This window comes from Dermacentor andersoni, chromosome 3, assembly GCF_023375885.2.
Source record: "Dermacentor andersoni chromosome 3, qqDerAnde1_hic_scaffold, whole genome shotgun sequence".
Taxonomy (NCBI): Eukaryota; Metazoa; Arthropoda; class Arachnida; order Ixodida; family Ixodidae; genus Dermacentor; species Dermacentor andersoni.
This window is the reverse complement of record NC_092816.1, coordinates 86,146,203-86,290,381: the sequence shown is the minus strand read 5'-3', so window position 1 is coordinate 86,290,381 and position 144,179 is coordinate 86,146,203. Positions and strand designations below refer to the sequence as shown.

General features: G+C 47.0%; 1 protein-coding gene, 1 long non-coding RNA gene and 1 pseudogene across 6 annotated transcripts; 1 reads left to right on the top strand and 2 right to left on the bottom strand.

Moving 5' to 3' along the window:
* Positions 1–52,545: 52,545 nt before the first annotated feature.
* On the bottom strand, positions 52,546–140,285 carry LOC126525047 (uncharacterized). 4 transcript variants are annotated; one of them, XM_072287242.1, is made up of 9 exons: positions 140,042–140,285; positions 134,539–134,571; positions 109,012–109,118; positions 107,831–107,896; positions 82,505–82,638; positions 77,529–77,966; positions 74,856–74,939; positions 69,819–70,004; positions 52,546–52,869 (listed from the first exon to the last, which is right to left on the bottom strand). In XM_072287242.1, the coding sequence occupies exons 3-9, from the start codon at positions 109,031–109,033 to the stop codon at positions 52,636–52,638; spliced, it is 1,164 nt and encodes a 387-aa protein (XP_072143343.1). In that variant the 5' UTR covers positions 109,034–109,118; positions 134,539–134,571; positions 140,042–140,285; the 3' UTR covers positions 52,546–52,635. The 4 variants fall into 4 exon arrangements, with proteins under 4 accessions (XP_072143343.1, XP_072143344.1, XP_050029064.1 ...); XM_072287243.1 differs by lacking the exon at positions 74,856–74,939; XM_050173107.3 differs by lacking the exon at positions 109,012–109,118.
* Positions 76,208–76,387, bottom strand: LOC126525336 (U2 spliceosomal RNA; annotated as a pseudogene).
* LOC129383182 (uncharacterized) lies at positions 115,983–125,278 on the top strand. 2 transcript variants are annotated; one of them, XR_008611082.1, is made up of 2 exons: positions 115,983–116,854; positions 123,815–125,278. It is a non-coding gene; the product is annotated as an uncharacterized lncRNA (long non-coding RNA). The 2 variants fall into 2 exon arrangements; XR_008611081.1 differs by having other exon boundaries at positions 116,842–116,928.
* Positions 140,286–144,179: the final 3,894 nt, after the last annotated feature.

Here is a 144,179-nt window from a genome sequence, read left to right as displayed (position 1 = left end):
CGAAGAGTGAGCTTGCTCCTGTATTTCACGCGCCCGAGGATAACATTGTTCTTGCCACAGTGGCCTGCAGAAGCTTCCACTCGATAACCACTCGACAAGGCGCGCGAAGCAGCGCCACGAGACGAGCCGTGGGAATTGCAGGCTCGGACACATTGCGTCGGTGGCATATCGCACGAGGTGGTTACTTTAAACTTTTTAACTCTCACCGCGAGAAAGTGACAAACCACAGGGATCACCTGTCCTGTCATCTAATCTTATGTACCCGTCTTCTTTTGGGCCACTTGCTCGAACATTAGCATTGGTAAGCAGCATCAGGCGCGAAATCGAAGGGCAGCTGTGACGACGTTGCGTTTCAAAGCGAACGAAAGATTCAACCTAGCAAATTGCGGGCACTTTCCCCCCGAGCCAGAACAGCTCATGAGAAAATACCTCGAAATCTGTAACGCCACGCCCCCCGATACACCAGCACTGAGATCTCGAGGCAAAGACTCAAAAAAGTGGAAGTTTGCATTTTGTTTTGTCGAGTTATAGCCAACCTCTATCCGTCGGGCGAATAAAAATAGGAATTAGAAGAAAATACCTTACGAGCGTAAACTTTAAGGCGGACGCTCGGGCGAGTTGATGATTCCTAATCGGCGAAGAACTAAGGGCCCAAACATAATTATTATTATGTGCTTTAAGCCAAATGCACACAGCGTTAGAAGTGCGAATAAAATATTGAGGTATCGCAAATTCTTTACCTGAAAGTGCGTTAACCGCCGTCGTGCCTCTGGTTATCACGTACGGCTGTTGAGCAGCAGGTTCAGTTCACTGGCCGTGGCGGCCGCGATGTTGATAGGGGCAAAATGAGAACTCGCGCGTTTGAGGTATTCAGGGCACGTTACGAAAAATAAGCAAGAAAAAGGGAAAATATGTGCTATAAAATAATGATAATCTCTTTACTACGGCTGGTTAGCTATGCTGAAACAGTTTAGGAACTGAATACTGGTAAGCGTACTTCTTAGACAGGGCAGAAGATAGATGCATCGGCACAGGACAACAGCTATAACAAGCGCTATCTTCTGTCCCGTCTAAGGAGTGCGTTTACCAGTATTCAGTTCCTAAGCATGAACCGACTAGCCCAGCAACAAATTTTGTTAACAGAAACAGTTGTCGTTCCATAAAGGTTATCACGAGTGCAAGAAACAGTTGTGCGCCGCCTGTGGCTCGGCGTCGCGTTCACGAGCGCCTATTCATTCCGCATTCTAATGGCAGGCAGCCCTACTTGCGACACCTGTGGCTGCGAGGATACGATCGAGCACCTCCTCTGTGACTGTCACCGTTACAAAGTGTCAAGAAAAGTGTTCGCGACCGCGCACGAAAAACTGGACCAATCGCCCCTTCACAGAAAAAAAAAAAGTTCTAGGAGACTGGTCCAGACGGGTTTCGGCACTCAAGGCTTTTAGGGCTTTGCTCAAGTTCTTCAAGAGCTTGTGAATTGCGCGACCATCTTTGAATGTTGTAGCACGTAGCATCGCGTTATTGTGTGATTTTTTCTTAATTCTTTTCCTTCTTTCACCTTTTACTCGTTAATTCCTTTCCCCAGCACAGGGTAGCCAGCTGATACTTACACTGGCTAACCTCCCTGTCCTTCCTCCCCTTTTGTCTCTCTCTCTCTCTTTCTCTCTCTCTCTCTCGATCTCTCTCTCTTGCCCCTAATACCATGTACGACGTTATCCGCTAAAGCAGTACTTTATCATACGTCGCAGGCTGCCCTTCATGTTACTATGTTTTGTCTTCATAGCCTTCAAGTGCTTTGAAGTATATGTTTTATTTTTGGAAATATACATGTCCCTAATGTATGGGTTTACCAGACACACGTTGATGTATGTATTTACTCTGTCGGAAGCGTGAAAGCGTTAAAATATGTCTTTGTAGACTGGCGAAATATCTTGCATTATCCACGAGCAACCACGACTGTCTCTGTTGCAATGTTGTTTGCCTCAGCCACACAAATTCAGGCACTTCATCGACACTGCATTCCAGAGCAACAGCCCACCGCTCAACTGCCTGGCTGCGCTTGGAGGGCGTCCAGATCCCATGGAGCAAGGCAGTCACGTACCTGGGGCTGCGCATTGACCATCGGCTGACCTGGCTGCCGGCTACCAATGCCCTGTGCGCCCAGACGCGTCGGGTTCGCAAGGCGATCTCACAGCTCCTTGCCCGTGGACAGGGCTGTACCACCAGGTGGGCCCTGCAGCTATTTGAAGCTGCAGACACTTCACGACTACTGTATGCCCTCCCTCTTGTGGCGTTGCCCCCACCCGGCCTGCGGAAACTGGAACTGCAGCGGCGGTCAACAATACGGGTCTGTCTTGGCGTTCCCCGGCCCTCACAAGTGGCCGCCACTCTTGCTGAGGTAGTACCTGGCCACTGTAACTACTCTTCCTGCAACAGGGGCTACGACACATTGATCGCCTACACCATGCCGCAGATGGTCAAGCACTCCTGACCCGCCTACGCTCCCGACCAGCATCACACATGGGACGGCTGTGTGGCCTCTTTAAGGAAATCATAGGGGACACGCCTGCAACCACCGTACAGCCTCGCACACCACACCGACCACCAATCCCTATCTCGACGGAGCTGCCAGATGTCTCAACGAACTCTTCCCCAACATGTGCCCTACAGCAGACGGCAGCCTCTCTCCTCCAAGAGAGACTTGGGGACCACCTTCACATCTTCGTCGATGGATCCGTGATACCGGAGACGGGCTCATCCACAGCAGCCTGCGTTGCACCGGCCCTACAAGAGAGCATGCTGTGCCGTCTCCCAGGATATGCGAGCTCTACCGCAGCAGAGCTTGCAGGACTCCACCTTGCTGTGAATCTACTGGCAGAGGAGCTACCTACGATTATTCAAAAGAATAGCGCAAAGTAGCAGGGACAACGACAGAGAATACGACAGGACGAGCGCTAATGTAGCGCTCGTCCTGTCGTATTCTCTGTCGTTGTCCCTGCTACTTTGCGCTATTCTTTTGAATAATCATGACACACCAACTAGCCCAGCTTTCTGCTTTGATAGCTACCTACGACTCCGGCAGCTATTTTCTGCGACTCTAAGTCGGCGCTGCTTTGCCTGCATAGCCCTGACAAGGCTAGCCTTGGGGTTGCACTGCTCTCCTCAAGAATGGCGACCCTTCAGGATGCAGGATGCTCACTATCCCTGCACTGGCTACTGGCGCACGTAGGGATCCCGGGCAATGAAGAGGCAAACACTCTCTCAAAGAGCGCCCACCACTCAATCGTCTCCCTCAGCCCTGCTGTAACGGCCGCGGTCTTCACGAGACACAGGCTGCGCCGGCACATCATCGCCTGCCATCCGGATAAACGGGTATCCCTGGAACGGCCTCCACGGTCTCTTCCACAGCACGGCCTCCCACGAAGGGATGCCTCGTTGCTTCTCCGACTGCGCATTGGCTGCTACTGGACGGCAGCCCGCCGGCACCACCTTGGGAAAGCCGCCTCGCCAGCCTGTGCCTCCTGCGGTGACCCAGAAACTCTGGAGCACCTCCTGCTGGCCAGCCCTGCTCACCTGCAGCACCGGGGCCGACTTCTGCAGGAGTTCTCCCGCCTGGGGCTCCCATGTTCACGACAGGAAGACATCCTCTTCCTCAGTCGTAATCAGCTACCAGCCTTCCTAAGTGTCGTCGAGCACCTCGACTCGTCGGGGCTCTCAGCGAACTCTAGGAAATTTCTTCAAATACGAATAGCCTAACGGCTATTCACCAGCTCGGGGCTCCTGATCCGCCTCAACTTCGTTTTCGCTGGGCCACCTCCTGTCGTCTATCACCAGTTCACTCCTCCGGTCGAAGCCACTGGGCCTTCAAGGCCGGGCTGCTCCGCTGCTGCCATGGCGACTCTCTACCTTTCTCCCTCCTTCTATCTCCTTCACTCCCATATCCATCCCCCTGCTGGGGCTGAGCCGTGCTCCCGCAAGGGTTGCAGAAGATAGTGCCAGCCTTTCCTCCTTTCCACCCGCCGTGGTTGCTCAGTGGCTATGGTGTTAGGCTGCTGAGCACGAGGTCGCGGGATCGAATCCCGGCGACGGCGGCCGCATTTTCGATGGGGGCGAAATGCGAAAACACCCGTGTACTTAGATTTAGGTGTACGTTAAAGAACCCCAGGTGGTCGAAATTTCCGGAGTCCTCCACTACGGCGTGCCTCATAATCAGAAAGTGGTTTTGGCATATACAACCCAATAATTTTTTTTCCTCCTTTCCCCACAAGAACCACTTCTCTATTTGGCATTATCGACGTGGCTCAGGACAATAAGGTTGGAGCGGCAGCATCGCACTGGCGACGGGAGCCATGGATGTCCGGTCAAGCCCGTAACGCTGGCAATCCAGGTTGTGGCCGTCGACATCGGCGGCGTTTGAGTGAGGCTCCTTGGACCTGCTGTAGCCTCTCACGGCCGTGCCGGGCACTCCAGGAAGGATCCCCCTTCAGAGGCAGACCAGCACGTACGATAGTCCCCGGGGCGTCTCGTCGGCACTCGAAGAAGTAGCGGCAGAACCCTGCGTTAGGCCTAGCCAGTCAGGCCGGAGTGCAACGTCACCGACGGAGTTCGAGACACTGGAATCAAAGACGGACAGGTGGACTGGCCGATATCAAGGCAGCAAGTTCTGGGCATCGGCGATGACGAATATCTGACACGCACAGGACTCGGAGGATGCGTACGACGTCAAAGGTCTGTAAGAACGTTCCTTTCTGTTAGTGTGCAGCCATAGGCTGGGGTTGCCAGACTTTCGCACAGAAAGCGCTAAGGACTGGCGTGGCCGGCAAGTGGGACGTGTTTAGTGACTATTAAATCGGTAGCATAAGTGCTAGTACTTCATTGTGTTTTGGTTTGCATGAACTTTACTGTGAGTTTGGGTTAATTAAAATATGTTTGCTGTGTTGCCCTGCGTCTCCCGACTGCATCTCTTCTGACATCCGCACGCCCTCGAGATCAGTGACACGTGACAAAGTTCGCGACAGAAACTTGAGGCGCAATTTACATCTGCCATGCGACACTACACGGCAAAACGACACTATACGTATTTCCTAACTGCTCCTAAGCTAATGGCTTGTTTCTCAAAAACTGACGAGAGGTCCTCGCTCGTGAAAACAAATGATAGTTCGTATCCTGGTCTCAGTGGGTAAAGCTTGATCAGTTCATTACCTCCTTGTATTTAGTCAGTGTTGACAAGGACTCCGATTTTGTTCTTTCAGTATTGTCACAAACTATCGAGCAAAAGGAAGGGGACCATTTTGTTGAAGCGAGAACGTCGCGAAGGACGCTTTTACTCTGGCGAGGACGAATACAACACATATAGGCATTCAGAACAATACAGAAAAAAAATTGTATAACTGCCCGAAACCCTGGCAATTCCTCCTAGAGTGTCAGCTCGTACCCAGGTCCTGTCAGGCGTCCGTACTTGCCATTGACGAAATGCGAAATGCTATAGAGCAGCCTTCCTTTCACGCACCTGTTTCTTATACTCTGTCCTTTATTCCATAACACCACCTTTCCGTGCGCATGCGTTAGCCCGGCAACAATAAATATTCTGCCGGCTAAATGGTTCTGCGCCGCGCCGCGTTTTCTCTGCTGACATCTCGCTTAAGAACGGCCCCCTCAGGCTGGACAACGTGTGTACAAAAGAGGCAACTCCACCGCCCCTTCTGCCGACAGAATAGGGCTTGATGGACCGAGTAGAGTGCAAACACCCTTTGTTCGTTCTGCCCGTCTCTCTCAAGTGCGCGGATTTGTATTCTGTATTGTTCACCAGAGGCTTTCTCGAGTGGCGTGTGTCATCTGTTTTTATGTATAGCGCGGCCCAGAGGCTGCAAAGGCCTACACCCCACGCTCCGGCCTGTCGACTGCTAGTTCGGACGCTTAGACGGCGCGTCTGAGCGTTCTGGCGGAGAAATATATATATATATATATATATATATATATATATATATATATATATATATATATATATATATATATATATCTGCCGGTAGGATAAAAAGAATGGTAAAAGACATCTCGCTGTGCTTACTGCCGGAAAAACTGCGCAGTTAAGATTTCTCGGCATAATCTGACAATCCGCAATATGGCCGATAGTAGGAAAACGCGTCGCAAAAATTTCTGTCGCGCTGTAATAAGTGGCGTTGGAGCACGGAACGGCATGACGACGCTGCAATGACTACGACAGAATGGTGACAATTGAACTACCATGACGTAATGACGACTACTGTATGGCAACGCAGCAGGCATGGCGATGAAATGGCGAAGAAGGGACGACGACGACGGCATGTCGACAATAGGATGACGACTGCATGGCGGCGATGGCGTGACGACGGCAGCATGACGACATATCGGATGAACAAGCTAGAATGACCACGGTGGCAGGACCACGACAGCGTCATGAGACCGGCATAACCACGAATACATGACGACCACTGTGTCACGGTGACGCACTGACGAGAATAGAATGACGCCGTAGTAATTAGAGTGGCGTGATGACGATGGAACGATGACGGCATGACGACGGCGGCGTGATGACGTCGAAATGACAGCGTAGTGATGACGACAGAATGAAGACGGCGGAAACGACAGCGTGACGAGGAATGAATGAGCACAACGGAATGAAGGCGATAAGACGACGACGACGGTATGACGACCACGTCATGGCTACGCGTTTGTATTGCAGCTTACGTCCACGCTTACGTTTATATATACGCGTGTGTGCGCGCGTGCGCGTGCGCGTGTGCGTGTGCGTGTGCGTGTGCGTGTGCGTGTGCGTGTGCGTGTGCGTGTGCGTGTGCGTGTGCGTGCGCGTGTGCGTGTGCGTGCGCGTGCGCGCGCGCGCGCGCGCGCGTGTGTGTGTGTGTGTGTGTGTGTGTGTGTGTGTGTGTGTGCGTGCGTGTGTGTGTGTGTGTGTGCGTGCGTGTGTGTGTGTGTGTGTGTGTGTGTGCGTGCGTGTGTGTGTGCGTGTGTGTGTGTGTGTGTGTGTCCAGAAGTATATCCGCCTAGAACCCACCCAGCTGCTACGGCGAACACAAAATGGCAGTGGGAGTTGGGCTTGTTTATATTAGATTGGTACATGTTATATTGTTGAGGAAGCGCTTGTACATTCAACGCAACTGTTTTCACGACAATGAAAATGCAGTAATGAAACAAGGAAACACCACGTCTGCAAATGCATGTAGTTTGTTGTGTTCATTGGTGGAGAGAGGTGTAACACTATACGCAGTACCGTACATTGCTTCGAATGAATGCAAACTCGGTTGGTGAGACTGGCCAAATAATAAAGTGATTTATGTAAATTGATACATCAATTCGTCACGGCTACCAAGGTAAGCGAGGCATCCTCATTTGAAATGAGTATAAATTGTGCGGAACTTATCTTACCTGTGCGCTTGCTCAGGAACTGGTGCCTCAGCGCAGCACCCGCGGCTTTCCTGAACCCAAATCCTTCGGAAAAGGCCTCACTTGCGTCGGTGAGGATTCTTCTCGAGACACGAATAACAGTTGCTGTCATATATATGTATTCTTTAGCTGCACGAAATTTTCAAATGTTGCCTGTAGCAGATAGCAGAACTCTAAAGAGTGGGCTAAATTACATATTACTCGGTGAGGCAGCCATTACGGCGCCTGAACTTTTCATCCTGTTTTCACAGGCCTTCCTGCGTCATGCTTCAACATTGGATCACGCCTCAAGTACGTTCTCCGTCGCTAGCAGCTACGAAAATCGTCTTTCGCTGCTTTCTGCGTGGACAGCTGCCACCTGGAACGGACCTGCGCATATGTTTCCGGCAATGGCTACTACGGCAATGATTACGGACAGCACCAGCTACTTAAAGGGCAACTCCGGCGATTTTTTTACCATGTCAAGGTAATGGAATATTTAGGCTCCCCCTGTCACGCGTCTTATAGTAAAATTGTTCCGCAAATTCGAAAATAATTTTAAATAAACAGAAAAGCACAAAAACGAAAACAAAACCTGACCAAGCTGCCTAGCGAACCTCCTCGTGTGACCTCACGAGTGTCCCCAGCGGGAATCGCGCGCAAGGCATGCCGGTCTCGCCCTCTGGGCGAACGAAACCAGCGAAGAGCAGACGCTCAGCTGATTCGTGACCGCGCCGGACCTTCGGGTGACAATGTCAGCTGCTCCAGCTAGCTCTTCGAATCTGTCAAACATTGACAGTTACAATTTTGACCAATTCAATAGCCACGAATTGCCGTTCGCATTCGACCCGCTACCACGAGAGCCAGCGCCCATGCGCTGCATATCGTGCTGCGACATGAAGACCAAGGGTGGCCGTAACCACTGACCTTATACGTGCTGCTTGCTATTTCAGGTGTTCTACCCCTTCTCAGAGAAGCGCTTCGCATGGTCACTGAGCAAGATGTGGAGCAGAACTTTCCGCGTCTGTATCCCGCAAGAACACCGCAGACAGTCCAAAGCACCGACCGGTGCATTTGTTTGTATCGACAGGTACAGCGACCCCTCGTCGTTCGCTTCAGATATAATTCGGTGACATTTCCATTGGCGACATCAGCTAATGTCAGAACATATCAAAACAAGCAGATATTGTGTATGTGAGCACCATTGCATCGCTCTGAATCACGACGCTGATATGAGCGACCATTACATCTTCGAAAACAGAGAGTGGGGGACCGTGGTGCAGGAGCGTTGTTGTACTGCCTACTTATAATTTTTCCTATTCTCTTCACGCACACAGTACGTTCTGTGAAGTAGACGCAGGTGAGGACTTTGCACGCATGATCGTTCATTTAGCGAACGCGTAGGTTTTTGCCGGAACGCCGATTTCAGTATTGACAACGTTGGCAGCTGAACGACGCGGTTGTTTACGCCGCTGTATCGATGGGGCCACGCTTGCTGCCCGTTTGGGATACGAGGCAAGCAGTGCACCTCGGAAGATAAATAATGAGTCTGCATGACAATACGTAAAATTATACCCGTGTTCGTAGTCGCATTTAATTTAGGGAAGTGGCCCGGTGAGTGCGGCTGGCAGCTTTCCGTCGAAAACGGCAACGTACCGATGTCGATACTTCTCCGTTTCGTCACTTCTCGCTTTTTGTGTGTGCACTGTACGGAATGCGGAATGGTTTATTTTAATCCGTATTGTCAAAATTGAACTAAAGAAGGAGCTTCCCTTATCCTGATGGCTTAAGTATCTTCAGGTAAGTCGCTCAGGTGTGCCAGCAGTAGATGCACGAACTAGGCGACTGTGACATAGGCTTAACCTCGGCTGAACGCGATGGCATCAGATTAAACTGTGTGTGCAGATGGCCAGGGCTGAAGTTGGTGCAGCCAATAACGCAACACCACTTGCCTCCTATCTCATGCCCGTCTACAGGGAACGCTATTTCTCGCGACAGCAACTTCTCGCGCCATGCAGTAGCTCACAATCGTCGACTCCTCGACGCTCTCGTCGCTGTCGTCTGCTTGATCCCGGCATGCTCTGTATGGAGCACTTCTGACGTCATGCACAATGTGGCCCGTAACTAAGGAGGAGGTAAGGTAGGATATTCCGGGCAATTATTTAAATTCATTTGTAAAAAATATCTGCAACTCTCAAACCTGCTTTTTTTGAGGACATGACGGAAGTGTTCAGAGGAACATAACCAACGAATTTCATCGACATCCATTGACATCGGAAAAACGCCGAAGTTGCCCTTTAAGCTCAGTCGACGTCGAGCCATCCCGTGGGCACGGCGAGGTTTCCAGAATGAAGCTGCCTGAACACGAGGGCCAGGTGCGTCCAGTGATCATCATTTCGCTGCTCTGATGCCCAGCGTACTGCTATGAGTATTGGTCGGTAAATCTGTTACACTTGTGCCGTCTATCCACAAAGCCGCTACCCGATTCTGTTATGGTGGTAATTGGTTTCTAGTTGATTGAACTAGGATTGTATAAAAGTTTGTACTTGTGGCTGTGTACATTTGTTGATTTGTATTGTTTGCATTCACGCTGTCACGGCCATGCGGCTGATAGTAAAAATAAATAAATAAAAATTAGTTTTACGATGCATAAAATATGGTAATAGAATAATTATCACAATTTCAATAATTAAATAATTGGTTAATTTACGACAAATATTTTAATCTACGAATTGTAGTTGCTGAACTTGCAAGGCACATCCACTCGGAACCAATTCTGGAATCTTTACCTTCGAGCTCGGGACGAACAATTTGCGTTAGCTATCCCGACGCTGAGGGATGTTGCGGCGTCATTTGGTTTTCACACGAGCACGTTGCAACAGTATGTGGAAGCCTAGCAAACGGCTGCGGAATGCTGCTATTTTTGGCTTGCTCAAATTACCGGCACTACTTGAGAATGGCATCCGCGGTGGAACAGGCTTCGCACATCGGCAGATTGAAAGCGTCGTGCGCGATTCCTTTCAATACGTGCCCCTTCTCAACTTTCGGCATGACGCTGTCGGCCTTACGGCTTATAAAGTGCCAGCCCGAACCGGATATATCAAACGTAGGGACTCTGTCGACGGTTGGGCACGGAACGATAGTTCCTTCTTTGTGGCAGTCTTGCAACCGACAACCGGGCGTGCCAAAGAGCTCTTTGAACTTTTGTCTACATAGGTCCCAGCTAGCTGGTTCTTCGTTGTGATTGTCGAAAGCACAACGTCGCCCTGAACTTCGAGTAGAAGATCAAGTTGGCTAGCATGACGGCAGGGTCGGGTTTGTTGTGGGCACTCACTCGCTCAACCATGGCCAACCAGTCGTCAACGTCGACGCCATCGGACACAGAACGTCCCGGAATCCCGCGCATCCACCAGGACAAGTGAAGGTGACGACGACGTTGATTTTGTAGCCAAAGTTGGCTCGCAGGTCTCGCCGTCAGCCATGGTGGAGACGGTGATGCGACGCCAGCTGCGAGGCTCTCTTGTCAGCCGCGATACCCAGCACCACCTCCATCAATATATTACGGGGATGCAGGGAGTATATAGATGTTATATTTATTATATGATGTTATATTTGTTCCCGTGATCATCGTCTTCCTTCAGCGTCGTCTTCTTAATTCATCGCTCCGTAATAATATTAGCAAAGCAGGTGGAACGCAAACGAAACACTTACAAAAATCTCCAAGAAAGTGCTGAAACAAAGCCTATAATCCCCCGTTGAATGACAGTTTGCGCCTATTTCAAGTAAATAGAAAGGTTCTGCGCATTTCGTCCGAAAATGTGACATTGTAGGGCAATATGAGATGAGTTGACTGCAGTCAGCTCGTATAATTAGCAGAAAATCGGGCCGAATCACTCACAGCGGAACACCACCGTCTACATTTCAGTTCGCGCCGTCGACCGACTATCCACACTAATGCGGCCACGGTGCTGCCACGTGTAGCTCGATCTCACGGCGAGTAGCCATCAGCACTATTCCTACAACTGTGCAGATGACCGTCGCTGTTATCTACGGAATTTCGCAAAGGAACAGCAAACGGTACATAAATATTCTAGCTGCAACGAATACGCGCCTTCAAGCGCACCACCCCTCGAGCTTGGTGAAAAAACACAGTCTGCGGATAGCACACGCTGCTGTGAACATCTCAGCCAAATTTTGCAACCATGCGCAACGCGTGGAGCTTGCAAGCGGAGCGCGAAGTCACTTTTCACTTTTCTCTCAAACGCGTGGCCATGCGGACAAAGCATCCCCACAAATGAATGTTTTCGTTTTCTCAAACGCTTTCTTTTCAGCAGAAGCCTGCTCCTCAGCCTTTTCTGGATGTTTTATTTCGGGATATAGCAGATTCTCATGCGCGGCTGCTGTAGGCCAATAGCTGATATCAATCAAGAAGGTTGTTTGAATCAGAGCGCTTTGTTGCGGTGCTAGGTAAGGTCTCTAACACGGATCCATATGGTAGCGTGGCGGAGGCTTCTGGTTCAAGAAATCACAAGCTCTGAAGTCAGGAAAACGATAACCAACAGGTTTACTGGCACTTGAAGCAAAACTTACTTACGCCGTTGAATAAGAAAACAGAAAAAAATCAAGTGTTTGGCAACGAGCGCCTACATGAGCCTCGTTTTCATGGCGCAGAGCCACTTGCATTCTCTCCGAACCGTCATTACAACCCCTCTGTTCAAACCCTCCCTCCTGGCGGTAGCCAATCACACACAGGTCACAACCCAATGAAGAAGCGCAAAACAACACTGTCGCAGACGGAATATTGGACCGGCGAACCCACCCAGTTCCAGCGGGCTCAAATACGGAGGGAGGGTCTGGCCGTGGGAATCGGAGACGAGGTATTTACTCCCAACTGGTCTTCGCTGCTCCTCAGTATAGAGCAGGCATCACTTCACGGCGGTTTTCTTCCGGGAAATGTCCATGAGCCCGTCGCGTCGTCTCGCCTCCCCCGGAATGACAACTCTTTATTCCTTTTGTTGCGCTTCTTCTCTGAAGAGGGGAGCTCGTTACGGGAAAATTAGTAGCGCCCAACTACGCGTGGAAATTGTCCTCCGATTATCCTCTCAGCGTGGCTCTCGCATTGTACTCGCAGTCATAACACCTTCCTACTGTCACTCTTTACATTTATTGACACAGCTTATTAAACAGCCTCAATTACACGAAAATCTGCTTTCGAATTTCGATAATAATTATGTACCTCCGGAAGAAACTGGCTGTCGTCTGCTCACGCTCGGCCGCTGCCGCCCGCGTAGGAATTTCGCCACCCTGCTTATCGGTGTCATAGCAGTCGGGTCTCGCTGATTTCCAATAGTTTTGAACTCTCAACTAGCCTCGAATCGCGCGAAACTTAAGGTCAGATCACATGCACGCTTGCCAGCGCGCGCTCACTCCTGGTCGATGCTGGTTAGACGCCTTGACAGACTTCGCTACGTATTGAGCTATTGATATCGCTTGATAACGCTTAGAAATGCGCAAGTTGGTTGCGGCTACTATCCATCGGTCAATCGGGTGCAGGAAAAAGCCGGTTCTGCACCATGCAGCTAGGGCCGGACAGGAGCTTATGAGCACGAGCGCGCACTCAAACACTGTTGCGCATAAAGCAAACGCTGCATGTAGCTGCAGTCTGCTATACCTAGCGTAGATGCCGCGACCACGGTGCCATGGCCCTGGGTGCCAAGCGGAAGTAGTTGAAGATTATTATCAATTATTCGTAGGCTCATCCACATCACTGGCATCGGTCTCATATTGCGACTCACTGCCATCTTGTGACGATCGCCTGGATCTGCCATTCCTGTGCTGCCTCTCGACGCTCGTCCGCTCCAGGGCCTGATGCATCACATACTCTGCTCGCTGTCATAGCGAAGAAGCACCGAAATTCCTTCTGTCGTTCCACAGTTACACGTGGGGCACGGTACGTGACAGTTCCGGACAACTGGAAGTGCAGCCGTATAGCGACCCTTTTGAAACTAGGAAAGTGCACATACGAGCTTTCTTCCTATAGGTCTAGCGCTCTAGCCAGTTGAGTCGGCAGAGTAACGGAACGCCTGGGGCTCACAACATTGGATTGGATCTTGGGGAAAAATGTCACCTTGCCAGACTGCATGAATGGATTTCGCAGATGACAGTCATCTAGAGATCTAGAGACGGCGTTATCAACCTCGTTTCATGCCTAGAAACAAAACAAAAACGATGGTGATTACTCGGTGCAATTTTTGGGCATAAAAGATGCTTAAGATAACATCCTTCATGCGGCCACTATTCATGTGCTTGAACACCTTGGCATAGGTGGTCGACTATACGGGTGGTTTACGCGTGGATCTTCAGCTAGCGGACACATGATTTTTGTGTCAACAGGTCACTGTGAAACGTGCAGACACCATGTTGGCCGTGAGGGTTCCACAAGGTGTCCTATGTTGTTGCAGGTGGACCTCCTCCTTAAGAGGAAACATTAGGTCGGATGCTGCTATCTAAATACATGTATGAGGAGAATTCGTTTTTCTCGGCAACCACTGCTCCGAATTTGACGAGGTTTGTTGCATTTAAAAGAAAAACTTAAATTCTAGTGACTGCTTGTTTCGAATTTTCGATTTAGGTCGTCAATATTTTATTGAAAAGTGGCAAAAATCGAAAATTTTCAGAAAACGAAACAAGTATACAACTCTGTAAATCAGCAATGATAATTGGTATCACAATTATGTGAATTGCACATAATAGTACATCTACAGCGGACAAAATTGATATGTTACACATGAGTCTCAAAAAAATTAAGTATTATGGAAATATGGCTTTTGCAGAACCCTTGTACATAACATAACCAATTCACGTAAGATACACATTGACATCGAATTTGTCAGCTTCGAATGGTATACATAACATAACCAATTCACGTAAGGTACACATTTACATATCGAATTTGTCCGCTTTGAATGGTGTAATGGATGCCGTTTACAGAAACGCGATATCTGTTCTTGATGCATAGCTATTATTATTTAAACTTCGTGCTTCTATTTTTTTTCGCACTTTCGAATCTTTCTAAATATTTTAAACAGAGTTCAGGCCCTAAATCAAAATTCCGCTTCCAACAGACACTAGAATTTAACATACTCTTTCAAATGCAACAACTTTCATTAAAAGCGATTTAGGAGTTATCTCAGACAACCGTTTCTGCGTTTTACATGTATCTGAATAGGCCACGTCGGAGTTGGGCCCGAGCTAAAGCTTTCTCTTAAACAATTTGCCTAGGGATCAAATACACGAATAACAACTGCATTGCCATTGCCAAAGATGCTGCAAACGAATTGTTGAACGCTACGCACTGTCAATACAAGTAAAATAGGTATTTTTTCATAAAAGAATATACTCGTATGTGCCAAAAATTGTGACCAACATAACTGATGTCAATGCTTCCATATATTTTGTCTATTTAATAAGTAAAGATAATATCACACGAACTTTAGAACTACATCAGTTCGAAGCCAGCAAAGCAGTGCATGCCGCTGATATGAAAAATGTAAAGGCCATAAAATGAACAAGTTGAGGACAAATATGTTAATGACACTTTGTCATTCAAGATCCTTGTTTACATTCTTGTACATATGCAACAGCCAGTGAAAAATCTCAATGACGCTTCCATTTGTTCCAGTGTATTACGCAGCAGCAGCTGTCACCGGTCGTGTATCGTGAGTAATTGCACCGAAATTATAGTCGCAACAGAGACCACGTATAAAAAGCATGAGTTCTGCAGAATATACGAGGGTGAGTCAAATGAAAGTGAGCTAATGCGAATATATAACAAACGGGGTTCTTTAATTAAAAGTAGCCCCTATGAGCATTTAGACATTTGTCCCGATGACTAAAGAGTCGCGCAATTCCCGTCTCATAAAGCTCCTTGGGTCGCTCCTTCAAAACGTCTGCAACTGACTTTCACGACATTGTCCGAGACGAATCTGGTTCCCTTGAGCTGTTTTTTCGGTTGCCCCAAAATGTGGAAGTCGCAAGACGACAGGTCTGAGCTGTGTGGCGGATGTTGCAGCGTTTCTCGCTTGAACTTTGCAGGTTTTGTATTAACCACATCAGCGACGTGGGAACGGACATTGTCGTGGAACAAGATGACCCCATTCGTCAATTTACCACGTAGTTTGTTCTTGATTGCGACACGCAGCCGATCCGGCGTTTCACAATATCGGAAACAATTGATAGTCTCTCAAGATTTAGCAAATACTATCAGTAATGGCCCCCGACGATCGAAAAATAAAAGTCAACAACACCTTACTGGTGGAAATGGCGGCCTTTGCTTTCTTTGGGGAAGGTGAATTTGAATGTTCCCATTGTAAGCTTTGCTGTCGTGTTTCAGGCTCTTAGTAGTGGCATGATGGTTCGTCTCCGATCACAATTGCAGACCAGAAATCGTCACCTTTATTGTGATACCGGATCAGATGAGTAAACACAGCACTGATCTTCTCCGTATTCTGGCGGTGGTTCAAAATCTTGTGCATCCATTGCGCACACAAGAACCGATAGCCGAGATGTTCATGAATTATGGCGTGAACCAAACCGTGACTGATGTTCACACACTCTGCCAGTTCATCGATGCTTATCCTCCGTTCTTGTCTCATCAGCTCATCAACTTTTGCAATTTTGTTAGGGGTGATTGCATGATGGCTTTGGCCCGGTCTGAGGTCGTCTTTACAAATTTCACGTCCTTCTTTGAACCGTTTGTTCCAACGCTTCACAGTGGCCAATGAAATGCAATGTTCCATGTATACGGCAGCCATACGGTGACTAATTTCTTTTTGGGAAACACCTTCAGCTGTCAAAGCCTGACGGCACCACGCTGCTCAACTTCTGGAGAGTCCATTACGGCACGCAACCATGTTCAACCCAGTGTATGAGAGCATTAAAGAACATTTATCCTCCCACCTGCGTGTCACTTTTGTAAATGAAAGATGCCTGTGTGCTACGCGCAGGCCTTGCAGATAATGAACAGAACCATAATTGCGCAGGGTGGGTAGGCTCACTTTCATTTGACTCGCCCTGGTACATTAGAAATGCGAAGAAGCAATGGAATATACAAATGCGAAGATACAGCTTGATAAAGGGCAAAAAGTACCACTGGAAACGAAGTTCACTGCACGTATACACAAAACCTCGCAACAAGATATTTAAACATACGTATAAGTAAGTCTCCAATAAATCTACGTATCTAAGAAAAAGTCACGGTATATAATGCGTCAAATAAGGCAAATAAAGATGTTGCGCAATCACAGATTCACACAATCCTAGATCCTGCCCCCATTTCATCCACTCCCCCCGATGTATCGCGCGCGACGGAAGGCGGCGCGCTTGCTCCTCACTTTTCTCCCTTGCGCCCACAAGACTGAGCCACTATCGTCGGCTCACCCATTTCCCCCCACCCCCCACACGCTTTCACTCGCACATACAGCTTGCGGCGCGGGGTTACGATGTTATCGCACTTAGACTTTATGCGGAACATGATGGCGACGGCGACGGCAGGAATGCGCCTAGAGTGTCCATATAATTGCTATCGCAATAATATAATAAGAGTATCCGGCAGCTTAAGCGTCCCATGACCCATTAATTTCCGCAAAAGCAATAACAAAATAGCACTTTCACCATACGACAATTCGCTGCACCGCAACAACGCTTCTTCTTTCGTTTTGTGGTGTGGGGGCACCGTAATGAAAAAAAAACGCAAAGTATGTTGGTCACAATAGAATGCCTACTTTTGGCAACTGATATGGCTATTAAAGGAATATCGAAGAAAACACGAGACGCTTGGTCCACCAAGAACCAGGCGCATACTGCTCGGCATCCTACACCGGCGAGACAAGACTTTCTGGAGAAGTTGCGCTCAAGCGAGCGCGGTGCAATCCGTCGAGTCCCCACAGTGATGGCGGCTAGTGCACTGTTTCTTTTTCTCGTCTGTTAGCTATAAAGCCTCCAAAGCTCTGCCAGGCGAAAATACACTCGGCCAGAGAAAACCGAATGCACACCGAAGTGCGCCGCGCGCTGGTCGGGGCAACACGAGAAAAACGCGTGCGCTCTGGCTGGCTCTGGCAGCGCGCGGGTAGGGGAGCGAGAACAAAAAATAAAATGAAGAGGCTCAATGGGTCTTCGCGATTAAAAGTCAAAGTAGAAAAAGCTAAATAAGAACGTAGTTGCCTTAGCTGGCTTTAGTGTCTTCACTGGATGCTATGGCGCAGGTGAAAAAAAAATATTTTTTTTTATGTGACATGACGGCACGAATGAACCACCACAACGCTTCTTCTCATCGGGCCTCGCTACGGGCTTTGTCAACTTGTATGATAGCGTGTTCATTTGGCTTGTCTCGTTGTATGGCCCGATGTGCGACATTGGAAAAGTCAATGCACCTTTGGCGTCGAATATTTATGGGGGCATTAAACTTACAAAGTTCCGCAATTGAAAATCTAAAGCACACGTTTGGAAATATCAATGTACCTTTCACATCAGATGTTTATGAGGACTTTATACCCATAAAGTTTCAGAACTGATATCCACGCGCTCCATAAATTCCATGATAGAGTGCAGATTCCGCGGCCTCCGCGAAATGCCGTGGCGAGCCCGTTCGCCATGAAAACACCCTTGAAACTTTGTGCTGGGATGGGGCTGCTTGCGCTATGTGACTCCCACTGCATGGGCGTTGCCGCAAAATTCAGCCTGAGTTCGCAATTTTCACGGTGAAATGGCTCTTCGAGCGTGAAAAAGACGCTCTAGACAAAATCCAGAATGATTTCCTGCGCCGGGGGTTGCTTTTGTCGGCGGTGCATGGACAGCACGAAATAATTTCGGGGGGGGGCTGAAGCCCCATAAGCCCCCCCCCCTTTTCGCTACGCCCCTGGAAGGCAGGAACGTTACCCAGTCAAGAGTCTGGTTGGGACTCTTGACTGGTCAACAAAATCTGCTGCAACTGTCTAAGGCGTTGTTTGTGGGCTAGCTAGGATACAACATGTCTGTGCTTTCCAATATACGTTCAACTTCCCTTCGGTAGTTGGAAAGCCTTCAGGCCCAAGCTCTGCTAACACGCCTAAGCCTACCACGATGTACATTTACTTCCGGCACCAGGGTAGAACCACGGACCTATTCAATTGAAATTTACATGTCTTGTGACTCACTTCGAGTACACTTCCGACAGCTGATTCGACACACACCATCCCTTGTCTTCAGTTAAAGGAAGTAGCCCAAGCTGCACCTACTCAAAGAGTCTCACTGCTCACAGGCATATCATTCCCTCCAGAAGTATATATACATGTTGCTGGGCTAGTCGGTTCATATTACTGAGTAGACCATAAATATGATCGCTTGGCGCAAACAAGGAAGGACGGAAAGGAACAAGGGAAGCGCTCCCCTTGTTCCTTTCCGTCCTTCCTTGTTTGCGCCAAGCGGTCATATTTAGGGTCTACTTGGCACTGTCATTCCCTCATGCTTCGCACTTGCCATAATCTCTGAAGTGCCACCCTGGACATTGCATAAACCAATTGTGCACCTTCTCACACCTGGGATTCCGAGCAAGTCGCGTGTCCCTTCCATTGGCCTTAAACAACTCACCTTGGCCCATTTGGCTCGGCTATACGATGGCTCTGTGCACATATACACAGACGGATCCATTACTTCATGTGCCTAGACTGCAGCCGTTGTAATCCCTCGGCTGGGCACATCCCCTCAATACAAATTGGACCGTGAATCGTCTTTAACAGCTGCGAAACTTGTTGCACTAGGGGAAGCTGTTCGTTTTGTCTTACACTTTCTGACGCAAAATCAGCACTGCAAGCCATCCCTGCTCCCTCGAGGAGAAGCCAGTATTACATGCTAGCATTATACGTCTTACAGATATTTGATCTTGCTTAAAGGAACGTGCACTCAGTTACCTTTCAAAGGGCACCTGGTCACTGTGACTCGGCTGGCAACAAGCTATAGCTGATGCGGAAGTAAGAACTGCTGTTTCGAAAGCCGTCGACGTAAATATCCCATACTCGCGCAGTGATGTCAACTCTTTGTTAAGTGCGCTCATGCGAGATTGCCACTTGAAGAACACACCTCACTAGACGCAGGTTTAAAGGAAATCCCTGTGTTATTGTATTACGCATCCCTTCTTCCTGTCCTCATCATCATCTTTCATCGCCCTTTGTTTTCCCCTTCCCGTTTTCTCCGGTGCAGAGTAGCAGGCGAGAGCATGCTAGCTCAGGCCGACCTCTCTGCCTTTCTAATAAATAATCTCTCTCTCTCTCTCTCTCTCTCTCTCTCGGTCAGATACCGTTCGCCTCGCTGCAAAACGCAATCTTTATTGCGTTCCTGCGGATGCATCTCCAGCTCCAGCATATTTTCTCTACGCTCCGAATCACGTCATTATTTTTCTTAACTCATTAACTGTGGCTTTAACGTTAGCTGCCTTTGACCCTGCGCACGCGCTCAAACCTGCAGCACGGGGTGCATAAGAAAAAGGACAAGCTAGATATATAATGATGCATACTTGGGGCAGTTGATATTGACAATTCACAGATGTTAAGGTGACACGCGGGCAAAAAAAAAAAAACGCAGGACGATGTTTTCTGTCATCTTGCCATTTGTCCTGAATTAGCTACGTTGCTTGTACCTGATATCCTGGCTCCAATCCCTTACTTCCTAATTTAGTGTGTATACTGGTGGATACATAACCCCCCCCCCCCCCCTCTGAGCCCATCAGCACAACCGTTGTGTTCTGTTTGCGTGGGCACCATTCTGTTTACGTTTCGTTTGAATGAGGTTTAGGTTTGGGAACATGTGATTAAGATCGTTGGCTGTAGCTAACTGTATATTCTCTAAAGCGTTATGACATCGAATTCCCAAATTTGCAAGCAAGAACACACAGCGTCTCGTGTGGAGGTGGCAGGTTCGCGTTGTGGCCGCTGCGGCCATATTTCATTGGTGGCGGAATGCTGTAGCGCTCGCGTAGCGTGTTTTCGGAGCGCGTTAAAAAAAACGTGGGTATTCAAAACCAACCTACTACTCTCTGCCTAACGCAGCTCTCGCAGCCTAGCGTGGAGCTTTTTCTTATTTTTATTTTTTTTTGAGGGGGAGGGAGGGGCGGGGTTATATTCCATAAATTTAATTTGGTCTATGGCGAACGCAAGAGAGAGGTGCTCCGCAAGACAGAATCATCAGCTCCTAAAAAAACACACCAACACACTTTCTACCCATCTGTCAACGTCAGGCTAAAATCCACACCTCACGAGTAATCTACGGCATTGAAATACGCGCGAACGCTCCTTTCGCATTGCATACGAGCGCACGTGTACAGAAGCGGTGAATGTAGGAAGTGTGGCCACTCACCCCACGATACGACGGCACCGGAATCTCGAAGGAAGTCGACGGCGACGGTGACCTGAGCCGATGCGGTTGACAGTGCGATGCGGGTAAAGCGTCGACACGCACGTGGACGGTCGGGCGTAAAGAGCCAAGAGTTGCGACAGCGACCTCCCACAGCAGGGTTCCACTATCAGCAGATCTCGCTTATGCGAGCGAGAGAGATGAATCTGTGTGTGCGCGCGCGCGTGGAGGGGGAAGGCGGACAATATGCGGTGTATACTGGTGCAATTCACGATTGCTTCGGCTCGGCAGTGCTATACAGGAACTGTCGCGGTAAAAATAACGCCCACAACAGGCGCTTCGTCCGTGTCCCAGGCGGGTCGTCGCAGGCGCGCTTACACACACAAACAGGTGCACACGTACGCACGCACGCAAGGAAGCACGAGAGAGTTCGCAAGCGATCGAGATCTCCAGCAGCAGCGCTCGGGGATGAGCGGGACGCGAGCGCGTGTTGCGCGTATCGCCAACCCGACGAACAAACTCGGCAGTCCCGACTGAAAGCGGAGAGAGAAGATGCGTGCCGCAACGGTAGCGGCCGGCGGCGCTTCTTGTGTTTCTTGTTTAACGGACCGCCCGCCTGCTGCTATACCTGTCGCTTTCTTTTCGGGCCTCGTCTCACCGACCGCTGATTGGCTGCGGGAGCGCGAGGCGCGTCGCTTCGCGCGAAACGCAAGAGCCAGCCGCGCACCGACGCCAAGGCACGCGCGTACGCAACGGAGAGCGCTGTTCCAGATGACGTGCTCTTGCTGCGCCTGCTTTGGCGAGGCGACAATATAGTTTCGCAGAGAGACGGAGAGAGGGTCCTCTTATCATTTTCGCAGTGCACACCATGATTTCGTGACCCCTGCTTCACACGTCTATCGAGAGGGTCGCTTACCTGTCTGTCGAAAAACCATTTTCGTGCGCGTTTCTTTATTCTATCGTGTTTTTTTGTTATGTTTTGCTGCGGTAGGGGTCTTATCGAGAAGTTCTGGAGCATGATGTCCAGGATATTTGTTCACCCTGCCATCAGATTCAGAGCAGGCGAGAAAAAAAAACAAATGTTACGACATCACTCGCTCGAATTCTAAGGACGTCAATTTTCTCTGATCGCAAGATTATCACGCGCAGTCCAGGTACTCGAAAGGCTACTTGGCAAATACGCCAAGGAAGTTGAAAAACGGCGAAGAGCGGAAGCTAAGAAACAGGTCGTCGAAAGTAACTGCCTGCTCTTCCTGCTTGTATGCTATACGGTGGGATCATTTTTAAGTTTTTACAGAACTTTTAAAAATTGCCTGTGGCAGATAGTGTGACTGTAGTCCCTGAGCTGGATTATTCAGAGGCGTATATTACTTGCATGAGAAATCGAAACACTTAATCAACTAATTAACTTATCATTCAATTACGTTACGCCTCATATCGCAGTTTAACAACTGTATAGCCATTGAGTTCGCAAGGCACATCCACTGGTAACGGGATTTCACAATGACACCGGTTTCGATACAACAATTCCCGAAGTTACTCTTCCGCTTCATTACAAAAAGCAACGTTTTTCTTCAACAAAGTAAGTGCATTTTTACCCCAAGTGCAAAAAACAGTGTATTTTAGCGTAACTTTGACGGCGCATATCTCGAAACTGGTGCCGTCCTCAGTATTCGCTCTCAGTGGATATGCCTTGCAAACTCAGCGGCTGAGATTCGCAAGTTCCAATATCTGCCGTAAAGTAATTAATTAAGAAGTTGTTTAGTGTTTTTTTTTTTTTTAGTAAGGTTATATAATACGTCTTTCGATTTCTCGCACAACTAATGCCCGCCTCTTTGAATATTCCAACTCGAGGACTAGAATTATGCTATCTGCCACAGACGATTTCTAAAGCATTCTGTAAAGCCTAAAGATGATCACCGTGTCTGCGGAGTGATCATGCATTATTAAGTTTTACGGATTTTGAAAAATCGACCATGGCATTGTCAAATTCTTGTCAAATCCACGGCGCTATGCAAGTTTCCGACCTTGCTTTCCTGTCGCATTTTTCTCTTTTGCGGTTCTTACCCAGCGCCTTATTTTTTGTTTTACAATCGTGCACGAGAGTCGAATGTGCAAATGAGGAGAACAATATAGGGAGGATGCCGATGTGTCTGTTGACATTCAAGAGGCTTTGAACCTCTACCACGACCGTAGCTATGCGTTGCCTTATTTCCACGGAATGTGGTGCGTCGTTATGCTGCACACACATATACTTATATATATACATATAATCAGCAATAAACTGAAATATCTTATCGAGCGAACTTATGTCCGCAAGGAAGTCAAACAGCTCGGCTGCGGTGGAACCAGCAAGCGCGCAGAGAGAGAGAATATATTTATTGTGCAGTTTAGGATACGGGGCATGCAGATCCTTATTTCAGGTAGTCATGTGTTGTCTTAGCTCGACCGGCGACCGCGGCAGGAAGCGCGGACATCGGGTTTAATGCGCACCCGCTCATTTGTTCTTTATTTATAACTGTCACCAGCATCTCCGAGCTCGCCCATCAAGCTTAGGAAACGTGCCCGTCTATCTACGAAAATGACATTTTCCAGGACGCATGAACGATCTTGCATCGCTAACGCATCATCATGCAACCACGAAAACGCGATAACAAGGCGGCGACGAAGGTGACGGTCAAAATTAGCACACGTGGCAATATAATACTATCGAAAAATAACAGAATACACTCCGACAAGTCACCTGTGCAGGGAAGTTCGCACCCAGTGTCCCCACATCTACAGTATGGCGTAGCTAGTTACTGATGTGTCAAATTTTTAAACACCTATATTTTCTGGAAAAAGGGCGCGCAAACCGAAGGACAAGGTAGATAAGGAAAACTCGACACATTGGGGGTGAGGGTGGGGGGGGGGGGTGCTGGCCAGAGCTCAGCGTTTGTTAAAGCATGGAAGAATTTGCACCAACAATATGGGAGTAACTTCGCATGCGCCACCTGAACGTCACCTATTACTTCCACCCTTAGCGGAAATTGATTGATTGATTGATTGATTGATTGATTGATTGATTGATTGATTGATTGATTGATTGATTGATTGATTGATTGATTGATTGATTGATTGATTGATTTTCCAACTAGAGCCTTCAAAACGACTTAGCGAACCTGAAAAGCAAGAAGCCTTTAATGCAGGACCATGTCACGGCCTGTAGCTGGAACATTGGTTTAAAGAAACCATCAATTTCAAGAAGGATGAGAGAAAACTTTACATTTACAGGGAATATCGAATTCCACGGTTCCGACTCATCGGCAAGGTAGGTGCTCCGACTTCGTCGTGTACTGAAGGATGTAACCAGTGTATTGTATCAGACGCGCATGCGCTTTATGCAGGTGCCTTGGCCAGCATGCTATCTTTAACACGTGGCTGTTATCATGCAGCCGCCGGTACACTATATATGTTGGGAAGCAATCCCGAATAAACGTTTTTCTTCTGGATGCTGTCACGCTGCGTGCTCATTGTTGGACGCCGGAACATGGTGTCAGAAGTGGGATGGCCTTCACGTATGCAGTAACACGCTGGTAGAAGAGGCGTTGCTGTGCAAGGGCACGATGGATTTAGTGAAGCCACCGCAGCCGCTGGTGCTGTCCGGTAGCACCGCGAAGAGCTGGAGCCTCTTCAAGCAGCGGTTCGAGCTGTTCCTACAGGCCACGGAGCCGCCGAAAGAACCACGGACGCAGGGAGCTAAGACCGCACTGCTACTCACCGTGGCCGGAGAGGACGCCCTAGAGGTATTTAACAATTTTTTGTTCTCGGAGAACGAAAACACGGAAGATTATGAAACAGTTGCTAAGAAGTTTGAGGAGTACTGCCAGCAGCAGCAGAACGAAGTGTACGAACGGTATGTCTTCCGCTCAAGAACGCAAGTTGAGGGCGAACCTTTCGAACATTTTTCTCGGGACTTGAAGAGACTTGCACGAAGTTGCAATTTTGGAAGCCTAAGTGACTCCATGGTCAGGGACCAGATTGTCTTTGGAACAAAGAATGCGAAGTTGCGCGAAAAGATGCTGAAAGTTAAGGACCTTACGTTACTGAAGGCGGAGGAAATTTGCAAAGCTGAAGAGGTATGCGCCGAGCAAAAGAACATATGGGCTCAAGTGGAGAAGCAAGCAGCAGAAATAAAAACGCGCCAGCAAGGCAATGTTCAGCTTGTGAACAACCTGTAGAAGGTTCAGAGCATGACGAGGCTCAACGAGAACAGGAAGTGGCTCAGATCAAAGCACGCAGGCAGTTCAAGTGTTCTAAGTGTAACCACGAACATGGCAGATGCCCAGCATTCGGCAAAACATGCTTTCGGTGCCGTGGCGTTGGCCACTTCTCAGCCTGTTGCAGAAAAGGTTCTCAAGTGAGCGAAGTGCGTGACGAGCAGGAAGAATTCGAAATCCTCGACGTCAGCACAGGCAACAGAGCCGATTGGGTCGTCCACGCGAGAGTGGCTTCCCAACTAGTCTCTGAAAGTAGACACAGGCTCGCAAGCGAATTCGTTGCCTTACTCCGTTTTTGAAAGACTCAAAGCGAAGTCTACTTTAAGAGCAAGCCCCTCCGTCCTCCGCTCGTACACCGGCGACGTTATAAAGCATATCGGGGTCGCTACGCTACAAGTGGCTGTGAACGACCGAAATGGGCATTTCGACTTCTTCATTTTCAAGAAGAGCAGTCAGACCATACTTGGGCTGTCTGCAAGCGAAGCGTTAGGACTAGTGTCTCGTTCTGTCAACGCTGTGCACACGAACAGCATTGACCAACTGGTCAAGGAATTTCCCGAGCTGTTTCAGGGCATCGGCTGTCTAGCACGCCAGTACCACATGGTTCTGCGGGAGGATGCAACACCGGTAGTCCCGCCGGTGCGACGAGTGCCCTTGGCGTTGCTCGAGCCCCTGCGAGAAGAGCTGGATCGGATGGAATCGTGGCCAAAGTCAGCGAACCGACGGACTGGGTGAGCCCGTTTGTTGCAGCACGCAAAAAGGATGGGAAACTGCGCATATGCACTGACCCGAGGCGAATTAACGAGTGCCTAAAGCGAGAGCATTATCAAATGCCACGACGAGAAAACATTTAGGCTGAGCTTGCGGGTGCCGCTTTTTTCTCTCGCATCGACGCGTACTCGGGCTTTTATCAAATCCCCTTAGATGAGGCTACGTCAAAGGTGTGCACAATCGGAACGCCTTTTGGACGCTACCGTTTCTTGAGACTTCCCTTCTGCATTGCTTCGGCGCCTGAAGTTTTTCAGAGAACTATGAAGGAAATATTCGACCAGGCTTCAGGGGTGCGAATCTATATCGATGACATACTGATATGGGGGAGCACAAGGGAAGAGCACGATACTCGCCTCCGCACAGTCTTGCAACTAGCTAAAAAGGCCGGCCTAACGCTCAACGCGGGGAAATGCAAATTCGGTCTGACCGAAATTGACTTCTTGGGTGATGTCATAAACAAAGACGGAATAAGACCTCACCCCGCAATCATCGCACCATTAAGTGAAATGCCTCAGCCAAAGGACAAAGCCGGCGTTCACAGAATGCTCGGGGTCGTGAACTATTTCGGAAAATGCATGCCGCATCTGGCGGAAAGGACGACGCTCCTACGAAGCCTCATTAAAAAAGACACCGTTTTCGAATGGTCCGAAAGCCACTCCAAAGAATGGTAAGCTGTCTGCGACACATTGAGCAGTCCACTTTTGCTAGCCATTTTCGATCCTGCTAGGGAGACGAAGGTCGTTGCAGATGCTTCCAAAAATGGGATTGGTGCTGCCCTTCAGAATTATGGTGGTAGTTGGCGGCCGGTCGCCTATGCATCACGCACAATGACTGAGGCTGAACAAAGATACGCGCAAATAGAGAAAGAAACGATGGCCATTACTTTCGGTCCTGAGAAATTTTTTCATTTCGTTTACGGCCGCAAGTTTGCAATTGAGACCGACCACAGACCACTGTTAGCAATTGCTTTGAAAGCCATTGGCGACATGCCACCACGACTGCAACGGTTCTTTCTGCGCTTGCTAAGGTACGATTACGTTCTTCACTTTGTCCCAGGCAAACAACTGTTCCTGGCCGATATGCTGTCAAGATCATCGCCGGCCGTTCCAGACGACAAAGATGACTTCACTGATGACGTTGACGCCCATGCAGTGAGCGTGACGTCGGAGCTGGTAAGCACGAAAATGTTTGATCGACTGGCAGAAGCAGCGGCCGCTGACCCAGACTTGCAGACAGCGTTGCGGCAGCTAAGGAATGGAGAAGAAATTGAAGGGTGGATGAAACCATTGGGTCCTGAGTTATCAGAAGTCAAGGGCATTGTTATGAAGGGGACCAAATTCGTTATCCCAAAGGCTATGAGAGCGGAAATACTCGGTCGCATTCATGACGGTCACTTAGGCATAAATACGTGCAAAGCGAGAGCCCGTCACTTGGTTTTTTGGCCGCGACTGAATACGGACATTGAAAACATGGTCAAGACCTGTTCTGTTTGTCAAAAATACGCGTACAAACCACAAACCGAACCAGTGGTGCTTAGGCCGATCCCAGACCATGCCTGGTACAGGGTAGGTGTTCACATTTTTATGTACGGTGGAAACTCCTACCTGTGCGTGTTTGACGCGTTTTCAAACTTTCCTGGAGTCGAAAAGCTAATCGACACAATGACGGGCACTGTCATTGCTACACTTAGCTCAATTTTTGCAAGGCATGGAATTCCGTTTGAAGTCTGCACCGACAACGGTCCTCAGTTTTCATTTTATCAATTTGCTTTGTTCGCATCCAGATACGAATTCAAGCATGTGACGTCGAGTCCGAGATTCCAATGGCCTCGCCGAGAAAGGAGTCCAAATTGTGAAAAGAATGAACACTGGCGAGCTCAACGAGGACTTCTGGTTGGGTCTACTCGTCTATCGCTCGACTCCACTAGCCGAAGGCCGGTCCCCTGGAGAACTCCTCCAAGGCAGGAAGTTACGCACTCGGTTACCAGACTTCGCGTCATGCTCCAGTCAACTGACTTCCCGGCGCCAACCACGCAGCCAAAGGCCATCCAAAGGGAAAAACCTGCCAGCACTCAAGAAAGATGAAGTTGTACGAGTGCGAGGGGATGCATGGGACTGCAAAGCTCGAGTCATGGGCCTGGTGGCACTAAGGTCTTATCGCGTCCTTACAGAGGACAACAAGGTGCTTCGACGCAACCGACATCTTCTAGCTACACGTGAGCCATTCCGGCGTGACTTAACGGATGATGACTCTGAGGGTGAAGACAGTTCCCAGGAAAACGCAGGAGCACAACAGTCTATAACAGCCCACGCAAGCCCAGGAAAACGCTGGAGTATCGCAGCCTACAACCCCGCCCACCCAATATGTGCCAAGGCGGTCCATCCGACCAAAGCGACAGCCCAGTCGTCTTCACTACGACCAGGATTTCCACCAAGTGTCCCGTATTGTGCTCGCAGACTTTTAAATATTGCACTGAGGGAGATGTATTGTATCAGACGCGCATGCGCTTTATGCAGGTTCCTTGGCCAGCATGCTATCTTTAACACGTGGCTGTTATCATGCAGCCACCGGTACACTATATGTGTTGGGAAGCAATCCCGAATAAACGTTCTTCTTCGGGTTGCTTTCACGCTGCGTGTTCATTGTTGGACGCCGGAACAACCAGAAAGTATGACTGTTTTACGCAACTACTGGATACTAACTACACTAAGCACAACGTAACCTGACCATGATCATCGTGACACAAAAGAAACGAAATAAACATGAAGCACCAAGACGGTTGGCAGGAAGCACCAGTCTGAACAACAGTTATGCACAAGCCTCTAGCGAGCAGCCCCAAACATGAGGTTCCATAAAGCTATGAACTGGCTCTAAATAAATTATACCTGCTTAGCCACTAACAGTCTGAGAGTGCTAAAGTCTGTCGACGTATTCGAATTTCCCACAATGCATTACTTTGCCATGCAGAAACAGAGTTGCGCACATTACAAAAAAAAATATAGGTGCGCTGCTTACTTCTTTCAACAGTAGTTAGGTTTCTCTTAATTGCACACAATGCATAAGTAGCATAGATAAGCAACTCATTATAATTTTGTCTTCTCAAATTCTTACAATCATTACATCATTCTGCGACCGAGCCCATAGCCCTTCCTCCTCCTCAACCACGAACCCTGTAACCGCTGCATTTCGCCCTTTCCCCCGTACCGCATGGGTAAGCGCATTTATTTAAGGAAAATGCAGGCTTACAAAAATATGGGGGTCTTCACTTTAGTAAAATGGCTGTTGTCAGGATAAATGAATTCAAAGCCCAAGAAATTGCTCCAGCCTGCTGTCCTTTTTTTTTTCCTTATTACATGGGCGGGCAATCAATTTTGCGCTCACGCCCTGGACATGTTTGCCTCAAGGTGACGAGAGTTATCTTGCGCATGAAGTGCATACTGCACTGTTAAGGCCCTGCTTTTATTTATTTCGAAACATGCCTTCTAGAATACGCGTACAAAGTGTTGGTGGCGGCTATGAAACGAGGACTGTGAGGGCTATGTTGTATTCTCGGTCAGTGATTTTTCGTGGAAGCAAATGCACTGCTCTGGAATAACTTCAGTTGCCGAGAACTCCACAGGTGTTGCAAAGGAAAAGCAAGCTCGCACCTTCGAGAACAATGGTGCTTCTTGCATGGAGAACATATTAAACGCGAACAATGTGGACCTGTTACTTCACCATAAGTGAACCATTCGCTTGCATTGATTCTGGGCTCAGTATGCAAGCTGTGCCATGGAATCTGCGCGCACTATTGACTACTGTAGGGCATTTACTCGAGCGAGCGCGCTGGGGTGGGAGGAGCTTGACCTTCAGAAAGGCATTCGGTGTGTTAGATTCTCTCCTGACTTACATTGTTCACACACTCGATGGAAAAAAGAAGCAAAGAAGCAGAGCGCTGCTCTTTACTCGCTCGTCCTGAGTTGCGCTGTTCCTGTTTTGATTCTAAAGGTGAACCAACCAGCCCCATTGAACACACGGCTAATGAGCAGACGTGCTCATCAGCATTAGACATGCATCTGGCCGAATTATCCCGATTTTTTTTATAGGAGTTAATCGGCCGTTTATGTCTCGGCTAATGGAAACATTGGGCGCGCTCCCCCTTCAAAGTGACTGGTCTTACCAATATTTTAGCGCTTGCTTACCCCAACACAGAGAGAGTCAGGTTAACCAGATAAATTTCGGCTAGCGCATCACGTTGTGCTTGCTGTTTTGTCATCTTACTATATCAGCGCAAGGGGGCCCACTAAAGTGGGCTTCTCTGAACGTCTACAATAAATATATCGCACTAAACAAATCTTAGTTCTCACAAGCTTATCAGCTCTAGTTTACGGCATATTTGGAACGGTAGAATAAACAATTTCGTCACATTTGATTAAACATCCGCGGCTTTTCCGGAAGTTCCGAAGATACGCAACGAGCGACAACGCGAACGTGGAACTGACTCCGTTTAAGACATGCGTTCGTCAGATCGCAGCGCGTGTGGGCGTATACAGCCGGGTCTCGCGGCACGCGCTTTCATGTCACATTTAGGGGCGGCTGAAAGTTTAGATATTGGGGCGGAGCGCTCGGAAAAAAAATCGAGAAAAGGGAAAGACGGTATATAAGGATTGCGCTTTATTCTTCCCGCCGCCCTCTCCGCTTGTGGCGGGTGCATGAGAAGACTCCGGCACCGCTATAAGTGCAAGTTAATGGTTCTGTTCTCTGTGGAATTTGGCAATGACAGAACAAGCACGGCCTAAGTCACTTCGCTGCAACAAACGTGCGCCTTCGAGTGCACCATTCCTTTAATAGAGCTACTAGCTTTCTAAAGGCGTTCGGCTATTCGCTTACATTGACAATCTTCGTCAATGGTTTCTGCACTTTTGTTATATAGTCGAAGCGGCCACCGCGGGCATCCACGAACCGGAGTGAGCCCACAGTTGCCGACATTGTTCTCGTTCATGCGCACTCGGCTCGCATGTACACATGAGCACGAAGGCTGTATATCGTTGTCGCCCGACCAGAAACAAAGTGGTCAAAGCGTGCAACTCCTCTGGTCGGTAGGAGGCGAATTCGAATCCAGCTGTTGTTGCGGCAAAGTGGACATCATAAGTCCTCTGCCCACGACGGCTGATACAAACCTACCGCTGGGTGGACTGCGGTAGTGTGATCCCAGTCGGCCGTCCACGCATCCTCGTCAACGATTATTGCGAGTAGTTCGTGGTCACGGTCACGACCCGACCGCGCTGCCGGCTCTTGCAGGCCGGAAGGGGCGGTTGCCGGTTAAATGGGAGGTGTCCGCCTACTGGCGAGGTGCCCAAAGTCCGCTTGCTTCTTTTTTACATGTATGGCAAATATGCCACCGCCCTATATTTGATATACAAAGACGACTGACGTCCAATTCATTACGGTTACCAGACGGTTACCAGACGTGTCCAGCGTCCGTACAGACGCTACAGGAACACCGTCCCTACAGATCATCGGCTGAGAAGGTGGTGAAAGTAGGTTTGTACTTTCTGAAAACGACTGGCTTGTGCGAGAGGCTTCGACTGCGTGGTGCCGCCCGCGTGCGTACGCATACCGTAGTCTCGTGTTAGGGTGCGCCCCCAACTGTGCCGCCCAAAATTTGTGAGAAATATTTGTAGCGGAGAAGCAATCGGGTTCGGTGCCCGGATGCAGCGCGCGCGTTTCGACGAATTTTCACGTTCTGCGTACTTCCACGTGCCGCTAGTAGGTAGCGAGGACTCCACGTTGACTTCTGATGCACTGGTATGTCCTGGATCCGGGATGTGCACAAGTCGCCGGCTGCGGAGGCACCATTCTGACCCAAAAATTACGGTCCCGTGTAAGGGCCTCGCCTCATCAGAATTGTGTGAAATAAAAGTGCTGTCCTTACACAATTCTGTACGGTATTCACCGTCTTCCTCTCCATCTCGTTCTTTTTCCCTGTTCCTTTCCCCAGTGTAGAGTAGCCAACCAGACGCTTTCCTTGTCATTTTCTTTCCCTCTCTTACGTGCACTTGTCTCGAGATTATACCCAGTGCCCTAAATTTGAAATGGTCTGAAAAAATGTCTATATAGAACCTAGGCTAAGTAACGTTGATAGCTGTTATGACGCATAGGCATGTATATATTCACTTTATATGATACAAATCGATCTTCAAGAGGTCTGCAGCCAGTCAATTTCATAACTACAGCGATAACTGTTATGAGCTATCGCTGCACACTCCTTCATTTTTTCCTCGCAATGACATCCTTTTCTTTCCTCTCTTCTTTGTGGTGGGTGGGGGGAAGGCGGGGGCAGGTGTCGTCTTTTTTCACTTTCTTTTCGTGCCGTCGTCATATGGCAGTATAATTCCTTTATATAAAAGCAGTGACGTCGGCCCTAGCTTGGCCCATGTCAGTATTTATTCAGACGCGTATCAGAATAAAGGTTCAATTGTTATAGTTCGGTGCCATGTTATGTCACCTTTGTTTCCAGTCCTTGTCCCCTCACGCTGGTATCTCATCAAGCCAGCTCACAGTCATATCGCTAACTGATAACAAATATGTGGCATGCTTATCAACGAATACGACAAAGAAAAACGAGATACATAATCTCGCAAGTTTATTTAAGCATGTGGCTCCTTCGTGTAAAGATACACTCGGTAGGTTATATTTTTGCAGATGGCTGACTATGCAAAGAATGTTAAGAAGAGCCATCAAGGATGAGTTGCGATTCTTGGTTACAACTATACCTCGAACTAGACAAGCTTTTCGGTCGTTCTTCTCGTTCCTGATACGAGTTTGAGATTCGAACGAATACGTTATGGCTCATGCTACCTTTGCATTGGAATATCTTAATATTGGAATGTTACATACATCAAGGCTGTGCTTGTTCAAGTGTTAGCCTTTCTTAGCCGAAGCCGTGATTTTATCAAGGGCGTTCAGTCGTCCTAATTCCAGCGTCGTCATTTCATTATCTTCATGCAATTGTCATCAAGCCGTCGTCTTTATTACGATCGTCCTAATTCCAGCATCGCTATACCATTGCAGTCATACCGTTTCCGTCACGCCGTCATTTTCATTCCGACATCGTCATCGCATTGTCATCCTACCGTCGCTGCCACTTCGTCGTCGTTGCATCGTTGTCATAAAATCGTGGTCATGCCATCGTTCTCGTTCCATCGTTGTCATTCTGCCGCACTCTTTCCACTGTCATCATACCATTGTCGTCATGACATCGTCGGCACTGCATGGTCGTCATGTCATCGACGCCATGATATCGTCATTGCGTCATCGTCATCCCATTGTCGTCAACAATTCCGAAAGAATCGCAGCTATGGCAGGCTGCTGGTGATGTATGTACCTTCCTGAGGTAGGCTTGCGTATGCCGCTTGTCAAAGGTCTGTACTCTCCCTCTTCTCCGAAGGCACCCTGAATTCGTCGATGCCTTCGCATGACTGCTGCCTCTGAGCCTTTCCCGCGTTTTGCGCGACGCATTTCTCCCTGCAGAACTGTGCTTTATACCCTGTATGTGTATAGAAGCGTAAAAGAGAGAAATGCGCCCGCTCTTTGGCGTCCTAGTCATGACAAGCAAATACATAAGCTCACGTGCCTGGTTGGTTTCTAACGCTCGTATACGTTTTGTTTCCTTTTCGTCGCGCCCCAGCAGGTGCCTTCGGTGGGAAACACGAGAAAGGTCGTTTGAATTACTAACAATGCACGCCAGCTCCGTTATCGTACGAATTCGCGAAAAGAAAAGTAGTATACGGTTTCCCGATGTCCTGCGCCAACACACGTTTCTGTATATCACCTAAAGAAACATTCAAAACACGACCTCCAACGTTGAGCACCCGCTCACTCCGAATTGCTCATGACTCACGATTTCTTCTAGGTGCTCGATTTCTAAAGCAGCCAGCCGGGTGTAAGCAACTTTCGCCTGAGACGTGGATTGTACCGTGTGCCGTGAACCTACGATTCTCTTCGCGAGAAAATGCGAAGCAGTTGGACAACGATCCGGTGCGTCGTCGAGGCGAAAACGAGTTCCCGAGAGGCGCTCAAAAACGTGCCATATGGATGAATGACGTCGTCGCGCGTGATCTCGATGTCACGATGAAATGAGGCTGTGTCACGGCTGAAATCGGTGAGCTTCAGTAGGGGCCAAGTGGAGCGCAGCGTGCCTGCGCTTCGGTAAAAGTGCTTTCGCCTTCGTTTAGCCGATTCACTCTGACATCTTCGAGGGTGGCGCTGTTGTTTTTTTCTGGGGGAAGATTTTTGGCCCTGGCGGTCCAGACGCACCCGTAGATCGCAGTTTGAGGTGCAACACCGAAAGGCAAGGCGACGTCTTTCACCTCGCACGGGACTGCACAGCCTTTTCCCAGCACTGACACTAGTAAAGACACGCAAACTAGCCGCCGCCCTGCGTCCTGCAAGTTTCCAGCTATGGATGAGGCCAGGAGGGGAACCTCTGCATAGAAAGAGAATCCTGGAATCTCTCCTGGAGTAGCTTTGGGAGATGTGTCTGTCAGTGCAATTTTCTCTCTTCATACTGGCCTTCCCTCTTCTCTTTCTCCCTAGCTGGTCGACAAAACGCAAAAAAATTGCGCAAATGAAACACAGGCTAAGGAAGGTGCGTGCGCGTGCGCGTGCGTGCGTGCGTGCGTGCGTGCGTGTGTGTGTGTGTGTGTGTGTGTGTGTGTGTGTGTGTGTGTGTGTGTGTGTGTGTGTGTGTGTGTGTGTGTGTGTGTGTGTGTGTGTGTGTGTGTGTGTGTGTGTGTGTGTGTGTGTGTGTGTGTGTGTGTGTGTGTGTGTGTGTGTGTGTGTGTGTGTGTGTGTGTGTGTGTGTGTGTGTGTGTGTGTGTGTGTGTGTGTGTGTGTGTGTGTGTGTGTGTGTGTGTGTGTGTGTGTGTGTGTGTGTGTGTGTGTGTGTGTGTGTGTGTGTGTGTGTGTGTGTGTGTGTGTGTGTGTGTGTGTGTGTGTGTGTGTGTGTGTGTGTGTGTGCGTGCGTGCGTGCGTGCGTGCGTGCGTGCGTGCGTGCGTGCGTGCGTGCGTGCGTGCGTGCGTGCGTGCGTGCGTGCGTGCGTGCGTGCGTGCGTGCGTGCGTGCGTGCGTGCGTGCGTGCGTGCGTGCGTGCGTGCGTGCGTGCGTGCGTGCGTGCGTGCGTGCGTGCGTGCGTGCGTGCGTGCGTGCGTGCGTGCGTGCGTGCGTGCGTGCGTGCGTGCGTGCGTGCGTGCGTGCGTGCGTGCGTGCGTGCGTGCGTGCGTGCGTGCGTGCGTGCGTGCGTGCGTGCGTGCGTGCGTGCGTGCGTGCGTGCGTGCGTGCGTGCGTGCGTGCGTGCGTGCGTGCGTGCGTGCGTGCGTGCGTGCGTGCGTGCGTGCGTGCGTGCGTGCGTGCGTGCGTGCGTGCGTGCGTGCGTGCGTGCGTGCGTGCGTGCGTGCGTGCGTGCGTGCGTGCGTGCGTGCGTGCGTGCGTGCGTGCGTGCGTGCGTGCGTGCGTGCGTGCGTGCGTGCGTGCGTGCGTGCGTGCGTGCGTGCGTGCGTGCGTGCGTGTGTGCGTGCGTGCGTGCGTGTGTGTGTGTGTGTGTGTGTGTGTGTGTGTGTGTGTGTGTGTGTGTGTGTGTGTGTGTGTGTGTGTGTGTGTGTGTGTGTGTGTGTGTGTGTGTGTGTGTGTGTGTGTGTGTGTGTGTGTGTGTGTGTGTGTGTGTGTGTGTGTGTGTGTGTGTGTGTGTGTGTGTGTGTGTGTGTGTGTGTGTGTGTGTGTGTGTGTGTGTGTGTGTGTGTGTGTGTGTGTGTGTGGTAATATTCCTAACGTCGCTAAAACTCGAAAAAAAGACTTGACAGCATTTTGTTTTTGTTTTTTTTATTCACATTATGAGCCGGCCCCGAGTAGAAATAGCACATTTACAAAGAAACACATCTTACACAAACAATTTTAAACAGAACACGACACATTCGCACACAAACACTTCTCGCGCTACCTACACCCAAGGGCCTTCGACCGATTTATATACCCATGGTGTTTCGATCTACAATGGAGAGCCAGTGGGGGCTTCGCACCATCCTACTTGCATTCAAGAGAGGACGCATCAATCATACAGAAAGTACGAACACACATTACCAACACCACACTACACGCATTATATTAACAGGCATCCAGGCTCCCCCACTTCCGAACACTGAGAGGCCTATCCATCAAATGTACACACCTTGAGGGAGTGCCCTGCCAACGCCATCTTCAGAAAGACATTACTTTTTAAGCTACCACACATTCAGCATCCCGGCAGCTAGGAGGAGTGGACCATTCTCCCACGAAAGATTGAAAAACTATGGTGCCGCTTCTGGCGCAGCATGTCAAGAAAGTCCTGGGCCAGGAGGCATGAGCCTACCAGGAGGCTTGGACTGGGGCCTTAGTTTTTTTGGGACATATAAATGTTATTTTTTCTCTCTCTCTCTCTGTTTTATTACACAATTAAGCAATGAATCTCGATAGCGTGTTTTTATGTTTATAGTAATCTAATAGGTAACCCAACATTACACAATCCTGTTACTATAAAACGCCTGTATGTGTATTGCCTGTATGTGTATGTGTATTGCCTTTAGATTAGCGAATTGAACGCGTTTCAATTTTCACATTTGTTAAAAAAGAGAAAACAGGAATGAACATTCGAACTTTCATGCGAGCAGAAAATACTGCTATCAAACAATTCTACGGCACGATTAAAAATAATCGTGACCTTGCTTTGTTTGTGCAGTAAGAACGATTTCATGTTATTTTTCGGAGTTACTTTTTATTCTGAATTTATCAGTAGCAATCGACCTCCAAAATGGCTTCAGCAAAGGTCGAACAAGAATGGCCGGTTTCTTTGTTGTCTGGGGTCGCATGGCTTTGTTGTTCACCAAACAAGCAAACAAACGAACAAAAAACGTACTGTGCTGGATAATGCAGATGCACCGACGAGGCCTTTTTCGTTTCACGTGTAAATCCCAATAATTCAGTAGCGTTGGTGTTTGTTTCATAAACTTTGTGTTTAAGTTTTAACGTAGTTTCCTCTGCCTTGGCTCAAGGTGAAATGTCCGGCGTGCAATATTGTTTGCATAGTCTAACTTGGTTGCTGGCGTTTCTGGCGAAGGCCGTTTTTTACACAAGCCGGGTGTCATGACATGGCGAAAGCTGCTTTCAAAAGCCCTGCGCACGTGGTTGTAAAGCCCTACTGAGGCAGATGTTGGCTGCGTCATTCTGTCTTCTAGAACAGATGTCATCCAGTCGACTGTGAGCACCAGGTTTCAACGGGTTGAGGCAAGTGGTCTCCAACGAACTGAGTTCCAAGTTTCAACAGGTTGAGAAAACCCACGCGACGGTCACGCCGATGTGCTTTCGATGTATTCGCAAGTCGTCGAACTCGGGCATGTATCCGCAAATAACGCAAGAAGAAACTGAGTCGTGGTGCCAGTAGGGTGCCGACGCTTCCAAGCGTTTCAGATGGAAACCGACCCACTCCTTGTGGGATTTCAAAACATCGCTGGCGTTAACGCAATGGCGTTTCAGTTACGTGACGCGTCGTGTTGTCGCAATAATTATTGTGGTGGCTCGTTACTACAATTTCATCGGCTTTTCACCAGCAGTGAGGTAAACGGCAATACGTCCTCGTGGAGCATCAGCATCAGGAGCGCAAGCAACGTACCTGTCAGCTTGACGGGTGGTCGTTGGCGGTACCGCGGCATCCGACTCTGTATGCCGTCGAAAGAAGCGCACATTAAGCCTCTCGTAAAGCCACGGCGAGTTCCCGCCTCCAGTTGCTAGAGCCTCTATATACGCTCTGAAAAACGGAAGTCTTGGTACTTATTTTGCAAAAGCAGCGCCGCCTTCAATGCACGCCTGTCCGTAACTGCTACGAGACACAAGGTTTGGCATTCGTGACCGACATCGCCATTCGAATTGCTCAGCACGACGGCAGTACGGTCAAGAAGGATCTTGCAGGAAAGAAAGAGCGTCGCTCACTTCCTGCTAGCGGGGTGGAGCAGTTATAGTGGCAACATTGGTGAAAAAAACAGCACATGAAGTGTCGTGCGATAGCTGTTCTATCAAGGCAAAGAACCAGAGAGGAAATTGAGAATATGGGCGCAACGTTCTCCGTTGCGAGAAAAGCAAAATTACGAAATAGAATGGCTAGTAGCTTAAATATAAACCTATATCACCATTTTTTCTGCATTGTTGCTCGGCTCTGTGACACGCTAAAAGAACCAAATTTCAAGAAACTGCGGTTTTGTGGCGTAAGCACGAAATATTCGAAAGTGCCCTGTTTCTTAACGGGAAACCTCAGCTCGGGCTCCCTCAAATTTTGTGTATTCAGCTAGTTTCACTGGTACGCGATTCGTAAGAACAAAGTTCCTAGGCGAATAAAATTGAATTGGTAGGCATAAGGCAGGAAATCTCAGGACATGAACAGCTGGTTGCAGATATGTTTGCAAAAGAAAAGTACGGAACCGGTACCTACCAGTATTAATCTGTTCAGCTGAACCTCGCAGGACAAAAAAATATTCGCAGTTCCGCCGGAAAGGCGAAGCACTGATTGCGATGGCAAACTAGTAGATAGCTGTACGAAGTAAGGACAGTAGTTTTATCGGCTTACTAACTAAGTTAACAACGATGGAATATGTAAGCGTGACTCAACGAAGACGTATAAAAAAACAGGCACACGGAGACAGCGCTTTGTCTGCTTGCTTGTTTCTACGTCCTTGTTCAGTCGCGCTTACACATTCTATAAAGGATTCAAACCAACTAGCCCGCGTTTTGACTAAATTAACCAGCACGGTGTCACGCGCGCACACGTAAACATGAACACACATCGCTCGATGACAGCGGAAACTGTCTTTGAAAACGCTAGAGTTAGGAGTCGCGGCAGCAGCCGCGAGCCAATTGACATCCGTGCATGTGTCGCTTCAACGCGTACGGAACGTCGAAAGCACAGCGCATAGGAAGCTACCGGCACTACGCGCACTCTGCAAACATCGGAGATCGCTTTGAAGATGAGGCCCGCGCGGATGCCCACTTTAGGCACGTCGCCGGCCGTTTTCAAGAGACACGAGCGCCGGCAACGCGTCCCTAGGCGTCCGCGATTGGCGTTGCCAAAGCCGTAGTAGACGCCACGGTTGTCTCCGCTCTGTACAGAGCGGCCATAAAGAAAGAAAAATGGAGCGGCGGGCGAGGAGGATATCGGGGCACCGTAGCAGCCGCCCGCGAAAAACGCCCCTCCTCCCTCGCCTCACCACCCTGTCTCGGGTGCCACCGGAGAGGGCACGCGTCCGGGCCGCGTTCCTCGCTGGCGCTTGCGAGATTGAACCACGTTCGCCGGCTCACCCTCACGCCATAGCTCACACGCTTTCATTCATACAGACCTCACGGCGACGGCGACGGCAGAAATGAGCCTGAAGTGTCCATATATTGCTATCGCAATAATAAAAAGCTGAGGACTGCAGATCAACCACTGTAATTGTAAATGGTTAGGAGTAACCTTAAGAAAAAGAGCAAGTGGGTGTAGCCGATATTTTAGTCGACCTTAAAAAGGCGAAGAGCAGCGCTTGGAAGTGGCGCCAAAGTTTACCACGCGTTATGTGGCTTCGCTTCACTTTTAAGACTTTAGGAGGTGGTGGAACACCGCATTCAAGTACCATTTACCTTGAAGGAACCGTAAATAATCAAAAATCTAGCCTATATAAACTATCGTTTGCAGTTTCGCTAGCTACGTGTAGGTCCGTCAGTGAAATCCGCATAAGGTTTACACATAATCCTGGGCAGCCCAACAAGTTGCAATCGTACGCCTGATATTACGGGCAGGTCGGCCACGTGCGTGCGTGCGTGCTCGTGTGTGCGTGCATGTGTTTGCTTGTGTGCGTGCGTGTGTGTGCGTGCATGCGTGCGCGCGTTTGCACTTGTGTCGGGGACATTGTGAATAAGTATAAGTGCTTGCCAGGCGATACATGAAATGATGAGTAAGTAAATGAGTGTCAAGTAAATAACGGCAGCAGACAACAGAATGAGAGTACGGTTATGCACGCAAAGTCTTCTTTATTAGTAATTTCCTGTTCTCAATTTCATCACATTACAAGAAGGAAGCCACATGTGAAAGGGCTCTTGTTGCGCTAACAAGAACATGCAGAATTCGTGGAAGCTACAAAGCTAACAAATCGTGCTCCGGTACGGTCTAGGGAAAAATCGCCTGCGATTTCGCCCCTGCAGAACTCTTGCTTCGACAACTATGTACCTCGTTGAGCTTGACTTTGTAACGCTAAGAATTGCGCTTGAACATTCTTACTGCTATCGCTCTTATACGAAAATGAAAAAAAGAATTGAAGTTCTGTTTACTGCAAGAAATATATTTCGATTCACGCTATACCTATAAAAAGCCGAGCTGTTTCATTGTTAACAGAATCATTAGCCCTTCATGGGTGTTGTTGCCACTTTACAGGTATAAAGCTGGTACTGAGCCGGAAACAGCGTTAATTAGGCGCCCATAAACCACTATTATTTGCAACTCCACATCAATCCCACATGTCTACTGTCTAAACATAAGGTAGTAAATAATAAAGCTTCCAATATCTCGCCTTTAGCCATAAATTAATTTCTCAAGCACAAACAGCGCAACCGACCGATGGGCTTCCTTTAATTGTGAGAGAAAGAAAAAGCAAACGTTTATCCTGTCACCCGGCCGACGAACTTGAGCTTGTCTCGACAAGGACGACAGAGACCATGGCGTCACCGGCCGTTGTCAGACATCTCCGGCGCCATGCTGGTCTCGAAACACCTCCTTCAGCTCTCTCAACCGGGCCGAAACATCAGCCGCCATCGCCGTCGGCGATAGGCCGCCGCTGTCTTTGATGATGAAGCACTTTGGCAGCTGCTGGATGAGCACAGAGAGACCCAGGTACGATGTCGAGTACGCCCGCGCGTCGACGCCGCAGCGCGTGCGGAGCCGGGAGATGGCTTGCTTGAGAAGGGTGGTCATCTTGGCCCACAGAGAACCGAGCACGGCTTCGAACGCCTCGGCCTCCAAGTTCACCCTAAGCGAGGTGACGCAAGCCATGACGCTCCGCAGGAGGCCGTCCACGTCTGCTTCTTGCGCCATGGTGGTCTGCGCCCGGAGGACCTTCTCGAGCCGGGATTCAACCCCGGGCAGTAGCCGGTGCACAATGATTTCCAGGAGCCTGTCCTTGGAGGCACCGACGATAGCCAGGGTGCTGTGGACTTTGATGTCAACGTCCACGAATCTGGTCAGCCCCTCGCCGGAGCCGACGTACGTGTCAATAATTTTGGAGCGTATCTGCTGAACGTAAGCGAGGATGCCCATCAAGTCGTTGACGGCGACGCAGAGCCTGGCGGGCACCGCACAGCCACTGTCACTGGCAGCGTTCTGGCTACCACGCTCGTCCTCAATCTTCCGCTCGATGGCGGCCGCGTAGACGGTCACCCACTGCTGCACACACTCGACGAACGCGAAGCTGCACGCGTGCTCGGGCCACTCGAGCAGAACCCAAATGCTGACGACGCTGGCGTTGATGGCGTCCGCCGTCTTCACGAAAGAGGAACTGTATTTGACGTTGGCGTTCAGCGGCGCTAGGTCATCGGCGGCCGCGAATTCGACTACGACCTCGCTGGCTCGCGACGCCAGGTTAAACCAGCGCTCGACGACTCTCGGTCCGAACCACTCGCGGTATCGCTCCACCTTAAGAACGTCGGGGTCGACGTTCAGCATGGCGAAGATTTCTTCTAAGAACGTCTTGATCACCAGGAAGGCTTCTATAGAAGCCAGCGTCTTTTCTTCCTCCTCACCGTGCAAAGATGCGATGACGCCATCGACCTGCCGAGATACCCATGGCCGCAGGTAAGTGACTAGGAAATCGTCGAGTTGGTGCATGACGATGTTAGTGTACGTCTCGTTCCAGGATTGCTGGAACAGACGGTTCGCCTTCTGTTGGTGGCTCCGAATTTCTTCGAGCGTGGCCGCGACGATGGACAGCGTGGTGTTTTCGTCCCACTTTTCTGCGAGCTGCTGGTACCATTCTCTCTCGTTCTTCTGAAGAGCTACTCGAGCCGACTCTACGATGGGCATAGAGCTCATTTTCTCCATGAGCGCGCACACCGACAGTGCACCGGAGAGGTCCGTGACGTGCAGCTCAAACTCCAAGTAATATTGGTTGTGGAGGTTCGCCAACTGAGCGTTTATGTGTTCTGAAAGACCCTGAATAAGTTGATCAAGGGCGTCGCTGACGAAACGATGCCTCGTGCTGCCCAATTCGAGTTGAAGTTCTTTCAGGAGCAGGTACATCACCACGAAACTGATCTGCGTATTCACTTTCATTCTGTGCTCTGTGACTGCCTGCAGGTGGCAGCAGTGGGCCTCCACGTCTTGCATGTTGTTCTGCATAGCGTGCTGCCGGAGCAGTGTGAGACCGCGTCGCCCTACGCAATCCGCCCACTTCGTCCACCGCGCCACGCTGTCCTCGGCGGTGTTCTCGACGTTGTGCTCCAGGAAGACGAAGCTCAACGCATAGTGCTCCCGTATCCTCTCTAGCACGCTGATGTCGGCGGTCGTCACGGTGTGGTACGTGACCGAAAGCTGGACCTTGGCGTCTACGTTTCGTCCTGAGGAGTCCTTAAGGGCGTACCACTCTTCGACACCGACGCATGGCATCTCCTGCAGCGGCTTCTCCAGTCGTCCTACGAGCTTCAGCGCCGACTGAGCCTTGAAGTAGTGACTGAAGAGCTGCCTCAGAGACTCGATCAGAGTGCTCAGAGAAGTGGGGCGGGCGAGCATTCTGACGGCGTCCCAGGCATTCCGCGGCTCCTTGGCGAGCACTTCCAGGACGAGGCTGCTCTTCGAAGGTTCGCGCACTTCGGCGGACAGCTCGACGGTGGACTCGGGAAGCCACTTCCGCTTGGACACTTCCGAGGTATTGCCGTCGCTCTCGTTGACCCATAGGCGGCAGTGAGCGTACTTCCTATAGCTGACGTCAAAGAGACCCTCGGCGTCCAGAAGCTTCACCTGTAAGTGGAAGCGCACTTCCCCACCGTCGCCGTCGCCGCCGCTCTTGTCGTGCTCGAGCTGCCGCGCGCAGGCCGTGAACGTGCCTTCGCCGAACACCTCCCTCACGAGCTCCGTCATCTGGGCCCGCGAGGCGTTGTACGGCCTTGCCTGCTTGCCGACGCTCCTCTGGATGGTGCGCAGGCACTGCAGGCACAGCTCGTACCTGCAGCTGCGCCTGAGCACCTTGCGGAACGGGCTGCGCTCCATCGGGCCTCGCGGCGTCGCCGGCTCACGTCAACCGGACACTTCTGCTGCTGCTTTCTTCTGCCCCTGCTCTGCCGCACCGAGACGTGTGTGCGGGCGCTTATGCCGCTTCATAGAAGACGACGACCAAAGGATGTAGATGGAGAGCCTTGACGTTAGTGGCACATACCCACATCGGACGCGGTGTTCTCGCTTTCTTCTTTCTCTGCGCGTGTGCTGATGCACTTCGTAACATTCGCGACCGTTGAACATCGCAGCCAGATTTGTTCTACTCCGTTATCGGGGGATCGGTTTAACACTGACTAAGCCTTATGAAACTAGCATGAACCTTTCTAAATACGGAATGAGCATGGCCAACTGAAATATAAGCGCAAGCATCGCGGCGATGAAAAAGTATGCTTGGCGTATTCGAGTCATAAACCGTAGTGGGTATTTGTTCTTCTTTCTTTTCTTTTTTCTCTCTTTCTTGCCTAACGAGAGGTTCCTGCGTAGTAAAATAACGCAAATCGTTCGTTATTTCTTTTTTTTATCTTCTAGTCTTCCTATATCACAGGCGCGCAAAAAAATGTGTGCGGGCTGTTCCAGGTTTTCCGAACGAAAGCACAACCCCCTCTTCTCTTCACAAAAGAACAGTTGGTTTTTTTTTTCTGTCGACAGGTCGCACATCGGCTTCAGCAAGCTTTCTCTGTGTCCTTTTCACTTTACTCCGTGGTTTGTTCCATTGTTACACGACTTACGCCGCGCACTGTTCGCTTTCGGCGCGCGCGCGCATCTGGGGCAAAATTCAAGAGCAAATAATCGACGTCCCGCGAGCGGCCTGTTTCGTATACGTGGCAAGCTTACGCATCTGTGCGCACTGACGTCGAACTTCGGTCCAACCTCAGCTGCTACCACCGCCTTTCTCTCTTTATCATTTTTCGTGGGCATAACAGTCACCTTTTTCGCCTGCATCCACGACTAGCGCACTGACGCGATTCATCTTGTTGATGTCGACGTTGAGTCCTTTTCAACCGAGGAGGTTAAATTAAAACTGCCGGAGTGAAAGCTCCCGTAGCTTCTTACACGGATATGTAAAGCCAATGCTTGCCCTTCCTTCACCTGAAATAGAACCTTGTTGGCTGATCTCCGCTTACAGATTGAGTGATTTGGCTCTGTTATTGTAATGCCAGGCTAACTAGAAAATAAAAGCTCGTTTTTCCCAATAAAAATAATAACTTATTCTGAATATTGATGATGTTCTTCACTATACAATATGCCAGGATATTCAGGTTTCACACTAAAACCGGTAATACAGAGGCACACGTAGATAAGTATTTGTCGGATAAGATAAGTCAGGATTAACCAAGGAGGTTGATTAACTCGTGGAAAGTGTGCGAAGAGCGCTTGTTCACCATTTTATATCGTTTCTTTATAGTTTTATTGTTCCCTTCCTCTGCGGCTTCACCTTCGGTACATCGTTTCCACTCCAGCACTTTTTATTTAACCTCGTTGTTTTCAACATATGGCGAGACCGTTGGCCACAAAAAAAAGAGAAATTAAATGAGAATCTAAACATTCACATTGCGTATAGGTCAGTTTTCTTGTCATGCTTGTTCTGCTTCTTCTGGAATTTTTCTCTAATGCTCGTCACAACGGGAGAAGTTAGAGGCCAGAATCAAGTTCGCAGCAGCGTGAGTTCGCAGCCAGCCTCAAAAACACTTATTTGTCCATAAACATTCATTTTAACTTCGCTTGTCTGCTTGCAGCTGACCTCAAAAGCGCCGAGTGAAGAAAGAAAACAGGAAAATATGTTAGAGGTGCGAGTGGTCGCACAGTTCGCGATACTTCGTAACGTTCCTTCCTTTCACGTTGGCTTTTTCTGTCTTACAGGTCCACATCTTGTCTATCTATAATGTTTACCATGGAATGCGCGAAGGGCGATGGGAGGTTAACCTACCAAACAGATGAAAATACATTGCCAGATCCTGCTGTATCAACTACTATCTCCTGGGACGTTGTTTGGGGGGTCAGCACAAAGCGGCGGCAACGCCCTCGCCATAGTGGCCCTGACCCAATTCGGCAAAACTAAATTTTAAACAAGAGAAGTCTGCGAAATTCACGTTCGTCCCTCTTCCTCCACTCACTGAATGGTCGTACACCAAAGGTTAGGTATCACGTCGCTGGCTTTGCTGGACGCTTTCATGTCCTTCTCTAAGGTTCGCAGGGCTTTCCATGGAGAGAGAGAGAGAAAAAAACACGTTAATTGAAGAAAGGTGGAAAGGTCGGCCTGAGTGAGGCTCTTCTGGCCTGCAACTCCACGCTAGGGACGGAGCTTGGGTTTGTGACGGAGATAGAATGTGAAGAGGGAAGGAAGGGGGTATGAAATTTATACTCAGCCTTGCCAAATTGGACTGAGATCTGGCTGTTCCATTTGGCACGCTCATGTTGATCTGGATAGCCGCATAAAACTAGCACAACGCCAGAAACAAATTGCAGTTATAGATGTACGTTATGAAGAGTTGCGCGCATAAAAGTATGAGCACAGGAAAAAAACGAGGTAGACGGAAAAAAACATTCTTTCCATCTACCTAGCTTTTCTTTTTCCTGTGTTCGTCCTTTTACACGCGCAACTCTTCCTAAGATAGCCATGCACCAACTCGCCCTGCAGGAAGTACTTCTTAAGTTACAGCTCTAGCACTTGAGATATGTCAAAAGCATATGATAGTGTAGAGCATGAAGTTCTATTGAATCGATTTACAAACCTTGAGTTCCCAAAATGTATAATAAAATGTTCTGGTGAGTTTCTAATTGACAGAGAATTGTATTGCTCTCTGAAAGGATTTTATCCAAATAGGCATCGACAGTCGCGTGGGGTTCCACAAGCAGCTGTCGCTTCACCTTTATTTTTTAACACATTACCAAGTTATATACCTTGTCATAATGACATATGCCCATGCGTATACGCAGATGACATTGCGTTTCTTCTTTTTCCCATCAGGCAATGACATCCACTCTTTAGATAGTCGATTGCGAACATACTGTCGCGAAAAGTGTATAGCGCGGGCCTCTTTGCTTACTTTCGGGGAATTTTGTGGGCTCCTCGACGCGGGGGCAACCTTTGTACCCCAAATAACCGCGACGGCGCCGCGGGCAGGTACTGACCGCCCGGCCGTCGCGCCTGACGTCACACGTGCACCTGACGCACCCTCTTCCCCCCACTCGGCTGTCAAAAGCCGATTAGGTATAGTCAGAGTGCTTTTGTGTACGGAGTGTTGACGCGACCATTTCTTGACCCCTTGAACTCTGACACTCATTGGATGATGTCGGCTTGCCTGATTGGTCGGGGTAACGAAATACCTCATTGGTGGAGAAAAGTGTCTCTTGGATGCTGTGTAAACTTATTTAAGGAGTAGTTCGAGTAGTTTTGAGTGAGCAAGTAGACAGCAGCAGACACGGCGCAACTTCACCAGGGGAGACCAGGCCGGTCAGGCAGGCCGACGACGACGAGTATGACATCGTTCTGTTTGTAAATATTTTTATACAGTGTTAACTTAAAGTAAATCTCAAGTGAATAAACTTAGTTATTCAAATGCTACTCTCGTCGTCGTACCTGTGGATTTGGACTGACTGCTGCCAGAGCTCATCCCCACTCATCTTCGTCTCCCTGGTGAGCTGATGCGTCAAGTATCTAACGGCTGCGTCACTTCGCTACAATACGTACGCGCCATAGAGAAAACTCGTTGCGGAATATTAACCTCCCCCTTAACGTCAGGAAATGCTCAATCCTAGTTTTTTTTTTTTTATTTAAGGGATCCAGTACATATAAGGCTTACCTACCGCCTGCAGCATATACCTCAGGTGTACTCGGTAAAATAGCCATTCATAGTATATAAGCAGCTTAGTTGGCGCACGCACATTGAATACATCAATAAAAAAGGAGTGCGAGTGGTAGGAACGCTAAGAAGGCTTTGCAACAGTCGCTCGGGGATGCGAAGAGACTCTCTTGCGATGATTTATAAAATGTTCGTGGGGCCAATTTCGGAATTTGGATGTGTTCTATGATCAGGTGCGCCGGTATATAAATTGCATTCCCTTGTTCTTCTGGAACGGGAAAGTTTACGCCTGCGTCTTGGTTTACCGAAGTTCGTTGCCAACAATGTATTATACGTATAAGCGCGCTTACCGTTCGTTTTGAGTAGGTTTCCGTGATTAATGGTCCAGACGTTACTAAAGATGAATGATTTTTCTATAAAACTGCAAATAGTATTTATTTCTAAGCGTACAATATATATATATTTTTTTTTTCAATCTTCCTGGCCTCGTTTCCAGACTCCTCAGGACGTCTTCGTACAGGCACTTGCTTGCCCCTTACACATATATGATTATGTATACGATTATACTATTTGCAGTCAGAGAGAGCATCTCCAGATTATATTTGACGATATATATCCAAACAACGCGAAACGCCTTTCTTACGCTCCAATAAATGGGCTATTACAAGATCACTTATTGGAGTTAGAAGTAAACGCCGTCATTGCGACAAATGCATCGCAAACTGATGAAAAATCTGGAATTTGAATTTTCTTTCCTGCTTTTAACTAGCCGTTCTCTTTAAGACTTCCTGACTACATACCGGTATGTTTAGCTGAGTTTCTCATGGTTACATTGCCTCTACGAAAAGTGAACTCATCAATCTCGAAAGTTGTAGTAGTTACTGATTCTTCACCTTAATTGATGTTCAGCTGTCACTGCAAATATTGGCTCACATATGTCGCGTAAATTTCATTATCTAATACCTTATCACTTAACACTAATTAGATTGGTATGAGTACCTAGTCACAGAGAATTAGGTGTGAATGCAACAGCAGACAGCTTTGCGAGAGCGGCCCTTGGTGGTCCAATTCTCCCGACCCTTCCTGTATCAGCATTCATAACTGTTGCTAGGTTAAAGAGACGAGCATCATTCTTGGAACCTATTATCAACAAATTTCACTGATTACCGACACCTCCCATTTGCTTGGAGCAGAAACTTCTACCGTAATAGAAAATGTGAAGTCGTGCTCACCCAATTCCCATGTCGAATACCTCCATATCTACCTGCATATCTGCATCGATATCATCTGGCGGCTTCCTCCTAGTTCTCATAATGTGGTGAGGACGCGACAATAGAGCACTTCTTTCTGTTTTGTCGCCGTTTTTAGTCATTAAGAAAACATACTTTAGAAGGAAAGTTTCATTATGTTGGAGTGAATATAACGATTCTCGATATTTTACCTTTGGGAGCCTCTTCTCCGGGACATTATGGTAGGGATGCTGGTGCAGCTGCTGGGACGTATATAATGGAATCATGACAATTTCATTGCTAAATTCTTAAATTTCTACCTGACTTCATTCTTTTCAGCTATTCAAAAGTTCTCTATAGCGCTTCTTTTTAGACTCCTAATATGATTCTGTTGACTCACCCGATTTTGGTCATTCCCCCATAGCGGGCATGAGCCACTCTTGGAGGCAAACAAACAATGAAATTCATGATGAGAGCTGCATCGTACACTGTGTCTGTGCAACTGTGTATGCGCACGCTTTACAGTACGTGCGTATTCGCGGACAGGGAATTCCGAAGCTCATGATTGCACCTTCAGGACGATTTCTCTGCATATGCCTAAACTTGTTAATTTTACTTCGACTTACACTTATTTACTGAAGCAACGATATTACGGTGCAGCAGTTCAGTAGCGGGAGGACTGCAACCTCAACGCTGAACGAAGCAAATATACGGAACATTGCATTTGTGCAACCGATGCAGTTGTGTTAATATGGCTTGCGTCACTCACCACAGGGTTGATAAACGTACTCGAAAGCTCAGCATTCCTAACACAGAACCTTTGTGACCGTACTCGCGAAATAAACTTTTCATAAGCTTAGAACAAAAAGAAAATCGCGACCAGAAGTCAAGACACACACGTGCTCGTGCTATTGCTTTGAGTCTCATTCGTTCTTTACTGGAATTAGAAAGTTGATAGCTCTTTCTAGGCCCCCTTGTCGTCGTTTCTGACGTGGTGGGATATCCATAGCAGCTTTGGTGATCTCTTTACTATCACAACTACTAGAGCAGAGACGGAAAAAATTTTTTGACGTGGATGAAGAACGTCACGAGAGACGGAATTCACGTGCAGCGACGGGAACAGGAGTCCAACGCCTGTCGAACGAAGAAACTCGTAATCTGTCCACAAGCGTTTGTGGTAACAAATGTGAAGTTTACGTGCCCTGTTGTAACGACTTCGGCTTCACATACTGCGCGCGTGATGCTTGTATGTTGCCTCACTTCTGAGCCGGTGCCGTCAAATAACTTGTCAAGCGCCACCGAAAGGGTGTCACGTTGTCGTCACAGTGCCGGTACATCTTGGTCAACCCCAGCCTCGTTCATTCACACTAATAGTTCCGAGAATTTCCGATCCCTCATTTTCAAACTACTATTGTTTTGACATCGGCTGTCAGACAGTTCAGTTTTATTGTGTTGTAGCAGAACAGGCTAGCTAAGTAGCTAAGGTAATGTAGCTAAGTCATTAGGCGAAATAAGCAAGAGAGCTTGGTGGCGCAACCCACCGCCTCGTTTCAAAGGGGAGCTCGTAGGATCCATTCATCCATCTGTGAACTAGAGGAAATAGATTTGACTAGAAGATAGTTTGAGAAGACTGCCCCTTTTTCGCCCACTATCGTCATCTTCAAGAGTCCCCCTTCCAGTGAACTCGCTGCCTTGTCTGTCGGTCAGACCGTCGCTGCTCCTTGGCCCTTTCTTCGTCGCACTGAAATGTGCGAAGCCACGTAGAACTACATGGTGCACCATGTAGTTCCAATGTACCTGCAGCTGCCAAACAACAATGTACGGATTTCCGTTGTAAAGGCTGGAATCGGTGTGTTGGCAGGTGCACTGTTCAACGGATCGCTGTTTTTCAGGTCATCGAACAACGCCCACAAACATATATATAGCGATGTAGTTGCAGGTGCATCGCGAGTACTCGATCAGTGTACTTATCGACTGACAACAGCGAAAAGTGCCTTCCAGAAAGAGCGTACTGCAATGTTTCGTAGTGTGCAAATGTCCTAATTTTTTTGTGTCTTTAATTAGCGCAGTTCTTCCATTGTAGTGGCTAATATTGACGTTTCCATCAATGCGCCTCCTTTTGTGTCTCTCTCTCGGCGCGATGTTGCCTTTGGTAACCAAGAACAATTACACGCATATGGCCCTTGAGAAGTAGTAAACCCTGTCTCGCGGGTTCCTTTTTCTAAATTTGTGTTTGTTTTGTTTTACATCAATCTGCGAAGTGAAACGTATTTCCGAGTTTAGCTTTATGCGAGAGAATGGCTTCAATGATCACTCGTGAAAAAAGCCTGAGGAAAGTAAACGAAAGCACACCGGAGCTGTCGTGAGAGAGTCCGCTTGCGATGAGCTAGAAGCAACTGATCTTCAAGTAAAGAGCGCTCAGCATGACACGCTTCAGCATAATGATGTCACTGCGTGAGCATTGCCTCCATCTTACTGCTGAGGCGCGAAGTTAGTACTTCTCGGCACGAGCTGTTGTTGTGACAGTAGCAATACATATTGCGCACACTAACGTTAGGTTACACCATCTTTACGTTTCGCGATGAGCCACTCAGTCGACTAGAATGTAATATAACGCATACAATCAAACCGCAGCCATGTGTAATCAATCAATCGCTAAACGCCTCTAACAACCACTGACCACGATCGCCACTAACCCGTCGCTGAGTTCCTTCAATTTCTATTTATTTATTGCTTCTCATATTGGTTATGGTTTTGGAAGCTATGAAGTACAAAAGAAGGTGTGATTGTATAAGGATGTTGATCAGTTCATCTGTTTACGTCGGCACAAATTAACCCAATGTATTTACCTCTCGCCGCTCGGCTTCTGCACATACAATGTAATGTTCATGTCTATAATTCAAATAACAACACATAATATCAATTGTTCAAATTATTTTCATACATACGAAATATGTATATAATGTTCCCACATGTACAGAAACCTTTCCATGGAATAGTAGGTATTCTGTCGACTTTTGTTTCCGAGCGGGTTCGGTAGCGTTTAGTTAATATGCTACGACAGCCTAATTCGACATTAGTGAAAAAAACTCATCTTGACGTAGGCCACAAAAGCAAGGGTTACGGGAAAAGAAGTCGGGTCCGCCACTTTCGAAAACGATGCTTTTGAAGTGACAAGCAGCAAAAGTTGCAAAAAAAAGTTGGCAATATCTCTATCTACTTGTGACACGTCTCAAGACATGGTTCCTAAATCACAAACCGGACCCTGAAAATGGTATAGTTTTACATACAATGTGGCGTCCGATGTTTGGTGCGGCAATTCTACGCGCGGAGATGGTGAAGAAAAAAACCCTATGACCGTATCTAATCGCTCGAACAATCCTACACTGAGTGAACGCTGCTGGCGCTTTGTTCGCGCAGAATCCTCCCCATGTCGCAAAGTGACGACATCCGACACTTCCTCAAAGGGATTAGTTTTTTCGCCTTCAACACGCTGCTTACAATTCAACTACCGCATAGGATGTCATCACTACATACCGGCGCGTTGAGTTGCAGTCTTTAAGTGTATACCACCGATGCATGTGAAGTTCACCTTCCTACTGGTACTATCTTGTGGACGTTGACACGCACCATCGTTCATGAAGACCTTCACAGTAAATGTTCATTCTGACCACCTGCAACGCCTCCCTTCTCCTTCCTCTGTGCCTCGCATCCAGGCAATCATTAAAGAATTAACATCAGTAAACTTCGCTTATGAACCCCGACGCTTCAGCTCATCTGCCCTCGTATACCGACGTTGTTGCTTTCTCGCCTCTTCATGGGCATACCGTTCGTTCGGCCTCCGCCTATCCACCCTCCCACAGCGTCTATTTCATCAGCCCGTTCTGGTCCGCCTTAACTACTTGCATTGGCGCCACCAGCCGTCCTAACGGTCATTGTGGCTACCGAGGCAGCCGTTATATGTTATGGAACCTACCAGAGATGAGGGCGACGCACGCAATGGTAATATGTACCGATGAAGACGGGCAGAGTTGTGAGTAGTGCTCACATAAGAAAGGAAGCCGGACATGGCGGAGGTTGACAGGAACATTGAGGCGTGAAGGGGCAAACACTTATCGAACAAGGAATGTCGCTGGAGCCAGCGCTTCCACAAAGATAATTGCCTTCGTCAGGGCAGTAAGGGCTTTCCTTGGCAGCGTCTTGCGCTACTTCTAACGCTTACTCTAATTTGTAAAGCAACGTTTACCGCTGCGAAGTAAAGCCACTTGCTGGCCGGACTAAGACAACTCCCCTTGAAAAGTTGGCTCCCGCGACGTGCCTTGATCGTCCATACATGCTCAGTCAAAGAAACGCGGGGAGAGGATCTGTATTCAGAAAAGCTAAAGATCAAAGGTTCTGCAAAAGCTGTATTTAAATCGAAAGACAACATTTCGGTAACCGCGAGGGGAAGTGAGGCAGGTGGCGCTTCGGGGCCTCTGCTACGTGAACAGCTGCAGGAAGCGGTGTGCCGCGACCACGGGCGAGTTCTCCTGGCCCTCGACGAGCAGGTGCAAGGTGGTGAGCGCGCCGGCGAAGACGACCATGAGGGCCGCCAGGACCTGCGCCGAGTCCAAGAGGTCGGGGTCGACGAAGGCGCTCTCGAGCACCATGGCGCACACGATGTTGGCCACGATGCGCACCAGCAGGATCACCCACGTGTGCTCGCGACGAACCTGCGCAGAGGTTTAATATACCCTCCTTCAAAAGAGTACCGACACATTATTTTCGAGCTTGTAGAAGTTGTATACTATACACGCTTCTCACACGTAAGCGGATGACATTCAGCGAGCACGAAGCTTGGGAAACACTCGTATTTTAATTTGAGACTAAAACTTCGTCTCAGTGCGGGACATCATGTCATCGGCATTACCGTAATGTGATACCACAGAGGAATGTTTGCCGAAGTACTGTAGCAGTGAGTCTGTGCATATTGGTGTTGCTCAACAAAAAAGAAAAACCAAAGTAGTGCTGCGATTTCTTTTATTTCTCTTTTTTTAGGAGGGAGAGAATGGGGTATACGTCCGCGTTTAGCGGTCGCCTGTAATGGAGCTGGGTAACATCACAACGTCATGACGTATCTCCGCTCCAACTATCGGAACCAAAATAGGTTCATAGAAGCAAGTATACTGTAAGCATAAACAAGCCTGAATATGGGTTCTTATGGTTGACTGCACTGTAAAATTTTGCAGCTCGATATATTTACTCCATCATCATGGCGTAAAAAGAATAAAACCATGACTTTGCCTCGTTAGCCAAATGACGGAGTAAATAAATGGAATCGCTTAATATCACTCCATTTACAATAGGCAGTTTGTTAGTGTGAAAATTTCTTGCCATGAAATGGAGTGAAAGTGTATTTCCTCCGTGCACTGTCTACAATACGGAGTTTCTTAGTGTGAAAACTTCGCACCATGACATGAAATAAAAATTTATTTCCTCCGCGCACTGTTTCCCCCGCAAGTTAAGGAAAATGATACTATACACGGTTCACTCGAGTAATTCAATCGTTTTATTACAGTTGACTAATCATCGTTCTGTAATTTAATGTATACACACCTGCACTGTGTTGTTTTCGCGCGCGTGTGTTGATTAAATACGCGATATATTCGACTTTTTGGCCTTGCTGATCTGTAGTATGTACTTTATATTATTGCGAACTGAGATGTATCATTTCAAATACCATGTTATTACACGTAATTTTCCTCGAATGCTTTGTTTTACTCTATGCGTTGTCTATCGTGTAATGTTGAAATGCCTGAAGGTAGAAAATACACTTCATACAGCTATCCGAACAACCATCAGTTGTATTTTCTTCATGAAATCATAACGCGCGTAGAAATGCTAACAAGAAATACATAAGCGAGAACGTACTCCTGTAAGTAAAGGACTCCATTCGCTAATGGTGTCAAGAAAAAAAACTTATATCAATTTCACACGCTCTCGCGAACGTGCAAGCGCAATAAATGCAGGCGTTTTATTAGTTCTGAGTTCGCGTTTCAATTTATGTTATTGAACAGAGTTGCTTAGCCGAAGAAGGGTGCTTAACTAGAAGGGTTGATAAATGCTCTAACTGAACCTCAATTCAATAATAATGACCAGTGAAGCATTGTAAATAAATTCAAAATCTAAGCAAATATAACTAGGAAGGTTGGAAACGATATAAGTTACGGTAAAAGTTCTTATCGGCACAGAACATTACACCAGCGGTACTTCATCGGTCAATAATAAGTGTCCTTAAAGGGGTCATGACAGCCCATTTTCGATCACAATCTATATTGTGTGAGGTAATCCTTGTGCGTTCAAGACGACGTCGGCAAAAGCTTAGCGCATTTGAACCTGCATGTAATTTGGAATTGATTTTTTTTATGTTACACTCGAACAGCATAACAGTCCAGCAACACTGGCACGCTCGCGAGCCGTAACGTCACAAGCTGCACGCTTGCCGAGCGAGCATGTGTATTCCGGCGAGGATTACGAGTTTCAGCTGTGCGCATATGCGGGAAACTTCTGCTTTGTTCAGCTTGCCATTGGAATTGTTCAACTTGGGGCAAGGGTCTGTCTGGTGCTGTAGAAGTCGCGGGGCGCTTTTTTCTTTGTTGGGTGTACGTTGGACAAACTCTTCACGCAGCACTTTCGTCTTATGCGTGTTTGTGAACGGGAGTGAAAGGCAGGCGGGTAACACGCCTTCCTGAAATGAAACTTTCAGAATAACCCTTTGTTTGACGGTTGGACATATGTGAAGGGCCCACGATACGAACCACCATCAAGTCGGTATCAGCTTGCAAAGGGGGAACTCAAATGAAACGTTGTCAAGTGGATAGGCTTTTAATTATCATAAGGATACCTTTATTGAAATTCATTACCATGACGTAGAAGCCGACTAATAAGCATTTAAATTTTCTGTATTATTAAGACCTCCTGTTAATATAAGGTTGCTGTCTTTTATAGCCTCCTAAATTAAAAAATACGTTATGAAAAATGAATTCTTGCGGTAAATGTGTAAACGCACACGCAACAAAAGTCCTAGTCCATTTTCCAGTATTCGCTCAATGAAGATGTAGCACGTCTATACTGTCAAATTGTAGTGATGGGCAGAACAAGGCAGTTCCAAAAGAGTGAGTCACGAATATAACTTATTATAAGGGGAGCTTGCGCTGGAAAAGAAAATAACACTCAAAGCACAACGATGGCTGCGCGCAAAGTAGTGCTTCCTCTGGACCTCATATAGGGATCAAGGCATTGGTTCATCAAATTGGAATGCTCGTACCTTGCAGCGCAATCTCGGGTCTTCAAATGTGATGGAGAATGTACGACAGTATTCGCTTCACACGCGCAATCTTATAAGATAACGCTCTTTCGCTATTGAACCCGTGACAAAATACTTGATATTAGAAACACATGCAGGCGCGTCTTGAGCTAACCGATAACTTTGGAACAGTGCTTAGACGCTAAAAAAATCTCATCCCCCCCCACCAAGAAAAATAGTGTACAGTTGCTTTGAATATTAGCTGAAACAGTGCTCGCGGTATAAAGAGCCCCCAAGAGAGTACAGCGGCGCCGATATACCAAAATTTCTAGAGCTAAGCACTTTGCAATTACTGGAATTTATCAAACCAGAATTTCGTGGTTCAATGTAGCCCTGTAGTCCAGGGGCAGTTCCACTACGGGCAGTGTGTTGGAGCTCATATTTCATGTCAGCATTAATTGTCACAAAGTTACAGCATTTTTTTTCTTTAGATCTTAACATTAGACAGCGAAAATATATGCCGCACAACCGTTATCTTAATATTTCAGTACTTTTCGTTCTAACGTTCATGTCCGCACTGATCTATATGTTGCAAAGTACTGAAAATGTAGCTAATGCTTTCCCCCAGGTGGATGTTTTTATTTCCGATGATGCCAGGAAACCGAGCCTGATGCCACCAACGCTCAGAAATCTAATCGGAGGCGCGCACAATGTTCTCGCACACCTTGTGGGATGTACCGTAGCGCTGACGTGCTTCTTGTATAATGTAGGAGAAGCTGTTATAAAGGCAGAAGTGCAAGATTGGGCACATGTGGTTAAGCTCATGAAGTTGATTTGTGCCAAGAAAACCTGTCCAAGCTTTCACACTTGCTTTACAAGAAGCCTACAGCACCATCAATATGCCGGCTGCTTTGAACCGCACCAAACAAAACTACTAAACCAATACAAGTATTGATGACGTTTTATCATTCGAGTGTTCAGATTGGTAACCCATGGCTGTGGAGTAAGTTGAGAAGTTGTGTGCGTATTTAACAAAGCCACGTTAATTAAATTTTCAGGAATTGATCTTAGGTGGCTAAAGAAAATGAGCAGTTTGGAGCCCGTCCTCGAGATTGCCCAGCCGAGCAAAGAAATTTTGATCAAATATGCTTCTGTAAAAACTATGCAAACAAACATTTTCCAAGTGAACGCTCTTGGAAAGCGTAACTGACGCAGAAAAAGAACATCTGTAAAGTCATGGAAAGAACAGCACTTCACGACGGCACACGGAGGAGGAACCACACACACAATACGCTAACAACTTGAAGCGCTGTCCTTCTTGTGATAATAAACCAACTAGCCCGTCAGTCAATCCTTGCAAACCTGTAAGGCAACCTTACTGCATCTAGCATTTTGTGATGCTGTCACCAATAGTACGGCCCCGTGGGTATATTCCTTGTAACCAGTCCGCTTTCGATTTTTATTCATGCTGTTTTCAAAGGCAAGCAGTTAAAAAGTGTCAATATAGCAGTGAGCGCATGCCGCCGAAAGCTTGCTTGGTCGCAGAAGCGATGCATGACGCAATGATGATGCAGATTTAACGCGTCGCTGGCATCAAGACAATGCGCTGCCACCGAGGGAGGAAGAGAACAAAAGTGAACAGCTTGGTAACTGCTCACAGAGCCGTGCCGATGGTGACTGTGCCATCGTGACGAAATCTGGGGCGGCGACATTGACTGCTGAGGTGTTTTCTTTCATTATTATTTTTGTTACAGCGAAGCCATTAAGAGGAAGTTTTAGCTCGAGCCCAACACTGGCGCGGCTTATTTAAATAGATATAAAACGCAGAAACGCTTTTCTGAGATAACACTGGACCGATATTAATGAAATTTGTTGCATTTGAGAGATCATTGAAATTCTAGTGACTGTTGGAAGCAGAATTTCTACTTAGAGCCTGAATTTTGTTAACAGAATTTCCACAAATTCGAAAGTGCGAGAAAAATAGAAGCACGAAGTTTACAAATTAATAGCTCTGCATCAAGAACAGATATCGCGGTTCTGTAAACGACATCCATTAGATCATTCAAAGCGGACAAATTCGATATGTCAACTTATTTCTTACGTGAATTCGTTACGTTGTGTACAAGTGTACTGCAAAAGCTGTACTTCCATATTACCAAATTTTTTTAGATTCATGTCCGCTTTTGATGTACTGTTAGATGCAATGCACAGAATTGTGATATCATTTTTCATTACCGAAAGACAAGAGTTGTAAACTTGATACTTTCGTTTTCTGAAAATTTGCGATTTTTACCAATCGTTAACAAATGATGACCTAAATCAAAAATTTGAAACCAGAAGTCACTAGATTTTAAGTTTTCCTTTTAAATGCAACAAACCGAGTCAACGTTGGTGCAGTGGTTGCCGAGAAAAATGACTTCCTTTTACATGTATTTAGATAGGAGCACCCAAGCTAAAGCTTCCTCTCAAGGGTTACTTTCCCCACTATCGTGTGCGCGTGTAGAACAAACTCCCGAAGATAGTGCAATGCCGGGCCGAACCCGCGGCGGAGGTGAAGCAGGCGTTAAGCACTCTCCATACGTGGGCCGATCCCCAAGGTAGTGGAATGCCGGGCCTTCCCACGGCGGAGGTGCAGTTCGCCATTAAGGGATCCACATACACAGCTCTGCTGGTCATACTTCTTCACAGAAGCGAAGGGAACTGCGTTTCCTTTTTTTTTTTTTTTTGCATTGATTTCGCTTTTAGAAAGAGATAATGCTATAAATGCAATGAAATTCGTTCTCGTCTCGTAGATTTAGACATGGATTTAAATAAACTCTATATCCCATTCATCCGCAAGAGTAGGTGTAAACGGGGAAATTCTCGCTAGGTCGCTGGCTTACACACGCACACGCACACGCGCGCACGCACACACACACACACACATACACACACAAACCCTTTCGCACACACTCACACAAATGCAAACACGCAGAGATACGACAAATGCTCGCCTGCATTCACATTTACACGCGCCCATGCATGCACGCACGCACAAAAACGTACGCACAAACGCACACGGAATTTCACGCGCGCACACACACGAGTATGGTCGCAGACGCATACACGCACTCGTGCGTACGCATGTTCAAATACTGAGACACAAACACGCGCGCTCACGCAAATGCACGTACGCACACACGCACGCACGCACGCACGCTCAAGGTGTGCACATCCATGTACACTCCCTCTCCTTTCCTGTTGCCTCACAAAAACATGTGCGTGCAAATAGACTGAATGACACTCGCTCTGCAATTACCGTTCAAACTCCAGCTGTAATAATTCGCTTTGCGGTTTAAATTTCGCGCGTCTTCAAGTCAATGTGCCCTCTGCTGAAAGGGTGCAAAACCATTTGCTCCTGTTGTGTGACATAACCGCCCATCCCCGACCAAAACGCTGCTTTAACGCACCACCAATGTTCCGACTAAGTGCCATAAGTGCATATTGTGTTATAAGGGACTACGCTCTTGGCGCAGACAATTGAAGCGTTTTTGATACTCGGTTATTATATAAAAATAAAATTGTTTAAAATTTGGCCCATTCAATTACGCATGTGCATTGCCGTGAAGTTGCACAGGATGGTGAAGGTGCAATGTCCAGAATTCCTGAGTATTGTCCATGCTACAAGGCACGATACTATTTCTTTTTTATGTAACACAAAGACATGAGCATGCTTGTTATGTTGCCCAAGTAATAACATTTAATAATAAAAGCGATGACTTAACAAATAAGCACCCCATTGCTACGTTTTAGGAAGTAAAAATTGAAAATAGTATACTTGAATGGGCCCTCCCGAAAAAAACCAACACTGAAACCAAATCTTGAGTTTTGTGTATCGGCCATGTGGTGGGAGACTGTCGAACTCGGTCCTACGGGGCGTTAAAAAAACGCTGCCTCGGAGACAGCATCGACCCGCTGCCAGCATGACGCCGAACGGTAGGTACGAGCGATTAAACGACCCGGCCAAGGCTTCGAGCGTTGGCGCAACTCATAGGCTTAAGTTTTTATACCACGTGAACTTGCACGACTGTGTTTCAAAAATTGCTTTTTGGAACAGTATTACGCCATGTGTAGAGAGTTGAGATAGGCATCAATCGAAAGCTGTGTCTCCAGGATACATACGCTGCAGCGGCTAGTACGATAGACGTCGCAGTTTGATCACAACTGGCGTTTTTGTCTCGTAAATGGAGTACAAATTTTCGTCGTTTCTATAGGCTTCCTATGCTAAATCTTTAACCGCTCTGGGAACAAAATTCTTGCTTGCCACAGCATGTTCACTGCATTTGTCTCGTGTGGTTTGTCTTCCAGAACATGTATGTTTCCTGCTTTTTTCAATAATCGACCTGCAGCTTTTGTTATTCGCGAAAAACCCGCTCGTTCCACTGAAAACTCGCTAGCTTCGTGCCGGGGCTGCTTGGGGCGCTAGTTGGTACGTGTCCAGGTGTTTTATTAGAATGCGAAGACGTGTGCCCAGCGGTCGATTTAGGCACCACTGTCCTCCTTGAAGCGCTTGGGTTCAGCTAGAGCAATGGAAAAGTAAACATGTGCACAATAGGGATTAGTAAGAGGCGATCGGAGGATTGGTGGAAGAAAAGCAGGGAACCAACAAAAAACGGAGACGTACAAAAGCACAGTTCGCAATAGGGGATCATAAAATTTAGTTGTGGGAGTTCACAGTGTTTTTATTTTTTTCTTGTTTAACCTAGGTAGGACATTAGGCAGTATAATAACAATAGCTTGGTGGCGCAACCCACCGCCCCGTTCCAAAGGGGACGCTCATAATATCCATCCATCCATCCAGAAAAGCTGGATGTGACAGTGGTACCGTGGTGCCTATGTAGCACTGCGGGGTGCAAAGCGAACGGAGCAAGGAGTGCTCGGTATCGTACTTCAGGTTCCCCAAGGAGCCCGTCAAGCATAAGGCTTGGGAGACGAATGTGGGCAGGAAGGACTGGCGCTCATCTGAGGTATTTGTTTTGTTCTCGGAGCACCTGATACCAGACAGCTATAACGATGATCTGCGCCTGCACGCCGAGTTTGGGGTACCCGTCAAAAAGCCGAGGCTGCGACCAGGCGCGATGCCGACCGTGTTCGCGCACCGACCCATCCGGCAGGCAGTGCCCCGGTCAAACGATAGCCTTGCTGTTTTTTTTACCAATATAGGGTGCAATAAAGTAAGTTCTAGTAAAGGTACAGCCAAGGTGTACATCGCACAAAATCCTTGCGCCACAGACACATGTGTGCGGGCATATATGTTTACATATGTCGCACGCAACTGCGGAAGGAACAAAATCGTAGTTTTGTTGTGTACGGACCTGAGAGACGTGCATGCGTCAAATGCACGCCAGCAAACGATCTATGCTCGTAACAAGTTCCATTGTACTAAGCAGCATCAGATTTCGTCTCCCATGAACGGCTGGCTAAGCAGTGCTGCACGCATGAAGTATGAACTCTGCAGAAAGGCATCAGCAGCGTTTCGCGCAACACCAATGTCGCCATCTATGTTGACCACGTTTACCACGCTGTCATCGTTCATGGCCTCCAAAATTGACGCGCGCCAGCCGTCACGCACTAATATCCGAGGCCATGTTTCGTCGCGAGCCGATGGCATCGCTGCTTCTGCTGCTCAAAGATCCCTCGCTCGCTTCATCACGCGAAGGTGGCGTTGTGGAAGACACGGCGTGCGATATCTGAAGCAAATATGACAAGCGACAGATATATGTTTTGACCTCACGTGGTGCGGTGGCTGATTCTGTAGCAGACGATGGCTCGGTTCCATGCAGCACATGATGTCGCACATGGCTTGGCAATACGGCGGTGGGCGCCGGATAGTGGGGCGTAGAGCCGGCGAGTTGTAGCTCATATTTTGGACAGAAATGTGCTTTTACTGCCAAGTTTTTACACGCGTATAGCCATAATAGACCCTCTACTACAATTTGTCGCCGAAAACCGCAAATCGTTAGGTGACCATGTCATGCCCCTTTTCAGTTGTGGCACAAAAGCTGCGCCTTCATTTCATTGCAGGAATCAAAGTATAAATAGTTTAGCAAGATCGCTACAAACTCTTCAGAGATGGATTAGTACTTCTACACCTCAAGAACCCTCTCGAGAAATGAAGTAGCATTTGCCCCTAAAACCGTTGTAACAATGGAAATAATATGCACTCCGACTTGAACACTTAAAAACTCCTCAAGGAATGAAGTAATATTCACTTCAATTACGATAACTAAAAACACCCTCCCGAAATGATGTAATATTGACTCCAATTAGAAGACCTGGAAAATTCCTGCAGGAACTGAAGCAATATTTACTCCTATTTGAACACCATAAGAACTCCTTTGAGGGATGGAGTTACCTAAAGCTCCATAAGAATCGAGAATATTAAGCTTTCATTCCGAAATGCGCAAGGTGATGAGGCATTTACTCCCATCTGGGGTTATTTTTTTTAGTATGGCGCGCGCGAAGCATATTTATGGCGCTCTGGAGCTTGTCAGTATTTTTTTGTCTCGCTATAAAGTCTGTACCTTCATTTGAAGCTTCGACGTAAACATAGCAAGTTATATGTTATCTCAGTAATCCTTTAAATCTCGTGTAACGGCTGTAACCTGTGGATGGTGCTCGTTTGCCACTGATTCTTTTTTTCTTTGCGTCTAAGCGGGTGCCGTGCAGCAAATGTTGCAAACGGACACACGCTTGTGCAGTATGTTCCTTGTTTACTAAATAAATAGCTAAGAAACGTGGCGTACCAACCAACTACTCTGTTATAAGAACGCTATGCAGCGGGAAAGCTACTCAGGTAGCAGTCAATATTAGTGCCTACGTACAACTACTTAAAGCAAGCCTATTAGGCTCTATATATTTCTGGTGCCGGATTCACAAACTTTTTGGTTTGCAAGTGCTGTTTCTCGTTGGCCGGCTGCCTTCGTTAATACGTCCAGCATGAGGATTGCCTTAAATTTTAACATGCGGAAAATTCTAGAGCAGGAGGTTTTCGTGAATAAGGGCCCTGAATTGTATCGTTTTGTGCCTATTACGCGCGCCTAAAGCAGCATTATTTAATATCTAAAAATCCGGGGCAGTATTCGCTAAGCTGCGTTCTTCGTACGCAATTTCTGAGAAAGAGAGAGAGTGAACTTTAATGAGCACCAGCAGTTCAGTCGGCTGGGCCTCCCACGATGGGACGTCGAGGTCTTGCCACTTCGCCGCTTCGTAGGCCTGCTGGGTCGCCCAGAGTTGGTCGTCGAGATGGGAGCTGCACAGGGCGGCATGCCATCTCGACGAGAGGGTCACGGGATTAAGGTCTGGGTATTGATGTTTGCACTCCCATAGCATGTGAGCCTAAAAAAAATTCGCCGCCCCTTCCAGTCCGTGAAGATGCTCGAACAGCGAAGCTGTGTTAGTTACACCGAGTGTTACAACATGCAAGTCAAATTTCGCAAGCAGTATCGCTGACGCTCACGGCAGGCAGATTCTTCCTCAGCAGTACGCTCTGCTCGTGGTCTTCCCATAGTTGTAGCTGGGACGCAATGTGCGGAACCACTAATCCAAACCTCAGTATATTGGGCGCAAGGCCCACCACGGGAGATGCGGGAGCTGCAATCGTTTTGACCATTGGTTGGATTGGTTTGACGATTGACGAGGCTGCTGGCGCATGAAGTGCCGGCAGCCCTGCTGAGCTCTTTTTTTTCTTTCCCGCTAGGTCACGTGGCCCCTTTTTAGCGAAGTCCGACAACAACGGCACAGGGTCCGCGTAAACAGCTTCGCTGTAGAAGTCCTTACGCTGAGATAAGGTTGCAACCGAAATGGCAGCGTATTTAACTTACGGCGTCGTATGAGAGCGAGGAGGAAGCAAAGCTCGGAATAAATGACAAGAAATAAAAGAAATGTGGTCAGCTGACAGCATTATCGCACATTGCGCATAAGTAGTTGAGGCTATATTATTACAGCAAATCACTGCATGGTCACATTCGACAGCTTCCTTTTCCGGGCGTCTGCTACAGCGCCGACAAGCACACACCACGCTCGCCCGATTACCGCACCACCGTCAAAAAAAATTGCAGCGGAAGTGCTACGCATTCTTCTCACAATTCTGTGACGTACAGAACTGGTGGACACATGGTGACATTGTGACGTATTTGGCACAGAAAGAGACGCTCAGTCGGAGCAATTGCCGACCATATTTGCCAAGCTAACCCCGCCTGTATGCGTAACCTCAACGACCACCGCCAAATTACAACGCAATTAAATGACTTTATCTCAATACCAATTACGGAAATGAAAACAAAGCTCCATAATATGTAGTTCGTGTGGCATCAAGGCAAGGGGCCCAGCACTCGTACGTTCCTCGGTATGCCATGTTATCAAGCTCGAGCAGCGCTGATGGACATAATTGTGGTCGTAAGACTGCTGCACCCCTAGTGTATAAATTACTTCTTAAGTCGTCATCTGTGACGGCTGTTTAGGTTTTGTAAATCAACTTACGCTTACTATTGGCCAAAGTACTGAAGTTCGCACTTCTGCTACCCTTACATACGCGCATTTCTTCGACATCAGCAATCGTCTTTGCAGCGGCGGGCATCGAAAGCTTGCTGATCTTACGAACAGTTCTTTGTGAATACGCTATTTCGTAAGATTTTTCTTACGTCAAAATTCGTTCGCAAGTTCTCTCAGTGAATTCCGTCCCCGGTCTCTTCTGTTGACATAAAAAAATTTCACGCACAGCATAGGTTCCACTGACAAAGTACGCGGGGAAGTGAAGGTCTCTAGAAAATTTTACCCTTCAGTAGCATAACAGGCTGACGTCATTAACGACCCAACTCATTCAAGCACGTAGGCTTGTTTCTATAATAAAGCCCCAGTATTATTGCAAAATATGGCGAGAAAGACTAAGAAAACGCTGTCGAATAAAATTATTTTTGACCAGAACTATTAACATCTGAGGGGGCAAGCAAATGTAGCCATCTCGTTGGAATGATTCTCGGAACTTCCATTGAAGCTCCGTGCAATAGTTCTTATGTTCAGCCAAACTGAAAGAAACCTTAAATACTGTGCATTAAATATGATCTCCATTATGATTATTTTCTGCAGCACCTTCGCATTCAGATAAAAGAAAGATTCCATAGGTTTGCTTAAGTTATAGCGAAAAAAGAAAACGTGCTAATACAGGCGTCAGGGCAGAGCCACAAGTCACTGCTGCCAAGAAATCGAAGCGGTAAGCCTAGACCGGCAGTGGTGTGTTCTGATACGTGAAGGAGATGACTATAAGACTGAAGAAAAATCAAATAATAAAATCGTGCTTAACAACTCTAACTCCTGTAGGTGAAAAAGTTAAACGATGAGCTCTCTACCGCATCGAACGCCGCAAGATAATATGCAATGCTCCCGCAGACCATGTGCTACAAGCTCTCCGATTCATCATCTTCCATCACACGGAGTCCAGAGGTAAACGTCGCCGGCTTAAGCCCACCTAAAAAGCGCTCATGCGAACGCTCACGCAACAATGCCGTTCGAAGAAAGGGAATAGCTATCGAAGTTTCATAATCCTCCCACCCTTGATAGAACAAAGGCCGACCACAATGCCATTCGAGATGGCCCTTGATGGGTTCGTTGACTGACTCGAGATGGCCAATGGCCATTCACCAGGTCCTCATTACTTTATTGGGCCCAACGTGTAGATCTTGCACCAGGTGTCACCATGGAAGTATTCCCAACTAGTAAATGGTTTGTTTCGATACCCCTTTAAACGATCTGGAGCACTACTCCGAGCACCAGCTGAGGCCCTGTATAGGTCGCGTCAATGCACGCACTCGTGCAGGTTTCCGGTTTTTGTTGGCATGTACTGCTTCTTGTTAATACTCGCCGAAGAGTTATTGGCATCAAACGATATGATAATCTGAATGACACAATAAAAAAGGATTACGCGCTTAGTGTGATTCACAACTGCCAACAGCGCCTCCCGTCTCAGATAACCAAGCGGTCTCCCTACCCCGTAGTATCTGACGACGTAGCATCTGATGCAATACGACAATGCAATACGGGGCCATGAAATAGGCGTCGTACTCGCCTGCTTCGAGCCCTCGTCGGAACACCTATCCACCTTACCACCCTGCGTGGGACTCGAACCTCAGCTCTCCACATGGGAGCGTTGTACTATGAAGACAATACAGCGGCTAGTATATTGCCGCACATACTGGAGTGTCTCTATCTGCAACGTCCCTCACAAAAGATCACCGGCGCAGCGCGTTTTTTCTGCACTGCATGTCTCTTGAGGACCATGTCTGATTTTATGGGTCGCTCTGCACTCTCCCTAGAAGTCGCTGCGGTGTCACACGTCAGACAGCCCAGAAGAAAGGCGATCGTCGAGCTACGCAGTCATGTCGGCGAATTCAGTAAAGTCTTTCCTGAATTAAGGCATCGTGAACAAGCCAAAGGCAAACGGAAAATATGCAAAGGGAGAATATTCGGCAAGATGTGTGATTTGCTAAATGCTGGCGCATAGCTTAGATGCTTTGAAACATCACACATAAGCATACACTACACAAGAAACATTGTGTAGAAGATCCCATAATACTACTTTTCCTCTATAGTTCGACACAGCGAATAAAAATATGACAGATGTGAGGGCAGCATTCCAGTGCGAACGTTGACGAAGCCGTCTACCGTCTCTCGTATTTTTTCTGCGTTTTAATGGTTGGAATTCAGGAACCCGACACAATGGTACAACAGTGGTACAACAGTGTTCTGTACAATTTGATATCTAAGATACGCAAAATTCACTTCAGTGTCAACGCTCAAAGTGAATCAGATGTACCCTCTACACATCCGTGTACCGTCCCCTCAATTTCCCTTGCCATGCTTGTCACGATTTGCTCAAAACAAACGTGTGTTCTTGAGAAATCTGAAGTGTCGTTTCTCGTAACGTTTTCCGCGCCCTTCCTCGTACACAAGTTATCGCTTACCCCCAGCAACACATATATCCTTCCTTCAATTGCCTTGAGCGTAGAGATGCCAAGTTTTCCGCTCGTAATTTTAGCAGTGCCTCCTCCGTCGTTCTTTATTTTCAAGTTTACGCCAGAAATGTAATACATGTCTTCAACAGTTTTGCAATTTCTCAAAAAATGTCACATATTAAGCAATCTGCATTCTGCAATAGAAGAGGGACGTAGACGAATCTCTACATACGTTTATGGACCGCATTAATTTTTTTTTTTATACTGAGACCAGTGTCGACCTCAAACTGAGCTTCTGTCTTAACAGCGATGCTATTCCAGCGTAACCCAATATGGTAAGGAAAAAGTTTCTAATATTGTAATTGAGATATTGCTTAAATCCCTCGGGCCAGCGCCCATTACACAGCGCAATTCAGCACAATGCTGTTTGCGCAAGTGCACTCAGACCATGAATACTGCGGCACATCGAACGCAAGTGATCAATGCGCAATGCTTCTGCAGAGTGCCCGCCACAACTTTTCAGATCCATCATGTTCCATCATGTCGACTCTTAATGTCAACCTTGCCTGCTTACATCGACATCCGGGGCTACTGAAGCGAATGCGCGTGCGACAAAGCCATTCGATGAAAGGGTCGGGATGATGTTCCGTAATGCGTTTTCTTGCGTTGGCACAAAAGCCGACCACAATTGACATTACGGACGGTCGGGAGAAGCTTCGTCCTTTTCTGGTGTCCTCGTGGGTTTTTTGTGTCCGCACGTGCATGATTCGTTGCCGTGGAAACATTCCTGTACCGGCAACAGCTTGCCCCGGACCAAATATAAACGCTCTGCAGCGTACCCATGACCAAGTGCTTTAGAAGAGTAACCTGTATATCAATGTACCCTTACTTGTTGCCGTTGTCTCTGGGCGTATGTTGCTCCGTATTAGTGATCGTCCAAAGTTATTGGCACCCAAAGCTGTTAGACAACCTGAACGACGCGTTGAGAAAGGATTACGCGATTGGCGTCATTCAGAACTGTAAACAGCGCCTCCCGCTCGGTCTAACCAAGCGTCTCCACTTCCCTTACACCACCTGGAGCTCGTCTGGCATGCACGACCTACTGCAGTATGTCAACACGATAGAGGGCTACAAGGTAGACGTCGTGGTCGCATGCTGGGAGCCTTCGCTGGGACACCTGCTCGCCACCGTCCGTAGCTACGATATGCCGTTCCTTCACGTGCGCTGGATATTCCTGGCTGCAGAAAACGCCCCAGACGAAGCCTTTATCTCTAAAACGCTCCACGACGTCGGCTGCCGCGGCATATTTGTGAGCGCCTCTTCGTCTTACGTTGCCCTGGACACATACGCCAAGTGCTCCGACGGGCTCCGCCGTTTTACTGGCCCCGACGACCGCGCGTTCGACGACAGGGACCTCAGCGACCTCACGAGTCTCAGGTACGTGAACGAAAGCAGCGTGCCGACTGTCAAGGACAACAGGAACAGGCGGCTCGAGCCTCAAGCGACCATCGTCGACAGCATCGTTCGAAAGAGCAACGCTGTCCTCACTACGGCGGGGCAGTTCGAGAAGTTCGGGCGTAGCAACAAAAACTTCCTCTTCACCGGCGCCGTCGGCGCAGTCCAGATGAAGCGGAAGGACTTGGGAAGCTTCGAGATCTACTTGACCGAGAGTATATGGCGTGGACTCAGCATTGCCGGAGTGGTCCGCTACGACTCCTTAGCTTTCCTCTCCCCGCTGCCAATAGCGATCACCGACTTGACTATCATAGGTCGGCCTTTCACGAGCGCCCTCTGGGTGGCCGTCTGGGCCTCCCTGGGCGTTTACCTGTTCCTCCTAGTGACGATCATAGCGACTCGATTCACCGCCAGTGTCGGTAAACCTCCCGACGTTTTGGAAGAGGCTGTAGAACTCTTCTTCTACCTCGCCTCGGCGCTCGTCAACCATGCTCCTGACGTGCGGCTCTCAAGACGAAGCAGTGCCAGGATCCTCGTGGCCTTCTGGTTCATGTTCGCCCTAATCATTTCCGCTGGCTTCATGGGCATGCTGACGTCGTACACGAACTTCCCACCCAAGACGCGCCCCATTACGACGCTCGAGCAGCTGTCGCACGCGCTCGAGCGAAAGAGCGTCAAGCTGTGCATAAAGAACAACCGGTACTATCGCGACATCTTGACGTTCCACCTGCTCAGCGGCTCTAGCGTGCTCGAGGAACCTCTCAAGGAGAATCTGCGCAAGGGTGGCTGCAATACCACGATGTGCTGCCTGGAAAAGCTGTCCAACGGCACGCACGTCTTCGTCACCAACAGGGAGGAGGCGCATTTTTACACGGGCAGGGACTTCAAGGGTGCCGTGGCAGCCGAGCAAGACTTCTTCCTCGTCCACGTCGTCATGATTGCGCCCAAGTGGTCACCTTACGCCGGGGCGTTCGCCCTGGTGTCCCAGAGGCTGATGGAAACCGGGGCATCGCTGTGTGCGGTGAAACTTGTGCGACGACGTAACGCGGACCGGAGCAAGTTTCGCGACGCAAGCGCTCGCCTGGACCCGAAGTGCCTTTGTCGAGAGCTTCAGCTCAACGATCTGTACGGTCTCCTGGTGGTGTGGGCCTTCGGTCTCACGCTCGCGTTGTCAGTTCTAGGCTGCGAGATCGGGTGGAAGGTCTGTCGCAAGAAAACGCTCTCCAAGAGAAACAAGATGCGACCCGGAAAGCGCTCGCATAAAAAGAGAGAAAAACCGTCACTTGGCGAAGTGCTTAATCCGAACATGTCGAATTCCATCGTGGTTTTCGGCTATCACGCGCCGAAACACACGAGTCATGCCGTGGAGCAAAGGCAACGTCGCGTATTTGTATCGCTAGGAAAAAGGCGTTCTATCTTGTGATCGACAGCAACATCATTTGAGTTCTTTAGAATTTATAAGCAATAGTTATGTTCACACCGTCGTGTAATGTTCTGTGCACTCAGAATTGAATGTAATAAAAATGACATGTCGACCACGAATAGTGGCTATCCATGCTAAACCTACCCTTTGCTGTCAGATCAAATTTGTTGTGCGATGCAGCGCGATATACATAGTTAACTGCCATCTACTATTTACTTTTCTATTTCTTTTTTATTATGTACAAATGATTCACCGAGCTCGATCCTACCGCACTCTACCAGTTCTTTTGTCCTGAACCATAGTCAGTCATTCCAGCGAAAGGTTTATTCAAACGCGCGTCAGGCATCTGGTCGCCTGCGTAGTAGATCGCTGCCCGTCGACAGCACTATCGACAACTGACTGCGGAGCCCGCACAACAGTTCCTCGAGAATAGTACTTAAAACCACAGATTTGTAGCGCAAAAATAGCACTAATTGTAAACGCTGTGCGTGTTTGTTGTAGGTGGCTTACCTGCCTGGCGAGCGATATATGGGACACGTAGGACAGATAGACGACAAACAGCAACTCGGAGACCTCGGGGCCGCTGCGTATGATGTTGAAGGTGCCCGCCAACGATCCGGCCACGAACGAGACCACCATCATGACGCAAGACAGGTGGAAAAGCACCACGATGCGCGTCACGCCGGGCATGTTCACCTGCCCATGGTGGAGGCGAAAGATTAGCGCTTCGAGCCTCAGCGATCCTTACGTATATGTGCTCTGAACTAAGGCCCTATATTCGGCGAAAGCTGGTTCCGACCGTTCAACCAGTCACTCGTCTCAAGGATATGCTCGCGCTATTTTCCATGCTTAGACACAGCCTCTCAAAGCTTTTGGTGGCTGTTGGAGGTCATAGTTCATCCATGTCGTGACATGACATGGCATGAACCGTCGACTTCTAGCCCTATATACAGTATGATGGAAATGTAATATATCATGCTTGTTCTCTTTAACTATCATCAAAAGTATGGACCTGCACGCTAAATTGATCACGTTTGGGGATATCGCTTTCAGTACGCTCTGATTGATCCCTCTGGAGAGAAAATATCATCAAAAATTATCACCCCAGAGTACGGCCCCAGGTAAGTTTAGGAAGACATAGCTGGTATACAGTGCCCACAGTGCACACAAAGGTTCGCTGCATAGCACTGCATCGGGATGATCAAATCAGTCCTACATAGTCGCTCTGCGAGTTCACTAATGGCCTCCATGATGGTTGTTCGAGTAAAGAAGCCCAAACAGCGCTGTTTGCAGAACGCAAAAGCTGGCCAGCTTGCGCTGACGTGTTGCGTTACTAAGCACGAGGTCGCGAGATGAAATCCTGGTCAATAACCAAATTGTGGCTTTCGTACGTAAGACCCCATAATTTAATTTTTTTAACATGCTAGAAACAGCGATAGGTGAGCGTACATGCGTGCGTGCGTGCGTGCGTGTGTGTGTGAGGGGGGGGCTCCCTTAGGGCTTCCAAGCGAGCAGGGCTTCCTGCAGCTGCCGCTCTCACAGCGCTACTTGCGTCCAGTCTCGCGTTCGTTTAAATTTGTGGCATGGTTTTCTTTCGCCATATCTTTTTAACGCTATATGCAATAGTATGCCATAGTACCAAGAAGCCTGGCCAATTTTAAAATTCCTTGCACGATTTCACTGGTGCAGGTGGCTCGAAGTTTTCAAAAATTACGAACGCGCCAAGTGAGCGATCAGTATATGACTATGCGCATGACTATACGTTGGAATATTTGCGAGTTCATACGCACCTCGCTGACCGATTTTCGCTGTATTGCGTCTTGGCGACTCTTTGCCTGGCGTTGTAAATACCGAGAGCCTGCGCAACAACACGTTAGTGAAAACGAACGAATACACGTTAATTTTCCACTATACGTGGCTTGTCATATTAATTGGCGTATAACCACGTGAAGACATCAAATGCCGCGCGTACACCCAAAACCTGCCAGGATCGAACGCGACTCAATAATAGGCTGCCGAATGGCTTACTGAACGCGTGCGATGTCGCTAGTTAGATTACTGTTAGATAGCTATGTGGCGGTCGGATTACAACGCAGGCTGACCTTATGGGATAACGCCTACGCTGCATGGTGTATCACAGCATATGTACCTACCAACCTGTGAACTTTATAATGCGTAAATACCCCACGGACAGAAAATTTCGCGTTGGGGAAGAGAGAGAGGAGGGGATAGCATGCATTTACTTGCATTGTGGCATCGTACGAACTTTCGTAACGATTATTTATCTTTAGGCGCTTCACACAAGCAATAGTAAATTGGGAACAGAAGAAATTGACATCGTTTTTAGATCACCGCAACTTTTATATGCGTAAGCATTTCTATGCTTACCCAACGAGAAAAGCCGGCCGTCTGTGCGTCCGTCACGTAAGACGATCGCTTTCAAGATAGAGCCCGCAGCAGCGAGCGAATTCACCTTCGTGCTGCCTCTCACTTCAACGCGAAGTAAACGACAAGAACACAACGCTCACGAAGCTCTCAGCACACGCCGCACCCTGCCCCTTTCGCAGGTTGCTTTCATGATAGATGCCTGCGAGTCTCTGTTCAACGCGAAGTAAGCGGCGAGAACAAAGCGCGCGAAGCTATCAGTAGTCGCACTCTCTGTCCGCACCGCAAATCGCTTTCAAGATACGGTCCGCGCGGCCGTGCGATACGCAGCCACCGCAGGGTAGTGTTGATCACAGTTGATAATGGTCCGACGCGTATGCGTGAGGCGCTAAAGAGTGATAACAGCTTATAATGAACGGAGCGTCATGAGCACACCTAGCACCTCCACCTGCGGTACTTTGCTTGCGTCATAAATGCACCTAGAGTCACCGTTTGCAGTAGATCGTGTTGGCGGAGCACTGTCGTTTACAATGGTTGAATCAAGTTTCATAACATTGATAATGACACCGGGCTGCGCGAAGATTGCGACAGCAAATTAGTGGACCTCTATACGAAGTAAGGACAGTAGTTTTATAGGCCGTATAAACTTGTAAACTAACAAGCATGGTGTCACACACGCACAAGCGAACATGAGCACATCTCACTCAATGACCGTGGAAACTCGCAGTCAAAACGCTAGAGTGAGGAAGCGCGGCTACAGCAGCAAGCGCATTGACCTTCGTACTACCTCTCGCTTCAACATGAACTACACCATACTCAGCAGCAACTGAAGTACTCCTCCCCCTACTAAGTACTAAGTACTGAAGTACTCCTCCCCCTACTCCTCCCCCCCCCCTGGTGCCTTGCGCGCGACGGAAGACGCGGCGCTTCCTCCCCGCTTTCCTCCCTTGTGCGCCCGAGATTGAGCCACTATCATCGTCTCACCCTCGTACATTTTCACTCGCACATAAAGCATACGGCGCGCGGCGACGATGTTAAGGCCCTTGGACTTCCTACGCATTATCACGGCAACGTCGACGGTAGAAATGCGCCTGGAGTGTTCATATAATTGCTATCCCAATAAAACATTTTCCTTTTCTGGTTTCAGTCAAGTTACTGCAGCCGCCGAGTATGGAGACAGGGAGGTTGAAACAATGGTAGTTGGAATCAATAGTGGAGCGAGCTCCCCAACAAAGAACGAACACTGCATTTGTGTCGCCACAGCACGCGACCGCAGTGTCTGCCGGCTGGCGCTCGGAAAGGTTATGCCGGCGACAAACCACGTGGTCGGCGCGAGCCATTGAGAGGGCAGGCGGCGCGGAAAAAAGCAATGCGATTCTCTGAAACTTGTCTTTTTTTTCAGTGACTCTAGTTAACACGACAGCGCCGCACCGCTCGTTAGCGTGCACTTTTTTACTTTGTAAACGCGTACAATAGAACGCAAAGGCGTAGCAAGTACTGCAATTTTAAACAACGATGCGGCACTTAATAACAGCAGACTTACGCACAGTTATTTCATATACTATACATCCTAACTACCAGAGCTACACCACCAGTTCGCATCACTCACTGGTTTTTGTCGATTTCTGTGCCAATTTAAAATTAGCACATTCATTTGAATCTCGAACAGCAAGCTCGGTTTTATCACTTTAAATCATGGCCTTTTGGTTGTTTCCACCAACATTTCACAACACCTTTGACTGGTTGTCAGTCCCTTTATGTTTTTTTTTTTCTTTTACGAATATATAACCTTAGCTCTCTCTCTATCTCTCTCTCTCTCTATCTATCTATCTATCTATCTATCTATCTATCTATCTATCTATCTATCTATCTATCTATCTATCTATCTATCTATCTATCTATCTATCTCTCTACGGCACAGGAACAAGCAACAAGCTCTTTCTTCCCGTGGGACGCTGTTGCCGCTAAGGGACAATTGCATGTGCGCGTTGTTTCCCTGGGCGCAAGAAAAATAGCTTCAGTAGAAGTCAGCGCAGGGTCATACTTGCTTATTTTAAAGAGCTTACGCCATACCATTTCCCTCAAGAATCACGTTGTCACTAAGATAAAAGCTGTGACTTTATCTGAAGGCAAGTGTAAGTTCCTGTCATATTAGTTCCCGACGCTTCAGCACAGTATTTTGACTTATAGTAACGTGTTTTAATTAAAGAACCATAGCCTAAATGTATGCGTGTAATCTTGGCCGTTTTTCACTGGGATTCCGAGGCAAAGCCATGGATTACAGCGCTAGTATTTCGTCGTGCAGTGCGGATTCCCTATTGCATTTAGCGGATGGGTGTGCTAGCACGAAGAATTCCAACGGGGACACTTCATCGTGTCACACTTGCGTATGATAAAATTAGATTTGATTGATTGATTGATTGATTGATTGATTGATTGATTGATTGATTGATTGATTGATTGATTGATTGATTGATTGATTGATTGATTGATTGATTGATTGATTGATTGATTGATTGATTGATTGATTGATTGATTTTTAACATTCCCAAGACAAAGGCGATGACAGACGCCTTAATAGAGGACTGATATATAGATATTTTGGTAACCTGAGGTAACATGCGCCCAAAGCTCGCTGCCCCATAAGCGTTTCTTCATTTTACTACAGTCGAAATGCAGCCGCTGCAGCATTGGACTCGAACCGGCGACTTTGTGTTCAGCAGCAGAGAGCCACCGAAAGTTATCCCGCCAAATAAATATAAAAATATAATTATGGGGTTTTACATGCCTAAATCACCTTCTGATTATGAGGCACACCGTAGTGGAGGACTGCGGAAATTTCCACCACCTGGGGTTCTTTAACGTGCACCTAAATCTAAGTACACGGGTGTTTTCACATTTCGCCCCCATCGAAATGCGGCCGCCGTAGCCGGGATTTGATTCCGCGACCTCGGGCTCAGCAGCCCAACACCATGCATAGCCACTGAGCAACCACGGCGGGTAGAAATACCAGAACACACCAAAAGAATATCACCATCCTTAATGTCGCCAGCTAGGCTCGGGATGCAGGAGGTTATGCTGTTGTTTACAAACAAGAAGCGGAACTTTGTCTCCCATCCTCTTCAGCAAACAAGATGCCAGTCTTTTCGCGTAGGCACCCACCTTGAAAGCGTTCTCCACGCCGACGAGCAGCGTGGACACAACGCCGCACGACCCTCCTATGACCATTTCACGGTGAAGTCGGTTCTGTAATGGGTGAAGGTGACAACAAGTGGCTATTTATTCACAACATGTTACGCGTGGATGATGCGTACGCGTTCTGAATGTGCAGAAATGGGTCTATCCGCGGACGACGACGACACCAATCGAATTATTACAGTGGGGCGGTCCATGTGGTAAGACAGCACTATCCGGCACCTATAGGTTTCCACATAAATTGTTGCTGCGAATACATGAGCAAAGCATCAAGCCCAGCGTTATCTTTAAATGTTAAACCCGGCCTGACATTTTGAATCCAGCGCAATATTTTAATGTAAATATGCAACATTTATACACAAAAACCTGAATAAAGTGCATTACAAGAATAATTAGAAAAAAAAAAAACAATAATGACCGTAGTCAATGTAAATTCCGAAAGTATCCTAGACAAGTCGATGAAAAACGATCGTGAAATAGTGGACCAAGCAGCAAGCTCAGCAACTATAAATACCTCGATACCGATCGTAGAATTTGTGTACAGCGTTGATGCCTCCTAAGAGGTAATAGCAGTTACAACAGACTTCCATCTACACTTATAGTAGGTCAGTGATAAAATTTATTCCCTCTCTAGAACACTAGCCACTTTGCACCGGCGTCATTCCCTATACATGAAGGAAGGCTGTAGATCTCTCCATATAAAAGTCCGCACGAGGCTTCCAGACACCATCCTCTGTAACCGCTCGCTAAATCTGGCTGGTTAAAAGGCCACAGCAGGCCGCATATTATCCCTTGATAACGTCAGAATTTGGGTTTGCTTGCACATCTTTAATTTATCTAGAATAACGCAACAAATATGAGCACTAAGCAAGAGAATGCACAGCGCTGACTTCCAAAGCTGAATAACGTATGACGTCAGTGGCACAGTCCAGTGAAGTTTTAGTTACAGTATATGGGCGTCAATGGCGATATTGGAGTGGCATGTTTACACACCAGTTCCGGTTTCTCCGTTCTGTTTTGTATTTTTTTCTATTTATGTATGTTTGTTACATCGATAAGTGTCGGAAGTAAGCGCTGTGCAAATTCTCTTCCTTCCCTGTGTTCTGTAGCGCTGTTCTAAATTCAAGATAATTAGCCCATTACACGACAACTTCACCGGCAGCACTGTTTCACCCACAGCAGATCACATCTTCTATGTATCGATTTCACTCTACAATACTCAACAGCGGCATAAGCTCGTTCCGATGCACGATCAATTTGTTTTTACAGCGAAAATTGCGTTCGTCTGTCGAGCCGTGTAGATTGAGAATTTCTCCCTATACACGTGGGCCGATCCCGAAAATAGCGCAATACCGGGCCGACCTGCGGCAGAGGTGAAGCAGGCTTTAAGCACTCCGCCAACTTGCAAAAATAAGTTTAATATCTAAGGTCCAAATACAACCCGCATCAGATATTCAGCTGATAAGAACAGATACTACACCTCGACACGCGTCGGCCATGTCTACATGCACACCGCCCTCTCTTTGTTGGCGTTCCAAGCGCTTGCGTATCTCCTTTCCTTTCCTCCGCTCTCCCGTGGTGGCGGTCCCGTAAGCGTGCTGCCCGCCGGGACCGCGAGGTGGAAAGAAATGCGAACCGTCCATGTGGCCCCGATCAGGAAAACTTGGAACGTTTCGCCGGAGCAACGGCCGGTTTCAGCGGGAGTTTGTGGGGAACCAATTTTGTGTGGCCAGTGTTCTGCGTGACCGCTGATGGTTTTCGAGTGACCTTACGATCATTACTGCACTGCGGGACGTCGACCAACGCACGATCGCATTGGCTACGGGGAAGCAGTGTGTGCCCTCGGATTGCGGTGGGGTGCGTGTCTGTTCTACGTGCCGGGATTTGTTAGTAAAAGGTGTATGGCCGCGTTTTTCAAGAATGCATGGGTATGTATAACTCCGGTGCCTCATCATATTCCCAGGCTCAACATCGTGGAGGGGCGACTAGACGCGTCTCACCCTCCATTTATGCATGCATACGGCGTTTGACGCATGGCAACGGACAGTTCGCCATTAAGGGGCCCACATACACAGGTTCGCTGGTCATCCACCTTCACACAGTGGAATGGCACTATATTCTTCAGATATATCAATAGGTATATCATCTATGACTGAGAAGCAGCATACGCGCAGAAATACATGCATGAGCTCGTGGTAGAATTGAGCGAACATAGCTGATCAACAGTATAGCCGAACACCTCTAATGACATCTTTTGTTCGACCACTGTACATCGCGTCAAGTTTCCACACTCCTGTGAGCCTCTCTCGTGTTCAGGGCACGCACAGTGCCTCTCAAATTTGGACACATCGTAATCATAACCCTAGCAAAAATACGAAAATGAAGTGCGTTAGAGGAACATATTGAATTGGGTTGGTTGGGGCACATTACAGCGCTGTGTCGTATTTCTTGTTCTTATTTACTCCATTTCCTTCTCGGTCCAGTACAACACGGTTGTTGTTTCCTTTTCTCCTTCTCCCCACCCCCTCACACACAGAGGAGTGTAACGCAATGTTTCCTGAAGCGGGGCAGCCACGCCTCAATTCATTGTGCGGACCATACAGGCCTCCCGGAATAAGTCGGGACGCACAGACCACACACCTTGAAGCCGAATATGGGCGGCTTCACCACCAGCACGATGGCCGTGACGCACGAGGCCAGCACGGGCACCAGCACCCAGTGGCATGGCCGGCGGCGTACGGCCACCATGGTGAACCAAGTGGTCATGGGCGTGATGGCAGCCACCACGGTGGCCTCGACGACCGACATGAACTGGACGGCCATGTAGCCGAGGATGTAGGCGAGCGTGGTGAGCACGGCGCTGACGCCCAGCCGCTTCTGGGCCGACGCCGGTCCGAAGGGTTGCAGCGTGTCGGACTGCGTGGGCATCACGCTCACCAGGATGCCTGTGCCCACGAAGAACACGCACTCGGCCGAGCTGATGTTGTCGTGACGCTTGATGGTGATCTTGATGAGCGCCAGCGCGATGCTCGATATGCACGCGATGATCAGCGCCACCGACAGCGAAGACGTGCGGCCCTGCGAGGTGCGTGCGCGGCGTGTGACTCCCTTGTGCAGTTGATCCTCTTTTCGCACCCTTAAAGGTGCTAGTTTATCCCGTGCTAACGCCCTTAGCTTTGAGTCTGCGTTAAAAAATGTAATGTACAGGGCAGCGAGCTCAGTATACACTTGCGATGAGAGAAGTCGTATAGTACAGCCGAGAGCCTGCACCACGGTAGTTATTAAAGTTAATTTCATGTATAGTCTTCGTGACGTATGTCGTAGCTATCGCCGTGTTTATTTCCAGCGAAAAGTTGCAAAATGAAAAACTTTATCAACGATTCGAACTTATCGCTGAAAGGTGTGGGCATTAGCCGCGGGAAAATACATCACCCATAAGGTGTTTTGAAAGATTGGATGCGCGTTGTAGACAATCACAAAGAAGAAGACGGGACAGGCGCATCCAATCTTTCCAAATACAAAGAACCAACTTGCCCAACAACGCATCCTGCTAAACCCATAAGGTAGCAGAATTTTTTTTACCGTGTAGTGTTTGAATAAAAATGTTCAATCGCACAGCATCTCGTCTGTTCTGGAAATAGATTTGTATTACAGAGACACTTAATAGAAATATTAATAAAGGGAATATTAGACAATCCACTCGATCGTAACAAATGCTACAAAGGAAACCCATACCGGTTCCTCGAAAGAAAAACCTCGCAGTTGAAGAAAAATTCGCCCTGGGCCGGGACTCGAACCCGGGACCACCGCCTTTTCGGGGCAGCCGCTCTACCATCTGAGCTAACCAGGCGGCTAACAGATGGTAGGAAGAAGCCGAATTTGTCAACAACTCGAAGCAAGGGCAAGAAAAGCTTGACGTAATAGTTTTGCGGAAACCCTCAAGGTGGAGAGAAGTACTTATTAAAGGGAAAATCAGACATGCACCCGATCGTAGCAATTGCTATAAAGGAAACCCAACTGCGAGGCTTTTCTTTCGAGGAACCCGTATGGGCTTCCTTTGTAGCAATTGCTACGATCGGGTGGATGTCTGATTTTCCTTTTATTAATTACTTCTCTCCAATTTGCTGGTTTCCGCAGAACTAGTACGTCAAACTCTTAATAGAAACATACTCAATTTTGACTAATAAGGTATTCTTTCGAAACTTTATTTTCGGTAACTTCGCGGTGGACAAGTTGATTACCATGGGGAAGAAAATGAACACAGAACGTGCATAGGTTTTCGTTTTTGTTGTTGTTGTTGTTGTTTTCGCGAAAATAGCTCATAGCTGCTGCGTAAGTGCGACGTGAGCAAATCCAATCAATTTTCTTGTATTTGTGCCATTGCAGCTCGGCGATATTTCAGCCTTTGGCTCCTTTAGAATAGAACGCAGCATACAATGTAGTATGTAGTACAACGACAAAAATTTACTAGGCCCGAGAGACGCCATCAAAATCCATGACGTCACAGCGATCTGGTATACGGAAACTTGAAGGCGGCGTCGCCGCCCGTCTTTTGTTTCTTGGGTCATTTCTGGGCATACCGATCCTCCGGGAAGGGTAAAATTTCCGTTTGTGGCATTCTATAGAAAGGTAGTTCCCTCAAAATGTAACATCCCCTGACTTTTTGACTCGTACACAAACCGACCATCAGACAAGGACACGCGCTGATATTCGAGGAGAAATCTTTATCGCAAGTGAAAGATCGCGCTCACTTGCCCAGTTCTAAAGAAAGATTAAAATTGAATTAAGGAATTTTACGTGACAAAACTCAAGATATGATTATGAGGCACGCCGGAGCGGGGGACTCCGGATTAATTTTGATCACCTCTGGATCTTGAACGTCCACCCAAAGACGGCACACGGACTTTTTTTTCTATCTTTTCTTAATTTTTATCTTTTTTATTTTATTTGCCTGTCCAGTTGTACAATTTCTCAGGTAAATCGCATGCAAAGGAATGCAGGTAGGCATGGATAACCACTGTCCACACAATCAAGTCGGAATGTGAAAGCTTGCCGCCTTACTTAATGCTTGCTATTAATCGCGACAGCGTTTCTTCGCCTTGTAGTTCAGGCCTGGCATATTTAACCACGATTTAACCGCACAGCGTTACCGGGCCCGTATTACACAGAAGCAAGGTGACGGCGCTGGACATAAAAGAACATTCTCAACCACAACCACGCAGGCCCTCCGCGTGGCGCACGGACGTTACTGAACTAACTGAATTCCTCAAACTGAAATGCGTCAGAAAAATCATAAAGTACGACCTAAACACAACCTACAGATATGATAGCGTGGGATTGTAATCTGAACATACCAGAAAACATAATTCTGTTGCGCGGAGACTCAAACACAAACCCCTTTTCCAGCGTTTCTACCATTCACAGAGCGGCGCGGACCGCTGGGTTCCTTGCAACAACACCATCCAGATGGCGCTCGCTACCGCGGCCCACTAACGGCCCACTCGGCCCACGTAAGAGGTCTCGTTTCTACCAGAAAGCTCTCCCGCTGGCCTTCGTGCATAGAGTTCGCCGCCAGCGTTTCCCGGTAGACGTTAGGGTTGCACAAGCTGCAGCTGCCGGGAAGCTTGAGAAGCAGTCAGGGATCTTTGCTATCACGTTCCACTGTTAAAGACAAAGCTTAAGCGTCCTACAAATGTTTCTCGTGGCGACGAGAATATAGCTGCTCTACTTCGACGCGCTTTGAGCGACGCATTGAGCGTCGGCTTATTTACGCGTGCGATGCACATTCTGTTTTCTTGTGCTTGTTTGACAGCGCGCGCTTGATAGGTAACATTTCTGTAGCAGCAAGTTGCGAGCAATTGAGCACTTTAGCAGAGGCCAGCGCAGGCGTATAATTAAGTAAACCATTTCTAAAGAGTGTGCGTACCGTACTGTGTGGCATCTTGACTACGCGACTTGTGTTTCGAGAGGAGGGTATTCCGTCGGTTTGAATCGCTTTGGCTCTGAGTCGTTCTTTAATACCGGTGCAGCACGGGTACGTTCGATCGCGATCAAGCATTCTAGCACTTGCACGCTTCATCAATAGGGATCGAGTTAGTTGAGCTCACTCAGCACTGCGGTGCAGACGACAGTCTATACGAACGCGGTATGCTGGATACGGATCGCGCAAAATCATTGTTGAAAGTGCCTGTCTGTGGAAACACCCGATCCCGATGAGACTCGACAGAGCTCCAAAGGTGACAGGGATACCCACCGTGGTTGCATACTGGCTTTGGTATTGTACCGCTAAGCACGAGGAGGCGGGATCGAACGCTGGCCCCGGCGGAGGCATTTCTATGGGGACTAAATGCAAAAACACCCGTGTACTTTGATTTAAGTGCGCGTTCAAGAACCGTGGATGGTCAAAATTATTCCTGAGTCCCCCAATATGGCATGCCTTATAGTCAGATCGCGGTTTTGGCAGGCGAGAACCCCATAACTTCATTTCTAATTTTAGTGACAGGGATATAAATTCATCATGGGGACGTCACAGTCATTGTGGCGCGCGACGCGATGGTAAAATTGTTTATGTTGGTATACTTGTGAGACGGCTTTCCGCGTGAGTTTCCTCACGCGTCTTTTTTTAGTCTTTCACAAATCATTTACCTCTTTACTCGTTTTCGTTTTTAACGTGCAGTGATATCGCATCACATCACTACACTCGCTGCACCTGCGCGAAGCTGCCGCTCTTGCCGACACTCAGCGGTAGGTAGCGTGCACCCCAGCAGAGGCTGCAGTGTCCCCTTGAATAATAGACCTCAGTTACATGCGAGAACACCCTCGACTGACTGCACGAGGCGGATAAAACTTTCGCATGCCAAACCGCTCAATAAATTGGCATGCGAAAGCGAACAAGAGCGATTTACTTGACCCTGTCGACAACGGCAGTGGTGCAAAACAAAAAGGCAACAGCAGTGGTGCATGCTTGTTTCCTTTTTGTTTTGCAGTATACCTGCCCGGAATTACGTAGAATTTCAACGGCGGGCATCGGCCCTTCGTGTTGTCCAGGCTGTTGCGGCACTGAACGGCAGGCTTGTGCGGGCAAATGCATGGGAGACACAGTCTCGGAGCCCGTACTTCCGTACGCAAAACGCCTATATATGCGACTGCGCTGCTTAGCGACTTCTTTATTTGCTTCCGCGAGCGACGCTGCTCAGAAGCAACGGAGCCCAGGTTGGGAAGTCTGTACACAAAAAAGTTCTTACGCTAAATGTGTTCGTATGAGCAGCTGCCATTCAATCGTTAAGCTGGATGCACTATTAGCGAAGGTGGTCGCCCAAGGGCAAACAGCACCTGCGAACGAAAAGCTTCCTGAATTCGGCCCCCCGTTTCTGATGTCATATATGTCCAACGTCACAATAGGTTAGCATCTACTGTTACGAACACTTGTAGCGTAAGATTTCTTTTGTGAATATACGGGCCCAGGTGTTTGGATGCGTGTATGGTTCTGTGTGCTAAGTGTACTAACGCGTTTGTTAGTGCGTTTTTACGGTTGTTCATGGTGTACTTGTGTACAGTGGCTGTTTGTACGTGTACGTCACTGTGTGCATAGCATGCACTGCATGTATAGCGCGTACCTGCAAGGCGTCGTCGTGAAGCAGGCGCAAGCGCTGCAGTTCCCCGCTGGTCAGATGGGCTGGGTCGCTGGTCGGGGTGGCGAACATGGGCGCCGTGGCCATCACGTCCTGGGTCGCCTCGGGCGTCATCGTCTCTTCAGGACGCGCGCGTGTGGGCCGGCGACCAGTGTATAAATTGTAGTTAGTAATCAGCGCAGCATTTGCCCACGCGGACATAAGCGACTAGAACATAGGAAGACTGTATTCTAGTCGTTTCTTCAAGCAACTGTTTTCTTGTAGCTATGCCCTCCACTTCGCGGTTCGTATGCTTCTGGCCCTTTATGGGAGGAGAGTCAGCTTGGCCCGCTAGGTATATACGTGCTGGCTGATGCCTTGCCCAGTGGACAACATGGGTCTCCGGGTATGTGCCCCGATAAACAACTTGCTGCTGGACGCTGTCTATAGCCTAGCAGACAACTTGGGTCACTCGGTGTGTGCCCAAACAGACAACTCTAGCACTGCGTATGTGACGGTATGTGCGCCCATTCTTGGCCGATCCCCTGTAATGGATGAAACACGGGGTATGTATACAGCCTTATATACGGGATGTTTCAGCGAACACTTTCAATTTTTTTTAATTGCCTGTGGCAGATAGCACAATTAATTCTACTCCATGAGCTGGTCTATTCGAAAGGGCGCACATTATTTGCTCAAAGAATTCAAATGCATAATCGACTAATTAACAAAAATCACTAATGAAGTTTTTAACTATTTACTTTATGGCACACATTGCAATTTACAAATTCGAGAGACGGATCCACTTGGAACGAATTCTCAGGATGACGCCAGTTTCGAGATGCTTATTTCCGAACTTTGCGGAGAAATGCATTGGCATTCCAGTTACTTTTGTCCTTCAACGCATAAAACGATATTTTGTTCAGAAAGTAAATGGAACGACAGTGCATTTTTACCGCAAAGTTTGACGGCCCATATCTTGTAAATAGGGCCATCCACACAATTATTTTCAAGTGGATAGGCCTTGCAGTCTCACCCGCTAGAATTTCTACATTGCAATATGTGCCGCAGGGTAGTTAGTAAAAACTTAATAAGTTAATCTTTCTTAATTAGTGGATTATGCATTTCAATTTTTTCTGCAAGTAATGTCCGCCCGTTCGGGTAGACCATCTCATGGATTAGACTTGTGCTATCTGCGACAGGCAATCTTTAAAGATTTTTGAAAGTGTCTGCTGAAGCACCCTGTATATAATACATTGATAGCGCCTGATCCCCAACAAACACCTCAACAGTCCAGCGCCGCCAATTGATGGGCAGTCACTGCAGCGAAGTTGCAGCCAGGATGCAATAGGGATAGTGGGGGTGGCGCGGAGTTTAAACTGGGGTGCTGTGATTACAAGACCCGCTATGTCGTGGTAGCATTTGGCATTGCTGTTGGCAATGAGATTAGCACTATGTGTGTCTGTTGATGTGCCCATGAGGTTTCGTTATTTATGGATCGCAAGGGAGATACACAGCAGGTCACACAAGAAAGCACTGCTGTACTAGTGATCTGTCGCCAAGGCTTTATACACTGAAACAGACAAAACCATAAAGCTTTCGCTGACATTGAGGGTCATATTCGATGGTTTCTGCCACAATTCCTTTTTGCCCCCATGTCCGCTGATTGCTACCATGTACTCGCAATCCCAACTCACCTAGACCATCACCTTATCATAAATTATGTATATGCTAATTGATCGCTGCAGAATAGTCGAGACATGGGCCATTTGGTACATATTTTTGAAGACTAGAAACAGCGCACAAAGGATGAAGTGCGGTAAAAGGCACAGAACGAGTGCTGTCTCGCAATTGAAGTTTTATTGCGAAAAAGCACGCAAGACATGCCAGACACTCATGCTCCAGGAAATGCAAAAAAAAAAACATCGGAAATGTAGGCTACGAATCATCCTTCAAGGTACAAAACCTCAGCGTCATGCAACATAATCGATATTATACTGATGCTATTGTCAGCATTTTTCTTTATATAATATGCCTCAATGGCTAGCCTCGCACGCCTACTCTGACTGCAGTACAAAATCGGTTGTATTTTTCCTGTTTTTTTTTTCAACATACGCCGCCCATTCACACTGACCGCAATGTCCAGGCAAGAAGCGCAAAGGAAGGTTTAGAGCGATAGCCCCACTGCTCCAAGTAAAAACCCAGAAAACGTCTGGTTCCGTAAATATGACCTTCAAGCTCAGCCAAGGTCAGACTGGGACTTGAAAGCGATCTACGATGCGTACAAAGTGCGCCGAGCGCTGGTAGTTTCGCATGCGCTGTGCTTTTGACGCTTCGTCCGCGTTGAAGCGAGACGCAGGATGAAGGTCATTTCGGTCGCGGCTGCTACCGTGCCGAGCAGCGTCTGTGCGTTGTGTTGTGGTGCAATTGTAGATGCGATATAGTCGCTGACGGCGCCCGAGCAGCGTCTGTATCCTTTCCCTAAGCAAGCAAACCTCACTATCGCTCGACAAACTTGGTTTAACCGCGTTCAACCACGGCAATTTCCTTTCCTTTTTTAGTAAGCGACTTTTGATGCTCGTTTAATCCGATTTTAAGGTAACGCTGCGTTTATCCTGCAGTGAATCATTCCGCACGTGGTCGGGTACTAATAGGTAATGTCCAGTGAACACGGAACAAACCGTTTCTTGTAGTCCCATGACAGCTGTCACCAATGTCACCAATGTAAGAACACTCCATATACCGGTAGCATGTGTGGGGTTATTCACCGGTTGCCTTCACCCAAAGATATCATGTTCTCGTGACGCCTGCGGCAGAAAGAATGATCCACATCCGCCGCCAAGCTCTGTGAGTGGCGGCGCTGGCTAACACTGCCAGGGTTCTACTAGGAAGCATAAATACCCAAGAAAGTGGATGGGGAAACGGCGCCGCGGTAGGTCAATTGGTAGAGCATCGCACACGAAATGCGAAGGTTGTAGGATCGTTCGCCAGTTGGTTTTTTCATCCACATTCATTTCCATTAATTTATCGTTTCTTTATTTCATTTATCAAGCACAAGTAATTTCCCCTATGTTGTCATTGGTGTCAGTGTTTGTTGGCTTCTTATGATACGACTAGTAAAATCACGCCCCTCGGTGAACCCCCTTTCTTCTTGTTTACCAGCAGACAAATGTCACCAAGCCCGAGGCGTGGTTGTAGGCCCCTTTAAAGGGTCCTCGCAAACATCTCCTTGAAAGGCTGCATCTACACAAGGCTTCAGAAATCGAGAGGACACGCGCGTAATTTAAATAGCGCACATCCGATTCCAAACTCGCCGCACGAATCAATTGGCGTGGCCTCTAAAAAAGCCGCCCACACAGCGCGAAAGCACCGGCCTTTCCGGTTTCACATGCACGCACACGCCATGGCAGGCCTGCACGGGCCAACCTGCACATGAGATGCAGCAATCGGCAATGCACACCTCGCACAAAAATCAATGGCTGAGAATGCGCGTGTCCTCGGCCTTGTTTTCCTAACGTAATCGTGACCGTCCGCGATAACAAGAGTGTAGTTGGCGCTCGCCCAATCGGCATGTGCACTATGTCCCGTCTCGCGCGTTCAATTATGCGCGCGCGGCTCGACCGTACGTCCGCCGTTTCTGCATGCATCGCGTCACCAGCACATCCTGCGCAATAACTCGGCAGTTAAAGTATTTGTAAACCGGTCACTCGGAGTGCGCGGATAGAATATAACCTTATCTAACGACAAAAATCGGATGCAGGAGTTTGAAAACGGAGCCCAAGAAAGAAAGAAAAAGTTGACCGTGAACATGATGACGGCTAATGCTCCTAACAACAGCAAGGAAAAAAGAAAAACAACAAATTTCATATGCGCAGATACACAACGTCTAACATTTGCTATCTTTTTCTTTTTTTTTTTTTTTTTTTTGTCGTCTGTGGCAGACGAAGCAATTCGATTATTTCGGGTGGGTTACTTAAAGAAGCGGACATTACTTGCAAGGACAACTGCAGTTAACAAAGATCCAATAAACATTTTTCAGTGATTGCTCTAAGGTCGACGCTGCATATGCGTAATCAAAGCCGGATAAGTAAACAAGCCGTGTACCCTCAGCAGAGAACCCCAAGCTAGCGCCCATTTTGATACATCTGTTTCAAAAGTCAACTACCAAATGCACAGAATTACACCAAGAAACGCTAACTGTTTCATAGTTGAACAGGCGCACCCAGTCTATAGCTTTTCCGCACATTCCAATGATGGGCGCTTTCAACTGGAGGTAAACAAGCAGAGCTCGTGTCGTAGGTGATCATTATGTATTCTTTGGCAAACTGTCAAAACACATCCTCTCGGCTGTCGCCGGTACATTCATTCAGCGAGCGGTTAATTTCACCTCCAATTCCATCCACGCAGTTGCGTGCACGGGAGCGCAGCTTCTTGCACTCGGCCTGTCGTATAGCGCACCCATTTCAGTGGGTAAGAGTCAGGACACTTGTAAACGTTGCACGGCCTGCACATTGGCGGCGTCACAAGTTGCAACGCTAGTCTTCCTTGTTCGCTATAACAGTGTGAATAAACGCGTTTTTCCCCCTCTTAGGCAAGTAGTACGCTAACGATAAGCGAATGCGTACACAGTGTTAAGGCCTAAATCCGAGCTATAGTTGGCGAGGTAATATTTCTCGAGCCGGTATAGTCAGTGCTTTTTGCGCGTTTGCTACTGAAGTCCCTAGAGCTGTTTTCTTCAAAAAAACGTGCAATGACCTGCATTTTTTTAAGAAAAGATGAAGGGTAGGATTTAGTGCCTACCGCTGCTTTGATCTTGCTCAGATTTCTCAACAATTATATAAAAGAAATTTCATATATATTTCCTTTTCTTTTCCTTCTTCTTCTTTTTTATGTTTCAGAAAGAACCGAGCGTCGATGTTTGCCTGCTTTTCCCCCGCCCCTGTAGTTCGGAGTCTATGGCATTCTGCATCTATAGAGCACTAGGTTGTGGGTTCGATCCCCGGCCGTGGCTGCGACATTCCGGGATAGGGGGGCGAAATGCAAAAGCGCGTTCGTGTACTTCGATTTGAGGCGCGCGTTAGGGATACCCAGGTCCCGGTGGTGGTTGAAATTAACCCGCTGCTCTCCGTTACATGGTGTAGGGCGCCTTATACCCCTGACACACGGGCAAAGCTAAAGTCCTTCCCAGTAAACCCCTTTTGCTACTCTGAAGGACCCTTTGCAGAAAGGAGTTGCGCCGATGACACACGGCACCGCACTGAACTTCTTTAGGTAGTTCCTCAGATGAACGCCGCAAGAAAAATAGCGCTGGCTGTTAAAGCCACAAGAGAGGCAACATTCTTAAAAAGCTGCGTATTTAATTACACTTAGCTACTGTAGAACCTAAAAATATATTTTTTTAAATTGTTGTTGGCTAATAATGCTTATAGTCGTTTATTTTATTCGCGTTTTTGCGTTGTTAGCAGCCATTTAACTTGGTCCAGCAACTATGTGCAGCCCGTGTTTTGCTGTGCTACAGTGCTCTAGAATATTGGGTAGTGGGTTCAGGAGCCGGCGGGCTACACGCAGTTCGCGAGGCGGCGAATGTCGACAGGTCCCGGATGTATGCGGCGGCGCTGTTGTAGCGTGGGCTGTACGGCTTGGCTGGCGCGCCCTTTTCGGCTGCTTCTTTCCTCGCTTTGCTCGGCTGCTGCGTCGCCGTGCTTTGCTGTGCTCCCTGACCTGACTTTCCGTGGAAGCACCTGACGTTTTTTTTTTTTCGGAGGCCTGTCGGCGTCAACGCGTCTTGACGCGTCAGCATCAAGAGGCAATGTCGGGTCGTCGGCGTCAACGTCATTGCTTCGCTCCCGGGTGTAAAACAGGATACCAGTGGACAAAAGGCGAGCAGCCGTCACTTTTCGCAGTGCCAAAGGATGAAAGCCGACGGAAGCAATGGGAACGGAACCTGCATCGAAAGGACAAGGTTTTAGACGAAACCTGCTCCGTCTGTGAGTTACATTTCGAGCCAGCATGCATTCTGAGGGACTATATTCATATCATTGATGGCAAAGAAGTCCGCATCCCACGAGGAAAGCCGGAATTGTTACCGAATGCGGTGCCAACTTTGCTTCCAAACGCGCCCAGCTACCTTTCGAAGAAAGCGCCGCTACAGAGGCCCCCGAGGAAGCGGAAAAGCACAAGTGCCTGCCCCGATGAAGCGAAAAAGCGATCAGGTTGTCATTCCGTAGATGACGAGGAAGCGAGGTGTACGGACGTTCGCACTGCGTGCAGCGTGTTAACAAACGACCCAGACACTTGTGAAAACGGCGAGACGTCTTTACCGGACGATTTTACGAGGCTGGATGTGCCTTCAGAATACTGGAGCTGCAATCGCATACCTGATTACAGTGGGACTGTGTACTGCAAGCTACGAATGAAAGAAAATCAAACCGTGGAGTCGGAGAGGGTTGTGGTGCTTTCAAGAGACGATGGGCCCGGCGTCGCGTACAGCGCGCATCTCTGCGGCCACTTGATAGAAACGGGACGCATCGCCAGCTGTGAGGAGGGAAATCAACTACTTCGAAAAGTAGATTCATATCGCCTGTGCAGAGGAGCACTGTCAACTAGCAGCGTGCCAAAAAGCAGCCTGACGAAAGGACTCGAAGCGCAGTCGACTGTGCACGAGGGCACATACTTTAGCAAACGGTGTGCTGGAAAGGAGCCATCAGAAGGTATGTAGTTTTCTTGCACGTATGTTGTTATTGTGCCAATTTTATTCAAACTTATGCGCGCACTATACGATTGGCTAACGACACCGACACTGTGGCAATTTATTTTTGCTTTGTGTTGCTCTTCTTTGCAGGACAAGCATGCGTGTCCTGCCGCTACCTCAGGAAGGCCCTGCTGACTCGATGCGCAAGGGTAAAGCGGTCAGTTGAAAAGAATCTGCTCAGTACAGCACAGAAACTGCGTTCAGCACGGCAAAAGAACCGAAGGCTGTCATCACGACTGAGTAACCTGAAGGATGAGCTTTGCAAGATGCAAGAAAAAAATGCTTCTAAGCCTATGGAAGTACTTGAGGCAGAGATCTCGGCACTCAATCCAAAACAACAAGAATGTGTCCGGCAATGTTTCTTGGCAGCGAAAAACAAAAGCAGCAAGGGAAACGTGTATACAAAGGCTTGGATTCTGGAGTGCATCTTAATGAAAATGAGGGGTGCAAAATTATATGAACACCTCCGAAAGCACAACATTATTTGCCTACCAAGCAAGAGTACGCTCAAGCGCTATTTGCGGGCATATAAAACCTCATTTGGGTTCAGCCACAAAGTACTGTGTGAACTGAAGAAAAAGACGCGACACATCAGTAGCTTCAAACTGCGCGGCGGCCTTCTGGTTGACGAGATTAAATTGTCCGAGCACCTGAATGTGACATCTTCAGGCCGTATTGAGGGCTTCGTTGACCTGGGCCCTTTTACAGCTGAAGGGCAGAATGTTCCCTGTGACCATGGGATGGTGGTAATGTTTGTCCCGTTTGCTGCCAAGTGGACGCAGGTTATTGGCACCTTTGCTACAAGTGGCAATGCCAAGGCTGAAGTGCTTGCGAAAATACTTATAGAAGCCACAATTCTCGCCGAAGCTAGTGGACTTCTCGTCGATTTCATCACTTGCGACGGTGCATCATGGAATCGACGTATGTGGAACATCTTAGGAATTGGCGTCAAGAATGGGAAGATAACGTGCAGCCGAGAACACCCTGTGGACCCTTCTAGACGGCTGTTTTTCTTGTCGGATTTTCCGCATTTATTGAAATGCCTGAGGAACTCGCTTCTGAAAGGTCCTCTGAACACCCCAGATGGCATGGTAAGTGCTCAGCGGTCATGAAATGCACCTGTGGCAGCAAACCTCATGAAAGCGGTGTTCTAGCTGTAGCATCTTTCTCAACCTATATACTTCGCATTGTTAACTGTTCCAGGTTTCCATCCAGCCTGTAAGGCAGGCCTTCAAGCTCGACTCGAGCCAGCTCACCCTGAAAGCAATGCCTGGCTTGACATCGGCGCACCTTCAGCCAAATGGGTTTGAAAAAATGAGGGTGACATTTGCTTTCCAACTTTTTGGGAATCGTGTGATCAACGGTCTTCACTTCTACAAGGAGAAGTTGGAATCATCCTGGGGCAACATTGACGCTACTATATCATTCTTCAGGTAGGGCAAACATCATTTAGAAGCAACTACTTCTCGATAATTAGCTTGACGGGCACTAAGAAATAGCACCGATAGGAGTAGCCTTTGTTTAGAGCTGCGTGACATATTGAATTGCTCTGTTCACTTCTTACTTTTCACACCCTTGCTCCTTTGATGCTGCATTGCAACAGCAACATAATTTGGTCGTTGTGCATTTGTGTGCTAAAGTTTATTTTTTTTTTTTTTCAGAACTGTCAACTGCCTCATCAGGACCATGACATCCCGTTTCACTGCACAAGCACTGCGTCGAGGCTCTAACAGTGCACAGATAATTAAGGACTTCCTTCAGCTCCTATCACGCTGGGAAGCGCATGCAAATGGAGCAGGATTCCTGAGTCTGTCAACGGCAGTTGGCCTTAAGGTCACACTTTCTGGCACCCTCGCACTGTTAGAATACCTAAGCACACAAGGCTTTAGGCATTTGATGACGTCTCGCTTAAGCCAAGATCCACTGGAGAACTTCTTTGGCATCGTAAGGCAGTCCTGTGGATCTAATGATCACCCGACACCCACCCAGTTTCTGATAGTTGTAAATTGCCTCTCGTTTTATAATCTGGCAAACACAGTGAGCTCAGGCAATGCCGACAGTAACGATCCAGTCAGTTCCTTGCTGGATGCATGCGATGCTCACACTGCAGAGGCTGACCTTGACAAATTCATTGAGTCTGGAAACCTGTCATTGGCAGAAGCCAAACTAAGTCGCATTTCTGCCGAGCACAGCGGTTATGTGATTGAAAAGAGTGATGACCGTCTGATTCATTACATGGCAGGCTATGTTGCGCGCAAATTTATTGCGCGTAGTGACTGCATAGAGTGCAAAAACTTGCTTTTGCAGGCACCAAACGAGAGAAGCGAAGATAGTGAGTTCACTGGCATTTGCGACAAAGGAGGGTTGCTCTACCCGTCCCGTGTGCTTTTTTTGACAGTAAGGAAGCTGGAGGACTTATTTACTACTTTCTTCAGCCAGGAAAAGCTGTGCAGTAATAGCATAGTTGATGTTATGCTGTTGAGCAAATCTCAGCTTTTATGTGGTGTAGGGTGCAGCCAGCACTCTGATGTGCTTACAGCCAGCATCGTGAAGTTTTATGTGCTGACAAGGCTGCACTTTTATGTAAGGGGTATGAATGAGTCGCGAGAAGCAAGCAGAAAGAAGAAGCTTCATGCCAAGATTGGCCGCTGCGCGTAGTGTCAAGTTGTATCTACAAAAAAAGCATGACAGAACTGTCAAACATTCGAGGATGAGCTGAACAGCATGCAGCGTTCGAATAAAGAACTGGTTTGTTTTTGGGAAACTCTTTTGTTTTGTATTCAGTCGTGTTAATAGATCGGCGGCAAAAGACTGCTCGTTTTGATAAAAATGCATGCCTGAGAGCACTAAAAAAGAGCAGTCGTTTACATAAGTTGCCAATCTTACAATAGTCACGCTTGCTTTCAGTTTACGATAAACAGTTTCCGCAGAACGATTTCCAAGCGGAACTTTTATAGAAACGTCTCTTCATTGCGATTTCTTGTTGGCCCGCAACTGTAATAAATGCGGCTGACATTTGCTCTCCCGCTGCTTGAGGTTTGCCGTAAGAGTCTCGTGATCGATGGCACTTTTGTGCCTGTCCCTCTACCTATAGCCTTTCATTAGTGTGACGATAATTATTTCGCGTACACGTGTTAAAACACGGAGTGGTAGCGCCAATAGAGCACAGTCTGCCGTGCGAAGCATTTGAAGTGCACTCTGTCGTGCCCGCGCATTCGTACCATCGCGCTATTGCATGCTATTTGCTAGGCGATTCCACCGGCCGCGATCACATTTACGCCTCCTAAGTTGCCCGGCTATCCCTCTGTACAGCAGTAACTAACTTTAGGACATGTATTAACGTACAGAGCCTTGTTTATTCGTCGATGGCTCAGACGATTCCACGCCGAGTACACAGCGCATCGCGTTTCATACAGCCCGTGCTCTGGTGGCGCCACCTCTCGTCATCGACATGAGACGCTTCACCCGCAGCCGCTCCCTGACCCCACTACCCAATATTCTAGAGCACTGTAGCTGTGCGTGCTGTTTATTCTGGGGGCGTGCGTCTATTTGTCGTACAAAAATCCCTCACGTGACCTGATCCTAGGTGCCTAGGGACAGCATCGTTTAGGGATTTTTGAGAAGGCGCGATGCTGGCCAGGGGTAGCACACTCTCAAGTTCAACAAATGGCCACAGAGGGCGAAAAAATCGACCGCGCGCCGCTGCTAACAAAGCCGACGTAGTAGCGTCACCTCGGGATTCGTTCGTTAGTTCCAACATTTCCCGGTAGAGGCGTCGTAATAAGCGCAATTTTATCTTACAAACTTTCTCTTACAATTACCGAAGCATTTTCTTTTACATAAAAACAGGGCAAAATTATCATTGCTAATTAGATATTGTACTTTTTGTTAGTAAGTTTATTGTTTCTTCGCCATTATAAACGCAAATAGCGTTCAGCATCATCGATCTTTCACGTGACCTCTGGCCTGGATTTAAAATTTTACCGGTATTTCCGAGTGCACGGCGGCACGGATTCATTCGTTCGTACACTCAAGACTGGTTGCTTCTTTGTTTCTAAAACTAGTTTCTTGCGCTTCGATGTCTCGCGTTATTTAACTTGGGGTGAAGTTACGTGTTTGCAAGCGGACATGTAAGCCCGGCAGTTGGGTTTCGGTCGTGAGCCATTCGGAACAGGTCTGCATCGAAACGGGAGCTGGATTTTGCTGCGGCTGACAACGGCAATAACGGTGAGTCGTTTAACACCGCTGCTTGAATCGTTATATAATATCCGTGTCATTACCTTCCAGGCGGGCACAAGTTAACGAACTAGATCCTGCATTACATATGGGCAGTGAGGATCTCAGTTGCTGTTTCCTAAATAAACCTTTACTTGCGAGGCTGTCGTTTGGTTTACACACACAACCAGGAAAGAAAGAGCGATATCGGAACGCGCGTCTCATTTTTCATGTTATTGTAGCCGTGGTTGTAGGTGACTGAGTAGCCTTATCAATATACATATTAAACATTTTTTTCGAGTCGGCCGGCAACGTCTTTCGTCCACAAAACCGAATAATCCTTTGGTAAAATAAAGTGAAAGTACAGAATTTAATGTATTAAACAGTTGCAAGCATGATAATTCACCCATATTTCGTACTTGTTGGTTCCAAATGTTCTTGCTGTTCAGATTGGTTTACCGTAGGGCATTTATTTTTGCAGTAGTGAAGCGGTGCATCACGTTCGTGCAGAAAAATAATGCATCAGTTCTAATAGCTTCATGACTTTCATGCATTTGCTTGTGGAACTAGCAGTGTGATCACTTCTAGTGTATAAATGAACCCACAAATGTTCTCATTTGTGATCTTAATAGTACTTGCGCTGTTGACATGCATTGTAGTTAGGCAGACATCAATTTTATGGACAATAGCAATATTTATTTAACATGCTGCTTAAGCACCCTAGAACAGACAGTGTACATTTGCATGTGTTCTGTAGTCGCAAATCATTACAACATATATGTCACACCTTTTTGCAATTTAAAACTTTGCTTTTTCAATTTCTGATTCAGTCAAAATTTCTGTTCCATACATGCAGTAATGAAGACGGCACCAGTATAAAGCAACACACTCCACGCACTAAACAGAAGCTGCTGCCTGCTACAACAAGGTCATTGTGTGGACATTGGCTACTACTACAAGGTAAACAACACATGGTTCAGAAATAAATGTTTGATATATGCTGTATTGGCTTGCTGTTTGCAGCAGATATGAATGCTTGTTCATATTTATGGTTCAGTATAATTGGTTCGAACATATAAAACACACATAAATTTGGCTAATCTGTGCTGTATCTCATGTGTCACCGTTTTGCCTCAACAGAGTCTATGCCAAGCACATCTTGGTCATCACAGGAGCTCCTATCTGCGCCAACAGGAAGGGGCTGGAGCCGAATTTGCAAGGCTTTTACACCAAGAACAAAGAAGCACATGCAGAAGAATATGAATGAGATATCAAGTCTGCAGAGGACTGTGTCAAGACTGAAAAGAGCTTCAGCCACCATTCCACCAGCACGGACATTTGGTTGAGTCATCCAGGTAACTCAAAAAGGACTTTCTAGAAATTCTTCGTCTTCAGGTGCACCTGCAACATCTGACCAAGCACGGACGACGCTGGCCAAAAGATTGAGTTCCATCAGTTTGCCCTTAATCAGCTTCCTAGCCATGTTAATTCCGTTTGTGCCAAGTGTAATTTTTCTTCTATAAATGCAAGCTTTCTCATTGCCCATTTTTGTTAGAGGTCATTCATCCTCATCCAAATATAAAGGTCAACCGATTCTTCGCTGATACTTAATACCAGTCACTGTCTAGCAGCCTAACATATCTGTAGCAGTATCTTCTAGTGTATGTTGTCATGCGCAATTCCTCTCCTGAAATAGCTGATGCAGCATCGGCATGCGTCTTGCATTAACCTATGCACATGTGCTATGCACCATTTTACTTTTCTTGATGTTTTTAGCCTTCAATGCTTGCAGAGCAGAGTGGCTTCTCTCTTGAATGCAAGCTTTCTCATTTTCCATATTCCTAGTCTCGTTGATCATTGCTCCTCTTCCTTGATAGCCTGGGTCTTTGTGCAAGCTACAGTGAAGTGATTGATTGCAGAATCTGGTTTTGCTGCCACACTTGGCTGTGGTAACTGTGTTACGTTTCTCAGATGTGGGGGCCTGGTCAGTTGCATTGGTAAGCAGTCCCTCGAGGTAAGCATTTGCTCCTGCAGTCCGCAAAGCGACATAGACTCCCAGTATACACACACCGTAACTGGTGCGCCCCGTTCGTTCTGGCCTGCTGCAGTAATGGGCAAATTGTGCTTGTGGCTTACCTCGGCCATGATTTGCTCAAAACGGAGACCAGCATATGTGCTCACATGGTTCGAAGTGTATGAAGTTGATAGCCGTATGGGTGGAAAGGCCCGCAAGAATGGCTGCCGAAGGTGATGCCCACAAAAGCGACTTGTCCACATTGCGACAAAGTGTGAGCCACACATAGCAGCCCCCGAAAGAAAATAAATGTGCACGTTGGAAAGGAGTTAACGCTAAAATGCCGGGTAGTCCATGTCGCTGTGTTGGTTGCGGCAGCAGATGCCTGCGTCACCTGATTGCTTCGCAATGGAAGTTGCTCATCTTCAACGGCAACTGTTGGTTCAAACAGGTGCGAGACTCTGTCCAATCTGTTTGTACCGCAGGTTGTCGCTCGTTACCAGACCACCACATGTGACAAAGGCAAGCATTATGCCGTAAGATGGTTCGTAGCCAATGTATAATGTATTGTCAACCTCATGCGGTGACTGATTGCTGTTTAATCTTGCTGTTATGCCACTTGGTTACGGTCGCAGTTTTATGTTTTTCGAATATTGCGGCCTGGTCGGTTGCACTGGGAAGCAGCCTCTCGTAGTAAGCATTTGATCCTGCAGTCTGCACAGCGACATAGACTCCCAATTTACGCACACCGTGATTCGTGCTCCCCGTTCACCCTTTCCTGCTGCAGCCATGGGCAAATTGTGCCTCTGGCGTTTCTCGGCTGCGATTAGGCATGAACGGAGACCAGCATAAGTGCTTACATGTTCGGACGTGTATGAAGTTGGGTGGAAAGGCCCGTAAAAGTGGCTGATGAAGGTGATGCCCACGAAAGCGACTTGTCCATATTGAGACAATGTGGGACACCAAGTGTGAGCCACACATTAGCGGCCTCCAAAAGAAAAGAAACATGCAGGCTGGAAAGGAGTCAATGCTAAAATGATGGGTAGTCCATGTCGCTGTGTAGGCTGCGGCAGCAGATGCCTGCGTCACTTGATTGCTTTGCACTGCAAGTTGCTCATCTTTAACAGCGACTGTCGCCGCAAACAGGTGGGACACTCTGTCCAATCTGTTTCTGCTGCTGGTTGTTGCTCGTTAGTAGACCACCACATGCGACGAAGGCAGGCACTACGCCTGTAGGTAGGCAGCTCAATGTACCCTAAGAGACCCGTGTATGTGAATGCTCACTGTTGCCATATGGTTCGTCGCCAATGTATAATGTATTGTCTGAACCTCATGCGGTGACTGATTGCTGTTTAATTTTGCTGTTATGTCACTTGGTTATGGTCGCAGTGTTATGTTTTTAGAATATTGCGGCCTGGTCGGTTGCACTGGGAAGCAGTCTTTCGAAGTAAGCATTCGCTCCTGCAGCCTGCACAGCGACATAGACTCCCAATTTTCATGCACCGTGATTCGTGCTCCCCGTTCGCGCTTTCCTGCTGCAGCAATGGGCATATTGTGCCTCTGGCCTTTCTCGGCCGCGATTAGGCATGAACGGAGACCAGCATACGTGCTTACATAGTCCGATGCGTATGAAGTTGATAGCCAGATGGTTGGAAAGGCCCGCAAAAGTAGCTGATGGAGGCGATGCCCACGAAAGCGACTTGTCCATAGTGAGACAATGTGAGACAGCAAGTGTGAGCCACACATTAGCGGCCCCCGAAAGAAAAGAAACGTGCAGGTTGGAAAGGAGTGAACGGCTAAAATCTGGGGTAGTCCATGTCGCTGTGTAGGCTGCGGTAGCAGATGCCTGCGTCTCCCGATTGCTTCGCAATGCAATTTGGGCATTTTTAACGGCGACTGTCGCTGCAAACAAGTGGCACACTCTGTCCAATATGTTTCCGCTGCTGGTTGTTGCTCGTTAACCTGACCACCACGTGCGACGACGACGGTGAGCCGTTTACGAGCTCGCGTCAATGATTCCAGCGTATCTCGACATGCAAACTTTATTTCTGCTATTCCACGAGAATGTACACTGCTTGTCTTCTGCCAATAAAGTCGCGCGTTCTGTTCACTCACTTGTGGCTTGTTTGTATGGGCGTCAGTAGAGGCTCTTGGCAATTAGAACGCACCACCTACGCGGCAGCGAAGGCATTGAGGCATGCCGCATAGCCTGCAGAGCAAGCACGGCGCGTACCAGCGTACGCGACCGGCAAAAAACGGCCATATTGAATTTTGCTCTAAAAAAAAAAAGTGCACTTCCGCTTCCGGTTTGAGCAACGTCATCTGGCGTCCCCCAAAGTAAGTTCCATGCGCTGCCGCTGCTTATTTTCGAACCACGGCGGAAGGTACAGTTTCCCTTCTCTAAGTTTGTTCTTTATTCTATGTGCTGGCGCCGAGCGACGCCGTGGCGTGTTCGTCCTCGGCGTGATCGTTCTCTGGACCGCGCGTTGTTCAACATTGCCCATGTAATCGTGCGTGCGTTGCTTGTGTGTTTGTTGTAGGTTCTGTGTTACTTGGCGGAAAGCCGTAAGTAGTGGCGGTGCGGCAATGCGGCTTTGGCCTCGATGAGCTCTGGCACTACAGAATCTGCGTTGTGTGACCCGTGCTTTCTTGAGAACCCGGCGGTGGTGACAATTGAAATATCGAAGTGGCCTAGCGCCTCGGCAGCGAAGTTCTGCGAACCGCGATGTGGCGTCGCCGTGTCCGACTTTTCTTAACGGACATCGAGGCGTGTGGTGCTCGCTGCAAGTCATGTAAATGCAACTGCGTCGACCGCCCACTGTTCAGCGCTGAATGTGTGTTTGGTGTGCTGTGCTTGAAACGAGTGGTGCAGCCGTGCAGCGGGGGTGGCGGAGGAGCAGAGTGGCTCCGTTTGCGCGTTCACAGACATGTGCTCCCGTCTTGGTCTCATTAGTGGCTGTCGCGGGATTGTGGTGTGCTAGCTCCTTGCCTAGTATGAAGTTTACGACACTAACACACAGCGTGTTCACGTTTTTCCGCGCTATATGTCATTTGCATGACGGCCGAGTTGAAAACGAGACATATAATGTTCTTTGCGTTTGTGTGTTGTAAATTACTTTCTATTGTGGAAGTTCTGGGAGTCTTATTACGCCAGGAGTGCGAACGTAAACATAAACACATATGTGTGTAAAATTTTGAATTACCCATAATACCCTTTACGACTGATAAGTGGGCTACACGGCCTGTGTGAATCAGCTACCGTATGTTGCGACGCTCTTCCGTGTGGTAGACTGATGCATGGTGCGCGTTTATTTCTGTACTGTTGTAAAAACCATTTGTTTATTCATTCAATACAAATGTACGGCTTCTTCGCCGCAGTACGTTTTAGTTACGCGGTGAAGCATACTAAAAGTGGGAGGGGGCCATTATCAGCCAGCATAGTATGTCCACTTAGGCGACCTGAGAGGCGGCGGGTTCACGAGTGGATGATTAAAGAACTCTTATTATGTCCAGTGACAGTGGAGATCATTAACAGTAGCACCGAAGTAGTGCACCACTACCAGAACAAAGGCATGTAGTATGCCCATCTCAATTCTTGTGCTTATGCCAGTCTTATTTTTTACAGCAATAGCTGCTATGGGCTAACTCCCCTGGTTGTTCTGATGTCTACTGGTGTTGTCGCTGGAATTCCCGAATTTCTTGCTAGAATATTGCAAATAAAGTTCTCATTGTGCTGCGAGGATTCAAACATACGATCAAAAGAGTGGTAGCCCACAATTCTACATTTCAGCCACTCTGCTGAAGGTACAGTCGTGGTGAATACTGATCCCAGAGAGCGTGATCTAGCCAACAGGTGCCTAGATTGGCTAACACCTGCTCAATGTCTGCATACTGTATATAGCGCTGGCATCCACACCTTCAAGTTCTTACACATCACCTTCCCACTTGTGAAGGCAGTCCTATGTTAAGTTTTCTTCTTGCATGTGATGACAATGATTGGGTGCATCTGCTTCATTAAACTTCTTCTAGTGCTTGGCTTCTCAGATTTACTGGATGGAGCTGTTGATGTCTTGTTTTCCTCAAGCAAAACGTGAGACATAGCAATGCGTAGCCCAAATATAGATTTGAGAAAACCAAAACAAATTCAGCAGTAAGAAGCTAAAGGGTTGTTTTGGTGTAGATCAGTGGCTAAGTCCGGATATGAAAGAGGAGGAAGAAAAGCCGAGTCTTTCCACTTCAACACCGAGGCACAACTCCCACAAATAAATAGGACTCTTACTTATTTTACTTTTTTAAGGAGATTACCGACTTGCATTGGCAAGTGTTCACTTCAGCAAACACTGCATGAAGTAAGCTTCCTGTGCATATTTCACCAGCTACTGCATCATTGTTTCACACTACGAGTGAAACTGCAATTTTCTTTATGCCACAACTTGCCCAATTTTGTGTTTTGCAGTGGGATGTTAGCAGTGCTAATAAGGCACCTCAATACTCATGAATAGTAATACAGAGAAAAAAAAAGTAAGAAAGCAGTGGCTTTTTGTGCGTAGACTATGCATACACTTGGTGCTCTTATGGTCATTTTTTCCCTATCCGCTCAGCCATTCTAAACAAGAAAAGTTTATACACAGACCACAACTAAACCATAGGTATCGTTGGTAAGCAAAGTATACTTATTCGGTGACATTTTCTGCAGCCCCGCTATTGAGCTTTCCTTCGTTCCTTTTCAGCTGTGCAGGTTCATTAAGTGATGATACAGTTTGACAATTTTAATCATTGAAAGACTTAGCGAAACTTTTTTCGGGTTGTCCTTTTTTTGGTTTCAGACTCTGCACATTGCATTTTAAGGCGTGTTTTCTGTGTTTGTTACTTTTTCTTTGTTGGTAGGGCAAGTCAACATTTTTTACACCATTTCAAGTATGTGGTGCCATAGACTGTTCTTAGATGAAGTCTTGCCCTTTCATTCTGTACAATATGATGTCGTTTTTTTTTGTGTGTCCAAGGCTGTTTTACAGCGTGATTGTAGCATTTTGCTAAGTTTTGCCTCTGTCACCCAAGCTTGAAAGATTGCTACCCACTGGTGGTGGCATGACACATGTCACGTTTCTTTTTCAATAAACGGAAGTCTGTCACTTATCCTGTGCACTGGTTGCCTTTTGTCTCTTTGAATTGCAATTTGTTGCCTACATTTGCTCTTTTGTTGCATTTCAGATTAGGAATGGCCATCATAATTGACATTTAACCATATTGCACACAATGTGGATGATATGTAATTGCAATATATGGCCGCCATAAATATAATAGAAGTTAATAATTCAAGAATAGTGCCTTTGCATGGTGGTGCAGCCATGAATTGTGGCTATAAGGTACCAGCGCTGCAGATAGCACTGCTTGTGCAGAATATAGTGCAGCTCTACTACTTTCAAACATCACTGTTTTTATCTGCATTTGTATAGCTCCAGTTTCTGTGAACAACACACATCTGGTGGAAGGGTGGCTTGCACCTGCAGTTGGGTCCAATGAATAGCCAAATTTCTGCCCGTTTTCATGTTATTAGCATATTAGTAAAGACAGTCGTTTTTATAGTAGCCTGTTTGCCCAGTGTAGAAGCCGCTGCAGGGTGTCAGGATCTCGTACACATCTTCAGCTTTGCAGGGGACACAGCATCTGGCACATAGTTTGTCACAGGCCATGTATTCGGGGCAAGTTGAGTTCACTCACTAGCAAAGGGAGAACCAAGCTTCTCGGATATGAAGTAAACCGTCTGTATACTCAGTGGCCTTCATTTCGTGTTACATATGTGGTTACAGCGACCCTTGTTTTAAGCACTTCTTGTCCAGCAGCGGTCGTTTGCTTTTGAAACACTCAGGATAGCTTTCAGCAAGCTGGACAGGAATAACACTGAAAAACCAGCAGATGTTAATTGTCGCACTTATCATGCGAAGCTTCGTACAGTATGATGAGGGCGTAAATAAATGAGGGTGTTCCTCAAGGCCTTGTAGCACATGTCACGAGTTTGGAGCAACATGATGTATAGCACTTTTTTGATCGCATGCTATAGGTTTAGCAGGTGTGGCCATGGTTGAAGTGCAGTGCAAGGTCAAGAAAACAGATATCTATGAGCAGCACCCTGGTAAAGGAGACTCTGGGAAAACTAGTGGGAAGCCTGTTGAACATCTGGTTGACCCACTTGCTGGCTCCATCAGGCAAAGTATGATAAGGAAAAGGGAGTCATCAACACATCAGAAGGTTTTTACATATAAACACTGCTAAGGTCATAATATGCCAACAAGTCTTAGTGCGCAGGCTATGCACGACCAACTACATATGCCTTCTGTTCGGACATTGCTTATTGTAACTAACCAGGATGGAGTAGACAAAAAAAGAACAGCAGCTCCATTAATTTGGTTACACTGGTATCAACAGTGTTTTGTAAGTGTACATTGCCATACTCCCCAATGCCTTCTTGGGTGACATCAGCAAGGACCAGCTTGAGGCAAGGGGTTAATAGACGTCTTTACAAGCTAAAAATGCATGCATGCATGGAGAGCACATTGTGTCCAAAAAGTAGGCACTTCACAGGGGCACTGGAGAAGGAACAGGTTATTAACAGTGGGCAAAGACAAGCTACTAAACACCCAACACTGTTGCCATGTAACAACCTCTGAAACAATCCCTCTTAAAGAGGAAATCATCTTTGTGTATCCATAAAGAGGGCAGATGGGCAAAGCCCCTTCAGTAATGCTGCCAGCTTCAAAAGCCCATTTTGCACATCCTGAATGCTTCCTTCTTAAGACTTTGCTGGGTGCAAGCATTCTACTGTCCAAAAACTGTCATTGAGAGCACTGTTGGTTTGGTGGCAATAAAGTTCAGAAGCAATTGCAACAAACCTCCCTTCCTAGTTGGCCTGGATGCTCACGGTGCTTATGAAGCAGCACCATGAGGAAAGCAAGGTGAGCCGATGCCTCCAAGCCCTTGTTCGTTTATCACACTGTTCTGTTAGTAACAACCATGAGACTTGAAACCAACAAGCTCAAGCTCAGCACTCGCATGGTTACTGCGGAGGATCCATAAAAAGCACAAAAACAGAAAGAAAACTCAAGGGAAAGGATAAAGCACCATTTAACACTTAGTATTGCTACAGCCCACCCCCTTCTTTTATTTTGTCTGGTCGTGCTACATCTTTTTACTTTGCTACATCTTTTTATATATAGGCATGAACTTAGGTGATATTCCCAATCAGTGTCCAATTTTTATATACACTATGTGCTGGTTCAAAGAGGTTCGAAACACTGCAATGGAAGCTTCAAGTAGAAAAGGTGCCTGGAAGAAAAAAAAAAGCTGTGCTGCAACCATCTCGGCAACATCTTGTCCCTTTAATAAAAATTGTGCTTCCATATTAACTTGAGCCCTCCAGTTTAGAGTAAAGTACCAGTGCACTTATGAACAATGAATCAATTCTCAATGAGCATGTGCAGTCCAGCAAAAAGCAGGGGCAAGAATCCGCATTGTGCTCCTGCATTGAAAGTGAATAACACGTACCATAATGGCGAATGTGCTTTAGTAAGCTTCCCTGCAATATGAATTTGTGATGTACAAAGAATTGTCAATAAAGCTTACCACGAGCACAGATGCACTTGTAAATTAGGTCACAATTGAAGATAATGAGCACAGTGTAAACCTATGTGCCCTTTCCACTCTTAGTATGCTTTACTGCATGACGCTAATTTTCACCCCTGTATTGCGGTGTAGCAAGCTACAATAGAAACTTTGCATAATTAGGCTTTTTAGGATTATCTTTCTCGCAATACACTAATATTTCGCGGTGAAGCCTAAGCAATGTACGGTGAAGCATACTAAAAGTGAAAAGGGGCCACTGTCACTGGACATAATAAGAGTTCTTTAATCATACGCTCGCGAACCCGCCGCCACTCAGGTCGCCTAAGTGGACATACTATGCTGGCTGATAGTGGCCCCCTCCCACTTTTAGTATGCTTCACCGCGTAACTAAAATGTACTGCGGCGAAGAAACCGTACATTTGTATTGAGTGAATAAACAAATGGTTTTTACAACAGTACAGAAATAAACGCGCACCATGCATCAGTCTACCACACGGAAGTGTCGCAACATACGGTAGCTGATTCACACAGGCCGTGTAGCCCACTTATCAGTCGTAAAGGGTATTATAGGTAATTCAAAATTTTAGACACACATATGTGTTTATGTTTACGTTCGCACTCCTTGCGTAATAAGACTTCCAGAACTTCCACAATAGAAAGTAATTTTATATGTCTCGTTTTCAACTCGGCCGTCATGCAAATGACATATAGCGCGGAAAAACGTGAACATGCTGCGTGTTAGCGTCGTAAACTTCATACTAGGCAAGGAGCTAGCACACGACAGTCCCGCGACAGGCGCTAATGCGACCAAGACGGGACATGTCTGTGAACGCGCAAACGGAGCCCCTAAGCCACTCTGCTCCTCTGCTACCCCCGCTGCACGGCTGCACCACTCGTTTCAAGCACAGCACACCAAACACACATTCAGCGCTGAACAGTGGGCGGTCGACGCAGTTGCATTTTGCATGACTTGCAGCGAGCAGCACATCCCTCGATGTCCGTTAAGCAAAGTCTGACACGGCGACGCCACATCGCGGTTCACAGAACTTCGCTGCCCAGGCGCTAGGCCACTTCGATATTTCAATTGTCACCACCGCCGGGTTCTCAAGAAAGCACGGGTCACACAACGTAGATTCTGTCGTGCCAGAACTCATCGAGGCCAAAGCCGCACTGCCGCACCGCCACTACTCATGGCTTTCCGCCAAGTAACACAGAACCTACAACCAACACACAAGCAACGCATGCACGATTACATCATAGAATAAAGAAATTACATGAGCAATGTTGAACAACGCGCGGTCCAGAGAACGATCACGCCGAGGACGAACTCGCCACGGCGACGCTCGGCGCCAGCATCGCGCCTTCTCAAAAATCCCTAAATGATGCTGTCCCTAGGCACCTAGGATCAGGTCACGTGAGGGATTTTTGTACGACAAATAGACGCACGCATTCTGCGGTGCTATTCTCGACACGCATGGCGGCTGCACGGCCGCCATTATCCGCCATGTTGACTCTCGGATTGGCTGTCGAGAGGTCACGTGTTTTGAAATTTGTGCCGGGAAGCGGAAGTATTGCAAAATGCAATTTTGCGTTTTCATCAAGATGACGAAACGTGACGTGGAGCTGCAAATTTTATGGACTAATACATTTTTTTGGTCCTTGGCAGCTATATTGCGATGTTAGCGCTTCAAAAAGAATGTGAGCGGTAGTGCGCAGAAGCCAGTGCAATGCATGTGCAATTGCGCGAATATGTGGTGGCGATCCAAGATGTGCGCCATGCCAGCTTGCTGATTGGCTGAAGGAATATCTCGTGAGAAGCGTCACAGGAAGGGCTGTTTCGTAAACGTCATTTTGACGATGCGTGACGTTGCGCTGGGCCGCCATTGCTGAGATTTTCCGCCATAATTTTTGCTGCGACGAGCCGCACGAATTATGCTAATGAGCAGCCATATGCAATGGCAGCCTAGAGGAATGCGTATCGCCACATTTTCCCCGTCGTTTGGCACCACGAAAATCTTTTGTTCATAACGCGTGCTCATAGTATTTGCATCGCTCTCGGGTGGTGTTGACATTTGTGTTTGGGGCCATCATTTTTTAAAAGAACGCGTTTATACAAAATAATATTGGTTGAACATAGCAAACTTTCGGCAATGTTGTCCACTTTTCACTGCTGAATTTGTATTGTAATCAAGATTAATGCCTTTTTGCACAATCAAAAGTTATGACAACGGCCTCTTTCTAATTTATAAAAAGAAATGTACGCAAGGCGGCGCCTTGAAGTTTCCTCCCTCGGTGCGAGTAACCAGCGAAATGAATAAGAGATGGCAGCGCCGGCGCTTACGTCGCGCTAGTGGATATCTCTGGCGCGCGCAACGCTATCGGTGATACTCGGCCGTTTCTCAGCCAGCCGAGTCGGGCTGAGTCACTTGCGTTTCACGAGATAGCGATGACGTAGCCTAGAACGTGCGCGCATCACCACTGGTAGGTCGCCTATGTTGTCTCAAGCAAGAAAACAAGCGCGTTGGCACCAACCATGCGATGACTCATTCCATTTTCCGGGGACACGCATCCCAGCTATTGAAGCAGACGACGGCTTGTACGCAGCAGACGACGGAAGCGAGAAGCGTTTTCGACGGAATAATCATATGCTTTGAGATAGCGGCTTTATTTTTACTGCGGAGGAAAACTGTTTTGCTTTACTGATAACGCTACATTCAGTGCCTTCATTTCAGTTTCTTAGGCAAAACGTCAAGTTGGCGTCGCATTACGTAAGCAAAACTTGGCCACCAGCGCCATTTTGTTTTCGTCGCGTCTACGTCACGCACCGAAGAAAATGGCGGAATGTCCAGAATAGCGCCCCTGGTGATGCCCACGTTTCTGTCGTCCTTTTTCACGTCTTTGTCGTCCCTTCCTTTGTGCGCGCAGCAAACGACGACGACACTGCCGGAATTCAACATTGCGGCACTAGCGACGTTATGTGAGCGTTTGAGAGTATAGCTAGAGGAAATCTTTTCTATTCTAGAAATTGTATTACCGCTAACAATTAAAACATTTTCGCAAGGTAAAAAAAAATACCTATGGGCACCGTAGTTGTGTGGCAGGTTTCCTTCTATTTACGAGTTGTGGACGCTGTGTGCGAGAGTAACTCCTTTTCCGCTCGAAAGGTAGTTGTGCGATCTCCTTTCCCGAAAAGGAATTTTGCCGTAAAGGAGATACTCCTTTGTCGTGTGTCACTGCACTTGAACGCCTTTCCGGTAGATGTCCCCTTACCTAAAGGACTTTAGAGTGCCCGTGTGTCAGGGGTATTAAAGAGGCCCTGAACCACTTTTCATCGAAGTGGAGAAAAACATATGAAGTGAAGATAGGCTATTTCAGAACCACTTTGCCGCAAAAAGTAGTTCAATGCGTTCAGCAGAAACGGAGTTATCGGCAATCAAACACGGCCTCGATCAGTTGTGCTCCCGTTCCTCCTCCAATACCTTGCACTGCGAAGGCTACGGCGGAGTCGTCACCGTGGCGCGCAGTTCAAATTTCCGATTTGGTGCCTATGCCGCGCTTAACTTAAGCCAAACGCGGCTGTCCTCAGAGAGCCGCAGCGCGCTTAGCCACTGGACTCGTGGCGGCACCTCGCGGCGGCCGCGGTGTAGCCGAGCGCAGCGACCAATAGCAGCCGCGTATTGGAGTGTGCTTTATGACGAAATAAAGCACACAGAAAAGAGCGAGGAGCACGGTGTTTTTGAAACGAGAGCGTTTGAGAAAAAGGTGACTTCGCGCTCCGCTTGCGAGCTCCACGGACCGCGTACGACAGCAGAACTTGGCTGAGATGTTCACAACAGCGTATGCTACCCGCGGACTATATTTCACCAAGCCCAAGGGGTGGTTCAGGGCCCTTTTAACGCGCGCCTCCTCCCCCGTTCCGGAGCTGGCGGCGAGGAGGACATCGAGGCACCCCATGGGCACCCTATATACTGAATGGCATTTCTCAAAGCGCGTCTATTGCTTTTTGGACGTTGTACCGTACGATTAGTTTTCGCTGTGAATAGCCCGCGGAACCTTGTCCACGTTTCTGAGTTCCGCTGTCTTTCGCAACGCTTCATTTGGCTCTCCGCTAAATTCGAGCGAGTGCAACGTAAACCTATAGGTGCAGGCGACTCTATGTGTCACGCGATTAAACATTTTGTTGCCACCGTTTTTCGAGGGTATTAACGCCTTGCGTGAGACGTACCGCTGAGTTGTCCCTAATGGCGTCCCACGTAGTCGTGGTACCTTTCAAATGTCACTAGATTACTCGGAAATCCAAGAGGAAAAGTAGCAGCGAGGAACCGATATGTGATGTTAAACATGTATATAAATTTAGCAAAAAAAACAAAAACAAAAAAGAGAGGGGTGCTTTTATCTGAACAACCTAGAAAAATCGGCTTTGTCCACACAGATGGAGATGCTAATGTTAGATTGTCATCGTTCCATCTAATCAAGCAAGCATAGTTCTTTCAGGTTCGTAAGTGACGGGTTGAAAATAAGATCTGCAATTGAAAACGTATTGTGTGACTAGGATTTGGTTGGTTTGTTGGATCAATTCCGCAGCCATCTGACTGCTTACCCCGGATGAATATTTTACGTGGGTGTTCGCGAATTAATCTTGAAAAGAATTGGACGCAATTCGGCACTACAATGGTAAAAGTAGCCTCGGGACAATATATGTATAGCATTCTCACGTAAGTACTATACGCACTTTCAATGTCTTGACCGGCGAATGACACGACCCGAGGTGCTGACTTCTTGGTCGCTCCTTCGGGAACTGCAAGGGGAAGGATTACACTCAGCACTGTGTGCTCGCATTTGCGCTGAGCATATCTGAAAGATGGTCATGCTTTAATGTCCCAGCCAAACGAGTAGCGGCGCGACTAAAACAATTGGAGCAAATTACCGCCGTTCCCAGGAATCGCAAACATTCAGCGTCGCTTGAAGGGACGCTAAAGAGAAACGTAATTGAAACTGTATTAGCAAACTGCCTTTTTCACAATACCCAAAGATGCCACTCATACTGCCATATAGTGGCGGTTTTTCTAAGCCAGAAAAGACGCAAAAACAGGTGGCGACGCCACCTTGAATTATCCGCTACAGCTAGCCATGACGTCATATATTTTTACGGCGTCTGTGGAGACCGAATACGAAGAAAAAAACTTGGAGTTTATGTACTTTAACGTTATTGACTTCGCGCTGACGCATGAGGGCTCGGACTTTGACGCGACATTAAACTATTTGAGCTTTGACCTTTATTTCGTCATCTAATAATCAACTTATTACCGCAAAAAAAAGCGAAAATATATTTCTGAAAGAATATATTATCAGTCTGAACTTATTCAGTACATTTCGATTAATGTCCCTTCTGTGGGGAGGCTGAAGAGGAGGAGCGGAGAAGGAAGAAGGGAGAAGGCGTTCTGGCGGACAGCCGATTCTCTATTTCATTACACCCTTTAGGATTGCGCACCCAGTACGTCATTTTTTGTGGTGCGAAAAAGATTTTTTTTTTTTCATTCTTGCCGCCACCCATGCTTCAAAAACTTATAGGATGCACGCAATTCGCTAGTCTTCCCTTTTCTTTTTTCGCTTTGAAGCCATGCAGTGTAGCTTGTCTGAACCGAAACAGATGCCGTCGGCTTCATGCAAAGGGTAACGTGCACTTGTTATGTCGTTTCATTATATTGAAAGCCACTGGGCGGCTGAAATAATGTGCGTAATCACTCAGATGAGCGGTATCTGCTCTCATTGGAGGATGATAGCGCTTCCTCGGTATGTTAAGGTAGGCAAAAAAAGAAAGAGAAACCGAGAACTGCATAGTTGAAGAAGCCACGTTAAGGTCAGAAAGTAAGAGCAGCTTGTGGGTCAGTCAGCGACTCATGCGGAACATACCAAATGCTGGAATGCTGTCCATTTTGGGTAGTACAAGATCAACCGGCGCGGTGGCAGCTGGAGCTTGTCTTGTCTTGTCTTGTGTCCCAGACAGTGGCGCGTACCCACTATGGGGGATTGGCCAAGAAGCAGGCGGTTTTCCGTAAGTTTAGAAGTATAGAGAAACTAGACTTGAATAGTGGAGCGTGGGACGATAGAACTGTAATTTAGACTTGCAATGAAAGTATTGGTAAGAATTTTGATAAAATAATTTAACGTAAAGGAATTAAGTAATAGAAACTATGGATAATTGTAGAAAATCAGCAAGATACTCTTTTTGTCTCTCTAATAAAATTGTAAACAGCAAGAAAAGCATCCCTGTGGCTGGTTCCCAGTGAAGTTGCCCCAAAAGAAAGAATGTTTGTCGAGGTTAGTGATAGGCCAAGTTTGGTAAATGAGTATTCTAATATTCTTCTTTGTCTTAGAAAGCGGCGGCATGAGAGAAAATAATGTTCGATAGTTTCAGGTGCACTGCAATAAGAACATAGAGGGGACATCGCGAGACCAGACCTGTGTAAGTAAAAATTTAGAGGAGGTATACGGCATCTCAATTTTGTAAAAGATACTTCCAATTGCCTTGAAGGACACCAATTAATATTCCATGGGAAGCCAAGATGGTGGAATTCAGAACACGGTGTTAGCATGGATATTGCAGAATTTTGAGATATAGCGAAATTTCTGTACCTTGCCGCGGTGACATAAGCTGATGTCGGCAAAACAGGTATGATAGGGCCGTTAAGGGATGCTCGTGCGAGTGAATCTGCCATTTCATTCAAGTGCAACCCACGATGTCCCGGTACCCAAAGCAAACATACTTTTCGTAAGTACGGAGGTATCATGGAACGAAATGTTCTTTGAATTGCTGAATTTAATGATGCAGTTAGTGCGGTGCATACAGATAGCGAGTCGGTCATGATAACAGCTAATGGGTCTTTTTGGGGGAGTTTTCGTAATGCTAATATAATCGCTAATAGTTCTGCCTGAAATATAGGTGTGAAGTCGGGAAGGCGAAGGGAGTAGGACCATTGAAGAGATTCAGAGAAGATCCCCACTCCTGCCTTCTCATTGCAAACAGAAGCGTCAGTAGCTACTACGTTGTCAGTGGTTAGCTGGTGCAGGTGGCCGTGTAAGATATTAATTAAACATTGCCTTGGTAATAGTTTTGCATGATTGGGAAATATGTCCTCGAACTCAATTTTGAGGTCTGTAATGGCATCATTTGAATGGTAAACTTGGCGTATGGATACATCCAGTTTTTGTAACTGTGCTTGTACGAATACTATCTGAGGGCTGTGCAATCTCGACCACGATACTTGGAAAAACTCAGCAGGTTCAGTGATAAAGGCATATTGCGTACGTCTTTTTGAAAACTCATAAATTTTTAAAAATGTCTGAACCGTAAGCATGCGGAATCTGCAATCTAGGGTGGGTATATGAGCTTCCTGATATAAAACAGCATTGGCAACAAATCTAGGAAGCCCGAGGCATGACCGTAGAGCTTCTCTTTCTAAAAGTATGAGAGGTTTAATTTTGTAGGCGGGACCACCGGAAAGTATCACGCAGCCGAATTCTAATATGGGCCGAACATACATTTTATAGATTATCAGTAAGGTATCCCTGCGTAGTCCAGAGCGACGGTGGCTGAGCCGGCGGAGCATAGCTACGGCTCGTTCTGCCTTTGTTTTAATATGTTCAATGTGACTGCGCCAGGTGAGTTTGCCATCGTAAATGACACCAAGGTACTTGACTTCGTCAACTTGAGGAATGATTTCTTGTCGGTATTGTAAAGTAATTTGCACCTGTGCAGTTAATGGGAATACCAATACCGCACTTTTGCTAATATTTAACGACATGCATAACCCCTCTAGCCATGTCTCCAGCATTCCTAAGTAATTCTGCAACGACTGTTGTAGTGAATGTATATTATTTGCGGACGTAAAAAATGCGATATCGTCCGCGTAAACATAAACGTGTACTTCCGGACACAAAGGAATTGTGCTTAGCAAAATATTAAATAATATAGGGGAAAGAACGGAACCCTGTGGTACACCTCTTGTCTGCTTGTGTTTGGACGTCGAAATACCACGTTGGTAACAATAAAACTCTCTATCTCTTATAAATTCATAGATCCAAGCGGTTATATATTTTGGGATATTCGTAGACTGAAGTTTATCGAATAGAATACAATGTTCTACAGAGTCGTATGCTTTTGCTACATCTAGCGTCACCAAAGCTGCGTACTCTCGTTTGCGGCGAGCAAGTTTAACGCGGCTCTCTAAGTCTACATGGGCGCACCATATGGAGTGGCCGGGACGAAATCCGATTTGGCAAGGACTGAGAAGGGTGTCATCCTCCATAAAATTTGTTATACGGCCGTGAAGAACTCTTTCTATTAATTTGACGACATTGGAAGTAAGAGAAATTGGTCGTATGTTGTCTAAGTCAAGTCCAGCTGATTTTTTCTTTAATAGTGGAATAATTTTAGCTACTCTCCACTCTCTTGGAACCCATGCATTCTTGAGAGAGAAATTTATTATGTTTAGGAGGTCCTGAGGTTCATTATCAAATAAGACTTTTAGCATTCCTGTTGTAATTCCATCTGGACCGGGGGATGACGCTGGCAGCGAACTAATAATGCGTTCAATCTCTGTCGCTGTTATTATCTCAAAGTCGTCTGCCAAGGGAGGTTTCTTTAGGTTTAAGGGCAATTTATGTTTGAAACGTTGCGCAAGTCCTTGAGCAATTTTTTCAAGTGATTCCGATACTTCTTTTGTAGTTAAAACGACAGAATCGACATTCACGGGCGCCGGTATAACTTTACGAGATCTAAGAAATTTAAACAGGGCCTTTTTATTGCAAGACTTTGAAAGGTATGTGTAGTGCTTGGAATCATAATCCTCCTTAGCTTTTGAGACTGTTCGTTTAAATGTAGTAGCTATATATGTATAATCAGCCCAATTAACAGGACTTTGGTTGAATAAAAGTTTCTTCCACGCTGCTTTTCTGCGTCTAAAATCTCGTTCGCAGTCAGAATTCCACCAGGGACAATATGATCCACCTTTAGTGGATTGCACAAAAAACTGAGCTTTTTTTGATGACTGTTTTAGAATGGAACATAGGCTCATTGCTTTAATATCCCTCTCCATGCCCTCCTGAGCGTGTAAAGCTGATTTTAATGCATTTTTAAATTTTTCGTAATTAACAAAAGTGCGCACATTACTTTCGGCTTGTTCTTCTTTTTCGCCTTCTTCCAGGGCAAGACGAAGATGATGATTACGATGATGATTAGCATGACATACCCACAACGGTGGACTGGCATGGAAGCGATCGGTATAACAGTAATACAAGAGGAGAGTGTGACAGTGTGCTTGCCGGCTTCCACATGCTTATCTGTATGACAAAAATTGTATTGAGGTTAGGTGAGATTAGGTTAGAAAAAGTTAGGGTTTTCTCTTCATTTATCGTTTTTTTTTTTTTCTTGCAAAGCTTGCCTGGCGCTTGGTTTGACGCCTGTCGCCATAAATTGCAGTAGTTGGCTTAGCGAAAATGGTTTCACAGCCACTCTCGTGTGGCCAATCAAGGCCGGGCTGCGGCGGCGTGCTCGGTATCAATCAGTAACGTAACCTGCGTTGTAGTCCCGAAATTTCCCTTTGCCACGTAATTGGCAATAATTATAAAATAAAATTGATCTTGCGTACAAGTCATACAAATGGACACTTCCAGGGCGCAATATTTTTTTTTCGTTGATCCATAATTTATTTGATTCTCACGTCATGCTTTGCCACGGCTCCACTTTGCAAGGTTAGGTTAGGTTAGATTAGGTTAAGTTAGCCAACAAAAAATATTCACACTTTTCGTTCTACAATTTGTATACACTAGCAGAGCACGTATACGTCATTATTTCTACAAAGTCACTTCCCTCGTCAGCGCACTTGGTCCAGCAGTCATAAGCTTCCGTGAAGGAGCGCGCTATGGAGAATATGTAGGCAAAGTTCGAAGTGTGTGGTTTGAATGCGGCCTGCGCAATAAGTTACGTGTACGGGTGCTACGGAGCGTTGTGAGTACGTTTTACTATTACAGCGCGAAATTTCCCCCGTGCACTGCACTGGCATAACTACGAATGCGACCAAGATAAAACTTAGCAACAACGGGCGGCCCACATGGGCAAATCTGCGTGCGAAGTGAAATGCAGCTTTTGCAAGGAAAAAATTCTTAAAACCAAGTGCTCGAAGTCGTCGCGCAGCCCTTAGCAGCTACATCTTCCAATGTTCCGAGAGAACGCTGCATTGTACAAAATTTACATTAAGTAAAAAGGAAATGGGGTTGAGAAGGGGCATGAGACATATTAACCCTTCTGGTTGAATGAGAAGGGTTACAAACAATTATTGGACCTTTCTTTTTGTTTTTTCGGTATTTTCATGCGGTATACAATGTTCGCCCGGTGTGCTCGCTGAGCTAAACGAGACACCTTGTTTATGTTTGGTGAAAGTAACGGCCTGGGGAACGATGCATGTTGTGTTGGCTAAGTTCAGTGAGGGTGGGTAAATTGCGGCCTTTGGAATAAATTACGCATGCAAGCACTCGAGAGCGTTAGAAGCGTTTTGCGAGCTCGTAAAATCTAGCCGATTTTCTTGGCACAACTATAAAAGCCACCGAGGTCACATTTAGCGAAAATGTGGGAAAGGCGAAATGTGAAATTTGTGTGCGGATCGAGTAATGTGTGTGTAGAATAAGTACAGCTTTCACAAAATTAATTTCTTAAGGAAGTTCTCGAAAGTGTCATACGACCGTTATCAGTTATGCTTCGCACTGTCTCTAAACAACTCTGCGTTACGCCTGCGGTTCTGGGGGTAAATTTCGGTATTCTATGTGCCAAAACCAAATTGAGACATACATGCCGTAGTGGGGTACTCCGTATTAATTTTCTCCCCCTGTAGTTCTTCAACGTGCACATAAATCTAAGCACAGGAGCATTCTAGCATTTCTATTCGACACAGCCTCAAACTCGATTTTAACGTCTGGCAAGAGCTGACAGTCGTGCATTTCAACTTCGGAAGCACGTTTCAAGTGTCTTTAAGCGCTAGTAAATATAGGGTGTTCCAGCTAACTTTAGCCAAGCCGTTAAACAAAAAAAAAAGAAAGGGGTAGACCTCGATCTGTGCTCGATTTGACGACCGGGCACCGTAGATTTCATTACCATGCCTTGCCCATGTGTTTTAGGACGAAGCCGTTAGCCTCTCGTTGGTCGGCATTTCTCGTGTCCATGTCCGTGGGCAAACATGTGGCGCATACAACGCGGTGTCAGTGGGAAAATTGTCGACACATACACGACGGGGACGCAGGGTTCGACGAAGACTCAGCACTAACGAGTGCACGCTTATACATTTCCGGGCCCATGTCGCTAGCTTCCATTCAGTTCTCTTGTAAGCACGTTATATAAAAGCGCGCGCACGCGAGCGATTGTAGCCCAACGACGTCAACAAACACTCACTGCATGTGGCGCACGCTGCATGCTGCTTACATATCCACCGCTCTCGCTGGTCCCGGAGGCAGGGTCTAGTCGAGAAGCGCGAGCGATTTGTTCCCGAAGGAGAATTCAAAATAGTTGTTAGAGCATCCAACAACGTGCGACATATTTGGAAGCACACCTCGGCGAGCCCCAACCCACGGACCAGTCCGGGTTGTACCTTCGGTGTCCTCGTTGCGGCTTTGGTGTTCTGGAGGCGCCGCCAGTAATGCGAAATAATGGCACGTTGTTAGAATTAGTAAAAAACACGATTGAATAAATATAGTTACGTCCAGCCGCCAACTTGTGACTTGTAGCGGGGAAAGTTCAGCACTATCGCGCCCCGCGACTTCTGCACCACCAGTCAGAACTTTGCCTCTGAACGTACGCCGGACAGACTTTCTCGGGCATGCTGCGCTGGTGCTGAGTCCGTCATCGTACCGGCGGCCTTTCAGCCACCGGCGTTTAACTGCGGTTGCTAAGGCGCTCTGCCTTCTAGATCTTCAATATATGCGGCCCGGGCTCTACTACGGTCGCGCTACTGCTCCCACAGATACATCTGTGATGTTAGAGAGTTTTAGCAGAGCGTTTACGGTCCGCTCCGCTCAGACCGGCCTATCACAACAATTGGCAGGCAGCCGCTCAGCAAAACGCTACTGGGAACACTGACGCGCGTGCGCACAGCACACATAGCGGCAGCGGAACGTGAGACGCTGACCACGTTCCGCTAGGTTTAGCGGTGCGTCAGGGAGCGTGCAGTTGCTTTCGTAATCGTTTTACCGCCAAGCTGAGAGCACGTCAGTGGCATCTCTGGAAGGCGCTCTTGTTAGATAAGCGAAATCAATGCATTCTGTGCAGCCACCGGCGCGCGTGAAACGTGTGCGGAGCGGAGCGCAAGCAAACGCTCTGCTAAAACTGTCTGTTATTTGCAAGGTACATTGCCGTAAGGCGCAAGAAAGCTATGATCCGCCACGACTGACTTAGCACGAGCGCCACAGGTGCGAGACAGTCTGTCCGACACAGCGGTCGCCAAATCGGGCATCAGTGCCCGCTGTTTCGCCTATTTTACAGCGCCGGCAGCCAGCGTCCGAGCGTAAACAAACTCGACCCCATTCCGCAATGCCGGCACGCCTAGGGACAAACGCCTACAACACGCGCTAAGAATTCTCCTCCGTAGTGCCTAGGCAGAGTCAAGGAGCAAAAGCCCCCAGATTTTCTCTCTCGCGCCCGCTCTTACTCGCGCCAGCGCACAAACGGCTGACGATCCCTCAAGTGAACGTCTCGTGACGCAAAGTGCAGGGAAATTGACCGCGCGTGAGCAGCATGAAGTGTGCCTCAATGGTGTGTCTTTTCGACCTTTTTGTTCTGTTGACCATGGTCCAAGCGCGTATACACTAGCAGAACTGCACAGTTGCGTACTGAAATTTGGAGCTGTGCTTCTGACTACTATTTTTGGTACCTTAGTTCGCCTAGGCAACATTTCGGTAGTTAATTTTCAGACATGTTTGTATCGCTTGGTTTCTAGCGCACCTCTTCAAAGGTCAGAGATATTTCTCATTTGCAATGCTTATCTCGAAGTCTCCAGCAGCATTATGTTTTTTGCACTTTCGTGGTGTCAAAAGCTGCCTGAGAAAATTGCTTATCAACATGAACATTCTATCGCAGGATTCTGCTTGTGTGGATTTTCCTTTAGTATATATATTTTTAAATAGCTAGAAAGTACTGGCTTTCCATCTTGAATCTCGTGGCCCCGGATGCAGGTGCTGGCATGCAGGTCGTGCATATTTTGGTCATTCATTAGTATGTCATATTACTACCTCCCACTAATCAGTTTTAATCCTTTAAATATAACTGTGGCATTGTGACTGCTAGTCATTTTCTGAGTGTTAACACCTTTTTCTCATTACTTTTGTTTTAGTCAAGTTGAATTTTCAAGAATTTTTTTATTGAAGTTCTTTTTTTTTTATCCACGTTTAACCTGTTTGTGTACAGCTAGAACTTGCAATGAATATTTTCATACATGTACCTGGCTGGGTGCCAATCATCTTCGAAATAAAGCTTTGTCAATTGTATACATAAAAAGTAACATTGATGTGACATTGTTAGTCTCACTTGTGTGCTTTGGCTACGGCTTACTGAGCTCACTTTTTGAAAGTGTCTGCGTTCACCCGGTCGACGGAACGCAGGCGTTAGGTTCACCCAAACGTCACGTCCGGGATGTCGCATTCATTCTTTGTTTTTCGCGTCCGTGATGTCACATCCGTCTTTGGTTTTGGCGGCAGAATGGCAAGCTCAAAGGTGAGCTACGCTCAAACAACTGGACAAAGATGTGGATCGTTTATTTTTTGGGGCTTGTACTAGCGTAAGCTATCGTAAGTACTTCACTTTTCCATTCGATGTGCCTCTACTATGCAAAGCTACGCTTTCGGCTGCCTGATACTTCATTTCCAGGTTCCTTACCAGCTTATTTTCCTTGTGACGCATCTTGCGGACCGCCGCACCGATCAGCCAGTGCTACAGTGTACTAGCGCCGAGAACGCATATTAGACGACACTGTTTATCTTAGGTTGGATTGGATTGGAAAAACTTTAATAGAAGTCCTGCAGGACGCACGTCAGCGCGCAGTGGGCGTCTCCCACGCAGGGACCGACAGGGAGTACCTGGCGGCCGCTGCGCGAGCCTGCTGGACGGCCCATTGCTGATCTTCTAGGAGCGGACTTCGTATCGTCCTCTCCCACTTGTCGGAGGTAGAGTCGGGCGGAGCGTTTCTGCACTCCCAGAGCACGTGTGCGAGTGTCGCCGTGACCCCGCACGAGGGGCACGCATTGTCTGGGTAGACGTCCGGGTAGATGATGTGTAAGGTGGCGGGGTTCGGATAGGTATCTGTCTGTAATAAGCGTAGCGTAAGCGCCTGTGGCCTGTTTAGTTTGGGGTGCGGGGGCGGAAAGAGACGTCGTCCCAAGTAAAAGTGTTTGGTTATTTCATTGTAGGTTACTGGGGCGTCCCTGTTCGCCTCCAACTCATCGAGACGTGGTTGCCCGGGGGTGACGGCGCGGTCGGTAAGCGCGCGCGCAGCGTCGTGGGCTGTCTCGTTGAGGTTGGGCGGGGCGCCCGGGATCCGACCCAGGTGGGCGGGAAACCAGACGACGGTGTGGTGTTTGAGGGTGCTTGGATCAGCGCCGCGGAGAATGCGTAACGCCTTGACGGAGACGACTCCTCTCTCGAACGCTTTGATGGCCGGTCTCGAGTCGCTGAATATTGTTGTTCGCTTATCGTCGAGCATTGCTAGGGCTATGGCCACTTGCTCCGCCACCTCGGGATCACGTGTGCGTACCGTTGCGGCGTTTAAAGTCCGTTGCGAGGACGAGACGGCTACCGCGGCGTAGGCTCGGTTGCACACTTCTAAGAGCCTTTTTCACAATCACTTAAACGTAACATTACCTGGTTACGGTGCTGCTACACGGCAGAATGTGTAAATGGCAGATGACCCAAGTGCGGCATGTGCGCGCACTTGTTTAGAGAAAATAAGGAGTATTCATCATTTATCTCGCAATGTAAACGCACATTCCTGACACATGGTTCAGGTCTGCCGTCCGCCGACTAAGGGCGGTAGTGAATGAAGTCGCTAAATGAGTGCTTTGCGGCGTCATTAAACGCGCGGGAAACAGCGTTTGTTTACATAGTAATATCCCTGCGCTGTCAACAGCCATTCTCTGGTAACCTTTCTCCGCAGCGTAACGCTCGAGTGCTCTGTGCAGATGTGACAAAGGTTGTGTGTTCGGTCGGTATTTGTGATTTTCTAGAAAGAAGCTTCATTACAAAGTGCATGATCAGGCTGCGTGGTCGTCCATTCTACTAGAGCGGGACAATCAATAAACGATACAAGCATGGACATACACATGCTGTTGCCAAATAACCCTTAAGGTGGGTCCATTTAATACTGGTGATTTAATCGTGGATGAAGACTGGGATGTTCTCTTTATGCGCTTGCTTCAAAGTAGGATAAATCGTAACTTGGCCAACAAATTTTACTAGTGTTATAAGGTTTTGTGAGAAAGGGTGTTGTGTATGGCTTTGTAACGAGTCATTGTCTCCCATCGCACGTGTATATCCCGGCTGGAAGTTATGTTCATGTGCTCAAGAGTGCTTCAGGAACCCTATTACAGCCACTTGTGAATTGTGGTCCTATGTAAGCATTAAGGGGTTTTAGCACTCATCTTAGTGATAACCTTAGACGTTAATTCTATAGTGTATATTGTTAACTGACAAGCTGGGTCTGGTAAGTTTTACATCTTGACACTAAGAACTTGTGGCATGATGAGTTTGCGCAAAAGAACAGTGCAGGTGCCATCATATATACATTCATTGTCATTCACGCACACTATTGGAGGGACTCCAATCTACATTAAGTACAGTGCAATCGGCGCCAGTACCAGTGGTCGCTCAATGTGTGGTTTGGAATTTACGCCAGTGCAATAATCAGTACCATCTTCAATCACGCACTGAATGGACAGCGTTATGTGAACGAAATCCTTGAAGGAGTGGTTGATGAGTTTCTCAGCAAAGTCCCGCTGTCACATCTTCCACTTCTGCTGTATCAGCAAGATGGGCCACCTGCATGCAGCAGCAGCCGAGCACGAAACTGGTTGGGTGCTACTTTTCAAATAGATTGGAAGGCACGAGCCTGTAAAGAGGCCGGCTAGGTCACCTGACCTCTCCGTTAAGTTTCTTTCTTGGGGGTTATGTGAAAGATTGTGCCGGACGTCAGCTTAGACGGACGTCACATTAGTTCAAGGTAAGGATAACGGATGTCTGCCATAGAATTCCGGCATCGGTCATCAAGAAAGCCACTAAAGGTGTGATAAAATAGACAGTACTGCGTAGCTGCAAAAGGAGACCTATTTGAACACGTCCTCTAGGCTGATGTTCAACGTAGCTTACGAATTAATAGATAGTAAGAGCACACAGTTTTTTTGTCTGTGTGTGTGTGTGTGCCGACATTCTGATTGCCAGTTTGGCTCATAGAAGTGGCATATTTAATTTCGTGAACGCATTGGTTTTGCCTTTTCTCTACAAGTTGGTCGCTTTCCAGTGTGTTTATTTCGCTTTTATTTGTTGACACGAACCTGTTTTTGCAGCACGTGTACACTTTCATGAAAAATAAAACGCTCACTTTATATTGGCTTTGGTCCGAAGCAAGTTTCTGGTGCGAAATATAACTTCGCCCGCACTCTTTCGATGCGGTGCGAGCAAAGTCTGGATTTTGAAACATTCTGTGCCTATTACATTGCTCTTCACATTTCGTGTGTGGTCAGAGCTGCACTTTGGCTGCGTTATCAAGGTGCTTTTGTTATCATTTATCAGTCGGCCTTGAGAGAGGGATAATAAGTGTGACGTAGAGAGAAAGGAGAAGCTGCGAAACCTGCTGTTGGGGCTCCTTCCGTACCATTATCAAGGTGGTGCGCTGTCTCTTCGGGTTTGCGATAGGCAATGCAGTTACTTTCAATCAGCTTATTTGAGGGCACTGCTTTATGATGCGGGTGAGAGTTCACTCACATGGTATTTTTCATAGTTCGTGAGGTTATTTTCCAGTCGGTAAAATTGTACGCAATTAGTATGTCGCTGAAAACACTGCAGTTAGATGTCATTTTGGGATGCCAACAAATGCCTCATTGACACTTTGAAAATTATGAGAGTACTTCTCAAGTTAGATAATTGTAATTACGAAATTAAATCTCAGTAACGAAAGAATTACTGGCTACTACTCCACTTTACTGGAAACAATATGCACTAGGTTTTCTTCGAGTAACGGAACTTTTTTTTTTTTTTTTTAAATCTTAGTGCATGATAGCTGTGGAACACTCTCTCTCTTCATCCCTATACCCCGTTTTCCAGTGCAGGGTAGAAAAACGGACATGCGTCTGGTTAACCTCTCTGCCTTTCCTCTCTTCTATTTCTCTCTCTCTATAATTCACTCAGTAACCATAATGAGGCCAAGCCAGATTCACTCGAAATCAGAATCGACAGCAGTCATGTGCGGCAGCACTTATGCTCGGACTAGCAGAAAAAAAAAAGAGGCTGCAGTTTTGCAGAAAGGCGAAGCAGTGTTGGTGATAGCCAAGTATGCGACAATTACACGAAGGAAGATTACACCAGCAAGGGGACTCAGGCTGTGAAATTGAACTGTCTCCTACTATGAGGTCTTGTATATACTTAGCGCCGTTACTTCAGTGCTCAAGTCTTCGAGGTCAAACGAAGTTTCTTGAAGTGCAAGAAATATATATATATATATATATATATATATATATATATATATATATATATGTATCATAAGGAACCGCTTTATTCCAGCCAAGCTCGGACTACTACCTCGAGGATTAAACTGTGCTGCTAGTGATGATATATGCAGATGAAAAAGATGTGCAGATGATGAAGTTGAAAGTCAGGCATGTGTTGTGCCCATGCTAATTCTCTCTCGCTGTGGAAGCGGCCGCCTGGCTGCGCGTAAGTACTATAAAATGCGTCAAGTACTTGGTTTTAAGCGGGAGACATGCACTATCTCTGTGCCACAGCAACGGGAATCGGGTGGCGTTCTAACAAGCGAGACATGGTAATTGACAGGTGATGTCTGCTCAACGACCGCGGAAAGTCGAATAAAACACCAGAAATTTTTTGCATAAGCCAGGAACGCACACAGGAGTCCAAAGAACTTCGTCACCAGGAGAAAAAGTCACAGCACAGTGGGTCGAGTCGTAACGAAACTTGCGAGCGTCCTGGGAGACGCCTGTGTTAATGGGGGCGAGGCGACTGCATTCCGCGAGGCGAGACACAAACTGTTCCAAGAAAGGAACTGATGGGGGTACAGGAGTCGAAAGGAATGATACATCAAGAATGAAACTTGGTGAACAGCCATAGATGAAGAAAGAATGTTAAAAGCCAGTAGTACGTTGCGTAGCCATGTTATAGGCGAATGTCATGAACGGCAGGATTGCATCCCCGTTCGTGTGGCCAGGGCGGATGTACATCGCAATCATGTCAGAGAGGGTATGGTGAAAATACTCTGTCAAGCTGTTGGTCTGCGGATGGTAACTGGAAGTCGTCTTGCGAATTGTGTTAGAGGCGCACAGAACTTCGGTAAGGATAGAAGAGAGGAAGACTGCTGCGGTCACTGAGGAGAACGCGCGGAGCGCTGCGGTGTAAGATAATGTTGTGTAGAAAGAAATCGGCGACTTCAGCAGCAGTCCCGGATTGTAGAGATGCTGTCTCCGCATAGCGTGTTGGATGGTCTATGGCCGTTATAATCCAACGATTGCCATGTAAGATCGTGGGAAGAGGACCGTACAAGTCTATTCCAACTGCTTCAAAAGGCAAAGCGGGACAAGGCAGAGGTTGTAAAGAGCCAGAAGGAGCTGTTGGTCGTTTGCGGCTTTGACAATGAACGCAGGGTGCAACATACTTCGCAACAGCTGAAGATGGGCCAGGCCAGGAGCAGCGACTTCATATTCTGTTGTAAGTCTTGTGGTAGCCTAGATGAACAGTCGTCGCATGATCGTGAAAGGCTTCAAGCACCTCACATTGCAGAGAACATGGTATGACCGCGACCCATTTGTTGCCATCGATGTGATAAATGTTGCGATGTAAAACCTCATTGTGCAGCTTGAATTGTTTAAGTTGTCGACGAAGTCAGGCGTTTGGCGGTGACGAAGAATCTTCCATGCGTTGGAGAATAGTTCAGCAGTATGGGTCGATGCGTTGGTGGGACACAAGGACAGATGGGCTGTCGTGTCTTAGCCATTCGAGGTTTATAATGGGTAAAGCCAATGAAGAGGACTCAGGACGTACAGAATCACGGAGAGGTTATGGTGAATCGTCATGATTCTTCAGAGGGTAGCAAGAGAGAGCATTGGTGTGTTGATGCTTCTTTGCAGCCCTGTAGGTGACATTGAAATCGTACTCCTGTAGGTGAAGCACACAGCAACCCAGGTGACCTGATAAATTCTTTAGCAATGAAAGCCAGCACAGTGTGTTATGGTCGGTAACGACTGTGAAATGGCGGCCATGAAGATATGGGCGAAATTTTTGTACTGCCCAACAGCAAGGCACTCCTGCTTGGTTATGGTGTAGTAATTCTCTGCACTGGTTAGTGCACGACTAGCATAAGTAATTACTCGTTCGCGGCGGAATGTGTTGTCACGTTTCAGTAGAATGGCACCGAGACTGATTGCTAACGTCGGTGTGAAAGATGGTGGGCGTGGTCGGATCAAAGTGGCACAGTACTGGGTCTGACGTCAGGGCATGTTGCAAAAGCAGGAAAGCATGTTCACATTCGTCGGACGAAACAAAGGGCGCATTACTGGCGAGGAGTTGATGGAGCGGGGACGTAAGCGTAGCGAAGTTGCATATGAAGTGCCGGAAGAAGCAAGTCCAAGAAAACTGTGCATGTCTTTTTGACGCAGTGGACACAAAATTCGAGGATGGCAGTAAGCTTCTCGGGGTCCGGTCGAATACCTTCTTTGCTGACTATGTGCCCCAGAACTTTGATGGCCTTGCTGGCGAAACTGCATTTGTGTGTGTGTGTGTGTGTGTGCGCGCGCGCGCGTGCTTGCGTGTATTGAGCTGCGAACCAGCATTTGCAAGAGAGGCAAGGACTTCATCAAGACGTTGCAAATGTTGTGAGAACATGGTTGAAAACACAATGTCGTCGAGATAGCACAGACAGGTTTTCCATTTCAAGCCACACAAGACTTATCGATCATGCGTTCGAATGTGTCAGGCACATTGCAGAGTCCAAAAGGCATCGCACTGAACTCGTAGAGCCCATCAGGGGTAGCAAATGTCGTTTTTTCTTTGTCGGATTTGTACATCGGTAGTTGCCAGTAGCCTGGTCTAAAGTCAAGGCTAGAAAATTATTCAGCACCGTGGAGTGAATCTAGTGCATCATCCATCCGTGACACGGGGTAAACATCTTTGCGCACGATTTTGTTAAGCGCACGGTAATAGACGCAAGAACACACTGAGCTGTCTTCGTGACAATTGCAACGACATGAGTGTCAACAGCTCAAGTGACAGTTGATCCACGAGGCAACAGTTGGGGTTCGAGAGTTTGGTTTATTGCGGTAAGCAATGCCGACCCCTCAGAGAAGCGAATAAGGCCAGGGGTAATCAGAATCGCTCGAGATAGGGTATGGTCATAGGGTAGAATGAGTACGCCGCCATCCACAATATTACAGGAGTTGACACTTATAATCTCTCCTCTAGGTGGCCAAAGAACGTAATCGGAAGAGGTGACGAGACGAATGCGTTCTTCGTAGTTAGGAAAAGAATTGCCAGTGGCATCCAGTTGTGTGAGGCGCTGACGACAAGAGATAGAAGCAGACGCCAAAGAAGTCCCACCCCAAGATGAGTTCATGGGTCACTCACGAAATACCGCAAAAACAATGTGGTGAAGAATTTAGTCTATGGACACACGAACAGTACACGGTGCGATTGGACGAATAATAACGTTGGCTGCTGCACAAAGAGAAAGGCCGGAGTAAGGCAATTCTTGTGTTTTATAGAGTCCCGAACAGTCACATGGCAATAATCGCCTAGCATCTTGTAACATGGAGCCACCTCATAATTGCACCAAACAAAGATGATGGATGCAGCCAGTCTTGCCAGATAACTACATTTTGACTATTCTGTATTGTTTGCATTTATTGTGCAAAAGGAATTCTCACAGAAAGTTTTATCTTCAGTGGCCTTCAGTTGACGTCATCTGCTACAACTAGCACATAAGTTAACTCCATAGCACCACTAGGATGGAGACATTGTGTCGTGGGATGCTTCCTTAAAAGTGGGCAAGAAGATTCTAAAGGAAAAGTGTGAGATGGTCACAGTAATAACCAAGGCATTTGGCATGGGAATGACCCAGCTATGAAGGTATTATCAGATGTGGACAAGCATATAATACTAAATGGCGCCTTGCACGAGTCCCAAGTGTCAAATGTAATGAGTATTGTGCATTGAAAGGGCCAAAAATGTTTTGTACATGCAAGGGAACACTATGGGCATTTGATAGCAGTTGCTTAGATGTACTACATTTAAAGGAACCAAACGAATTCCCTTAGACATAAGCATGCAGCAAATTCAAGGACTAGATGAAGCTTCAAAGAAACTGCATTTCATGTAGGATAGGTGTGAATGACCTTTGTGTATGAGATCAGTGAGAAAAACACTAAATGAATGCAGTACAGTGTCTGTATCATATCTTGTGCAGACCAAACTAGCCTGGAGTTTCAGCATTTCTTGTCAGTACATTTAAATAGGCACTACATTGTTCAAAGTGCAATATTGTTCTACAAAACATAATATGCAAGATGTAGCATGCTAACCCTCGTGGCTCAACAACTACTGAACCGAAACCTCAATGAGCAGTGAAGCGTCCTTGTAATTTTCATCGTAACCATACTTTTGCTCTTGAAAGTGAACCTCTTTAGTGAATTTGCTTGTGTATTAATTTTTCTTTAGGCAAGTATTTTTTATACATGTTAATGTCTCAATCCTGCTTTCTCTTTTCAGAGCTAAAACAAAATGCCTCTTATTTCAATTTGATCTTTTGACCTAGGAAGCCATCATCTGGTGCTGTGTACAGCAAGCACATGCTTCGGGCAAGGAGGGAGCCAGCACCATATCTACATCAGCAAGAACCTCGGTGCTCAAAATAAACATTTTCTGTGCAAATACCTGTCTTTTTATACTTCCAGCATGAATTAATAAGTTTTTTTTGTCTTCACATGCAGGAAGGTTTATAGGAATAAATAGTGACTGTTGAATGCCCAGGAAAAGCCTTGAAGCCATTCTACTTGTACAGTGATAAAGTACATGTGTACTTGAACTTGATAGTACAGAAACGAAAGGCAAAGTAACAGGCAAAATGCTCGGGGCAGCAGTTGTATAAATGGTAGATGAACACAGCTAATTGTGCTGTCCAGTTTCATTCAGTTTGACCAAGTATTGCAAGAATTGCCTTCAATATAAATCATTCAGTTTAGCCAGCTAAAGTCGAACTCGTACAAACTTTGGAATGTCTGCTGAGAATATTAGCATACATGGTATGTGTGCATCCTTCAGCAGCACTACAAGCCCAATAAGGTTTTTGCGTTACTGTCCCCCCTCCCTTGGGGTTATTGCAGTGTCTACTTCAAGTGCTTGAGGGTATAATGGAGAATGACTCCAATTTGCTATAAATATGTGCAGTGTTGATGCAGAAATGAGAAGGCTATATAAATATGCAGGACAAGAGCTGGTAGGCCTGGTTATAAGCATGAATTAGAAATTTATAGATCAAAGGCAATATGAATACAATATGTTAAATGACATCCATATGTGGGAACTGTCCACATGAAAGGAAAGAAAGTGCAATGCTTGCAACCTACCAACACAAACATCAGTCGGGAAGGATTCTGTGAGGATCCACTAAGTGGACTATTTCAGCACACACTGATTAGGTAGAGCTATAAGCTGGTAGAGCAAGCGGCAATCGTCACCGTGGGCTCTCGTGCTCTATTCATTCAGCGTGTACTGGAATGGACAGTCCACTTAGTCAACACTTACAGACTAACCCCCTAGGGCTGTGGAAGGAAGGAAAACTTTATTTGGTCCTGCAAGTAGTGATAATTAATCACTAAGCGGGCCGCTCCCACGTCGGGATCGGAAGGCCAAGCCTCACGGCCACATCGTGAGCCTGCTGGATGAACCTGGATGACCTGGATGAACAATTCTAGGGCTGTGGAAGCACGCAGTATATTAAGCTTAAGTCTGTGTGGAGTGCTACCTCCTGCTTATGTGGCAAGTCCTCCTGTTTACCTTTCAACTGAGAGCTGAGCACCGCCTAGGTTAAGTCAGAAAAAGCAACCAGCGTCCATAGAATTCAAACTATTACTATTTGCCCTATAAAAGGGGACAGTGAAGCCTAAAATGACACTTGACTTGGGCCATATTTTTCGCAATATGCCCGAGAATATTGGGATTTCCCATCAATTTTACCCTTTCTACATCACATAGTGAACAACGTGAAAACTTAACACTGTTGCGCAGAGCGATGAAGGGTCGGGATTTGAGCGAGAAAACAACACGACACCTGAGCGCAAACTACGAACTGGTTTACTTTTCTGCAAGTGAAGCGTACATAAAGCCTACACGCATGCACAGGAGTCCTCTTCCCGGTCTACCTACACCCTCTATTGTCAGCGATTATGCTAATCTCTTTATTGCTGAGTGAAATAGACGGCGGGCTGACACATGAGCCCTGTGGGTCCACCTTGAGGTTGTATGCTTCCACGACTTCTCTTTTCCTTTGGTTCCTACTTTTCAGCAGAATCATTGTCTTGTGATAATCACCAGTTGATAGTTTGTGCTCAGGTGTCGTGTGTTGTTTCCTCACTCAAGTCCTGTCCCTTCTTCACTCCGCACAACAGTGTTAAGTATGTCGAACCAACTAGCCCACTGCACAATTTTCCTGAACTTGAAAACAATTGTAAACTAAAGTCCGTGAGAAACGAAGTGTTCTGTCATGACATACAGATTTATGCATGATCACTTTGCTATATAAAGATACAATTTTAGCCAATGTTAACGAAGAGCTTCACTTTTGGAGTTCACTTAAATAATGTCTGTGATGCAATGTGACAGTACGAGGTCCTGGAGATGCTACTGTGGAGATATGTCAACATTGAGCCTATTCCTGTTTAATCTATGGATAGATGCCTTCACGAAGAGTTGGAGAAACTGCACAATACAATGTTTTATATCACATGTAATAATTATGCTGTGATAAAGTGTACACGCTGAGCTTAATGTTTTAGAAAAGCTCAAGAAAAGGCTCCAGAATAGGTAAGATGGAAAGGCAACCTTTTATTTGGCTTTCTTCATAGTGAAGTCTAGATGCATCACCTCAGCCACACTTAGTAAAATCTGTGGGCTCGTACTGCCCATGCCTTTACTGCACAAGTTGCCTTAGTGCTCCCAGTCTTGACAGGTAACACTTAGCACCCTCTCATGCACATGTTTGTTCCAAAGCTACAGTTGCTAACTAAAGTAACTCCCACATGCGATTCTGTAACTCTAGACCTAACTGCAAAAACGCATGCAGTACTACGAGTGTCATGGAGTCCACATGACATGTGCACAACTTCAAATTTCATATAGGCAACAGATAACTGGTAACTTGTTAGAGTAACAAAATGGATGCCAAGGAAAATTCACCCAAAGCCATGGGCTTTGAAATGAGGAAAATGAGGTGTTGTGATGAGATAAATAGCAATCACATTTGATCGACTGACTAAAAGCTGGCAGGGGTATTTGCATTTGACATGATTGAAATGAGCTGCAGCATGGCATGGTAACTGTGGCAGCCTTTACAATGCCGCGCTCTCTGAATTACACTTATGTGAGCCCTGTGGGTCCACCTTGAGGTTGTATGCTTCCATCCATAAGCTGCAGCGACCAACTGTTTTTATTCAAGAAAGCCAGGTTTGTGGTTCAGCACACGTCATACGCTGGCAAACTCACTGATGAGTCAACTACCTCAGATCATCCCATGAGTCTGAGTGAGCCCAGCTGAGCAGTATTTTCGCGAATTTGAGCCCGAGTGAGCTCGGCTGAGTAGTATATTCTTATGAGTTCAAGTGAGCAGCTAAGTATAATTTTGGTGAGTCTAAATAGTGAGTTCCGATAATTTTGCCAACATATATATGGTCCGTGTACTTTCGAAATTCAGGTACGACACTTATTGCATAGGTTGGAAATTAATAAGCTTCTCGCCAAGTGACTACTGCAGAAATGATCATAGAGCTAGAGAAGAACGATACGCCTTAATGATGCAGCGTGCCGCGCGGGATCCATGTGTGCAGCGTGCCAATGGATGGATGCGTGTTTGGGAAATTAGGGGGTTTCGACCCATCCACAGATAATTTCCATAATACCTTTCTCCATATTGAATTATTGCGATAGCAATTTTTGGACACCCTAAGCGAATTTTCGCCATCGCCCTGATGTTTGGTTTAAAGTCCAATTGTGACAAAAATTATAGTGCCCCGTTGCATCCCACATGCTGGGGTTAATTGCGAATGAAGGGGTGCGAGGGTGAGCCGAGAAGGACGGCAGCTTTATGCGCGCTGTCCACGTCCCGTGATCAAGCGCGCGCTAGGGTAGGAGAGCGCGCGACGTCTCTTGCCCGGCCGTGCCCGTGCATATGGCTGTCCGCGCGCAGCAGAGTGCATATACACGGCCCGCGCGTGCCACATGTTTTAAAAGTAACTTGCGGCCGGTGTAAAGGCGGCAAGCCGACGTGGGCACTGGTTTCACGAGTGTTGGAAGTAGCGTTATCTAAGTTTCGGACGAAACTTAGAGAACAGTGACTTAAAACAGTGACTTTCTTAGAGGGGCCAAAATTTTGGGGCGCATGAGTGGCACGTATAGTAGAATGCAGTGTTCTATTGTAAAAATTTTTTGATGTAACAAAGTAGAGTGCCGAGTGTTACGTATACGTCTTTGTTACATCAAGGTTCAACAAAAATTAAGCGCTGGAAATCAGCGCTGGACGCATATGCAACTCCTTACTCCACACTGAAAACATTTGAGAAAACATTTTTTTAATATACTCTGTACATTTGTATAAATCCCTACCTGCAGATATTCCTCTGGTTTAGCCTAATTATATGCTGCCTACTTAACTTACTGACGCAGCACACGTATCATTGCGAAATTTGCTTTTAGAAAAAGCATTTAATTATTGAATTTTGCGAACAGAAAAAAAAAAAAAATGCAACTTCCAATATAGCGCGCTTCCTAGGCTATTAAATAGCTACAATGTTCAAGGAACGTACTGTTTCCATGAGTGGTTTACTCATGCAGTAAGATGTACTGCTCCTACACCTTGTAATAAAAAGCATATTATGCATCGACACATAGCAGCTGCATGATAGTCTTGCTTATTTTCTCATCACAGAGGTAGATGGGGCACATGAACTTATATGTTCACACAAATCAACGTTACCAACTACTGCGGAGACATGGCAACGAATTCTTTGTTTAACTTGTACACCACAAGTGCGAGGTTTACGCATTGATTTGACTTCATGAAACCCTATTTATACTACAGGCTTTACGGCAATGCTTGCATGCAGTGCGGTGAAGCGCTCGACAAAGCTGCACATATTATATGGTCTGTTTGATATTAACTCGAGATGCAATTAACGTTTGTGCAGGCAGGCAAGCAATGTTTCCATTCACGCAGCTCACCAAAAGAGCGTGGTATATGCATTGATCTGGTTTCATGACATCGTACTTTTGCCACTAGCTTTACGGCAGTGCTTGTGTGTAGTGCTGCGAAGTACGACGGAACTGCACATTATTATACGGTGTGCTGGAAATTCACTCGAGATGCAAACGTTTATGCAGGCAGGAAACCAATTATTTAATTCACGTAGCACAACACGAGAGTGCGCTCTATGCAGTCCTGTGATTTAATAAATCTCTATTTCTGCCACAGGCTTCACAGCAATGCTTGTGTAGAGGGCTGTGAAGCTCGACGCAGCTGTAACAACATCCCACGGCACACCCGATTTTTACCGAGTTTGTTTTAAAGGGTCCCTCACAGGCTACATAACAAATTTTGGTTATACGCTGAAAGTTGTTACGTGCCCTCTAAGAAGTGTTCTACCGCAAGAATTTTTCATTGGTTCATTAACAGCAGAGAGAGAATGATTGAAGTGCCGCGAACACATGATTTCAGGAGGCGAGCGTCGCCGCTTATATAAACACTCTCTCGACTTTCCCCGTTTCGCCTGTGTAAGCGAATTTCCTTCACTGCGTTCTCCCACACCGGAGCCGAGGTATCGCGCGGCGGGTATACCCTGCCGTCTTCTTTTCTTCACCGTCACCGGCACACTTCCGGTGACGGTTTCGTGCGAGCTGTTGCGCTCGTCTCGTTTCCTGTAGCGGACGATAATGCGCGCTCTACACGAGAACACGTGATTAGCCGTATAAGTCAGTGCCCCAGCACTGAGGCAAACGCGAGAGGATGAAAGAGCACGATCGCAATGCTGGAACACAGCTAGTAGACAATCACGTATAGTTTCGTTCTCTGCGCGCGTGCAAACGTCGGAAAAAGGAGACGAAACGGAAATTCATCTCTCTTGCTACAGTGCGAAGTAAAACAAAAGCACCCAGACATTCGGGTTGTATTTTTCATCATTTCTCGAAACTTGAATTAGTCCACTGAAGCAACAGATTCAACAAATAACTGATGCTGCCTTGGATCTAAGTCACGTGTCACTCTGAATGACATCACAGCACAGCCTGTGCTCCTCCTATGCAGCAGCAAAGTTAGGGGCATTCATCTGCTTGCTGCTGCGATAACATTATGACACTTGAACTCAGAGGTACGATTTTTGTTGTGTGAGGTTATAGATAGCCAGTAGACTACTTGTCTGATGTTAAATGCTATGACCCACTGGCAATCCACGATGCACTCAATGAAACGTTTTTATGCTGTGTGCGTCGTGACTCACCAGTGACCCACACGGAAGAATTCTCGCTCTTGTGTTGCCATCTGAGGTTTGAAATTGCAACTAATATATTTATTGCATTGGACATGGGGTGGCATGTTTGTTTCGGAGAGTGGAGTGGCGGCGCATTTCTCAGTTGGGTTTCTTGCAAACTTTTCGCCGCAGTTTTTGAAATACGTGCCGTTGGAATAAGTACCTACATTTTTCTTGCTACTCCCAAACTTTTCACCGTGTCTAATAGATAGATCCTCATGCCCCTTACGGATGCAAAAAAAAAAGCACAATGCAGAGGAAACAAATAAACTTAGTTTTGGGCCAGAAGAATGCACCAGCAACTTCGCAATCACCAGCGGATGAGTCAAGTGCTTCAGTGTCAGATGTTCAGCAGTGGACAGACAGTGAAATCAGCGACAGAGATAGTGTTTACGAACCATCACAGACCTCAGCCAGCACGTCGAATGGAGAGTCAGACCTCACTGATGATTCTGAAGTGAATGATTCAGGATACGATGATCTCATTTCTCTCAGCCCATCTCTAGAGAAATGGACACCGGCAACAACCACTTCGCCTAGTGTGACAGCGCACTCTAGGCCACCCACTATCATTCAGTTGCCATCTAGCCGTTATGCCCCATCTTTATGTTCACTGTTTATTACGGATGACATTTGGCAAATGATGGCCAATGAAACAAACAGGTTCACACAACAAGTGTTGAAGTCAACTACTCCTAAATCTAAAGCAAAGTTGAAAAATTGGATGGAAACCAATCTCCAACAAACGAAAGCATTTGTTGGAATACCAATTTGTATTAATCTCGTCCATCTTCCTATCTGAGTCACTACTGGGCAAAAAGTAACCTGCATGGTGTTGAACTCATTCGTCAAAATATGAGCCGTGACCGCCTTTTCCCTACTTTTGAGGTTCCGGCATTTTGCAGACAATTAACTGGTTGCAAAGTTGCAGGATCATGTCTTTAAGATCCATCCTCTGGTAGAGAAATTGAACCAAAATTTTTGCCACTGTGCTTGAGCCGGGAAAGGAGGTTATGATAGATGAAACAATAGTGCCATGGCATGGCAGACTTTCGTTCTTACAGAGTCAGGCTGTTCAAGGCATGTACCAAAGACGGTTGCAGGCTAAAGGTTGATGTATATGCCAGAAAGTATGACTGAACAGTTGGCATCGAACACGCCGAAGTTGTATGCTTGAAACTCCTGCAAAATTACAAGGAAGTCATGTGCCCGCTGTACGTAGACAACTTCTACATGAGCTTGCCGCTCACTCTTCGCCTTCTAAAGGAAGACACTTTCATTTGTGGCACAGTTCGCTCAGCGAGGAAAGGGCTGCCAAAAGATCTCACTGAAGTAAAGGTTGCAAATGGCAGTGTTACCAGACTTCAGTCCAAAAATGGAGTGAAGGCACTGAAGTGGATGGACAAGAGGCCTGTTCTGATACTCACATCTGTCGCCAAATATGAAGCAATATGGTGGACAGTGGGAAGAAAACAAGGGACTGCGCACCAATCATGAAACATCAGGCCAGTCTCGATTACAATGCAGCAAAAAAGGGCGTCGACTATAGTGACCAAATGACGTTATACCACAACTGCCTTAGAAAAGGACTCAAGTGGTACAGAAAGGTAGCTGTTGAGTTGCTTGTTGGAAATGCCATCATAAATGTGTGGAACATTCGTGGCATGCTTGAAGGAAACTCTACAGCAATTATAAAATTTCAAGATGAACTGGCTCATTCACTGTTCGGCCCTCGTCAAGACAACATCAAAGAAACTCGTGGGAGGAGTGTCCACATCATGCTAAGAAAAACTGGCACATTGGTACACGACACTCAGTGGCACTGGCTGCACTGGCTGCTATGCGGCCAACAGTACCAGCAGTAGCCCAAACACTACGGTGAGAGTGAGAAAAGTGACCACTTTCTGTGGATAACGCCCCGGCAAGCCTTTCATCTGTTTGTTGTGCTTTATTTCTAAGCACAAGTAACCTGAGAAGCAAGCTAGCTTCAACTGTAAAATGAGTAGGATGAAAACTTCAAAACATGGCTAATGTTCATACTAAATTTTAGCCTTTCTCTAACTAATAAATATTTCTAACACAGAAACTGACTTCTTGTCTTTTCTAATGGCAAGCACTTTGTAGTTCAACATAGGTTTCTAGCATCTTGAATCCATTGAGGGGCTACAGAATGTATTAAAGAAAGATAAAAATGCATAATGTTGTGCTGAATGTGATCAAGACACATGTACAAGAAACTATAGTTATTAGTTCGATGAGGACAGTAATGTGCTTTAGCAAGTTAGAAATTTGTTACCAACTTGCCCACATTCACATCTTAACCGATTTAACAATGTTTCCACTACGTGGAGAACCTTGATCTTCAGTGCTTTTATCATCCTGAAGAAGGTTGGTGTTTCTATTATAACACGTGTACTTAAGAAGCTCAATCTCTCAGGATTTCATGTTGTTTTACTTGACATAAACTTACAAGGCTTACAGATTACGTGCTCATATCTCAACGTAAACACTTCCTTCCTTTTCAATGATTTTCATTTCTGTAAAAGCACAGTAAATTTCGTCAGACGAGAAGTGCAAATGCGTTTTTTATTCTTCCATACTTGGTGCTTGCTATTATACAACTTACTTATATTACAACTTGCTTGTTTAGAAAACTCATAAAAAACACTCCCCCCCCCCCACCTTTTTTTTTTCTTTTACTTTCCATTGACTCTGACTTTCATTATGTTAATAAACTTCAGAAGAGCTTGCTCTCAGGCTAGTTTGTACACACTGCTAAGAATGAAAAAATGGAGAGAAAACAGGACAAGAAAGAAAGGCCTACAGTATGTTGACTTGCGCGCGGCAATTTATATCAAGGACGGGGTGCTGGACCAGGGAAGCTAAGAAGCCGCCACAACAAACTAGTGGAGCTAGGTGAATGGCTTCGATGTCCACACAGAAACATAAATATAGGAATGTTAGAGAATGCTGTGTCATTCGAACAACCCCGTGAATGTTGAAAATTGCGACAGTGATTAGCTGAAAAGAGTTTCAAAGAGCTGCAGGGAGTGGGGAGGTGGATACGGTAAGGGGGCTAGGGTGATGACGCGCATTAAGGGCACCAAGAATGAAGTTAAGTGAAAAATTATGGAACATAGGGGGATTGTCTCATTACTGCTCGATCGCTCAACACCAGATGGCCGTGGCCAGTTGCCCTAGCTGAGATTCACCTACCCTGTCATAGCATGTGCTGTGCTTGCTGCTCTGCAGTCTTTAATATAGCCAGGTGTCAGGGAAGCATGCCCATAATGCCTGCAATTAAGTAATAGGCGACTTGCAAAATAGTGCCCGCTCTCTTCCATACACAGCCATGGCTGAACCACTCACTAGCAAATCTGGGAAGAAAATAATGCTGACCTCCACTGTTACTTGGGCTGCAACAAGTCTGGGCTGCAAACAAGAAGACACAAGACAGAGCGCTGTCATGTTTTTAGCACAGTTCGCTTTCCTAAGTAATGTACCAACTAGGTCATAATATACATTATATAAATACATCAATTTGTAAACAAAATGTTATTTTTAATATAATCATTTTTAAAAACAGCACAAGGATGATAGCATAATTTTAAGCATAGTGGCTGCATGCCTCAGCAATGAAAAACTTTTGTCAGAAGTTAAGCAAAGTTGTTTTGGCAACGTAAAAATGTGCATCCTCATTGCTAAAGCAGTCCTGTCCGGCAGTCCTGTTCACGCCCTCTCCCCTTTGGAGGGGCCCCACCTATATATACTGTGGCGAGGAAAGCATATGTCGCCTTGAAGAAGACAAGTCCACTTGTCGAAACGTTGGCTCCTGCATTCACCTTGTTCACGTTTTGCTCATCGTCCTGTCCGGGGAGTGCTAGGAGTTTGTCTTGGTGTGATGTAAAACCCTCCACACATTTATATAGTGCAAGAAAGAGAGGTGATGGGGGAGTGGTAGTGGCCAGTGGAGAATCCTTCCTTGAAATAAATTTCTGGCTACGTCACTGAATGTCTGCAATGCCTTATAATAGCAATAGGTCTTGGATGGAAACACTATAGATGATACCAGTGAACCTGTTGAGCCTATTCCTGTTTAGTGAGGTGATGGATGTTTCCCCAAAGAATTATACAAACTGTACAATGGAATGTTTTGTACCACCTGTAATAACCACGTTGTAAGAAAACAGAAAGGCTGAGCTTAAATGTTGTAGGAAATGTCTTAAGAGGCTCGAGGATAGGTAAAGATGACTAACTCCCGTATTCTCCACTCAACACTCCACCTGGATTCAAATGCACAGCAGCCCCGCTCCTTGACAGAGGCGTTTGCTTAGCTTTAATTAAACTTCATGTCAATTACTGTGAAACACAGCGTCGTCTTCAGTCGAGGGATGGCACTGCGCTCAGCTCAGTGGAATGAAGCTTCCAGTCATTGATTGTTTCAGAATACTGGGTAAATGACCTCACATTTTACTCTCTTCGTCGTGAAGTGTAGGCACCAAAGCCTCGGTTTGAACAAGTAATGCTTTAAGCGCTTTCTCATGCATATGTTTGCTTTAAGGCAGAGTCAGCTTACCATTTCCTGCTTCTGCCACATGCAAATGACACAAAAATATCTCAATAAAATGATTGTGATTTAAGTGGTACACACTCTCTGCAAGGTGATTAAATGTTTGTAATAAAAGAAGCACTACTCATGTGCTGGTCAGCATCTGCAGCAATATGTTCACCAAGATATTATTTTTGTCTCAATATATTCAATATTGTTGCTAATTTAAGAGGTTTTGCAGCTAACATGTAGCTGTTTACTTGTGTCTCGAGAACATACAGCTTTAGGTGAGAGGACGCTATATTGCATGATACAAAGGAACATTTTTAGACTGCTTGTTTTATTTTTGTGTGAAAAACAATTGTGCAAGGTTTTAATTACAAAGCAATACAGTAGATGTTGGCAACGCGAACAAGCCATGAAAAGTGTATGCATTAGAAATGAACTATCCAGATGAGGACCCCCCCCCCACTGATATATGTCAACGCTATAATATCAAATGCTGTGACACTTAACACATATGGTGACTAAAAGAAAGGATAACTAAAGCAAGAGCAGCATTAATAAAACAACAATATCAACTGCAAAATTTATATAATTTTTCTCAAAACTTTTATCTTTGCATAAACTCTGGCCTCACACACTGTGGGCACCTTTGCCAACAACCTTCACATTTCACTAGTGCTAATTCTAGCTTCCCTCTAGCTTCTAGCTTGATTCAAGCTTCTAGCTCAACTGCAATGTTTTGAACGTCAGGGCATGTGCAAGTGAAAATTAGTTTGTGATGGCCATGTGGATCTGTTTCTCTGCCTGAATAATAGGGACAGGAGGGCCATATAATCGCCTTGAGAACTATTAAGCAGAAGAAGCATGGTGGATGAGGAGCAGTGGCCGGGATAAAACATTTCAGGAGTTCAATGTAGTAAGGATACAGGAGTAATATGATTAACTTCGCAAGAATACGAGGCCATTATAACACTAAGGGAAACAGACTGGCCCATCACAATGAATTTTCAAATATTGTAACTGATCTAGAACACCTTGCACGGCGTCTGTAATTAGGAAGAAAAAAAATGTAGCATTGTCTTAAAAAGACAGCTTTTTTGTTTGTTTACTCTGCTATGCCACTGTACACATTATTACTATTACTTTTTTTTCTTTTGGAACAGAAGTCACCATATGCCTGGAGGTTTTAGATCCCCTTCTTGGTGTGCTCCCGATATATGAACAGTTCGAAAACATTAACATTGTTGCTTGGTTTATTGCCCAAGTAGACCGGCACGTAACGACTGACTAAGGAAGCAGGCATGTGAATATGCACACCCTGTATCCAATCAACCACTATTTTGTACAATTAGACCTCCATATATTAAACTTTAATGGAACAAACCGTTTTACTTTGCAGAACTTATTTGGTGTGCATATAGAAATCTTCAAGTTATTGAATTCTGTTTAACTGCAATTTCAATTTACTGAAATCATAAATTCTTCTAAAATTTAAATGAGGACATGTGTTGCATTTGAACTGTAAATTCTATGGACGTACAAGCGCTTTCCGAGAGTAAAGCTTCACGATTTCCTTCCCAAGTTTATTCGACTTAAGGACAAAATTATGCAGCAAAGTTATAAAACGACCACAGGTGACAAGCAGCTGCATGCGAGGTATCTGGTACAGACCGACGGGGGAAAACTTACAAATCACAATAGCACACATTCAGGCGAGTATGTAAACAGGCGAACTAAGCAGGGTACAAAAACAACACAGCACTGCTTTCATAGGTCCCGAATGATCAGAGTTTCGTCAGAGTTGGTGCAAGCACGCATCCACAGATAAAACGGGCTCCCACCGTGCATTGCCCAATACTTCGAGAGCTGACGCCTACGCGACCACCGGGGTAGGTTATAGCACTTGTTTCTGCTCTGATCGTATAGTGTTCGAATGATGTCGCGACAACGCAAGTACTTGCAATAGGGGCGACGACCTTCCACAACTCCAGAACATCACAAAAGACCGTTTGCACATGTACTAACCAGCCAAACAAACTAACCACGGCAGCGAAGACAACTTAAATCAAAAATACAACGCAGAAACACCTAGAAAAGGTTTCACCATAGAGAAATTTACACCGTTTCACAGTCGCTCACAAGAAATGTCCAAAGCGCACCACCGCCGCCTTTTAAAAATCCAACGGGAGCCAAGCCAAATCAGTTTTAGTTGGCTATTTGGGTGAACGCAACGCACCCGTTCGAACCACCGGGTACGCGCAACGCCGGCCTCACTTTTTTCATGTAGCCATTGCAGGATTTGTACTGATTCACACGGATCAAAATACCGATTTACGATTTTATGAGCCCAGTTTTCCCATTTTGATGAGTGCTAGGGCTATAAAAATGTTGACAGTGCCATCGGCCATACCATGCTGAATAAGCCGGTTCTCGTCCGAAAATGTTGACAGTCACTTTAGCATGCGCTAAAGAGGATGAAGGCGAAAGCCCCGGTGCTCACAAGACATTCTTTAAATTGTCATTCTCTTTCGAATGCATTTCCTATTGTTTTCTGCCACCAAAGGTCGTGGGTTCGAGTGCCTTAATTAACTCGACCGTAATTAGCAGTGTCTCAGTTCGCCCTAATACCTGATGTCGTGGTTTTGACTCCCACCACAGGTCGAGGGTTTGTCTTAATTTACTGTACCTGTACCTTAACTTTGCCCTAATTACCACCAAATGTCATATGTTCGAATAATTTAATGCTATCTTAATTAACGCCAAATGCAGTGGGTTCGAGGAGAAACCTATTTCTTTTTTTTTTTTTTTTCCGAACATGCGCAGCGTTATATGCAGGACTTTGTACGCATACAGTCTAGCCGCAACAATAAAGTAACGAGACAGAGGAACAGGAGGAGGAGCTCTTTTAATGTGCGTTATTTGCGTCTTCCCTCCAACGTAAAAGCGGAACATCCTCATCAAAAGTGATCAGCTTCATTTCATTTACAATAAATCACGATCATCATCATTAACGTTACTCAAGCCAATGCTGTAGCATGGCTGTAGTCATAGATAGCCATAAAAATGTTTCGCTATTGGGCGCTGCTGGCGCGATTGCTCATTCAAAATAGGAGCGTAATACTATGATATAATTAACCATTTCCTGCCGTTTCAAGCGAACGCGGCCAGGCCCCGCACACTCTCAAGTTCAACAAATGGCCACAGAGGGCGAAAAATCAATCGAGGCGCGTTTCAGCGTAAGCGCGTAAGTGGAGCTACTGTAATTTGGTCGACTACTTTAATTTGTGCTTTCTCTGCTAGGGGCGCTAAACATGCTGAATTTTTTAATTTACACAAACGATTGACATGAACAATCGAGGTGTCTAAGGATGCTTTTTTACCTCAGGCAAATAGGCAGTTGATTTTTTAAAAATTTGATTGTTGAAGCTGCTTTTTAGTCATAGCGTCAAAGTTTTTGTGCTCGATTAACCACCGACAGCCGACAGCCTATTGGTATCGATGCGTTTCCTGGCCGTTGGCGTTCGAATACTACGGCGGTAAAACATTTTCGAAAGCATGCTGGTTTCGTCTGCGAGTCATTACATAGACTTGCTGTAAAAAGGTCTACTCTTGGCAAAGAATAGTGCCTCATTTTGTTTAGGCGTTGATTATCATAATGAATGCGGCGGAGGTTGAGGGAGTACGCTTGAAGGTACGTTTTTATGCCGTTGATCTCCATAACACCGCAAGTACGCAAACCGATGTCACAGAACACCCGATGCATCATTGTGTGTTCTCCGTCATCGCTTGTTTGCTGTATGCCTACTAATTCTTCATTTCTTCAAGTGTTGTATCCTCCTTTTGTCCTTGCTCTCTTGTGCTTCACTTACAGTATGTCGTTCCGTCAGCTGTAATGCGCATTTGCAAAACCAATACGTTTGATAAGACGCAGTGGTTATCATAATTTCACTACACGTGTATTAAGCTGGCACATATGGTTCAGATACAGATACCTGTATGCGAACTTGCACGACGTTGATGCGGAGATTAGGATAATTATGACACCCGTAAGGAAGAGGCAGCTGACGGCCGTATAAGCGGTTGCGTTCTTTCCGCCAAACTACCCGGCCTGGTAGTGCTGTAAAGATGCTGTATAAAAGTGACACGCGGTGACAGGGAAATTATTATACTTAGCAGCCGACCGTACGTTTTGTAGCTTAGGTCTTCTTTCTTGTGCGTTTGTGCTACCCTTATTAATGAGCCATTTCTTGACTATGTTCTTGACCATGTAACCGCGTTTGTGTGGATGCGTAGACGTGTGCTTTTTGTTGTACTTGTAAAATGCAAATAAAATATTTTCAGGCTTACTCAATCTTTGGTGTCGTGTGCGTTTATTCCAGTCGAGGCCATCGTGCCACCTGGAAACCGCATTCTGTCAGTAGCCCTACACGAAATGCAACAGCTGGAGCGCGGCGGCACAATTTAACTCAGGGCAACGGCGGCGTAATAAACGAAAAACCGCTCGGGATGCCCTTAAAAGTCAGTTTAGAGTGTGCCTTAACTCGATATGACTCAGCGCCACATGTATTCTGCTGCGCCTCGATCGTGCTCCCGCCAGTTTGGTTGCTGTGTGGCAAACGTAGCGCCTACATGAATATGTAGGCGCTACGTTTGCTACACAGCAACTAAACTGGCGGGAGCACGATCGAGGCGCAGCAGCCAGAAACCCAGTAAAGCCACAGAACACCTGGTAAAGCGTGTGCAAAACCCCGTTTCCGTTTCCTGTTGTACAGCGCCACCTGTGGTCGCATACTTTAGTTCACGACGCCACCGCTATGCTTATTTCCGTAGCACTGTGGAAGGTACAGTTTCCCTTCTCTAAGTTTGTATAGGTGTTCCATAGAATAAAGAACAAACTTAGAGAAGGGAAACTGTACCTTCCGCCGTGGTTCGAAAATAAGCAGCGGCAGCGCATGGAACTTACTTTGGGGGACGCCAGATGACGTTGCTCAAACCGGAAGCGGAAGTGCACTTTTTTTTTTTAGAGCAAAATTCAATATGGCCGTTTTTTGCCGGTCGCGTACGCTGGTACGCGCCGTGCTTGCTCTGCAGGCTATGCGGCATGCCTCAATGCCTTCGCTGCCGCGTAGGTGGTGCGTTCTAATTGCCAAGAGCCTCTACTGACGCCCATACAAACAAGCCACAAGTGAGTGAACAGAACGCGCGACTTTATTGGCAGAAGACAAGCAGTGTACATTCTCGTGGAATAGCAGAAATAAAGTTTGCATGTCGAGATACGCTGGAATCATTGACGCGAGCTCGTAAACGGCTCACCGTCGTCGTCGCACGTGGTGGTCAGGTTAACGAGCAACAACCAGCAGCGGAAACATATTGGACAGAGTGTGCCACTTGTTTGCAGCGACAGTCGCCGTTAAAAATGCCCAAATTGCATTGCGAAGCAATCGGGAGACGCAGGCATCTGCTACCGCAGCCTACACAGCGACATGGGCTACCCCAGATTTTAGCCGTTCACTCCTTTCCAACCTGCACGTTTCTTTTCTTTCGGGGGCCGCTAATGTGTGGCTCACACTTGCTGTCTCACATTGTCTCACTATGGACAAGTCGCTTTCGTGGGCATCGCCTCCATCAGCTACTTTTGCGGGCCTTTCCAACCATCTGGCTATCAACTTCATACGCATCGGACTATGTAAGCACGTATGCTGGTCTCCGTTCATGCCTAATCGCGGCCGAGAAAGGCCAGAGGCACAATATGCCCATTGCTGCAGCAGGAAAGCGCGAACGGGGAGCACGAATCACGGTGCATGAAAATTGGGAGTCTATGTCGCTGTGCAGGCTGCAGGAGCGAATGCTTACTTCGAAAGACTGCTTCCCAGTGCAACCGACCAGGCCGCAATATTCTAAAAACATAACACTGCGACCATAACCAAGTGACATAACAGCAAAATTAAACAGCAATCAGTCACCGCATGAGGTTCAGACAATACATTATACATTGGCGACGAACCATATGGCAACAGTGAGCATTCACATACACGGGTCTCTTAGGGTACATTGAGCTGCCTACCTACAGGCGTAGTGCCTGCCTTCGTCGCATGTGGTGGTCTACTAACGAGCAACAACCAGCAGCAGAAACAGATTGGACAGAGTGTCCCACCTGTTTGCGGCGACAGTCGCTGTTAAAGATGAGCAACTTGCAGTGCAAAGCAATCAAGTGACGCAGGCATCTGCTGCCGCAGCCTACACAGCGACATGGACTACCCATCATTTTAGCATTGACTCCTTTCCAGCCTGCATGTTTCTTTTCTTTTGGAGGCCGCTAATGTGTGGCTCACACTTGGTGTCCCACATTGTCTCAATATGGACAAGTCGCTTTCGTGGGCATCACCTTCATCAGCCACTTTTACGGGCCTTTCCACCCAACTTCATACACGTCCGACCATGTAAGCACTTATGCTGGTCTCCGTTCATGCCTAATCGCAGCCGAGAAACGCCAGAGGCACAATTTGCCCATGGCTGCAGCAGGAAAGGGTGAACGGGGAGCACGAATCACGGTGTGCGTAAATTGGGAGTCTATGTCGCTGTGCAGACTGCAGGATCAAATGCTTACTACGAGAGGCTGCTTCCCAGTGCAACCGACCAGGCCGCAATATTCGAAAAACATAAAACTGCGACCGTAACCAAGTGGCATAACAGCAAGATTAAACAGCAATCAGTCACCGCATGAGGTTGACAATACATTATACATTGGCTACGAACCATCTTACGGCATAATGCTTGCCTTTGTCACATGTGGTGGTCTGGTAACGAGCGACAACCTGCGGTACAAACAGATTGGACAGAGTCTCGCACCTGTTTGAACCAACAGTTGCCGTTGAAGATGAGCAACTTCCATTGCGAAGCAATCAGGTGACGCAGGCATCTGCTGCCGCAACCAACACAGCGACATGGACTACCCGGCATTTTAGCGTTAACTCCTTTCCAACGTGCACATTTATTTTCTTTCGGGGGCTGCTATGTGTGGCTCACACTTTGTCGCAATGTGGACAAGTCGCTTTTGTGGGCATCACCTTCGGCAGCCATTCTTGCGGGCCTTTCCACCCATACGGCTATCAACTTCATACACTTCGAACCATGTGAGCACATATGCTGGTCTCCGTTTTGAGCAAATCATGGCCGAGGTAAGCCACAAGCACAATTTGCCCATTACTGCAGCAGGCCAGAACGAACGGGGCGCACCAGTTACGGTGTGTGTATACTGGGAGTCTATGTCGCTTTGCGGACTGCAGGAGCAAATGCTTACCTCGAGGGACTGCTTACCAATGCAACTGACCAGGCCCCCACATCTGAGAAACGTAACACAGTTACCACAGCCAAGTGTGGCAGCAAAACCAGATTCTGCAATCAATCACTTCACTGTAGCTTGCACAAAGACCCAGGCTATCAAGGAAGAGGAGCAATGATCAACGAGACTAGGAATATGGAAAATGAGAAAGCTTGCATTCAAGAGAGAAGCCACTCTGCTCTGCAAGCATTGAAGGCTAAAAACATCAAGAAAAGTAAAATGGTGCATAGCACATGTGCATAGGTTAATGCAAGACGCATGCCGATGCTGCATCAGCTATTTCAGGAGAGGAATTGCGCATGACAACATACACTAGAAGATACTGCTACAGATATGTTAGGCTGCTAGACAGTGACTGGTATTAAGTATCAGCGAAGAATCGGTTGACCTTTATATTTGGATGAGGATGAATGACCTCTAACAAAAATGGGCAATGAGAAAGCTTGCATTTATAGAAGAAAAATTACACTTGGCACAAACGGAATTAACATGGCTAGGAAGCTGATTAAGGGCAAACTGATGGAACTCAATCTTTTGGCCAGCGTCGTCCGTGCTTGGTCAGATGTTGCAGGTGCACCTGAAGACGAAGAATTTCTAGAAAGTCCTTTTTGAGTTACCTGGATGACTCAACCAAATGTCCGTGCTGGTGGAATGGTGGCTGAAGCTCTTTTCAGTCTTGACACAGTCCTCTGCAGACTTGATATCTCATTCATATTCTTCTGCATGTGCTTCTTTGTTCTTGGTGTAAAAGCCTTGCAAATTCGGCTCCAGCCCCTTCCTGTTGGCGCAGATAGGAGCTCCTGTGATGACCAAGATGTGCTTGGCATAGACTCTGTTGAGGCAAAACGGTGACACATGAGATACAGCACAGATTAGCCAAATTTATGTGTGTTTTATATGTTCGAACCAATTATACTGAACCATAAATATGAACAAGCATTCATATCTGCTGCAAACAGCAAGCCAATACAGCATATATCAAACATTTATTTCTGAACCATGTGTTGTTTACCTTGTAGTAGTAGCCAATGTCCACACAATGACCTTGTTGTAGCAGGCAGCAGCTTCTGTTTAGTGCGTGGAGTGTGTTGCTTTATACTGGTGCCGTCTTCATTACTGCATGTATGGAACAGAAATTTTGAC

Coding starts and splice junctions, on each gene's coding strand:
- LOC126525047 (XM_072287242.1), bottom strand. CDS start 109,033: ATGGACAGCATTCCAGCATTTG. Junction 77,967..82,504: donor TTCACGACGACGCCTTGCAG/GTACGCGCTATA, acceptor CGCACCTCGCAG/GGCCGCACGTCTTCGCTGTC. Junction 70,005..74,855: donor GCGTGGAGAACGCTTTCAAG/GTGGGTGCCTAC, acceptor CACCATGGGCAG/GTGAACATGCCCGGCGTGAC.